Source organism: Prosopis cineraria, unplaced genomic scaffold (genome assembly GCF_029017545.1).
Source record: "Prosopis cineraria cultivar Desert tree isolate PC_DT_omini unplaced genomic scaffold, ASM2901754v1 PC11, whole genome shotgun sequence".
NCBI lineage: Eukaryota > Viridiplantae > Streptophyta > Magnoliopsida > Fabales > Fabaceae > Prosopis > Prosopis cineraria.
Genome location: NW_026555342.1, coordinates 13,917,315 through 14,039,543, shown reverse-complemented (window position 1 = coordinate 14,039,543; position 122,229 = coordinate 13,917,315). Strand labels below are relative to the sequence as shown.

Genomic DNA, 122,229 nt, shown 5'->3' with positions numbered 1-122,229 from the left:
AATTGCATGGTAGAATTTGGACAACAGAAAGGTCCTTCTAGATAGCAACATGGTTGCTATTGTTGGTTAAAGGAAAGCTTGCTACTTGGCTAATATCTCCCTTTGTAATCATCAATACTTTACACAAGGATATGGTACAGTGACTAATAATTATCACATGATAGACTACAATTAGATATACAAATCTAGCCAAGCAATTCCAATCATACAGAAACATCCCCTATTTCAAAGGAAATGGCTACATCAAACTCTGATTCCTCGTCAGTTTCTTCGTACTCTCCACTTTCCTGCCACATATCAGAAAGCCATTGACATAATTTATATAAATCCCCATTAATAACTGTGCAAACAATAACAGTGCCTATCGAAAGGACAGATTCTTTACCATTTTCATGTTATATTCGATCATTGCTCTATCAAATTCTGCTCGTTTTTCAGTGGCTATATCGTAGTATTGAACCTTCTCCTGTAAGATACAATTACAGTGTCATATGCCAGTACTCATTCGAGAACTGACTTTGATCATACAGAACAACTCAAGACTTTGATCATTAAAATTGATTTTAGCCAAGAATTCCCATCAGCTGATTCAGTATAATGCTACTTCCGCATCATTTTCCGGAATTGAATAGCATGCAAGGAATTTCAAGGCATAAATCAGTGGCAGCATCCACCATAGTTCATCTTGGTAAATATAAGAAACAAATAATTTGTTCTATACATGGTTTTATTAAATTTACATTTATCCGCATTTATGCATGTCAAGATCAAGTGCAATGAAGCTGCACTACTTCATGCCCAAATAATTTGGAATACAGCTCCTGGACCAATTTTGAAACTTCAATATATGACTGACTCCGATTCTACCTTCTAACACAACAATCATAATGATGCACTTGATTGTTGAGCCTAAATAAGAAAATATAAGGTTACAAATACGAACCTCATAAGTCATTGTTTTCCACTTCTCTCCACAAGCCTTGCCAATCTGAATGAAAAGAAAAAAGAGGAAGAAACAGAAACAGAGTTAGGATACTTGCAGAAAATAAGAAGAAGAGGTGAAAAAAAAAAAGTTCATGGCCATTTGCACGGCAAAGTATTGAACTTTCTTGCGAACTGCTGAATAACTGGCAGCTTTTTTCATTTTGAGAAAAAAGGAATTGCTTAACTTCTAAGTTATTAGATTTTAAAGACTTTATGAAGTCTTTACACAAAAAGTTATGCCATTATCTTGCTTCCACGTCAAAGATAATAATCAAATTAAAGTGTTACTACAAAATGAATTCTATACTTACATCACGCATTGACTTAACATCTGGATTCTGCTCTTGAAATTCTTTACGAAAATCCTCCCTTGAAAAATGAAAAATTAAAATTAAACAAAATAGTAGTAAAGGATTATAATGCACTAAACATACGACATAGAAGTACCAAATGGTTGTTCAATATAGCCACTATGCTAGGTTAACGAGCATTGACACAGTATTATATAAATAGGGGAAACTGCATCTAACCAACCAGATTTTTGCCTCCAATTGCAATGCAGGCCCCAATTTAAAAACATTCAATCCCCCAGTCTATTAACCCATTGCAATAAGCCCCCTGTCAGCTAAATTAAGAAATTTTATTATGTCATTATAAAATACCTTTCCAATTATTTAACAACCTTTTTGTCATTTTCTTCTTTTCCCCAGCCAATTTATCCTTGTTCATGGTTTAATCCTGATGGAGACTGAAAAAATACTTGATTGTAGGGAAAGTAGCACTCTTCTCTATTTAATCACAAGAAGAAATGCAAGACTATCCCCTGTTACTGCCAAATAAACCCAGAAAACGAGGAACAGCACAAAACAATCACAAACGAAAAAAACACAAAGCTCCCTGACGTTCAAGAGGTCAGGACTCTCCCCCACAAACAAGTCCAAACTTTTCCAAACTCCTACAGACAATATTCTCTGTAGAAAAGCCTCACTCCCCTCTGTCAAGTCATTGTACCCTACCCATTCTCAGCCCTTTGTAAACTTCGTCCCATTTCTTCTTAGCAGGCTCTCCCTCACACCTCTTTTCGCAGACCATGCCCAACTTCTCTTTCGATCCATCCAATCCTATTTCATTCAAACCACTCATGTTGAAATGTGAATAATCACCCACCAGAATTTCCAAAGAACCTTGAGATTTAATGACAAGAAAGAAATAATTTTTCTGGCGGGGGGATTTTGGCAGGTGTTGCAGGATGGATTGCAACTTGAGAATTGGGTTGTGCATTATATGTTGATAGGTTGTTTCAAAAGGCTTAAAAGCAGGAGAATGTTGACAGTCAATGGAATTTGAATTAATTGTGGAAATAGCAGCTACGGTTATTAACCGTTGAGAACATTGGAAATGACTGCATTGAAGAAGATGATGATAATGAAGGAGGATACACAAAAGCGTGCGAAGGCAGAACTTTCTGAGGCCAAAGGCTGAACATACCCTTGCATTGTGAAGATAAAACTGAGTTACAGGTACCCATGGCCACTCTTCTCTAGCGCATGTAAGAACAGGACAGAAAGTGCAATACAATTAATGTTTAACTTAACAAGACAAAGAGAAAGTGCGCATTTAGATTCTGTGATGGGTGATTATCAAGCCTGTTTATCTGTAAATTGATGGAGTAGAATAATATGGTTGGGAAAAATAAAGAGATGGCCAGACGGGCTATTATATAATAGAAAAGGTGTCATAGTAATTTTATACAGTCAAAATTTTCTATGTTAGATTATAGGAGTCTTTTTGGATAACATTAGACGATAGGTGCTTATTGAATGGGTTTAATAGATTAGAACATCACTTGCAAATTTCTGAAGATAGGGGTGGACGCTGCAATTGGGTGCAAATATTCAAGTGGATAGATGCAATTTTCTCATACAAGCCATCAGAAAAACAAAAACTAAGTAATTCAGCAATAATATGGAATTAGCATGACAGGCTGTTGATATCTTTCATCATTCATAGTTGCATAATTACATACAAAGCAAGCAAAAAAATATAATCCACAAAATGCAAAAAAGTGCAGTCACTAGAGGATCCACGTCAACAAGACGTGAACTACACGAATATGGTGAATCATCTATATGGAAATTCTAAATTTTGTTTTCATGGTTGTATGGTATTTAGCACTGTTCCAGTTCATAAATCCATGAATTCTAATAAAATTCCATATTCCCCAATTATGAACAGTACTTTCAAAAGTAAATAATATGCATGGAAAGATCTTCGCATTAGCGTGTGTGTGTGTGAGAGAGAGAGAGAGAGAGAGAGAGAGAGAGTAACATCAACTGCTGTAAGCTGTTCATTTTAACCAGAACCATAAACAATTATTAGTATCTCAATATTTGAAGAAATCCAAAATACACAAGAAAGATGTTCTCATTGCTATCAATATAATACTACAAAGCAGCGTACTTTTGTTAAATTAAGCGTTTCCATGAAAAAAGCCAACAACAGGATCATACAAAAAGCCATGTGTGACTCCTTAGCACTGCCCCTCACGAATAACTAATAATTACCAGCATATCTAAAGAGAAAAGGAAGCGAGTAAACCGTACAAGAAGAAGAAGAAAGCAGTTTGGGGTTTCTTTGGCTTCTTAGCATCAAGTTTTTTGTTAATCTTCTTTTGCTTTGCTTTGGGTTTCTTCCCTGACTGAGTCAGCTGGGAAGATCTCTTCGTCCCCTCATTGAATTTTACCCTCAACACTACCTGCTGAAAATTCCAAAGCAACAGTATATACGGTCACGGACAAAGTTCCAGAAGATATTTAAATAAACAAAATCTTGTTGTGCATGAGCTGTGTGAAGGAGGAGAAAAACTAGAGTGCCAGACCAAGTTGAAATTCACGCAGCTACTTCATTTGGTTTGAGACCATAGAATTCATCACAGAAAAATGTTATAACAGATTCCCACCCAGTTTTGAATTATCAATTAAACCCTTCGTTACTTAGACAATTAAATACTAAGCAGTCCGTGTAGGGGAGCAAAATATTTCCAAAGAATTAAACCCAAACGAAAACATTCACTTTCCCAGCATTGAAACAAAAGACAAACCGGTAAGTCAAAAAAAAAAAAAAACTCGAGAGTCCCAGGTCCCATCCAACTTTAATAATCCATTTAGCCATTTGCCCCAGTTCAATTTTATCAATTAAATGCGCATAGAAATCTTTAAAAGGGAGCCAGAGTTTTTCAACCATTAAATCATGAGGCGAATTGGTGAAAAACAACTCTGAATTGAAACAAGTTAAGTTGACATGATGAAATTAGCAAACCCAAAATATGATCGAAGTTGTTGGTTCCGTTGGAACTAGGAAATCAAAAAGAAAGTCAATGGCACTATAAAACAGTGACAAGAGTTAAGAGACAAGGTAAGAGGAATGAAGGCACAAGCGCTCATGCGGATATATGATAGCTGAAAGAGAATATAGTGAAATGCTTACCTGTCAGAAGAAGTTCTTGTAGAGCGTTCATCGGAAGCAGAAGCAGGGGGAGATGAGAGAGACCTCTTTCGCGGCCTCGTGGCTTCCTTCGCCATGTGTTTTCTTGTCGGGTGAAGCTCCTTGTGCTGCTCGGTTTGGTCCGCTTAGTGTGTGTCTGCAACAAAGGCCGAAGCTTGATAACTTCGGTTTGATAGAGCGAGTTGGGTTGGGTCGACACGGTTCTCTTACCAGTGGAGTCGGGCCGTGTCTCGATAGATGAGATATGATATGATAAGACGCCCATCTGGCGGCTCACATTTCAGGTTGACATGATAATTTTGCTACACCAAAAAAAGTAAAAAAGGAAGAAAAAAAAGGAAGGAAGGAAGGAGACAGGTAGGGTGGGGAGTGCTGGATTGGATAATTAAAAAATAATAATAATCGGTAGCCAAAGTACAAGAAGGACGTGTAGGCTATTTGCTCAGGCATGTTACATCTGGAAAGCTATGTGCCAAATAAAAAAGTCTATGCTGAAGATCATAACACAAAGATATAACATTCTCTAATACGGAAGTGATCACCGGCATAAAACTCTTAAACAAAAAATCAATCTTTTGTCAAAGGGCAAGCAAATAACCGAAGCCAAATGTAACCCTTTTGAAGCAGGATGAGTCAAACTCAACATCTACCATTTGGTTGACATTAATGGAATTGTAGCATGTGGTGACATCTTTTGAGATAATAAAAGAAATTAGATTAAATGATTTTTCAAATATTTTGAATATCATTTCAACACAATCACTAAATTCTTGAAAATTTTGAAAGATATTAACTTTTGTTGAAATGTTAAATTTTCAAAACTTAATATATATTCTAATTTTATGGAAGCTCTGTTACTCATTTAACACAAATTTAATAGAAAATCCTTGCTCTCAGGAACTATAAAATAAATCAAAGGTTTTGATATGAAAGACTAGATGATCATCTTTGATTATCTGTATAGATCAAAAACAAATAATATACTAATCTAATTGCTCATCATTCTTCTTGCAATAACTTATATATCATTATCTTCAATTATCTGCCTGCTGAGTGTAGAAACTTTAAAATTTTTAACATAATTTAATTTATGTTGTCTTTTCTCACAGTTTCTTTGTGACCTTTGTACTAAAAAAAAAGGAGGAAATTGTTGGTATTTGTAATGTTGTCATTAAAAGAAATTTCTGTTTTTTAAAGAGCAACCATATGAAAACTTTTGTAAGGAGTGAGTTTTTTTCCATAGCTATTTAATTTAGTTAGATTCAAGCACTTTGAGTCCAATTAAGAATACATTTTTCAAAAATATTTTCTACTTTCACTTGGATTCAAGGAGGGAGATTTCTTCTTGTCCACACTGCTCTTTATTAATACATACGGAAAATTAACACAACAGATGCCCATAGACATGCTATCAGATAGGCATTTTATTAACTTTAGCGCATGTTGGATTTGGAAAAACGACGCTCAAATGTGTTCCGAGACAGGATATTTGGTGTGCTAAAAAATAAAGAAAAATTACGATATGGTGTAAGCATATCCTTGAAATTACCAGAAGAATTCTAGAAATTGACATGAAGTAGACTCTATATATACCACCACCAAGAGAGCAAAAATAGACAGGGTTTGTGAAAAAAGATAAACTTTACTCAAAGGAATAAAGTGATAAAAGTGGCACACTGAGTCCAATGAATATTATACTATATATAGAAAATGTATAGAAACCCCAATGAATGTAGGTTAGCCACATATACAAAGAATACCCTACATTAAACTATAAATATAAATAATACATGAACAATATATTGAACTTAGAGATTTATAGTAATTATTGCGTTTGTATATGCTAATTGGCCTTGTGTAAGCTGAGCTTCTCTTCTATTGTCTTGACAAAAAACCATTCATCCGCAAATAAAATGAAAGCAACAATATGGTCAATACAAGATTGTCCTTGTGTTAGATAAAGTAAATAGGATTGCTCACTGTAAAGTCAGTACGAGTGTTTGGTGGGCAAGAAAGCTCGCAAGTTCGATGAAGAGAATGAGAGATTGACGAGAGAAATGTGCCAAGTGGAACCCAACAAGAATATATGGCTGAATTATGAAGTGCAAGCATGATGCTTTTATCCTTCTACATGTGTTTTTAATTATTTTAGGATGTGCTTTTATATTGTTATGTGTCCTTGCTTTCTGCAAGAATTTAATATCAAGAAATTGTCACATTTTGATTAGTGTGGTAAAATAGTTCTTAAGAACAGTCTTGGAGTATGGCTTTAATTATACTTTTCACCAGATTTTCCAATAATGATTACTACAGATCAATGCAAGGGTTAGTTTTGAGAAATGCTCCTTTGTAGCAAACTAAATAATCATTCCTCATCTTAAAAAATAAAAAAAAAGCTGATATGCAGAAAAGGATTCAGAATCGGTCCAGATTCATTATGAATCTGTCTCCCACGAACACGAGTGTCCTTCCTTTCAAGAATAGCAATTTTGTGAGGAGGTTCATTGATAGTGTTTAAAAAGTCTCCTCACACGAGAGGAGAAGGAAAGATATATAGAAGTTTATAATTAATTAGTTTATATTTATATTAATTATAAAATAGTGTGAGAAGAGAGATGAAAGAAGTCCCACGTGGCATAGATTTTTTTTTTTGGGAACCACGTGGTTTAAGTGGTAAGTGGGGGGGGGGGGATTTGTTAAAAAAAAAAAAAAGGAAGGCAAGCATTACAACATATCTTACTATAAAGAATATACAGGACGGTTCTTTAATAACTATCCTAAATTATCTTTAATAACCATCTTAGATTGATTAAGCAATAGATGACGGTTATTAAAGAACCGTCCTATGTTGGTTCCAGATTTGGACATTAAAGGCTTTGTAGGATGGTCATGGCCATAACTATCTTATGATGCCAAGGTTTTTTTTTAAAAAAAAATAGGGAGCTTGCTTTTTTAGCAGCCTCATGCAATATAAAAGCATATATACTTAAAAATATTTCAGAACAGCTTAAAAATAAGATTTATATAGCTCAATTCAAAACTATAATGTTATAATTTAATTATGTCAAAATTATTCTATTCAAAATTGAATGAAATAAATCAATCAATCTAAACTAACATACCAATCTCTAAAATATCTAAACTATATATTGATAACTAAACTAATATATTCAGACAACAATCCATCATCAACAGCAAATAATCAAAATTTCATCAATTAAACTCAAGAATTATCTAATTTAAATTCATTTTTGACCAACAAAAAAGTGACAGAGTAAACAATAATCTCATCCAAATTCAGCAAACATGGAAAGATTGTAGTTGAGTGAGAGAAGAGAGTTGAGAATCATTAACCAAGAAGCAAACAACCACACACAAGCACAATGGTGAAGCCAACAGACAAAGTCGACAATGTTGGGATGGGAAGGGAGCTCAGTTGAGTGACATCATGGATTCGGCAGGTTTTGGGTTCACGAATTTCAATGACGCCTTATGGTTCTTGAGTGGTTTTGGCTATAGGTTTAAGCTCTTGAGCAGCGAAAATAGTGGGAGGCAACGAAGGAAGAAGACAACAAAAAGCTCACAATTTTGAAATTGAAAGAGGAATTAAGGATTTTAAAGCTATTTACAGGACGCTTATTTAACAAAACCATCCTCTATAATATTAAAAACTTACAGGATAATTATAAATTAGAACCATCCTACATATGTTATTATTTTTTAAAAAAATTAATTTTTTACACGCATAGGATGATTTCAAAATGAACCATCCATATAGGCGGTTTTTTTGGAACCATCCTATTTGTGTCCCTTCTCTAGGTCAAGTCTCAGCTCTACCTCCTTATATAAGACGATTGTATGCACAACCGTCCCCATATAATGCATCCTTTATAATTATTTTTTGTAGTAATGAAAGCATTGATGATGACGGCTCATGTCAACAGGCTGTAGTGATATATTCTACGGTTTGGTTTTATTGTAAGATATACACACACATATATTTGATGTTTTCACATTTGTTAAGAAAAAATGTTAGTATATAATTAAATTTATGAAAAAAAAATATCATAAGATTCCAGTTTATATTTTATGATTTACAGATCATTGTTATAAGCATGTGCTAAAGCAAAGCACTTTTGAAATTTTTATGCAACACCTTATAATTTGAACTAATACAGTAATCTAAAAAACAGTTTATGTAAAGGATCGGATGGAATACGTGGCAATCAAAGAGTCTATTTAGCAGAGAAGGCATCATAATCTTGTTTGGTTGGTAAGAGTAATTAAAATGGGGAATTGGGGATTGATGTTTTGGATTTAAAAAAAAAAATGATGCCGCATGAAAAGGGTAACATCATTTATGAGTTGAAATCAATTATTAAAATTCGCCTAATAAAAAATTAACACAAAAGTTCATGGCTCTTTTTCCCATTTGATTTTTAATTGATCCATTATCAGTTGATTGGATAGGAAAGGCATGCTTAATTGCCAAGTTTTGGATTAGGAGTATTAGCTGGGGTGGGTTTCTCTCATCTTCCCTCCAATGCCTCTCCATTGCAAGCCTGAACCATTCAAATTAAATTTATATTTTTAAAAATTACTAAATCTAAATTATCAAACCTAGTTTAACAATCTAGCAATATTTCTTCTAATGCAAGGGATGAAAGCCAACTCTATATTAACCAGGCTTTAATGTAACTATTTATTCTTGGTTTTTTAAAATTGTCTTGTTTTTCTTTCTTTATTAATATTAAGAGAACATGATTAGACCAATAAATTTGACTGGTTGAATTGAAAACTAGTCTCAAGTCCGATACAAAACCATGAAGAATTGGTCAAATTGGTTTCAAACTAGTCAAGCCCAGCAAAATTGGCAGACAAATTGGTTGAACTAGTGTTGTCATTTTTTAAATGTTTTTATTTTTAATTTTTTTAAATTTTAATTCTTATTTGTAAATTACAATTTATACACATGTATATTTCCTAATCATTGATAAATGAAGAAAATGAACAAATATGCCAAAAAAAAATGTGTATGGAATATACATGTGTGGGTGCGGGGTATTTTAAAGTTATAACATAAAGTATGAAATATGCATATATATTCTAGATTAAAATGATGGAATATTGATAGATATTACTTTTTTTTGGTTTTATATATTTTGTTTGAAATTTAAAAATTCATCATTATTATATAGAATTATTTTTTTATATTTTAAACATATATTATTTAAAATATATTAATTTATTTACGATCAGTTGAACTATAGTTCAATTCATGGTCCAACTATTGAACTGTGAACCTGTATCTCGATCGATTTAATGACCAATCTAATTTTCATAACATTATTCTTTATACAGTATAAAGATTACAAGATAAGATGAATTAGACATTAATTAATATAAAATGCATGAGTTGTGTTAACACACACACACACACAACACGCATGAGACCATTAAGCTCCTGTAACTCCTTTGCAGGTATTTTCATATATCATTGATAGTCATAGACTCAAAATCGATGTTGAAACACTATTTACACGCTTCAACGTCTGAACAGAAAGGTATAACTCAATCTATCCTCAATGAGACATCCTATTTCCCCCCCCCCCTCATCAACTAGGATAGCTAAAACTAAAAAAGAATACCTTATGCTAGAAAACTTCCTATTAGCGATATTGTTTTCACTTAAACTTGAGACATTATTAATTATTGCTCTTTAATAAAAAGCTCAACAATTTAAATTTAGGTCATGATAATTCTTTAGCTAGATGGATATTTCACCCAACTAGCCGAGTTAGACTTGACACTGTTAGTTTGGTCAACATCAATAAAATTGTTGCACATAGAGCTAGGTTTCATTTGTGATAACTAAGATAATTGAATATTAGACTTTCAAATATCTTAATTATTATCCCTATGCTTATGTTGAGCTTTTCGGCATTCATGAGGGCAAGGTCATGTAAGCCATAAGACAAGTGAGGCAATTGCCTTAGACCTCCAACAAAATTTATTAATACCCTATTATGTGTGTGTAATTGATGTTTGTATTATTACATATTTAATTATAGATGAAAGAAAATAAAAATTATTAATTGTTATTTATATTAAAAAGTTCCAATCATTCCTAATATGACGTTAATTTTTGAAATAGACCCATTATCTATATAAAAAAAATAGTAAGATTTATAATATATTAATTTTCACTGTATTAGCTTACTCTAAATTTCCTTCACAATCTCATTTTTTGTTTTATCCTTTTCTTATTTTAAAGTTTAAAACATTAACAAATATCAGTATTAAGACTTTGTATAGTTTTAGACCATCAAGGCAACACTTTTAAGCCTTATTAAAATCTTGCTAATAATTTAGATAATTGTTATTGGTTTTTCACGTTAATCATTGATATTATTAGTGTTAAATATATCTTTTTTGTTAAAAGTATATTGTCACCCCGTATCAATGTAAATATTCATGTTCTATCCTAATATATAAGATAGAGTATGAGCATCTCGTCAGCACTATTTTTCATGTCATTGTTAAATTAATTTAATATTTTATTAGAATCACTATATTTTAAAATTTTAATATATGATTTTGTAAAAATAATGAGTGGATTTTTTGGCTTTATTAATAATTTTGCCTTTAGCCTCAAAACTTCTTCACATGGCCTTGCTTGAGGGTCTCAATTGATCTGTTGAGGGAACAAGTTCGTCTATTCTAATCCTTTTGAAATCCTCACACTTATTTAGCACAACTTCACGCTGTATCATCTTCTCACCAAAACTATAAAGAAGATTACTTCAAAAAACCTTTGACCATATGTTCAAATAAGGTAATAAATATATAAATTGGCTTACTCGTCAGGCTCCAAATAACTATCAAGACATTAAGACTTTGGGTGCCAAGACCTTGTGAGTTTAGACTAACCTTGATTACTGTAAGTTTCTTGTACAGTTCTCCCTAGCTAGCCTTGTACTAAAAAAAAAATCAAATTGAAATGAATTCAACAAATTAAATGTGACTAAGATAACAAAACGACTCAACGTTACATTAAGATTAACTGGAACATAATTATGACTCTAATATTAAAATGAAAGTAACTCAGAAAATTTGAAGATTCAATATTTTAAGCAGTTGTATTAATAATTAATATTAATAATATTGTGAAAGACTATAGCCTTCATTTATTATATGTTTTTCTTTGCTTGAATATTTGCTACTATCTAATTTCTATCTGTCTCAAATTATAAGACAATTTTAAAAGTATTAGGTTATCTCAAAATATAAGACAATTTAACAAAAATAAAATTTTATTAATGATATTTTTTCAATATTACCTTTAAACTGAAGAGAGAATTGAAATGATTGTAGTGCAATAATTAATTGTATAAATTTAAAGTTACATTGAACAAATGATATTTTTAAAATTTTATATTTTTGTCTTAAAAAAATAAAATTATAAAGGACTCTTTTGGTTCTATTTATAGGACAAAGAAAAAGAAAAATTAGTCTTGTTTGTATGGCATTTGCCAATTTTCAATGCTCCTCTTAATATTTTTACCTTTATTAAATGTTTTAAATTCAAATATCAGTAATGAGATTTAAGAATATATATTAGGGGTAATTGTGAAAATTTGTTAAATTTTACAATAAAGTCAATGAGATTTAAATTTTTTTAGTTTTGACAAAATATGCTAGAAATGACTTATAAATAAGACTAAAAAGAATATCATTCTATGAATTTTTTGATATGGGTAATCTTATCCTAAATTATCCTATAATTTAAAATGGAAGGAATACATAATGGGTTAATTTAGATTTTGTGAATAGAGTACATTGCTCCTAATACTTAGTCTAGTTACTATTGATACTCTCTTTCGTCTTATTTATAGGGTAGAGAAATAATAATTATTTTGGTTTTATTTATAAGTTACGTTATTAAATTTTAATCATAAATTTTCTCTTTTACCTTTTATTGATTATTGAATGTTAGAGAAAGATAATATGTTATTAAAATATATATATTTAATATGGGTAAAGTTAAAAACTTATTAAATTTTAAAATAGAGTTAATAAGTTTTAAGGTTATTCTTGATATTGATGAAATATGTTAAAAGTAATTTACAAATAAAATCAGAGTAATGCATATTTTGTAGCTTGTTTAATTTTATATTGAAAATCACTAAAAGCATGCCAGCTTTTACCGAAATCATATTTTAAAGATTTTAAAACATTTTTTAAAGATTTGTAGCATGAATCAATTATAGGTGTTGATCCTAGCAAAAGTGATTATAATTGTTTAAACACAAGAGATTTTAAGTTCAAGCATGTATGAATGAAAAATGTACTTTTAAAAAAATTGCCTCCAATCAAGCTCAACAATGCTCGAGGATGACCTAGTCAAATAAACCTATGCAATTTTTTTTTTCCTAACATGAAACTATACAGAGTGCTTAATTTATTATAGTGAGCCCATATAGTTGTGAGTGATTGGTGACCGTGGTTATATTTGCGTGGCAACTTGTATCTGGGGAACATGACAACAAGATTTGACTCACACAAAAGAAGGTATTGATATTTTCGGACAAATTAAAGATACACTGGTGTCAGCTGGGTCGGTGACAATCAAAACTTCTTTGTCAGCTTTAAATGCCTATTTTAATTAATTTCTAGCTAAAATCAACCGCTATTTATTGGCCGACCAACTTTTCCACTCCCAAACAGGTATGCTTCCCTTTCACTCTTCATTGATACAATCCTCAAGTACGATCAGAGCTCGGTTAATAATTACTCGCTCGGATTTTATTTATAAATAATTTTTAACATATTTAATTAGAATTAAAAAAATTAAATCTTATCAATTTAATGTTAAAATTTGATAAATTTCACCTTTACCTCTAATAAATATTCTTAAATTTTATTATCAGTGTTTTTATTCAAAACATTTGATAAGTGTAAAAATATAAAGAGAAGCATTGAAAATTAATAAATGCCTTATAAATATAATCAAAATTTTTCTTCTCTCTTTACTGTATAAATAATATAATCAAATTTTTTTATCTATCTGTCTTATAAATAGAATCAAAAAAATGCTTTCTATCCTAAAATATAAGACGTTGATAATTAATTTATGGTTGTCAAAAAATGTAAGTTAAAACCTTAGTTTCTTAAAAAAAATTATGTTTTTCCAATTTTACCTTATAAATGTCCTACATATGTACTTTGATAATGGTAATTAAAATTTTAGTGCATTATTTTTCAAAAAGAATAATAAATGAAGTAGGGATATAATTAAAAAAATAATTATAAAAGTTACAATACTGAATATTTTAAATCAAGTAATACTTTTAAAAGATGCCATGTATTATGATCCAGGGGGAGTATTATGAATCCAGATGTGAATATATATACTTCTTTGGTCTATTGTAGGGCATGTTCCACAATAATTCTTTTGTCTTTCATATATGGTACTTGATGGGTATTAATTATAATTTTTTCAATATCACTCATACTTAAACTCATTAATTATGAGAGAGAATGTACTGTGAATTAAAAAATTTTCATTAAAAGTTTGTTATATTTTTAGACAAAATTAGTGACTTAACCATTATTCTTTGGTTTCAGTGAGGTGGTTAGATGTATCTTGTAATAAAAATGGGAGGAAATACTCCCTAAAATTCTAATTATAAAGTAAATGATGAAAGAGCAAATTAACACATAAGATATATGTTCAGAGGCATATGGAACTCTAAATTTATTTTTTTTAATCAAATAATGGTAAAAGTTAATTTTTTGTTAACAATAGAGTTAGATTACACCATTTTAAAAAATTAAATAGAAATATTATACAAAAAATAAGTTTTGAGTCTTTATTACAAGGCACATTTAACTATTTTATTGGAACCAAAGAGAGGTAGCTGTATTGCTAACTTTATCTAAAAATGAAATAAACTTTTAATTTTATTGTAATTTAAATGATTTTTTTTAATTTGCATTACATTCTCTCATAATTAATGAGTTTAAATAAGGTGATATTGAAAAAAATGTAATTAATATCTCATAATGTGCCTTATATTAAAGACAAAAAAAAAGCTTCGAGAAGGTGCCAATATAATAGAGACATGAAAGAATGAGATTTTAATTTTTTTTCCTATAATAAGAACATGAGGAAAGTGGTAATTTGTTCCTCTATATTAAGCACCTAATAAGAAAAACAAAATTAATGATTTAAATACTACTTTCTCCGTCTTAAATTATAAGACACTTTCAGATAAAATCTCATATATCAATAAATCTTATTAAATATACTTAACAACCTTATATTTTTAAAACAAAAATATAAACTTTCCAACATGTCCATCCTTTAATATATTGAAAAGAGAAGTGATGAAAATTAATTATAGAGAGAGAAAGGATAATATTAAAATTAGTGCATTTAATAAAATCTTAATTTACTTAAACTATCTTATATTTTGAGATGAAAAAACTCCTTCAAAAGTACCCTATAACTTAGACAGAGGGAGTATATAAGAAGTTCTTAGATGGACCAATTACATTACATCATTTATGATTTATCTAATAAAATTACACCATTCCAATTATATAAAATTTTATGTGTTATTATTTTTAATGATTTATCTTTATTATAGAATGCCTATTTAATTTCTTGCATTTTATCTCTCTACTATCTTTTTTTTCCAGCAAAACTCTATCTACTATCATTAATGTCAAAATTAATTTATATTTAATACTATCTAAATATCATATTTTTATTAGATGGATCATGAATAATGTGGGTCATTGGGTCTATCCAAGAACATCTCCCTCCCTCCTTCTCTCTCTCTCTCATATTGCTTCCCACGAGATGGTTAGAAATATCTTATATAAACAACCGGAGAGAGTGAGTTTATATAATTATATAATTATATTGTGCAATATACATGACTCACATTTAGCTTATATTTCATCTGGTCTCTGTTATAGGGTGTCTTTATTTGATCTTTAATATAAGGCCATTGATGAGCTATTAATTAGTTTTTTCTAATACTAGTTCTATTTAAATTTATTAATTATGAGAGAGAATGTAATGTCAATTTAAATTTTTTATTTTAAAAGTGTTAAAATTAAAAGTTTATTATATTTTTAAACAAAATTAATAATTTAACCATATTTTCTTAATTTCTATAGGGAATTAGAAGTGATTTATATTAGGAACACGAGTAAGTATGATTTAATAATTTCAGTGTGTTCACAGCCATACCATTTTTTTTTTCCTCCAACTATCTTGGACATAAATAGCAGATTTTGGCGGCAACTAAATGACTAACCCACCCATGATAGGTTGATCTCAATCTATGTTTCGGGGTGGGTTTGTGGGAGAGAGATAAATATGTATAAATCTGTGGGGCGCGCGCGTGTGTGTGTGTGTGTAAATCAGTCCCTTTTTTGAGTCGGCCTATATTGGTTATTGCTGGTGTCTCCGTAGGTGGTTGTGTTTTGGTGAGCGATGAAGAAATCAAATTTTTTTGGGACAATTGTTTCGGTTGTTACTTGGCAGGAACAGAAATAATCAGCTTACAAGTTACTTCCACTGCCACCTTTTCTATTTACAAGTCATTTTAACATTTTCAAAATAAAATAGTTTAATATTTAATAACTTTTTAAATTTTTAATAGAGGTAAAATGGTAAAGATAAACATAATATTTAGATGTTCGATCCTGGTCATCGATTTTGATTGGCGTCAATGGTTTGATCACGATTGAAGTCAGTTGTGTAGTTCTAATCAATACTAGTAGTTTGGTCTTGGTCAAAGTTGGCAATTCGATCCTAATTAGCGCTTGCTGTCTAATCCCTGTTGAAGTTTGTTGTTCAATTCTAGTCGTCGTTGGCGGTCTTGTTCAGATCATTGCTAGCGGTCCAGTCCTTGATGGAGCTGATGGTTCAATCCCAATAGACTATGTCAAAGTCAGGAAAGTAGTAAAGTCGACGAATGAATACAGAGGAAAGGAGAAATTTTCATAAAAATTTGAAATGATAGAGGTTTATAAATAATTTTAAATTACAAAAGAATTAAGGTAGGACTCACTTGAATTTAGGTCAAATTTAAATCTACAACTTTTTAATTACTTGAACAATGAATTGGGTTTAAATTCAAATTTATATGCATCTAAACATAACATAGTTTTTCAAATGTTACCAGAACTTTTTTATTTAAAAACACTCATAAGTTTGAAGTATCATTCTAGAATTTAAAAACTTATAATTTTTAATTTATGAATAATAATTCAAAACTATTAATAATGTTCATTATTATTTTTATAAAACGGTTTACTTTTGAAATTTTTTAATAATCATTAATTTGAGTCATGCACTGAATTTATAACAAATACATTTTATTTCTAATGTGCAAATATTCTCTTCTTATATTCCTTCTTTTTTTTGGGGTAAACTCCTTATTTAAATTTTCTTTGGACGTTTTCCGTCTTTTCATCTAAACTAATCAATTATTAATGTATTCCTTCTAAAATATGCATAAATTATGAATTATGAATTATGAAATATACCAAAATCATGTGATATGTAAAAATACACAAACCAACGTTTTCATTTCTCTCTATTTTTACTCTCAATTAAATGTGATAAGAAATGGTACATTTTGAAATATCAAGAGTGTGATGTATAATTTAAACTTTTCTATCAGTGTTATTTCTGAAAATATGTATTAATTGTACTTAAAAATTTACATTGGATTTTTATATATATATATATATATATATTAAAAAGAACTCCAAATGGAAACTTATGAGAGCAGGAGGGAGTAAAATACAAAGCATTGTGGAGACTCTGTGGAAGAAAATGAAAGTTGGGGCTGTGGTTTTATGAAGAAGTCCTACTGCAACAAGAATAAGAGAACTTAGCAAAGGATTGAATACACCTTGGGTTAGAGGTTGCTCCACTGAAGCGATACATAACATTTCCAATCTTTACACTAGTAATCATTTGATTTTCAAAACCAGAGATGAGAGGATTAATCATGCATGATTGAATGTTTCTCATAATTATATTAATAGAAATGCAAATAATATATAGATTGGTTGGCGAAAGAAGCTCATATTATGACGGTTGAAGATACCATCATTAAAGAACCTCCTCCAAAATACAGGAATCTCAGGGAGCTGGAACTAATTAAAAGTATGATAATCAGTTAATCCTCTTTCCTTACTCTTTGTAGCATTGCCTTCCATTATACTTTATTTATCACAAATTATAAAATATTTTTAAATAAAATCTCATACATTAATAAATATAATTAAATACACTTAACAATCTTATTTTTTCAAAACAAAAAATATAAACCTCTAAAAATACTTATCATTTAATATATTAAAAAAAAAGGGACGTAAATTAATTATAGAGAGAGAAGGGTAATATTAAAATTAATGCAATTAATGAAACTTTAATCTACTTAAAATGTTTAATACTTTGAGATAGAAAATTTTTTTAAAAATATCCTATAATTTAAAATTAGGGAGTATTAACTGAAAAAAAAAAACAAAAAAAAGAACACAAAAAAGCTAGCGCCGCTTATTTTTAGGTCATGCAGATGCATAGAATTAAATCTGTATTTTGTTTTCAACAAAAAATGTGTGATTTTGGTAATGAATATAAAAAACACGTTACTTGCGTGATAATCCCTCCTGACTTGGTTTGGTTTCTCCGCTCGCCTCGTAATTGTCACTAGCAATGGTTAAACGGGCTCTCGGCACATCAGTCACTGAATCGCATATAAAGCATAGCTGAAATCGATTTAGAGGCACTCAGATAGCTCCCGGCACATTCAGTCCTGACTTGTCTTCCTTCTCATAGTTATCAGCTTCAAGCTAATCCTCTCCCTCCGCCGTTGAAGCCGCCACAACACCATGCAAGCACTTCAATCCCCAACTCTTCGAGTTTCTCCATTGGACCCACTTCGCAAATCGTCCAATGGCACAGCAAGAAGATCCAACAAGGTGTCCTACATCTCGGCCACTGTATCCTCCAATGTTTCCGCCCCGAAGAGAGAGAAGGACCCGAAAAAGCGGATTGTTATTACCGGAATGGGGCTTGCCTCTGTATTTGGCAACAACGTCGATACTTACTATGACAAGCTTCTTGCGGGTGAGAGTGGGATTGGCCCAATCGACCGATTTGATGCTTCCAAGTTTCCCACCAGGTTCGGCGGACAGATCCGAGGCTTCAACTCCGAAGGGTACATTGATGGTAAAAACGATAGGCGTCTTGATGATTGCCTTCGGTACTGCATAGTTGCTGGCAAGAAGGCTCTCGAGGATGCCGACCTTGGGGGTGATAGGCTTTCCAAGGTATTTTTTTTTTTACTCTTTTTTATTGATTAGTGATATGTGGGTTTATCTACGCTGCTCAATTCCGGGGTGTAGCTGAATGAATTAAATTTTTGACTTAATGCGCTTTATTGTTCTCGTGTCCAAATTCAATGCACTTAAAATTAGCAATTCCTTACTGAGTCGTCGATCTGAAGCTTTTTGTTTGTTGTTTAAATGTTTAGCAGCTCTCGTGCAAGCTCTAAGATTCTGGTTTCGTAATTCTGTTATCTTCTGACATAATCAGCTTAGAACAGTTGCGACCAAGAATCTTGAATTTGGTCCGTGGCTATTAGCTGCTGCATTAGTTTTTAACCAATGGAAATGGGAAAAAAGCAGCAAAAAAAAAAAAAAAAAAAGCTTCGGTAACATTTAGAATAAACTCAAAAACTTCGTCATAACGAATAGGTAGGTGTAGGGGAGAATATGCACATAAAACGAGCCTGGATATCGTATAAATTACTGCTAAAGCCTTTTATCTGTCGATCTGTTTGTTGGTTTGCACTTCCTTAACTAAGAGCTATCAAATCTCATGTTGGATTTGGAGAACGCTTGAGATTCTGTGCATACGGTGTACAATTATAAGTGTAATTTAATCTTTTTTTCTTATATCATATCTCTAGAACAACCAACACGGGTTCCCTTTTTTTTAAAAAAAAAAAATAGTTAACTATATTATAATATTGAGAGGCTAGTCACGGGGAATTTAAATTGTTGAGTTCTGATTCTCTGTGCAGATTGACAAGGAACGGGCTGGTGTTCTTGTTGGTTCAGGAATGGGTGGTCTTACCGTCTTTTCTGATGGTGTTCAGAAACTTATAGAGCAAGGATACCGCAAAATAACTCCTTTTTTTATTCCTTATGCAATTACTAATATGGGTTCAGCCTTGCTTGCTATTGATCTTGGATTCATGGGTCCAAATTATTCTATTTCAACTGCATGTGCTACCTCCAATTATTGTTTCTATGCTGCTGCCAACCACATACGTAGGGGAGAGGCTGATCTAATGATAGCAGGTGGGACTGAAGCTGCTATTATTCCCATTGGGTTAGGCGGTTTTGTTGCATGTAGGGCTCTGTCCCAGAGAAATGATGACCCAAAAACTGCTTCAAGACCATGGGACAAAGAACGAGATGGCTTTGTAATGGGTGAAGGTGCTGGAATATTGGTAAGCTAGCATTTATTCTGGTACTGAATTCTAATTATGCGTAGGGAATAGAATTTATATATTGATGTTTATTGTTTCCTTTGATTTATCATATCGAAAATTGACTTAGACTATTGAGTATTGTGACCTTCGGATATAAGTAATGCTCAGCTATGAGGAAATCTGTATTTGATATGGATATGCAATGAATTTCAGGCTTTCCTGCTAAAATGAAACTAATCATCTGTCTAGGTTAGCGCAAATGGCCAATTCTACTGGTACATATGCTTCATAGGCAGAATAACTCTGCGACCATCATGGGACTAAGTATATATGGCAAACTTGTGAAAAATGATTGTCTTGCGTGGTTATGCTGCTCTACTAGCTAATTTCTGAGTCTTAAAGAGTAAAATTTGTTTTGACAGGTAATGGAGAGTTTGGAACATGCAATGAAGCGAGGTGCGCCTATTATTGCTGAATACTTGGGAGGTGCTGTTAACTGTGATGCTCATCATATGACTGATCCTAGAGCTGATGGACTTGGTGTATCTTCATGTATCCAGAGTAGCCTTGAAGATGCTGGTGTTTCACCTGAAGAGGTACCATCTTTTTTCTTATACCGGTTTTTTATTTTGTTTTTTTACTTCCTCTGTGTTAAGAAAGAAATACTGAATAGTGATCACTCATACACTGGTGTGTCTCTCTTCTATGCTATTGGCTTAAATTCTTTTTAATCACATTGTTTTGCCCTTTCCTATTGGCGCTTCAATTAGCTTGCTTTGCTTTTCTATCACTCTGCATGCTTACTGGATGCATTTTACTGGTTTTTTAGAATATGGCCAGGAATGCTATGATATAAATGGCATTAGACAATTTTTTAGAAAGATGCTACGAGTATAATATAGAGTTCCAAGATTTTCTAACAAAGAGGTTCAGAATTAATTCACTGGAGAAGTTATGCACCTGTTATACTGATCCAATCAAGTAAACTAGAATTTTTTGATGCATGATAAATGCATGGGTCTAGTTGCACCGTACTGGATGCTGAATGATGAAAAAGGTGATGCTAACCAAGAAATCAGAACTGTTGTGCTAAACATTGAAGCAGATGAAAAGAGGGGATGCAGTAATACTTGAACATATTTTACTAGTAACTAGAAAGTAAGGGGACCCTGCATGGGATGTATGATGAACCAGTGCACATAAAAATTACATGAAATATCTGTAGTCTCTACTTAAGTCAGGTCTATGTGCATTGTTCTGATAAAGGCAAAGTTACGTGATTAAAATTCACATTTGAAGGTGTGCACAGTACAATGTGTTTTACTTTGATTGACTCTTTACTCAGCTGACAATGTCTTCAGCTCTTTAACATATTGCAACTCAACTTCTATGCATTCTAGGGTTAAAAATGATTTTAACCCTCCTCTCATTTGTTTGGTCTCCCTGGAGATTAGATTTGTCTGTCTATAATATGTTGGTCCGTTGTATTTGTGGAATAGATTTATTGGGTAAGACTCGTTCCTTTATTATTTGGAATGCATTGGACGAAGATTTGCGGAGTCAGACATCAATGCTATTTGGTCGTGGAAGTATGAGATTGTTAATTTCTCTCTCTTCTATTCTTCATCTTATTTTCTTACTTCTTTATACTTGACTAATGCTGTGAGTGGATCGCTTTGATCATTGACAACAATTTTCAATAGATAAAGTAAAACAACTTGATAAGGGGTTTTTAATGTCTCCTTGGCGGCCTGGCACGTAAATTCTAATGTCCTGCAATTATTGACCCTTGAAGCCTTTGTCTTGATTGCCTTTAACCTTTGCATAGACATAATCAAAAGGTCCCTTTTCTTCTTCTTGTATGTTAAAACGGGGAAAATTTTATTAACGTTCTATCGTATTGGAAACTATTGTTTATAACCTTTGATGATTCAATTGGGGGGGGGGGTTAATCATAAACTTAAGCACTAAGTCTATTACCTTCCTTTCTGAAGTAAAACCTTTGGATTCGCCACTCTATAAACCAATTTGTGTCTGGACAAAGGTTTTTTTTTTTCCCCTTCCGAAGGATGTAAAAATATTCTGGATCTTTTCATGATAATTATAAAACCATCGTTTTTATGTTACATGTGAAAGTGTGCTAGTGCTTGAAACTTAAGAAATGGGTACCGTTCTTTTGCTCTCACCCTCAAATTTGAAACTATTTGAGCAACACACAAATAGAGAAAAAGTTGAAGCCAGATAAATTTAGACATTAATAAATCCTTTAGCAGTGTTCTGCCCAAAGTTCATCAATTGAGATCTCTTGGTTAATGGTTTATTAGAAGAGTGGGTTTTAGATATAGCATAATGACATTGTATGATCCAGGTAGCCGACTCTACATGATAGAATGAGGTTGTTGTTGTAGTGCTCTGCGCATAATATATTTTATGTTTAGTTTTGCTCGGTTGTGTAATAGTTGTGAGAAATTTGTAGATTGTTTTTGAATCTCTGAAGAATGCTTCAAAAGATTATTTGAAAGTCTACTCAACTGAACTATTCCTAACCTGAATATATTAGATGGTTGATAAATCTCAATCTGACCTTGCCAGATGGCTTCAGGTTATTTTTCCAAGCACAATGCATGTTTCTTTTCTGAGTGCCTGATGTTAATCGGTCAGGCTCTCAACCTTACCGTTGCTTGAGGCTTAATGTTCTGTTTGCCTAGAAAGAATAAACCTCTATAAACAATGTACTTAAAACTGAAGTCACAATCAGGTTTATCCAGTCAAGTTTAGAAAAATTATGTTAACTGACATAAGCCATTGCTTGAAGCTTGATGTCTTCTTCCCTCTAAAACAAAGGGGAAGAGAGTATCACAATTCTTTTAACATGAGGATACATGTGACTGACTAGTCAATTTTATAAAGTCTATCATTGCATATGAAGGTTTGCCTTACATTTGTTCAAACTATTGAATAAATTAGAATTCATTTACAGGAACTTGTGCATGCGCTATTAATGTCTAAGTTCAGACTGAGATTGCCATCTATCCTATCTAAACAGTTTCTGAGATTAATCTTACTAGCTGATATATATACGTGTGTGTTTATACTCTTATTATTCATTTTGAATACTGTAAATTAGCAAAGTAAAAGCATGCAATTTGATTTTTTTTTTTTTTCAGGTCAACTACATAAATGCTCATGCAACTTCTACTCTTGCTGGTGACCTGGCAGAGATTAATGCTATCAAAAAGGTTTTCAAGAACACTTCAGAGATCAAAATTAATGCCACCAAGGTATCATCCCACTCTTTAGATTGCGGTGGTGAAAATTTCTGTCTTACAGATTATGGCAGGTTATATTTGACTAATTTCCTGCCCATATACTGATGAATATATTCTTTTTCAATCAGTCTATGATTGGGCACTGCCTTGGTGCGGCTGGGGGTTTGGAAGCCATTGCCACAGTGAAAGCCATAACAACTGGATGGCTACATCCCACGATCAATCAATTTGTATGTTTTACTTTGATGCTTTTTTCAATGGTTTTGATCATTTGTGTCTTGTTAGAGCTTAGAGCCAACAGACAGAGCATGAGTGCCCATAATGACAAATCTTGTCAGTGCCAGCATTTTCCTTTTTTCTTTTATTCATGCTAGTGGGTTCATTTTCTATGAAGTGAATGCATTAGCGAAGTTTTTTTCCCTGAGGAGTTCATTTGACAATTTGGTATCCAAAAGTTACTAGTTTACATATGGTTTCCTGCCCTAGAGAACTCACTGCAATTATATGGCACTAATTGACATAATATCCGTCAAACTGTGATGAACAACTGATTTTATCCAGTAATATGTAAATATGAAGTTGGTGTTGTTCCTATGGCTGTCATTATAATACTAAGATGTCAAACGGTGTGTGCATGATGTGTTGCTTTTCTTTCGCTGGGTAATTGGCGAGGACAGGATGGGCTGTGGTGCCATGGAAGTTATTTCAATTTCAAAATCTTATGGTCACTCTTGCAAGTAGTGACCCGAATATGAGATCTTTTCGTTTGATCATGTGTGTGCTTGTGTGCGCGGGTGAACCCTGCAAAATTATTTTGCTTTATTGTCACAATGAAATGATTTCAGTGTTAGTGAAACACTTGTAATATGTGCAGAACCCTGAGCCGTCAGTTGATTTTGATACAGTTGCAAATGTAAAGCAGCAACATGAAGTTAATGTTGGTAAGCTTCCGAATATTTTACAACGGTGGTATTTTCTTACGGCCTAAACTGAAAATTTAGCCTCTAAATTGTTAAGCCGCGTTGGCTTAGGTCCTTGAAAAATAGTTATGCGGAGTTAATCCCTAAAAATCATCAATTCTATACGCATTTGTTCTTTTTTTGTTATTTGTGGAGACTAAATAGGGATTTGTTGATTTTCAAGGACTGAAAACTAAATAGGATTAAATTGTTAATCTAGTACTTTGTGATTAAGGTATTTATTTGTAAATCTAATGGCGATTTATTTTATTTCAGGTATTTCAAATTCATTTGGATTCGGTGGACACAATTCTGTCGTGGCATTTTCTGCTTTCAGGCCTTGAGTTGTTCAGATTGTCCACACCTCATATAGAATGAATCTTACTTGATCGAGGTTTTGTTCTTTATTCATTTCTGAGGCTGCTTCTTTGAATTTTTAGTCCGTAATTATTATTTTTTTAAAAAAAAAACCCATAGTTTTGTGGTGTTTGTAATCTGACAGCGTGAGGACATTTTGGTGTAGTAACTTATGAATAAAGGGCTTGGCCAAATTGGTCTGATTTTTAGTTGCTTCTAAATTTATATATAAGATTGAAAGTGTCGTTGGATCTTTCCTTAAGCAGCTCCCTCGTTTTTCAACGAGGATGTTATGAAGCTTGAGCCTGATTGAGGAAGCGCCTGCACATGGCAAAAATAAAGTTGTGTTTGTGCGGTACTTGGCTGTTGCTTTTAGATGCCACATGGTGACATGACACTTAAAATTCTTCTTTTTGGGCCAAGAAAATGCTTTTTTTGGTTAATCAAGAACATTCATATTTTATTGCGTCTATCAATGAGTACGTGTGACCAAGCAATTTTTTTTTTTTTTGACCCGATGCACTTATATAATTGCAGTGAATAACTCTTTCAATTCATATTGAAAACAATTACCCTCAAGTTCTTAAAGTAATCTAAACGTAAAAATTTTATGATATTATAAAATTACCCTGAAATTCCAGGAGTTGTTTTAAGGGTAATTTTGAGAAGTTGCAAAAAAAATATTTAACTAATTATGGCTCATGTTTTTAATCTTAGAAAAGTAGTTAACATGGTCTTATAAAAAGGTTGGAAAGAAGTATGGCTGATCTAAAAGGACAAACCATGCCTTCTTCCTTACCAAATAAATGATACAAATATTTTTCTCAAAGTTGCCCAATTAATCTGTCCATTGTCTTAACGTAGGCATACTCCTTGCCCTTGTGCCTCAAAGTGCTTCATCTCCACTGGGTCTCTCGTTTGATAGTCTGATGAGTCCCTCTACTTCGCTAAGGAAATTCGAATGTGGGTTTTCCATTACACGATACACGATCAAATCTGCGGGGCGACACCATCCCCATCGACCAACACCCATATTCTTGGCCCCCAGTGATTCCTCCTCCTCCACTTTTGTATATTTTATGCACATAATAACGAATTAGTAGTTGGTAAAAAAAAAAACAAATTAATAAAAAATTTGCCAACAAAAATTAGTCTTCAAATCACGTATATCAGAACCAGTACCTGTCACTTCCAGGGAATGTAATTAACTATTATTATCCTTAGTTACTGTTCATCAATGCATCGGCAAAACATGTAGCCAATTCTGAGATGAAGATGTGAGGTTATTCTGATCCCAAATAATCGTTGACACTGTTTAGACTTTAGTTAGATAAACGGGAAAGCGACAGGAACGAAGTAACATACATGCAGCAGGCAGGGGATTTGCAATCAGAGTCTTTATTAAATTATATGCACCAAGCAACTAGTATACATTCCTGCATGCTTAGTTACGTTTAAGAGATCAAATTGTGACTTGTGAGTAGAGGTGGGAATAGGTCAGGTTTTGCTTGGCCCTCTTTAAGCCATCCTAGCTTATTTATTAAATAGACTTAAGTTAAGTTCAGACTTTTAATTAGGCTTATTTAATTAAATAGGCTAAGCTTATTTTTTTAAGACTTAGCTTACGAGCCCAACATACCGACTTATTTACACACACATTGTGTAATATATCATAAACACATTAGTTTCACCATTTGATTCTTAATCAATACATATTTTTTTATTTCTAATTATGTTTTCAATCATATTGGACTTATATATTACTGTTAATGTTATTACTTTATTGTTATAGTGTATTGTAGTTGGTAAGTTCTTTTAATTATTATATATTGTAATTGATAAATCACATTATATATTGCCTAAAGTATATTTGAGATGTTTAAAATTAAAATACTAGACTCTTTAAAAAGGCTTACTTTTAAATGTCTTTAAATAGGCCTTCAGGCCAAGTCAAATTTTAAGTTAGTTTAGGCTTGAGTTGTAAAAAAAGCTTTATAAAGGTTTTAAGCTAGACTCAGGTCTTTGATTTATTATACAGGCTCAAGCCTATTTGGCTAAAGCCTAATTTGGCCTAATTTATTTTCACCCCTAGCTATGAGACAAGAAAATTATTGAAAGAGTTGCCCTGAATAAGTGAACAATCTCAAACCCCAAGCATGAGAGGGAAAGAGTTGGTCGACAAGATACATAGGGTTTTGTGGCTTCTTTTCATCTACGTACCTTATCGCTGCCATCTAATACAATGCATTTTATTTAGCTATTTTGCTATTTTTTGTTATTTTGGATATTTCTTTTCTGTTATGGCCGTTGTGATGGCACTTAATGATTTTGCATAAATGAGGGAGGTTGTAATTGAATATGATCATCAAAATAGTGAATAGTTCTCTCTCTCTCTCTCACACACACACCTTGTCTCTTCTTCTTCTTCCCTTGATTTTATCCTATTTTTGCTTATGTAATGCAATACTGGTATTAGAGCTGGTGAATCTTATGCCCAAGGGTACCCGTTCGCAAACTACTTTGAAGGAAGTAGAAGACTGTCTTCATATGGAATTGGACCAATGTTTTTGGTTAGTTGGAAGCATAATTGGAAGGCGGGCATGAGCTACGTATGCAGATGATTGGAGTACAAGATATGTTATGATAGTTGTCCTTTCAAGTAGGAGAGAAGCAAGAACCTCCTAATAGAAGCCACTATGAGCAACGTGGAGGTGAATACCATGTGCCTACACATTATAATAAGCTAGATTTCCTTGTATTTTCTTTATCTAATATAGAGGCATGGCTCGCTAAATGTGAACGATTCTTCCTACTTGATGGCACTCTTGAGGCTTGTAAGATTATACTTGCCAGCATCTCTTTAGATGACACTGCCTACAAATGGTTCCTTCATTATGAGAAATCCCTCAACAGGGTGATTCTACAACATACGTTCGCTGAGGCTGTGCGCATTTGTTGTGGCCCATTCAATGATGGCTTGATAGAAGATCTAATGCACCTTCAACAACAAGGCAGTTTGGTTGACTAACAATAAGAATTCAACAATCTGATTTGCAATTGAATTTATTAGAGGAACACAAAATGAGCTACTTCATTAGCGGCTTGAAATTAGAATTGGCATCGAGGATAAAATTACTTCAGTCGCAAATACTTTTGGAAGAGATCAAACTTGCTTGGCTTCAAGAGTCTAATTCGTGGCAGCAAAGTACTCTATCTTATATGATTGGTAAGTTTTTCCCTAGCTCTTCTAAAGGTTTGCTACCATCCCCACCCCCTTTCGAGTCATTAATATTCCCTTTGAATGATAAATCCCATGTTACTGATGCAAAACAAGGTATCTTATCATCCCCAAGCTCCACGCTCGTTCTTGGTTCTTCTCGTGGTGGATAAGGGCTACCTAATTTTTCATTCAAACATAAATTGACCCCTAGTAAGCTAAAAGAATGCCAAGTGAAAAATCTGGGTTATTATTGCTATGACTGTTACTCTCCTAGTCATGAGTGTGCATGGAAAAAATCAACACAAATCTTCTTAATGGAGCTAGTGGAGGAACCTTTGACTCTACCAGTAGAGGTTCAACTTGTGGACACTTTCGAGGATGATCATTCATCTAGTACATCTCAAGACCCACCGCTCATCTCCCGCAATGTGATGTAGGGGATGTTTGACTATAGTACTATGCGAATGAGGGGACAAATTGGTAAATATATCGTGCATATGCTAATTGACACATACCCATAACTTTTTGAATTCTAAACTTGCTTATGATCTTAAGATGGCAATGACTTTTATGCCACCTTTAGCTATTAGTGTTACAGAGGGTAGTAATTTATTGGGTAATAAAGCATGTAAGGCCCTTAAGTGGGCTGGCTACTCACGGCATTACATTTGAGCTAGATGTCATTCTTTAGCCTTTGGTCAGTTGTTGATGAGTGTAATTTCTTAACTCTCAAAATTAACTAGAACTAATCATAATGTGGTATAGGGTCAACCTTAGGTCTTCTCATTAGGAGGTAGTTCTAACTTAGTTTGAAAAACTAGGTAAATAGATTGACTAATTGATTGGAAGTGTTGACTAATCACCTAGTGGATTAAACTTGAAATCTAACCTAAAATGTGTGTGATGAACTTCTTATGGAAGTAGGTTCCTATAATTGGATTAAGAAATTAATCATGACCAATATGTAAGTAAGTGTTCATTATTTCTCCTTCCCTTCCTAACCAAATTTAATAGCTACTGGGAAGACTATCTCCGATAACTTTACCTTCTTAAATAATATCTTCAAGCTTAGGACTCTAGTGCTCAATTCAATTACCTAAGTTAGTGTTAAGTGTTGGTAGGTGTTTAGTGATTAGAATGACTAGGTGATTCGGTTAAAAGCCCATATAACCCCCGAGACTATAGTTGACCATAACTAAACCTAACACATATATCTTAAGATTATGATAAGGCACATGGAAGGTATAAATATAAATGAAAATACAAAATTATGCAATTCTCATCAATGGCTAAAATACACAAATCACATATCCAAACCAATCCATCAACAAATCAATCTCCCTACTAATAGATGAACTCAAGATTATGGTTGCAAGCCAATAACATCATAATCTAAGATTATGGGCTTATAGTGTTAAGTAAATGGAAAAAGATTAAGAGAAAGAAAATTTTACACAAATTGAAGACCAAAATGGTTCATGAAGTCTTCATTCTCCTCTAGGCACTAAGGATACCTTAGCCTTCAAGCTCCATCGAAATCTTTCTCAAGTTCTTGTTTTGACCAAAATGCTCTATGACTTCAAGTAAAGAATGAGGTTTTAGATAGAAGATCAAATAGTAGGAATGTGTAGAGGATAATGAGATGAGAAGAATGGTGGTGGTTTTATGAAGATTTAATGATTAGATGTGGAGATGGAGTAGGAGAATTCTAGAGAGGGGGAGAAAAATGAAGAACCTTAAGAACTATAAAGAGAAAATAAAAGATGAAATGAAAAAGATGAATGAATTGAGTGTTGAATCTGATTTTTCAGTGTATGGGATGTGTGTATTGGTTTCCCATCAAATTTGACTCCTAAAATAATTTAAAATAAAATTCAAAAGTCTAAAAAAGCTTCACACTTAACACACATGCCCTTAGGTGGCACTTTCTCATTGGTTGGGTGATAATTCCTATGCTAATTTGAATATTCTCATGCTTTACACTTAGTAAATTTGATCAACCCCATCCTTTAGCCATTTAGCATGCCGCTCTTGCCCCAAATTCCCTTCTTGCACTTCCTTGACCAATTGATACAAGTCGAAGTGCACATGTGTCACCTATGTCACATAATGAATAAAATTAATTAAATAAATGCCTGTGACATAATAATTCATATTTAGAAATATGAAATTAATTATTTAGGTGGGAGATAAATAATAAAATGAAATCCAAGGGATGTCCGATGTGAAAACCATGCACGCACTCACATGCACAAAATCCTAATTTAGTCAACAAAGTCACAATCTTAAATTGTGATTTTTAATTAATATCTCTCAAACAACATTGATTTTTCAAAATATAATTTCATATTCATTCTCCTAGGCATAAAACACATTTAATCCAACATTAACCTAAATTTTCATAAAAAATTACATTTTTGGATCAAAATATCCCTAATGCACCACTTCGTCCCTTAGGCTATTTTTTTTTAAGACTATGAATGCACCAAAATAGAAAATATAACATGTAAAATGAGTCCTAAATGAGTGGATAAAGTGTGTAAATAGTATGTCTCATCGATTGTGAGATGGTGTTAGAAATGTAATGGCTAGTTGAACTAAGGGTGACTCAATGGGACTGTAAGAATCTAATTATGGAATTTAAATGGCTAGGACATGATGTTAAGCTTACGGCAGTAGTCAAGGGTAAAAATAAGGTGATTAATGAGTAAAAAATGTTGAAAATACTAGAGTTTGACAGTGATATATGGGGGCTGCAGTTAGTACCTTATTCATTGGATAGATGTTGTCATACCATTCAGGTCAATTCTACCACTAAGACTCCCGAGGGTATTGACCAACTCTTAGTTTCTTTTGATGCTCTGTTTTGCATGCCAACTACTTTACCTCTGAAATGTGGGGACCATGACCATGACCATCATATCATTCTTAAGGAAGGCATATATCCAATCAAGCTAAGGCTATACCATTACCTAGTTACTCAAAAGGATGTGATTGAGAGTATGATTAAGGACATGTTAGAGCAGGGGTATTATTCAACACATCTCTTCTCCCTTTGCATCTCCAGTAGTTTTAGTCAAAAAGAAAGATGAAAGTTGGAGAATCTGCATCGACTATCATGCACTCAACAAAGCTACTATGAGAGATAGTTTTCTTATTCCACTTATTGAGGACGTTTTGGATGAATTGGTGAAGGCTCAAATCTTTTCAAAATTAGATCTCCATTCAAGCTACCATCAAATTTGCACTCATGAAGATGACACCCACAAGATGGCATTTCAAATGCATGCTAGCCATTATGAATGCTTAGTGATGCCTTTTGGCCTTACTAATGCACCCTCCACTTTTAAGGCTGTTATGAATTCCACTTTTGAAGGGTTACTCTGTAAGTATGTTTTGATGTTTTTTGATGACATATTAATTTATAGTCTAGACCTTTTTCTCATGACTAGTACCTTTGAATAGTTTTTACTATTATACAACAACATCAGTTTCTTATTAAACATTCCAAGTGCACTTTTGCGATGTCTCACATTAAATAACTGGGCCATGTAATTTTTGATGGGAAGGTTGCAATAGATTCTTTGAAGTTACAGGTAGTGCATAAGTGGCTGATACCTTCTACAGTCAAAGAAGTGAGAGGGCTTTTGGGTTTATTGGGATACTATAAATGATTTATTTATGACTATGGTGTATTGGCCCAACCTCTTACAGAGTTGCTCAAGAAAGATGGTTTTCATTGGACACTAATGACTGAGATGGTTTTTTTAGCTTTTGAGGAAGCCTTGGTCAATACCCCTATTTTAGTATTACTAGACTTGAAGCAACCTTTCACCCTTAAGATTGATGCATCCAATATTAGGATTGGGGCGATATTGATGCAATCAGGACACTCGATTGCTTCTGTTAGTCGCCATATAATTAGTTTTTGTCTGTATATGATAAGGAATTACTTTCCATTATGCATGTTATGTCTAAATGGAATAAGTATTTATATATTCAACCATTCACTATTGTTATTGATTAAAGAAGTCTAAAATTTTTATTGGAACAGCGACTATCTACCCTTTCTCAATATACATGGATTACTAAACTCATGGGACTTCAATATGAAATAAAATATCATTGTGGTCAGGAAAATGGTGCTGTTGATGCTTTATCATGAGCTTTTCATGGCAAGCACCTTTATATGTCAGTTTCTTCAGTCTCTACTAAACTATGAGATCATATTCGGGCCCAATGGCAATATGATCTAACCCTATAGTTATTAATTACGAAGTTGGAAATGGATCTTCACTCCCATCCCTAAATATTCATGGCAGAATGGTATGTTATTCTGACATCATCGCCTGGTTATTGGTCCTAACTAGACTAATTTGAAAACCACTATTATTCCATGGCTTTATAGTAACCCTCAAAGAGGATTAAAGCTTTATTTTATTGGAAGGGTTTGTTGAAAGATATTAAGAAGTTTTTACAACAGTGTGAGACTTGCTTGCATTGCAAATATGAGTATGTAGCTTCTCTAGGTTTGCTTCAACCATTGCCAATTCTTGAAGGAGTTTGGCAGAGTATTGCCATGGACTTCATTAAAAAACTGCAAAAATCTAATGGTGAAGATACGGTATGGGTCATTATTGATGGCTTGAGAAAGTATACTTATTTCCTCACCATTACATACCTATTTACTACTTCTACCCTTACATAGCTCTTCATCAACAATGTTTACAAGTTATATGGAGCCCCTACAAATATAATTAGTGATAGAGATCCTCCATTTACTAGCCAATTTTGGAAAGAGATTTTGTTTGTTTGGGTGTTAAATAGCATTTGTCAACAGAATATCACCTTCAAACAAATAGTTAGAGTGAGGTGTTGAATCATTGTTTGGAATACTACCTTTATAGTTTTTCATGGCAGCACTCCAATAATTAGGCTTAATGGTTGCCATTAGTAGAATGGTGGTATAATACCACTTACCATTCCTCAATCGGTATTACTACATTTGAAGTTATGTATGGACAGTTACTTTATGAGTCTTTGATAGATGCCATTAATCGCTTTTTTTATGCATGAGAGACTCCTCTCTCAGTTAAAGCTTTACCTTTCCAAAGTAGTCAACTAGATGGTTGATAAAAATAGATCAAAACACTGTTTATTGTTGGTGATGGGGTGTTTTTGAAATTACCTTCGTACATATACATAACAGTGGCTATCCATTCATCAGAAAAGCTATCTCCATATTACTACAAACCCTTTTCATGTCCTCGAATGTGTAGGTGAGGTGGCTTACATGTTAGACCTTCCTGTGACCACCAGGCTCCACCCAACCTTCCATGTGTCTTTGCTGAAGATGTGCCCTGATCATCATGTTCCTATTGTTCCCCTTTTAGATGATTTGTTGTATGCCATAACTCCTAAAGTTCCTTTTGCAATTTCGGATCACTGTTTGGTTCAATGCAACATCAAAGTTGTCACACAAGTCCTTATACACTAGGTTGATGAGCTTCCTCTTTCATAGTAGGAGGTTGAGCGTCGCTTTCCAAATTTTACTCAAACAGTTCATCCTAGAGGAAAAGGATTTTGTTAAGGGAGGGGAGTTGATTTGATGCATTTTATTTAGTTATTTTTCTATTTTTTTATTTTGGCAATTTCTTTTCTATTATGGCTGTTATGACAACATGTGATGTTTTTGCATAAATGAGGGACGTTGTAACTAAATATGATCATCGAAATAGTGAATGGTCTCTCACTCTCTCTCTCTCACACACACACCCCTTGCTCTTGTCTCTTCTTTTCTTCTTCTTTCCTCGATTCTATCCTGTTTTGCTTTTGTAATGCAACACCATCACATGCGCTTGAATGGGATTCCCTTTAGCATGTACATATTAGAGTCTAGAGAGGGTAAAACAGGCAAAAGATATGCAGAATAGTTTTATATTGAAATTTAGGGCATTGCCATTCTCAAAACTCTATTTTTAAATGCTATGTTCCTTTAATACAAGAAAATTATCCACCATTCATAACAAAAAAAATAGAACTAATATTTTTTTAACTATTAATGCTTTAATTATTAAAAAATATAAAAAATTAATTAATCATAATTCTATGATATAGTGTTTTGTTTAATAACTTTTCTAGTTAAATGATATTTTACCTTTATAAAAAAATATAATTAACAGCAAGAAACTTTTAAAAATAAAATTAAAAATTAGAAAGGTTAATTTTAAATTTTTTAAAATAAAAGGTCATATGCAATAAAATTTAGTGGAGTTTAATGTATTCTGGGTTCTTTTAGTGCAGATAAAAAAATTCGGAAAAAAAAAAAACGGAGTGAGACTTTCCCGCCACAGCGCGGGGAAAGGGCCCTGTTTTCCCGCCAAAAGAAAGCCCCGATTGACAAAAAGGTCATCTCACTTTCACACTCGTTCGTAGTCTGAGGCAAGCAGAAAGTGAAGAAATGGATATTAGCGAAGAAGTTAGGGCAGCTCACAAGCGAGAATTCGCCGATTTCCTGGACCAGGATGTACATAGATTTCTGTTTATTTTTTGTTGCGTGTGTTTCCGTGTTTGTGCAATTTTCGTTGCTTACAAGGGCCTAATTTTCACGAGGCCAGGTTGGGAAAGGGATATACATGGACGAAATCAAAGCAATGATCAACCACAAGCGCCGTCGCCTCATAGTCAATATCTCTGATCTTCATAGCTTCCGCGATTTGGGTAATAGGTCAGTTACTAGTTTGGTTCCCAAGAAAATGACAGAAATTTGATATTGTACATGCAATTAAACTTAAGTTTTGCTCAAAGCTCCTAGTATTTTTGGGCGAATTGCTTGGTTTATGCTTTATCGGAAATAAAGGGTTCGACTGAGGTCGAGGCTTATTATTATTCCATTTTCATATGAATCAACTTTTAACTCCTTTGTTATCTGGCTTGACCTGGCAATTTTATGGAGTACAAGTGGATCTGGGGTGAAAGACCAATGTGAAAAGGGATTGAATACGTCTAAATAGATGGTTTCTATCAAGCTTCTTATTTTGGGTGTTATTACAAAAAATTTAGATACACACCACATGCACGAACTGATTGAGTATATGCTCTTCAAGTCTAACTAATACATTACTCTTGCCCTTATCCAGGATTCTCAGGAACCCTAGTGAGTACATACAATCATTCTGTGATGCTGTGACAGATGCTGCTCGTGCTATTGACCCCAAGTATTTGAAGGAAGGAGAACAAGTGCTTGTAGGATTTGAAGGCCCCTTCGTTTCCCGTGGTGTCACCCCGAGGGAGCTCCTATCTGAATTCATAGGTTCTATGGTCTGCGTTGAGGGCATTGTCACAAAATGTACGCTTTTCTTTTAGTTTCCTACGGCTTTAATGAATGACTAAAAACTGTTTGCATTTTGTGACAGCTATGGTCAAGCAATTTAAACTCTAGTTCCTACTGTTGTTACCGTAATCTTTGTTTGAGATCCGAGAAAATCTCTATTTTTTCTCCTGTGGTAGTGGAGTTACACACGATTTAAAAGTGGCTTTGATGGAATTATCTAGTACCTTGTCGCATTTTATATGTTAAATATGCACAAGTCTAAGCAATTGGCTTATTTATAGGTTCCCTTGTAAGGCCGAAGGTTGTTAAAAGTGTTCACTTCTGCCCCACGACAAAAAAATTCACCACTCGTGAATATCGTGATATTACTTCCAATATGGGTCTTCCCACAGGGTCTGTTTATCCCACAAGGGTAATCTCAAGCTGCCCTTGGCCTCTAGCATCATATTTAATCATTATAAGATGAACTTTCCTGATCAAAGTTTTATCATAGGATGAAAACGGCAACTTACTGGTGACCGAGTATGGATTGTGCAAATATAAAGATCATCAAACCTTATCCATGCAAGAAGTTCCTGAGAATTCTGCACCTGGTCAACTTCCAAGAACAGTAGATGTGATAGTAGAGGATGACCTTGTTGACTGTTGTAAACCTGGGGATCGTGTGGCTATTGTGGGGGTATATAAGGCCCTAGCAGGGAAAAGTAAAGGCGGCGTGAATGGAGTGTTCAGGTAGCTCCAGTTTGTTCTTTCACAGTATCGTTTCCTTTATCATATTCACAAAATTTTGACTGGTTAATGTTGTCGTACAGGACTGTACTTATAGCCAACAATGTCTCTCTTCTTAACAAAGAGGCTAACGCACCAATCTACAGTGCTGAAGATCTGAAAAACATAAAGAAGATTGCCGAAAGAGACGATGCCTTTGACCTACTTGGTAATTCACTTGCACCTTCTATTTATGGGCATTCCTGGATAAAGAAAGCGGTGATTTTATTGATGCTTGGTGGAGTCGAAAAGAACTTAAAGAATGGTACCCATTTGCGAGGGTTAGTTGTTTCTCCTCATATTATTTTTGCCTTTTCTTTTGCTTCTAGATGGCGTTATTGAGTGCTTAAGTTCCGTTCATTGTTTTCTATTTGCTTGTCTACACGGACGTTCTCTCTCGCAAAATTGAGTTTATGTGGAAATAATCATATTGCTCTCTTCACACCTTTTTCTTTCAGTGACATTAACATGATGATGGTTGGCGATCCGTCTGTTGCCAAGTCTCAACTCTTAAGAGCAATTATGAATATTGCTCCCTTGGCTATATCTACTACAGGTCGGGGTTCTTCTGGCGTTGGTTTAACAGCAGCAGTTACTTCTGATCAAGAAACAGGTGAAGCATTCGTCATTGGATGTGTAGTGTTTTACCGTTGCATGTCATTTAAGGAAAATGATAATTGCTTCTCATCAGGGGAAAGAAGGCTTGAAGCTGGAGCGATGGTTCTTGCTGATCGAGGTGTTGTCTGCATTGACGAGTTTGACAAAATGAATGATCAAGATCGGGTTGCTATACATGAAGTTATGGAACAGCAAACTGTAACTATAGCCAAAGCAGGTATCCATGCATCTCTCAATGCTCGATGCAGTGTGGTTGCTGCTGCAAATCCCATATATGGAACTGTAAGTGGTGCTCATAAATAGTTTGTTAAGCATTTTTATGTACAAAAATTTGCTCATTCAAGCTGAAGCTTTGGTCTTTAACTGACTTTCTGCAGTATGACCGATCACTGACCCCAACAAAAAATATTGGACTCCCAGACTCCTTGCTTTCCCGATTTGATCTTCTGTTTATTGTCTTGGATCAAATGGATCCTGATATTGATCGTCATATATCGGAGCATGTCTTGCGTATGCATCGATACCGTTCTGCCATTGATGGAGGTAGACAAATGGTTTTCAAATGTTACAGATATATTTCCTCCGAAAAGAATTTCAGTTGAACTAATTTACTGATGCAGGTGAGGTAGCATTTGATGGTGCCTCGAGATATGGAAGAGAAGATGAGGCTGACACTGACTCAGCTGTCTTTGTCAAATATAACCGGATGCTACACGGAAAGAAAATAGAAAAAGGTCGCAAGCGCGATGTGCTCACAATCAAGTTTCTTAAGAAGTATATTCATTATGCTAAGCATAGGATTCAACCTGAACTTACTGATGAGGTAGAGTGCACGTGGTGTCGTGTTTTTCTTTTTTTGGCACGGTCCTCTAATGCCCCAACCTCCCAATTGTTTTTCTCGTTCTTCCTTTTGACTAGTAGATTCTACATAGAACGAGAGAAATTTTGATATCTTACAGTGATGCAATGGTGTCGTTTTTTCACTATTTTTCAAAGAAAATAAATCAAAACTAAACAATTTTAGAATATTTTTCTTTGAAAAATTATAAAAGTACAAAACCATACCATTTCATCATCATAAGATATCAAAATGTTTTTCATTTTCTAGTAAAAAAAATGTCTCCCATTTCAAAACGTTGGGGCATTAGAGGGCTCCAAGCCCTTTTTTATGGTTTTTCAGTTTTGTTCTGAAACTCCGCCTATGTTTATAGCCGGTCCCAAGCCCGGGTAAAGGAGGAGGGTTGTGTTAGGCCATCAACAGCCAATGTAAAAATTTGTTGAATCTATCATGAACATGGACAATAGACGTTATAATGTTAATGCTAGGTCGTTGCCCGTAAGTAACGCGCTGCATGGCTCGAGTACAGTGATAAGTGAGTTAGAGCCGCTGCATCGGCGCCCGGATGTAGTGTTAAATGAGCAAGGGCTACCGTGTCATTCTGGACGCACGCGGCTAAAGAAGTTAGTCCATAAGAGCAAAATTAGATTTGGTACTTGGAATGTTGGGACATTAAATTGTAAATCTGTAGAGGTTGTAGGGGTTATGATTCAAAGGAAAATCAATATCCTTTGCTTGCAAGAAACAAAATGGCGTGGAGAAGGAGCTAAGGATATTCAAGGTTTCAAACTTTGGTATACAGGAAAAGTAAGTGCACGCAATGGAGTAGGCATCATTATAGATAAGGAGTGGAAGAAGAACGTTGTAGAAGTTAGCAGAATTGGAGACAGAATTATTTCTTTAAAAATGATAATTGGACGTGAGACTGTTAATATTGTTAGCGCTTATGCGCCGCAAGTCGGGACAGAAGCCAGTCTTAAGGAATTATTTTGGGAGGATCTGGAGGGGTTGATTCGACACATACCACAGAGTGAAAAGATTTTTATTGGAGGAGACTTTAATGGGCATGTCGGGAGGGAAGCTGGTCAGTATGCGAGGGTGCATGGTGGTTTTGGTTTTGGAGAGCTAAACAATGAAGGGCAAACTCTTCTTGATTTCTCATTGGCGTATGATTTTAAGATTGCCAACACTTGTTTCAAGAAGAGAGATGAGCATCTCATCACTTACAAAAGTGGAGCCTCAAGGTCGCAGATTGATTTTCTTTTGGTTAGGAACACAGATAGAAAACTTTGTAAAAATTGTAAGGTGATCCCTGGAGATGCTGTAACGACACAACATAGGGTCCTAGTCCTTGATGTGTGTATTATGAGTAAAATCCAAAAACGTCGACAAGTAGTAACACCAAAGATTAGGTGGTGGCAATTAAAAGGTGAGAAGCAAGATATTTTCAAGCGAAATCTTTTGGATAAAGGAATTTGGGATTCTCAGGGAAGTGCTAACATCATATGGGAGGATATGGCTAAAAAGATACGGGAGGTTGCAAAAGTAGTTTTGGGAGAATCGGAAGGTTCTGGTCCGAGAGATAAGGAGTCTTGGTGGTGGAATAATAGTGTACAGGACAAAATCAAGTATAAGAAGAACTGTTTTAAAGCCATACATTTGTGTAACAATGAGGAAAATTGGGAGAGGTACCGTATGGCTAAGAAGGAAACTAAGAGAGCTGTGGGTGAAGCTCGTTCCAAAGCTTTTGAAGAATTTTATAAGAACCTTGAGACGAAGGAAGGAGAGCAAAATATTTATAAGATTGCCAAGAGTAGGGAAAGAAAATCAAGAGATCTAGAACAGGTAAGGTGTATTAAGGATGAAGAGGGAAGAATTTTAGTTACAGATGATGAAATTAAAAATAGATGGGAGACTTATTTTTCTAAACTTTTCAATGATGGAGAGGATTCATCTAGTAACTTGGAGGATTTAGTAACTGGTGAAGGAGAACAAAATTTGTCATTCTATCGAAAAATACGTGATAAGGAGGTAAAGGAAGCTCTTAAGAAAATGGCAAATGGTAGAGCTAACGGACCTGATTGTATATCTATCGAAGCGTGGAAATGTTTAGGTGAAGAAGGGGTGAGATGGTTAACTAAGTTATTTAATGTGATTTTACGGTCCAAGAAAATGCCTGATGAGTGGAGGAGAAGTACATTAATTCCTATTTATAAAAATAAAGGAGATATTCAGAATTGTACTAACTATAGAGGGATTAAACTCATGAGCCACACAATGAAATTGTGGGAGAAAGTAATTGAGCACAGGTTGAGATTGGAGACAAGTATTTCTGAGAATCAATTTGGTTTTATGCCAGGTAGATCAACTACAGAGGCATTTATCTACTAAGGGGATTAATGGAAAAGTATCGTTGTAAAGATAAAGATCTACACATGGTTTTTATTGATTTGGAAAAAGCTTATGACCGTATACCAAGAGAAGTGCTTTGGAAAGCGTTGGAAAAAAAGGGAGTACGGATTGCTTATATTAAAGCCATACAAGATATGTATGAGGGGGTAAAAACTAGTATAAGAACGCCTAGTGGTCAAACAAAGGATTTTCCTATAAAGATTGGACTACATCAGGGATCATCTCTGAGTCCTTATTTGTTCAACTTGATTTTAAATGTTTTGACGGAACATATTCAAGAGGAAATCCCGAAATGTATGCTCTTCGCGGATGATATAGTTCTTATAGCAGAGACAAGAGAAGAGGTTAATTGCAAACTTGAGTTATGGAGGAGGACATTGGAGTCGAAAGGTTTTCGTCTGAGTAGAAGTAAGACGGAATATTTATATTGTAAATTTGGTAAAGGACTATTCGAAAATAATTTGGAAGTGAAATTGGGAGATCAAATTATACCTCAAGTGGAAAAGTTTAGATATTTGGGAGCCATTATTCAAAATGATGGCGAAATCAGTGGAGATATTTCACATAGAATTCAAGCTGGGTGGTTTAATTGGAGAAAAGCTAAAGGAGTTATTTGTGACCGTAAGGTGCCTAATAAACTTAAAGGAAAGTTTTATCGTACTGCTATCAGACCGGCAATGTTATATAGTAGTGAATGCTGGGCTCTAACGGGACAGCAAGAGCATAAAGTTGGAGTAGCAGAGATGAGAATGTTACGATGGATGTGCGGACATACACGTAAAGATAAAATTCGAAATGAGCACATACGTGAAAAAGTGAGGGTGGCCCCTATTGAGGAAAAAATGGTAGAAAATCGGTTGAGATGGTTTGGGCATGTACAAAGAAGACCAAGGGAGGCACCAGTGAGAAGAGTGGAACATATAACTTTGAGTCCGATTAAGAGAGGTAGAGGAAGGCCTAAGAGAACACTCTTGGAAGTTATTGAACGTGATCTCTTAATTAATAATATTTCTAAAAGCTTAATAAATGATAGAGCACAATGGCGTCTTGCAATCCATGTAGCCGACCCCACCTAGTGGGATAAAGGCTTGTTGTTGTTGTTGTTGTTGTTGTCAGTTTTGTTCTGAGTTTGCATTGTTTTTCTTATACTTATTTGAATTTCTTAATTAATCTGGTTATTTATGAAATTTGAGTCCGCAATATCTGTTTCTATTCACCGCTGAAGGGTTCTTTTGGCATCTCCTGTTTTTTACAATGGATCTTTTTCTTGTCTTAAATCCATACCTTCTAACACCAATTTTGTTCACAGGCATCTGAACACATTGCCACAGCATATGCTGAACTCAGAAATGCTGGTTCAAGTGCTATGGTTAGCATTAAAAGTTGGCATTTAGCTGAAGGCAAATCAGTAACTGTACAGCTTGTTTTAAATCTATAACTGATGTGATGCTGGCTTTGTGCAGACTGGAGGAACCCTTCCTATCACTGCTAGAACTTTGGAAACCATAATACGTCTCTCAACGGCTCATGCTAAATTGAAGTTGAGCAGACAGGTACTAAATTTGGTAAACATGCATTTTCTGGATTATTTATAAGACCATGAAATGCATGCCCATATCCTCTATCCTTTCTCCAGATGTGCTATCTCACTAGGGTACAATTTGGAAGAAAATGAGAACATGCCCGCAGGCCTTGTCATTTAGACCTCCTGGTCTTTATTTTATAATCCATGGCATGCTGTTAACAACTTTTTCCTCTTTCTGTTGTGTATTCAAGAAATTGCATTTCGTGATCGAGTGCCCACCTTTATTGGCAGGTTTTAAAGTCTGATGTTGAAGCCTCTCTGAAAGTTCTTAATTTTGCAATATATCACAAAGAACTAACAGAAATGGAGGAGCGTGATCAAGAGAGAGAAATGGAGAGGAAACGCAGGGCTGAGGAGCATCCTGGTGAAAATGATGAACCTAGTCGAGGTCCTAAAAATAGAAGAGTGTAAGTGGCTGTCTACACTGTCTGGGAAAGCTAGGTGTACTAAATGCACACTTTGAAAGCATCTTTTAATCTTGATTATTAGATTTGTTCTTATGAGAAGCCATTTTTCTCTATTTTGTATTTCTGAATCTGATTCAGCATCCTTCTAGCATTATAGTGAACTATTCTACTTTCACTTGCGTTTAACACTTGTTACCACTAGGAAACTGGATTTATTGATACACTCGAGTTGAAAATTTGTCTGGTCATAAGTTGACTTGACCTTTTTCTTTCTTTAAAGCTCGACAGCTGAAGCCATGGAAGTTGACGAGACTTCGGCAGCCCAATCTGCTACCGGTCTCACACCTGAAAGGTGACTCGCCAAGCACTCGACTCCTACATTTTAGTTTTATTTATCCCTCAGTTCTACCTTCTGATGTTCAATATTTTCTGTCAAAATGCAGAATCGGAGCATTCAATTCTTTATTTGGTCAGCATATGCGTGCCAATCGCTTGGATCTCATATCCATTTCAGATGTAGAGAATGTTGTCAACCAAGGTGCAGAATCCAGTTACAGCAGAGAAGATATATTATTCCTATTAGAGGTACCATCCTTACTTTGAGTTTTTGTGGTGCCATATTTTCATCCTGGATTCTGATAAAATCAAATCTGTTGTCTTTTCTGAAATTTCAGAAGTTGCAAGATGACAATAGAGTAATGATAGCTGATGGAGTGGTGCATATGATATCATAGGGGCATAGATAGGGCATTAGAAGTTGAAGGTGCGCGATTTTGCAAATTTTATAACGATTTTATCTGTCCGTGAAATCCATTAGAGTAACGATTCATAGAATTGCAAACTTGTAACTCTGAATCCGGCATCCCGGCATGAATTTCAATTTACTTGGATTCTCTAGTGGGGTCAACTAAGAATTTAATCTCGGACACAGCCTCAGGACACTCGAAACCTGACATTTGAAAAAATGATTTAAAAAAAAATCATGATTTTGCTTTGAATACGCCCATAACTTGCAGCGTCCGAATTCGGAGCTTATCATGCTCACCAAGGTCAGGAGTAATCTTGGCTCTATATTTCTACTCAAATTAATTCCTATCATTCATTTAAATTAATTTTTAAATATTTTTAATATTATATTTATTAAAAGTAAAAAAAATAAAAATTGTTAATATTAAATCTGAATTATTTAAAGTACATTTAAATAATTAATTTTTAAAATTTATAAATTTTTTAATATTAAATTAGGTTATTTAAATTATATCTGAACTATTTAAAGTTTATCTGAACAGTCAAATTATAAAAATTTTGATATTAAATTAATTGTTAGATTAAATTCGTACAGATTAGTAATGAACATATTTATTAAAAATTTAAAGTTTTTATAATAATAAATATAATATTAAAAATATTTAAAAAAATTAATTTAAATGGATGTTAGAGATCAATTTAAACTGAAATGAAAGGTCAGGAGTACGCATTGCTCATCACTTATGATGAGCATGGAATGCAAATCGTAACTTGCAGTCGTGGAGTTAATTTTCTTTTTTTAATGAACTATATGGAGAATGATTTTCAGGAAGCAGATTCTCACTCCATCCAGAGTTTATGCATCTACTTGCTGAGAGATACTGGGAATTAACAGAATTCTCCTGTCAAAGGAGCTATAACGTCTCCCCTTCAAGTTTTATTATTGTTTATACTGTAACGCCAACCATATCATGTAGTTCAGCTATAGCAGATCTTGTAATCAGCATTTTCGGACTCTTGAATATTGAGAAATTTGTTCATTTGATAGAATGAACTTATGTTAGCTCATCCAATGTTGTCTTCTGAAGTCTCAAGAATGCATTGTAACTGTGCTCTTCGTTAAATGGACCGCCAATACATTCATGTCTGAGTAGTAAATATTTCACTTTTGAACATCGTGTGTTTAGATTAGAGTTTGGAAAATTAAAATTTTTGACTTCTATCAGCTCACTCAATGTTGTCTTGTAATTTTTGACTGACTTATAATGGCATTCAGTTTTTTACCAAAAAAGAAAAAGAAAATTAAAGTTTTCACAAATTATAGTTTGCTAAAATAACAACTTAACTCTTAAACTAAGTTATAGGTCCAGTGTTTGAGATTTTGAAATTATTGTTTGTGCAATGATCTATATTAACTTTTAAAAACATTACAATGTAGCATTTTTCGTTAATAAAAATTAATTTGAATTGTTAACTAACTATGTTTATGATAAAAAATTTAGTGAATCATGAAATGATAGAAAAATGTTTCAGAAATTACATAAAAGGATCAAAATGTAATTTTTGGATCCTTATTTATAATTTTTAAGTTTTCTTCTGTGAAAGTAGTGGAGGCTTTACCATGGTTGAGTGATCAAAAGAAAAAAAATCGATTCAGATTTAACTATAGTTTTGGGTCAAGTCATTTGCCCCAACTATTTTTTCTTTTTTTAAGCTAAGAAAATTTTCTCCGACCAGTTTTTAGGTTTTTTTTTTGGGGCCAGTTTTTAGGTTTGATAACCATAGTTATGCCAGCTTTAAAGCTAAACCAATCAGCCTAAATCTTTAAGGAACTGTAAAATTTCCGGCATATAAATGCAAGTCTATATTTTGGTGATCAAGTCCACGAGACATCCTAGTGCTTGTGGATTCCTCAATTTCAAAGGCAGAGTACTGGGAAAACTATTTAGTAGACCCTCAATTAGAATTTTGGATTTCTGAAAGTAAATAAACCTTTCATTTTTTCTGTGAGCAAACCTTTCATCATTTGAATCTAACTGCATTCAACCAAACAATAGTCTTCTACTTATTATCGAAGTTTTCCATAAAAACATACGAACACATTTATTTAGCTATACAAGTCACTCCATAAGAACCCTTCTATATGCCATTATCTGATCGAAAAACTTACTAGAGCATCTAAACAATTGTATATCTGCATTTTCCCCCTTTTAGTACATATAAACTCTCTTTGGATAAGCATTACAAAATAGTAACTAATGATGATTTGAGGCAGGTTTAGATGATGAAGCCAAACCCAACAGCCAAAACCAAAAAGACCATGACAGCAAGAAAGTCCAAAGCACTGTGATGAACTCCAAAGCTTTCCATCGTTATGGGTGGAATGGCAGCCACATCTTCAACTTCATGTTTGGCTTTGGCCATTCCATTGCAAGCTGAAACCACCATGGCCATGACGGTGAAGGTCAAAACCAGAGCCAATTCTCAGCTCAATAATTTTGTTGTTAGGGACAAAACGTTGAGTGCTGTTCTGTGGAAATAACTCAGTACATTTGAAATAGCAGGTGTATTACTAATTTCCAAATAAGACTTCAGTAACTATATTGTATCAAAAGTTATATTCGAATATCATATGACATCAAAAGAAGAAAAGAGGAAGAAGGGAATATACAGATCAGAAGGAAGGAAAGACAGAATTGCAGGATCCATAAAGGAAGAAAAGCCACAGAAAGGAAGAGGATTTCCCAAAAAATGAGACCAGAGAGAAGAGTCACTCAAATCATCCACACCTTACGAACCGTCTCTTCTCATATATAGCATTGGCTTCACATTGTTGAGATTTCTTTCCCCGACCGGTTACAAGAAACCAGAGGCACCATGCTTAATGAATGATCCCAAGTCATGTATCCTTCTTGGATCCCACAAATATTTAGCCAATTCACGACAAACTTGAGACGAGAGAAGAGATGCTTTTATAGGTAGAGAGAGTAGTAGGATTTGATGAAAGTGATAAATTTGGGAGCATTGGGGGTTACTAAATTCTAGATATTTAATATCTCAAGTTTAACCACACACGTAAATGATCAATCATTATCTAATATCCCTTAGTAATTAGACATCATTTGAAGCATAAGCATAAGAATTACAAGCTTTGTTAATTTGTTAATTGCTACGCAAGCAAAGTAAAATTTATTTGTTAAAATGCAATACCGCTTACATGATTCTTGCAAACAATTGTATATGCTAATGATGAGTATAAACTTCACGTATGCGGGACAATTCGCGTGGCAATATGTTTCACTAGATTTGTTAATTTCTTAAGCTTAGATAACTTGGGTTTAGTATCAATGGCTTTGACTCAAGAGGTTGATTACTTTGTGCATAAATTGATATAGATACATGATTTTTCTATATCTGTATACTTATGCTGAATCTATTGCTAATATACTTAGAGAGGAGGGATTTTGTTGTGCCTTTTATAAAGCATCATATTAATTATTCATTACAATTTTTTCCTTTTACCCTATTTAATGTTTAATATTGATATAAGAAAATATGAAATTTTCTAAAGGACGTGCTTAATATGAAGAAATTAGGAATTTATTTAATTTTTAAACAAAAGTTAATGACTTTGAAGGAGTTTTTTGTCTGTTTAAAGAATTAGATTTTTTATAAGCTATACTTTCTTTTATTTATAAGTAACTTTTAATATATTTTATAAAATTAAGGAAACATTAAAATTTATTAATTCTATCTAAAATTTTAATAAATTTTTAACTTTACACATATTATATATATATATATATATAAATTAATAACATGCTTTCTTTTACCAATATTTAATGAAAAGTAAAAGAAGAAATTTGTGATAAAAATTTAGTGACATAACTTATAAATAAAATAAAATAATTCTTTTCTTCTCATTTTATAAACAGTTACAAAGAAGTAAATCAATCAATTGAATATAAATAACAGGGAGAATAATAATTAAGTCTTAAGAGAATCAATTAATTTAAGTTGAGAGATTTTAGAGTGTTAACAAAATTTTTTAATCCTTTAGTGAAAAAATATGATATCTAACAATTCTACAAATTCGCAAGTTTGGCTTCTAAATTTGCAACTTTATTGTTATAGAGTTGCAACTTATTTTTCAAATTTTAATAAAGAATATAAATATATTATAATAAAATTGAGAATTAAATTTACAAATTTCTAAAATTATTAGACATGATATTATACTACTAAAGGATTAGGAGACTTTGTTGGTACTCTAAAATTGATTATGACCCCTTAGGACCTAAATGTTAGTCTCCCTTAAATATTATAAATGTAATTTAGTGTTTATAATCACCATATGCTCTTTCCTATACTTATTATAGGACACCTTTCGTAATAATTTCTTTAGTCTTTGATACAAGGCATAAGGATAATTATTTATTATCATTTCCCAATTTTACCCTGTTGTAAATTTAATTTTATAACTTGTTATATATTATATATTTCTCTTCATATTTTTAATAGGAATAAAGTTAAAAAAATTTATATTATTTTAAAACATTTAGTCATTTAATGGGTTAACTAAGATTAGTGAAGTAGTTGAAAGTAACAAGATTAAATAATAAATAATAAGAAAAATTAGTATTACCTCAATTTTAAATTGTGAGATACTTTTAGGAGAGATTTGACATCCTATAATATAAGATGTTTTAATAAAAATAAAATTTTATTAATGATATTTTTTAATATTATTCTTTCTATTCTATTATTTCTCTTCAATATTCTTTTATAAATAAAATATTAAATAAAGAATATTTTTATAATTTATATTTTTTTTAAAAAAATTTGTTTAAAACTTTTTTGTAATTTGAGAGAGTGGTAATTACTGAATTTTTTATACGTAAATTGTACAGAGTTTATCGTCTTCGCGCTCTTCCATTTAAATTTGCTTCCTTGCCATTTCGTTCTTCTTCTGCTTTACTTGATGACTTGTTCTGCTCCGCGAATTCCATCTTCGATTAATTGTTCGGATTGGTTCTGATTCCCGCAGTCGCCATTAGTTGCCACTTCACAAGTTCTCTGAAACTGTAATCTGTTCATTTAATTTTTCGCATTTCAGTTCTGGAATCACCAAACACCGAAATGGTTTCCCGAGTTCAACCCAAAGAAGACAACCCTAAGAAGCAATGGTCCTTGAGAGATTTCGAGATCGGAAAACCTCTTGGAAAGGGGAAATTCGGTAGAGTCTACGTCGCTCGGGAAGTCAAGGTACTCACTTGATTTAACAAACTCCCTTTCCTTAATTTCTGCTTGGCTCGTTCGGCAACTTATGCGGTGAAATTTCGCTTAAGATTCTAGGAATTAATAGAAAAAAAAATAGTCATATTGTTTTATGCTGGTTCGATTGATCTGTCATTTTTAATTTAATAAAGATCCGATTTTCCTTTTCAATGTTTCACTGCAATTCTGTCTGGGTTGAAGTTTTAATTTTGAAGGTTTTCCTTCATTTTTACAGTGGACCAAAGAAGTAGCCTTTACTTCTTTCTGTCTGTTGGTTTGGTGATTTCTTACCATGAATTCCTTAATGTGTATTAGTTGAGAGGAAGCTGTTAGCTGTTATTATTTATGGTAGAATGGTACTTGGCTAGCTTCTATATACTTTCATAACTGCCAAAGGGACCCTTATTTATTATTTCTCTTTGTTGCTGGTGCTGGATCTACATGTGATATTCACTTGTCCCCTTCTTTGAATTGATTTGGAATTACCAACTCGACTAGATAGTTATTTATGGATTAATTCCTTTCAGAGCAAGTATATTGTGGCTCTGAAGGTTATCTTCAAGGAACAAATAGAAAAGTACAGAATTCATCATCAATTGAGGAGAGAGATGGAGATTCAGACTAGTCTTCACCACCCCAACATTCTGCGTCTCTATGGATGGTTTCATGATGCCGAACGGGTTTTCTTGATACTTGAGTATGCTCATAGTGGCGAGCTTTACAAGGAGCTCAGAAAGAAAGGTCATCTCACTGAGAAGCAAGCAGCCACGGTAATCCTTTTTTGTCACCTTGTGCTTGCTGCACATTGCCCTTCCTGCTTCTTCTATCATGCTGACATGTTGATTCACTGTCGAGCCTTAGCGTTGATATGGCCTCTTTTAGGAGGAAGATTCGCCGTCCTGTATTTGGAGAATGCACATTTATCCTTCCAGGCGTTACTTTAAATAGTTTTGAGAAAGCTGAATTAGAGCATAGGAAGCTAAGGCTTGTTTTGTGAGTTAATTGATGAAGTAACTAAAAGAGATTGAATGGACTTTGGGCATTTTCTGAAATGTTTACCAAGTTTCAAACCGTGATGTCTTTGCTGATAGTAGTTATTAAATGAATAAGGCTGCTCTGGAAAATTTTCGAAAAGAGAAGGATTTGGCAAAAAGTGGATTTGAAATTGACAGAAAAATTATATAAATATATTCTTCATTATCTGAACATCTTATTAGAGGGTATTGTTTTGTGCTCCTTATATTTGGACCATTCTTATTGTTGAATTGACTTTTAACTCTTTTCTCCTGATGATTTAGTATATCTTGAGCCTCACAGAGGCGTTGGCATATTGTCATGAGAAACATGTCATTCATAGGGATATAAAGCCCGAGAATTTGTTACTTGACCATGAGGTACGTCAAATTACCTCTGTTATTTGTATGTTCTTTGTTGTAAATTACAGCAACTCAGCCAGAATTGGATTTTTCAATTGAATCCCAAGTTTGCAAAGTTTGCAATTTCTACAAATAATGTTTACATCTCTGGCCTCATCAGGATTTTGGTTGAATATTCATTCTCTTTTCCTGAAATTTGACATGTGCATGAAAGTATATGTAATTGTCTTTTGCCAATTTCTTTTTCGTGTCCAACTCCTTTCCTTTTCTTCTCTTCAATCACACAAAGACTGTAACCAGTTAAAAGAAAATCGAGAAGCATTTGATACTCAAAATATTGATTTCTTTTGCAGTTATGATATGAAACCTTTCAGTAACTAGTTGCTTCCTGTTTATTATATTAGTTCTGTTTCAAGGGTACCCATGCAATTAGTTTGACCATGCTTTAATTGCAGGGCCGGCTTAAAATTGCAGACTTTGGTTGGTCTGTACAGTCAAGAAGTAAGAGACATACCATGTGTGGAACTTTGGATTATCTAGCACCTGAAATGGTAGAAAATAAAGAACATGATTTTTCTGTTGATAACTGGACTTTGGGTATTCTTTGTTATGAATTCCTCTATGGTTCTCCCCCATTTGAGGCTGAGAGTCAAGTTGATACCTTCAAGAGGTAATCAAATGCATGTGCCCATTTTGTGTTGTAGATAAATGTTAATGTCAGCTATAAATCACAAATACACCCATTTTTTAGGCGAGTATATTTGACCAAAAAACAGAAAAGGAAAAAAAAAATGCTTGGACACCAATATTGCCAAGGCCTGTTTTGGACACATACATATTGGACACCAATATTACTTCCTTTTTAACCAATTTCATAACCTTTTAAAGCCTTGTGTGTGAGAGAGAGAGAGAGTGTATGCCCCTATTTTTATGTCTTTTGTGGAAAGTGAGAGTTTTGGTCCAAACAAGTGTGGATATTGTTGATCTCTACACTCTAGTTGGTGAGGAGTTTAACAATCACCATGTGCGTATGCACGCTTGCCCCACCACACACGTGCGCTAGTAGTATTTTATACTATTTGAAGTTAGATTTGACCATATTAGTTTCTATGCCTCAAACTATTATAACGGTTATGCATTTAACGTTACGCAGGATAATGAAGATTGACCTAAACTTCCCTTCTACTCCTTCTGTTTCTTCAGAAGCCAAAAATCTGATTAGCAGGGTATTTTTATGTTATTCATATTCATCTCCATTTATCTGATTTATATTATTTTTATATTAGCAAATCTTTTCAATGGATATATTTAATTACCATTTTCTGATTGCAATTTTGAAACTGATGCAGCTCTTGGTGAAAGATTCCTCAAGAAGACTATCACTTCAGAAGATTATGGAGCATCCTTGGATACTTAAGAATGCTGATCCTAAGGGTATCTGCAATAAATAGGCTTAACACCTCCAATCACTATGTCTCTGAGGGATTGGACGTTAGAATTATAGATCTGATGTAAAATGCAAGCAAACTGACTATCTTTTGGCATGGTTGTGATGAAATATGAAGGATAAACATTGTACATCTAACTGGAATAGGGTGAATTTTGCAAGTGGCTGTAAGGAAACACACTGGTGTTTCTAAGATTCCTTAGTACCATGTGTCGATTTAGTGAGATGCATCCGTTTTTCTGGTGTTATGAACTAGGATTGTTTCTTGCATCGCGTTAACTGCCAATTATCACAAACTAACATAACACCTATATGTTTTACCTCAGCTTTGCATATATGGATGTAAATGCAGAAAATTCATTCAAAGGATTTCGTGTGCTTGATAGAAGATATTGCTAAATTTATATTTTAACAGGTCCACAAAAAGAATTTTGAACGAGTTGGAGTATGGCTTGGAGAAACGTCATGGAGACCACTCCATCTTTATATCAATTAGATTAGGTCATTCTTGTTCGGGACATTCCGTCTCGCTGTTCGTCTAAATATCGTAATTATAATTTTAAATTACAAAATATTTATACAATTATTATGCGCAAGTTTTTGAGTATGTTCTATGGTTTTCAGTTCAGCAATCTTGGAAATGCAAATTACAAGGAAAATGGAATATTTAATTGGTTATCGGTAAGCAAATTATGGAAATGATTAGCCAACACAGAAATTATAGGGTCAGGCAATATGGCATGTTCTAAAGCTGTTGATCGCGTGGACTGCTTGGATAAGTTGGATTGGCATTTGGCATAAGTGTTTAAAAATGAAAACAAGAAAGCTTGAGTGGAGCTAGATGACAATTCTGGTGATTTAACGGTACAAAAGAACAATTTCTGGTCATAATTGGTAGCTAACGTAACGGTACAAAGTAAAGTTCTCATTCTCAAGTACTGCCATGAAAATGGAAATCCGACGCTTTATGTACATTTTTGACTGAATGATACGTACTATCCTTACCCCAACCTATCAAGGACCAAATGTATGTGCTTACTAATCTTGCTCCAAGACGTTCAGCAAGAATGTTAGAACGCACACGAAACTGATTACTATCCAACTGAAAAAACGAGGTCTAAAGTATCATCAGAGGATGATAAATCACGCAGTAAGGTCTTGCTTGCTTCTCCAATTCCAGCTCAATAGTCCCACTATGAATATAGCATACCTCAAAATTAGCGCATGGACATCAAAGTGCGAACTCTTCTTTCTCTGTCTGCCTTCTTCGCGCTTGGTGTTCTCTTTAGTTTCTGCAATTCTTCTTTCACAACTTTCTCAACCATATCAATGGAGTTAAGGAGTTTCTTCTGTGGTGTTAGAAATTCTGATCTTTCATCGGACTGATTTGTGATATCAAGTAAAAGTTTTGGGAACTTACTGCCAGCAGGTGTCCGGAGCTTGTGACCATTGGTTGGATTTGGAGAGTTTGCAAGAGATTGATCAGCTGGAGATGGACTCGTAGGTTGCTGGCCTCGGCTTTCTCGCAAGCGAACTCTTCTCCTTTCAATTGCCTAAAGCAAAGATCCATGTTAGTTAACATTATGAAATTTTCGGAAACTAAAAGAAGCAAAAACATGATTCTTAAAACAATTGGAACCATACAGCATGATACATGACAATTGGTTCATCTGGTCGACATGTAGTCTGAGATAAAATGTAAGATGCTTAGGGATCTGTTGGCAAGTAACTGGAGGCATGCAAGGATGCAGTTATTTGATAAAATTGACCAGAAGGTATATCAAGGCTTTCATGAATGTAAGATTACAATTTTTGGGTTTTTTTTTGCCGTCTTAACTTTAATTCTACAGGCAACCCTTTGACCAAATAACCACACTGCCCCGTTCTGGAAAGCGTTTAAAAACAATATTCTCGTATGGTTTTAGTGCATTATTCCCTTGTCGGTCAGTGTAGATTTTATTTAATTCTAAACCTATTTATTGAATTCGTAAGAACAAGCTATCCAACTGAGATTCAAAGAACAATTTAACGTCTAATTGGATATCATTCTTGCTCACATTAAATTCCAGCCCCCAATACATGTCCATTCACCATTGATGTCAGATCATTAAGGCTAAAAACATGCAGAATTTCGGAACCTCTGTACATAATTTCTTTACGCTTTCCACGGATTAAGTAAGACAACAACAAGAATTTCCTCTCAAAATTAATTACCGAACAAATATGGATCTGAATAAGGATGACGGGTTTTCTTGCATAGCAATAAACCTCAAAAGCAGATATAGGACGAACGAAAAAAGGTGCTTATTACCCTCACAACAGCAGTGATGTCACGAAGAGGAGTTCTTGGGTACCAAGAAGGTAGCACGCTCCGCGATGGTCGGATCCTTACCCGCCGATCAGTCCAAGACGGACTGTTCCGGTCCGCAGTAGGTGAACCGGTTCTCGAATTAACAAAACCGCCGCTGACGTTCCCCCCAGCTCGCATAACTCCCAACCCGGCGGCTTGGCCCGAGGCCGTCCAGATAGTGTTTTCTCGACTCGGTGTGGATCGAAATAAAGCTGATTCCAACTCATCATCGACCATGCCAATAGCACCAGATCTCTGGCGACTGAATACTGCCGCAATGTCCACAGGCTGTAGCCGTCTGTCTCGTGATTCCGGCATACCTAACCTTCATATTTAATTTTTATATTATGTAACATCAAATCAATGGGATCGGAAAAATCTAACTCTGACACAAAGACGACATTTCCATTATCCGGCAGAGAGACGTAGAGTGACACATATATAAAGACGGATCCAAGGAAGGCCACGAGAGAGGAATGAAGAGAAAGAGAAGGAAATTGAGTTGAGATTTACCTTGAAATGAAAGGGTTTGGCGATGGTCTCTGAGTGTGAAAGAAAAGAAACGAAGAGGGAGGACCAAAGCGGCTCGATTTTCAAACGAGAAATGGGCGGTTTCATACAAATTGCAACTTGTATTCTCAAAACGGCTCGTTTTCATTTTGAAATGTGCGGAGAGCGGATCGAATCGAAGTGAGTCAGTGACGTTGGCGAATCTTTCACCAAAAAAAAAAACGAGAAGAAATTGAGGAATCTTTTTATTATTTTAATGGAAAAAGGAAAAATGTCATTAATAAATGAAATACAGCAGGAGTTTTTATGCAGAGAAATTGAGGAATCTTTGATTAAGATCGGATGAATAGGAAAAATCATTCGGAAATAAAAATGTCAGAAGTGGGATTTGAACCCACGCCCTCTCACGAGGACCAGAACTTGAGTGTGGCGCCTTAGACCACTCGGCCATCCTGACAGTCGGTGCAAGTTTCATTCCTAATTAGATTCTCCAAGTTAACAGCTTATTCACATGTAACCATTACCCCACCCCGCCCAGCTTTCTTTTTTTTTTTTTTTTGGTTCAACCCACCCAGCTTATTGACATGCTCGTATCAGGGTTTTACTCACTAATTTATTTCAATTCCAATCTAATCTATTTACTAAATAAATTAAATTTAAATTTTTAATTAAATTTATTTAATTAAATAGGCTAAATTTATTTTACAAAGTCTAGCCTACCTATATATATTATGTAATATATTGCACAAACATTAGTTTTATCATTTGATTTTTAATCAATCTAATTCTTTTTATTTGGCTAGTTATATTTTTAATCATATTAAATTTATATATTGATTTGTAATTGATAAATCAAGTTATATATTATATATTTTAATAGTTCTAAATAGAGTCGGTAATTCTTTTAGCGCCGAGCTTAATAAACTAATAATTTTTTAATATTCAAGCTAGTTTGAGTAAGCTTAAAAAAACTCGAGCCAAGCTCGATCGGGTTTAGGTTTAACTCAAATACCTGGATAAAAAATTATATTTATAAAATATATATATTAATTAGTTTTCTAAATTTTAAATCTTTTTATACTAAAATACCATATATCTAAGTGCATTACTATATATATTTTAAAAAAATTAAAATATCTATATTGTCATATTTTTATTATTTTTAATCTGTAAACTATCTCAAAAAATATTTAAAATATATTTTAATATTGATTTTTAGATTTTTAAGACCCATATATTTTAAAAAAAAAGTTGTGAGTCTTATACACCATTTAGGTATTCAAAAAGTATATTTTATATTTTTTATAAAATAAAAATAATCAATTTTAAAGCAAAAAATTAAATTAAAATAAATTTTAAAATAAAAATGAGGGTGTTCGAGCTAAGCTTAGCTATTTAGGTTTTTCAAGAAATTCAGACTTATTCAAGTCATGCTCATTTGTGTTAAGTCTAAATAAATCAAGTTCACCCAAATTACCAACTCTAGTTCTAAAATATGTTGAGACGTTTAAAATTAATATATAATCTTATTTAAAAGACTTACTTTTAAATAGGCTCAAGCTAGAGCTATTAAATAAAAGCTTGATGGACCACACATAGAGCATGGTCCACATAAGGAGAGAGAGGACATGCTTAAGGTCCAAGAGGAGCTAGTATGCGTGCCAAGCCTAAGGGAAGTCCAAGAGTTCAAGTTTAATGTGCCTAAGGATTCATTGCAAAGCATAAGAGGCTCAATGACTAGAGCTCGAACCAAAGCTATGAAGGAGGCTCTAACTAGTCTCATTAAAAAAGTTCAAGGCCCATGTTCTTTAATGAGCTTCATACGTCTAACAAGCTCAATGAAAAAGATCCACACTTGCTTACAACATTAAAGATCCCCTATTTAATTCATCATGTGTTAAATAAGATTAAGGGATATTGTGGTCAAGAATGGGACTCCATTTATGGTCTGATTTGAAGATGAGAAGGCGCCATTTATGATCATAAATGAGGAGAGAGAAGCTGTGATCTCTATCATGTTCAAGCCTTTAATACGAATTCAAATTGTTTCCTATTTTATTCTAAGTTTAAATTTCAAGACTTAATTTGTTTTCCTTTTTGATTTTGAGCTATAATGTTGTCCTTTTCATTATTATGGTTTTATTAGATGATTTGACTTAGGGAGCAAGACTTTTGTTATTAGGAAAGTTTTGAATTCTCTCATCTAACCATTATTGTTAATCTCCAAGAAATAAGAAATGTTCCTTTTTAAGGAGATGGTGCCATTATGGAAAGAGTCATCTAGGGTTAGAGATTCTAAAGTCTTCTATCTTGCCTATAAATAGGCTCCCTTATGTACTCTTCTAAGATAAGTTATGAATGAGAATTTTCTCTTGAGTTTGATAAAACTTTCTGTGTGAGCTGTGCTTGTTTGTCGGAATTGAGGTAAATACTGGTATGAATAAGAGTCTGATCAACTCTTATGGTGTCTTGAAGGCTAAGGTTATTAAAAGCAAGTGTTCTAATTTTTCTTTTTTCTTTTATCATTATCTTCCTTTATCATTTTGTTTTATCTTTGCTTTCATTCATTATCATATTTTCTTCTTTACATTTCTTTGTTCTGTTTTCTATCTCTTATTCATGTTTCGGGTTCTGTCCCGAACTAGCACAATCTCGCTCTCGCCCCCGTATCAAAGCTTTATATAGGTTTCAGGACAAACTCAAGCTTCAAGCCTACCGCATAATTTTAGATTTATTTGATCAAAAACTAACTTAGCTAAGTTTATTTCCAACCCTATTTATAGAGAAGCTTTCATGGCACTAAACAATATGGCCATTAGTATTGAATATGAAAGGCTTCATGTCACACTTAGAGAGTAAATCAAATTGAACAAGAAATTAATAGATGTACATATTGGTTTATCGTCAGGCTCCTAATAGCAACTTAGATATCAAGGTTTTTGATGATATACTCATAGTGCCAAAACTTATGAGTTTAATGATATCTTGATTCTGGCCAAAAAAAAAAAAATCATATCTTGATGTCTTTCCTTACTTAAATTTCTATGACCTCATATTAAAAAAATTCAATATCAAACTTTGAATCGAACCAGTTGACTAGTTTTTTGGATTAATTATTAATTACTCTATATTAATTCGTACATTACAAATTTACAATACGTTGATTGTTACTTACGTCAGACAATAAGTACTTACGTCAGACATTTCTTATTGTTTTAGATACTTAATTCAATATTTCTTCTGTTTTTTTTTTTGCACTTCATAAATAGTTTAATGGAAAAATGGCAGAAAAATTTATTTAAATTAGGTAAATAATAGATTGATTCCACGAAATGATATAATTCCCCTGATGTCTCTTGAAATTTTTTATCATTAGGGAATTAAAAGAAATGACACTTTTGCCCAGACACGCATCAGAGTTGAAAATTCGCGAGTCTCCATTCACAACTTTGATTTCAATATTAATAAGTTTTGTTCCTAAATTCGCGACAATTTATTAATCATTCGCAAATCCTGGTGTGCAAGTTTAGACAAGCATTAAAGTTGTAAATTCTCAAGTCTCCATTCACAACTTTGATTTTCAAGTTAACAACTTTTGTCTATAAAGTCGCAATAATTTATTAGCCATTCGTAAGTTTTAATGTGCAAGTCCAGACAAGTATCAGACTTGAAAATTCACAAGTCTCCATTTACAACTTTGGTTCTTAGGTTAAAAACTTTTGTCCCTAAATTCGCAATAATTTATTAGCCATTTATAAGTCATGGTGTGCAAGTTGAGACATGTATCAAAGTTGAAAATTTATAAGTCTTCATTCACAACTTTAGTTTTAATATTAACAAGTTTTGTTCCTAAATTCGCAACTATTCAATAAGAAATTGTAATTTATCAATACCCTCTGAGTAAACATTAGTACCCACGTCTTTCAGCTTTAAGCATGGAAAGAAAATGAAGATTTCAATTATTTACGCACAATAACTCACATCAACTTCAACTATCACATATGGAGAAGAAAATTTTAAGGAAGAGAGAAAATTTACCAACGTACATCAAACGCAATAGAGGAAGAATGTTTGTTTATATGTACTCACGCATAGCAGCCAAACAAAACAAACAACCCATGTACAGAAACTAAAAAAAAGGAACACAAGAATGAGAAGGAGAAGGAGGAGGAGATGGAGAAGGAAAGGGAGACGGACCAGAAGAATACCACAAATTAAGGTGTGAATGGAGAACCTGAGAATCCGAGATGGACTAGAAAAATTCGCAAGTTTCTTCAATGAGGATTGAAATTTTTGTTTACTTTAAGGGCAATTTTGTCATTTTATTTGATTCCTTAATGACAAAAAAATCCTAAGGGACTCTAGAAAAATTATACCATTTTGTGAGATTAATCTATCATTTATCTAATTTAAATGAATTTTTTGGTCATTTTCCCTAGTTAAATTGTGAAAACAAAACAGTTCGCGTGTTTTTCCGTGATAAAAAATTGTTTACATTTCGAATTCTATTTCCCTCTAAGCCATCGAAAGCTTACTATATAAGTTGGCCCCCCTTAAAAGAGAAATCCAACTTATATAAACTTTTTTTCTTTAACAAATTATTAACTATCCTGAATTTCATAAATTAATTGTTCTAACCTTAATCTTTTATGGACACCGATTTTAACCCGAGGAATAACTAAACGATATCACATATGGGTCATCGGCTCGTCACTGCCAGTCTACCACTTCCATATAACTTCGCCAGGCTGTTGCTTGACAACTCCCGGAAAAAAAAAAGGGGGGGGGGGGGGGGGGGGGGAAACCACCGTAACCAATTATATGATCTGAAGGGTGACTTTTATTCCAAAAGCTTAATCTCTAAACTCTAAAGTCTGAACTATCTGGTAACTTTTCTGCATGCACTTAATACACGTAGATATTGACCTTTTTGTCCCCCAACGAAGAACAGCGATTGTTCATGGTCATTCACATCATAACTGAATCATTGCCACTCATACAATTTCAGGAAAATGTTGCTTGTATTGTAGCTCTGGGAAAGAGAGAAGCAGCAAGGAAAACAAATCAAAATGATCTGCGGTGTAACTTCAATCCCAAAGAATATTTCTGCATATACTGACAAGTATTGATTCACCGTATAGCGGCATAGATTACCTCACAAAAATGAGACGAGCGTTTCCAAGCACAACTCAACCCTTCATTCAAATTACATTATGTACAAGGGCAAAAAGGGTTTTTCCTTGACGCTCATCCTCTTCCTTTCTCTTTACTTGTCAGGTCGCGATTTTTCATTACAATAAATGCAGCCAGATACACAACGCTGCAGCAGCATCAAGAAATTATGTTGGAAGTTTTTTCTTCCTTTTTTAATCTGCAACACATTTAAGATGCATAAGACCAAGCCATTAGGCTCCTCAAGCTTTTGTCCAAGATAGCCTGCTAGATTGATGCACATTGGTCATCATAAAATTGGGGTAGAAAGAGGCTCAGTGGCTATCATGTGAGCTTGTCCTGAGATTCAGATCCACTGGCTGCAGCTTTCATTTGATCTAGCTTCTTCCGAAGATATGCTGCTTTAGTTTCTCTCGATGAGCAGCCACCTGCTCTGCCTTCGCAATTTTATGTCAGAAGCCTTTTCTCTTGCTCGACTAGCTTCTTCATGTACTTCCCTGCAGATCAAAATCAAAAGGAAATTTATAGAATCAGCGATACAGGCATTGATTATAATTTTATCCATGACAAATGAGAGAAAAAAGAGAGTAATTATTCTTATAAAAAAAGTGAGTAATTAACAAAAAAGCAACTCAATGATAAAACAGTTCTAACAGTAACATAAAAGGTACGTAAGGATTGGTCCTTAGTTAGTGCTCAGGAATATGCATCGTCACCATCCAAACCAAGACTTCTCACCGAGCCTACCTGCCCAGCCTACTTTGGTCTTTTTCTCATGATTACTTGATTTATTCAAGAAGTCCAAATAGGAAAGACTTGTCCTACTAAAGTAGTAAAATCTTTCCACAGCAATTTATGCCACCACTTGCCATGAGCTAAATACATTGTTCTAAGAAAAAAAGCAGTAAGTGGTGGCATTGCAGGAGTAAGAACAGAGGGAAAGCAAAATAATCTATACACTCTACTCAATAAGCAAGCTCGATCACAATCCAGTAGAGAGCTGTGGCAATAGACACCCATCATATAAAAACTTTTGATTTGTAATTCCCGATCAGAACCATCAAAAGACTAAATTTTCCATGGTCGTATTCTAACTATTTCCATATTGAACAAGAAACTTTAAATTGAGTTAAACCAATACATGAAGAGCATTGATCTCATACCTAATAAAGCGCTTGTGCTCAACATTGTCAGCTTTTCCAGTTGCTCGGGCAGAAGGTTTAATGTTAAACAACACGGAAGCATCATTATCACCATCTTCATTTTCTTGCGGTGCTGTCTGAGAGACACCATGGCTTTGTGGTGGTTGTGACTCATCCTGCTCATACCCCTTTCTGAAAAAGTCCACACAATACTTTTCTTTATCCTCTTCATCAGACAAATCTCCCTTCACCAACTTATCATATAACTCCGCTTTTCTCTCTAATGCTGCATAGCTAACTGATCCGTCTTCAACTGCTTTTAGCTCAAGTTTGTCCCTGCATTATGGTAGCAACTGAAGTTTCAGCATAACAAGAACAAGCTGAATAGATCCATCAGAAATGTTAGCATAATTGAGATAAACACACATAAATCAGTAATACTAGGCATCAAATGGAACTTGAAGCCTCATCAATTATCATCAATCTTTTCACCCTTATCCTCTCTTTCAATGTTAAGCTAGCATGTTCAACGCATGTAAGAAGAAAAAAACATTTTATGGATCCAACTAAAGCCTACTTACCGAAATTGGTGCATAAATTTTATAAGCCACATTCAACTGCTTTTATGTTAAAATTAATCGAAAAGAACCAACATCATTTTGAAAGCACAACGCTTGAATCAATTCATTTTTAGTTCCAAAAACTCTTTCCTAGTTTCAAAAGTAATTACAGAGACAAAATGTCTTCAATTTTAGTCGAAAATGAGACCTAGAGATGTTGATAGTATGTAAACGGTGGGGTTCCGTGTATTTCAAAGAATTCCATCTAGCAAGCTACGATGATCACCCATGGCTTATTAACAATCCTGTAGATTTATTAGTTATACAGGTATAGATACAGACTAAGCCTTGATACATAAACCAACCTCCCCCCAACATTTTATCAATAGCAAAGAGAACAGATGCAATTTTCAGCCTGAGGGCGTGACAAAGGAGACAGAAAAATCATACGAGCCCAACAATCCCAGCCAAGCTTTATCATTTCCAAACTCAATCCAATACAAATAACTATTAACAATGGCACCGGGAATATCATTGAAGAAAAAAAATATTATAAAAAAGAAAATCATACTTGAGAGCACGGGCATCGACCCCCGAGTTCTTGGCGGAGAAAGCATCTTTACGAACAATCTTCGACTTTGCGCGTTGGTACTCAACCTCCGGGCCCGCTAATTCCCGAGACTTCTTGGACTCTTCCTGAGACCTGTAGAGCTGAGCCTTCAATTCCATGATCGACGATGCCCCAACGCCCGCAATTGCACGGTGCTTCTTGGGCATTATCGACGATTCCGTCAGCCATCCCAGCGATTCCACTACTACCCTCTTCTTCCTCTCCTCTTCCCCCATCGAGAAATTGAAGAAAAATAACACGACAAACGGATCTGACGTTGAGTATGCAATTATAGATAAAGAGAAAAACCCAGGATTGTATGACCAAATCGGAATCACGATCGGATGAATACAGGAAATTAGGGTTTTGACATGTTCATCACGCAGGCGGTTTTGTTCCCTGGGATAATGCGGGTCGGGCCAAAGAATATATTAATATCCCTTTTTTTGTCTTATTTTTTAAATAACAGTAAAGTTCAAAAAAATAAAAATTAATGACAATTAAATTTTAAATAAAATTTATAAAAAAAATAAATTATAAATATCATTTATACACTTATAAATAAAAATTTATGTTTCAATATAAAAATTATATTTAAAGTTTAAATTATTATTTATAACTAAAATTTATAATTATTTAAATTGATATTTATAATATATTTTTTAAAATTTTTTACTAGAATTTATTTATCGATATATATATTTTTTAACTTAACTGTCATTCTACTGAAAATATTACAAAATTTTAGCAGGGTTGGTGAGTTGGTTCAAATTGAGATCAACCTTGTAACCATAAACATTGTTTACAAAAATACTTAAAAATGATTTATTAAAAACATATTTTCTTTTGCTAAAAAAAACACATTTCATGATTTGCCTCGATCCATAAACTTTAAAAAGAGCAATTAGACTCCTTTGAACTTTCCATTTTGGACAGCAAACCTTCTTCCCTCAACAAACCACCAACGAAAATATGACTTCCTGACATATTCTACTGAACCGCATGGCAATCGACTTAGTCAAAAATAGGAAGAAAAAAAAATTCTCGAACACCTCACTACTTTTGATCATGTTTATTGATGTGGGTATATGATTATGAGACACAAGTCAAACCCTTTTGAATCAACTAAATCAACTTTTATTCATAGTTTTGTTGTTAATCAACAAAACCTATCACATCTGTTCAAAAAAATTAGACTTAACCCCTCAACTAAAACACAAAAAGTTACTATTTTTATCAAATCAAAAAATTATGATTTAATCAAATTAAAATTTTAATAACATAAAATTTAAAATCTGGTTATTTTAAAATGACTGGAGTAAAAAGAAATGTTACATTTTGGATAAATGAACAAATTATTCTTAAACTTTAGATTCAGTAATACTATAAATCTTAAACTCATTTATTCTATAAATTATTTCTTCAACTTTTGAAAATAGTGTAATCTAGTTCTGTCATAGAGAAAAGTTAACGTTAATCATTAATTGTCTAAAATATAACAGAAAAGAGCTTTAAAAATTATAGAAAAGGACAAAAAAATTACAATAAGGGGCCCAAAAATTATAGATAAGAAAAAAAAATATAAAAAAGGGCCAAAATTGACTCTCTCCTGAGTGAGAGCCTGATATTATCTTCGAACAGTGTACGTGAGAGCTGAGGGATTTTTGCTGAGGGAGTGCATGGTAAGTGGAGGTACGGTGGTATGATGATTGGTGGTGGTGATCGAAGGTGTGGTGTAATGTTCGGTGAAAAGGTTGTAGAGGATTCTAGTAATGTAATTGATGATTTGATTACTTGGAAGGAGGATCAGCAAAATGTTCTTGTTGGAAAATTACTATCGGAAAAAGAATTTAATAAGCCTACCTTTGAGCAAATGGTGAGGAAGGCTTGGAATCTTCAGGAAGGTCTTGTGTAACATCCGAAAAATTTTAACCCTGAATTATTAACTTAATTAAAGTAGTTAGTGAGTTAATGAGGTGTGTGCTAGAGGGGCTTAACTTGGCATAATTGTTGTGATTTCAGCACTAGAAGTGGGTCCGGATTGATGGCAGGCCACCTGAACAAAGAAAGAGGACGAAAAAAGTGAAAAGTTGTGTTCTGTGCCACATGTCGCGGCGCGTGGTTGGTTTGTTGCGATGCACGGACACAATTTGAATGTAACGGGCTCCTGTATGCTATGCGCCGTGGCGGAGGGCAGCGTGTGCCATAGCGCACGGCCAAAAATCTGATATATCTGATATGTGAGCTGCGTGAAAACAGAAGAGGAAGAAAGGAGGAAAACGAAGAGCTTGGTTTTGGCTCTGCTAGGGCACGGTATTTGGCCCCATTGTGGATAGATTGAAGCTTTCAAATACCCAAGGTAAGATTATGGTCTTTCTTCTTCCCTTCCCTCTCTCATTTATGATTAGTTATGGTAGGGTTTGAGTTGGGAGATGAATTTTCGGTCCATATGAGTATGGGTCTGATTCCATTGGTTAAAAGATATTAATGGGAGTGATTTAATGTATTGAAACACCACATTGATAATTTTGAAAGTGGTTGGTCCATAGGAGCATTTAATATCTAAAAATTGGTATTTATGAGGTAGTTGGGAGAGATTAATGTGCATTAATGATGGTTTGAGATATTATTAATGATAATGTGCATTAGTGAAATTTAATGAGCCCATTGGGTATAAATAGGTAGTGGTTATGAGTTGGTAAAATAGTATATGAGGAGTTTTTATATTGATAAAGTTTGAAGAGCTAGATAATGATGATATCCTTATGATTTGGTTGTAGAGAGGTTCGTCTTGACACCTTTCGAGCTTATTGAAGCTTGGGGAAGTTGCTATAGTGAGGGGTAAACCTTTGATCTCTCAAAGGTTTGAGGTAACCGGGAAAAACCTTAATTTTTATAGTTAAATGTTAATTGTGTTGTAAATGTGATTTGTGAGTTAACTTGATGATGCATATTGGCAAATGTTTGAGTATGAAATGGTTTTGAGGAAGAAAACATTGATTCTACCACTCTGATATTTATGAAATTATTGTGATTTATTACTATGGGTAAAAAAATTGTGATGAATTACGTGCTAAAACATGGAGTATACATGTTATGTGAGTTCATGTGTTGAGTAATGAATGTTGAAATGCATAAAATGTGTGAAATGTGCATGGCATGATCATTGATGGGAGTTTGCCTAAGGAGATGAGTAGTTTGATTGGAAATCCACGTGGTATTGGCAGTGACCGTTGGAACCGAGAACTAGCCTTGGCACCGACCGTTGGAATCGGGAGGTAGCCCTTATCCCATGGTTGATTCGGGACTGTCCCACTTATTCTACAAGGGACTCGAACCTAATTAGTCTCTATCGGTTCATGAGGAGGCTAGATTAGGGATACAACATCCCATGGTTGTTAGTATTAGGGAAAATTGGATTACATAAGTGAGTGAGTTAACCCTGGCCTGGTAGCTCCTCACAAGTGGAAGGCTGAGTTAGTCCGTGAAGGACGTAGCCTCGTGATAGCCATCGATTTCATGTCGGAAGTAACAGGAGGATACAAGATTGGCACACGATCATGCATATAAGTCCGGCCACATGGTTGTTAGTTTTGTGGTCGACACATATTAAGGGCGCATAGTTGTTATTTTTGCGACCTTGAGTTATGTTTTTGAAAACAACATGATATAGCTTTTTATGGCAAGCCCGATCACATGGTTATTAGTTTTGTGAACCGTAGCCCAATACTATGTGATAAATGTGTTATGTGCCTATTTGCATCTATTTGCAATTAATATATAACTATAAGGGTTAAGTAAAACTTGGTTACTGAGTGGTTGTACTCACCCTCAATTTTTCAATATCTTCAGGGACTAGCTCATTGGATTCGAATCAGGGAAAACACACAAAAACTTAGGATTTGTGGAGTAAATCCTCTTTATGTCTCTTTTTAGTTGTTTACATGTGTAATTGTCAATGTAATTGCCAACTAGGATAAATTGTCATGATTGGTATACTACTTGCATGATTTTGTGTTTAATTAGTGTATTTTGTACCCTGGGTCAGTGAGTTTTTGTTGTGAACCCGAGGTTAAGGCCAAAATACTTGTGCAAATAGGAACATATGTATTTTTGAGAAATATCAATGAAATGGTTGATTTGGTGTAAATTTTCCTCCCCTTTATGTTTTGTGAAAATTAGGGTTGAGTGGTGATTTTGTGAAACAAGTGTTTTTGATTGTATGTGGTGTGTTGCACGAGTTCACAAGAGTCCATTGAGTGTAGTCGAAAGGTTGGTGTATGCTATTGGCATATGTGGTTGAGTTGGGACACCCATTTGAGAAATTTTGTGAAAATATATCAAAATGGGTTTTGGTGTTCAATTTTTCATAGAAAATGAATTCGAGTGTGAAACTAGTGCCATTAGCTAGAGCTAGGAGAAAGTTCAGTGTAGACACCGAAACCACATCAATCGGACGTCAGACGAAGATTTAGGATGCGTCGAAAGTTTTCTCCTTGTGCTGTCAAATGACAGCACTGATTTATCAAATTTCATGCAATGTGTCGCAGCACACAGCGCCTCACATGTCAAATTTTGTGTAAAAATATTGAGTTTTGTGTAAAAATTTCATGCAGTGCGCATGGCGCACGGCGAACCGTAAGCCGCGGCGCACATGTCAAATTTTGTGTAAAAATATTTTGAGTTTTTAAATCTCATTATTTAGGTCCTAATTGATTTCCAATGCTTTTGTTTTGTTTTTAAAACTTTGATTTGAAGTCCTTAAATTATATTTGAGATTTGAAATGGCAAATTGGGATTCCCTTGAAATAGATTTTGAGATTTATTTATAAACCCTACCACTTGGTAATTCTTATGAGTTAAGCCCTGGATTACCACAATTTAGAGTTAAGTGTGTTTAACCTCAGGGAGGTTTCATCTTGCAATCTCTAGTTTGCAGGACAATGCGTTTGTATTTACATTTACGGAAGATGATGAGTATTATCGCATTTTAAGTAGACACCCATGGTCAGTTAATGGACATTTACTTAATATTCAAGAATGGACAAGCTCTAAAACTATTGAGGATCTAGATTTCAGTACTTGTCCGATCTGGATTCAGATTCATAATGTTTCGTTAATAGTAATAGCTTTGGCAAATGCTATTCAGATTGGTGGTCATGTGGGGGAAGTTGTCATGGTGGAGGATCCATGGTGTAATGATAGATTGATCCGAGGTTTCTTACGTGTCAGAGTCATTTTGAATCTGCAAAATCTTTTGATAGTTGGTTTTTGGCTACCGAAACCAAATAACGATAAAATATGGATTTTTGTGAAGTATGAGAGATTGCAAAATTTTTTGCTATAGATGTGGTAGGATTGGACATGATCCAAGAAGTTATAAAACGGAGAGGTTCATGTCGGTTCTAAATCCATCTGTTACTCATTATGGTGCTTTGATAGCTGCGAATCATGTTCGTCTTTAGGAAGAAGCTACGGTGGTGTTGAGAGAAGGATGGTCAGAAGCTATGTGGAGGAGGAAGTAGAATTTTGATAAAAAGCAGAGGAATGTAGGTAGAGAAAAGGAACAGGCAAAGGGAGAAGAAGTTGAAAATGATGATGATATGTTTGTTATTAGGCTTGAGTCAAAAAAAAGATATTAGAGGAAAGGCATCTGATATGTTTCCTAAAAAAGTTGCTCAAGAAGATCCTGAACTAAAAAGTGGTGAGAGAAAACAACTTGACTCAAGTCCTGTGGTCTCGATAACAGGAGGTGATAAGAGGTTTGGGCTAAGTTCTATTGGGCTCAGTGGATGTAAAGATTATGAAGGGAAGGAAGTTGAAGAATTTGTACTGGATGCTGATGTTAATAGTTTAACGGGCTTAGTTTCAAAGGTGGATAAGACTGCTTGGGCTGTAGTTCTTGTTTCTGGACCAAAGTTGTTGGAGGTTGCTAAGATCATGGAACATTTGTGCCTAAAATGTGATGCAGAGGAGATTATTAGGCCTTTGAATAGTAAGAAACAGAGAATGGATGGAGATCTGATAAGTAGTGATAATCTACTCCCTAATTTTGTTGATAGTTTATGTTTTGTGAAAGAAATAATAAGAAGTGGGAATGAAAAGAAAGGCAATATGTCGAGAGAAGGGTCAAGCAGTGGTAGAGGAAGGGGTAAGGGTCGAAGGAGGAAATTGAATGTTAGGATGGCTATGGATATTGGTGAAAATGATATGAACTTATCTGAAGGTAATGGTGGCTAGCCTTTAACAACCGCCTAAGGGCCATAAGTCTATTATCATGGAACTGTCAAGGTTTGGGATGGCCTTGATAGTGAAAAGCTAAAGGAGGAATGTAGAATTAATAAACCCTCATTAGTTTTCTTAATGGAGACAAGGATGGATAGTAGGAGAATGAAGAGGCTGAGAAGGAAATATTGTTTTAATGAAAAGTTTTATGTTGAACCAAGAGGTAGTGGAGGTGGGTTGGCTTTGTGGTGGAATGATGAACTAATACTTAATGTTCGGCATAGTTCTTGTAATATTATTCATGTTACTATGTCTTCGAACAGTGTGACTGTGCCTAGTTATGTTTCTTTTGTGTATGGTGTACTAAGAGTGGAGGACAAATTGAAGGTTTAGAGTAAGGTGAGAAGTATTTATGTTGGTATTAATGACTCATGGGTCTGTTTGGGGGATTTTAATGATATTTTGACTAGCAATGAGAAGCTTGGTGTGCATCTTATGGATTTGAGAAGAGTGTTGAATTTTCAAAGCATGTTGGCAGATTGTGGGCTTATGGATTTGGATTTTAAAGGTAGTGTTTTTACATGGTGTAATGGAGGGGAGGTTTGGCTTGTGTCAAAGAAAGACTTGATAGTGCTGTGGGGAATGTTGATTTTCGTGAGAATTTTCCTAATGTTATGGTAATTCATATTGAACCAGTGGGGTCAGATCATCACTTGATTCTGCTTCATCTTGAGTTCAAAATGACTAAAATTCCAAGACAATTTAAATTTGAAGCAATTTGGGTTGAGCATCTTGATTTTTTGCAGACTGTAAGAAGAGGTTGGAGGGCTGATATTGGATTAATTGATGATAAAGTTCTAAATTTGGTTTGGAGGCTTGATAATTGTAGAAAAGTGCTTTCTAAATGGGCAAGAGAGACTTTTCCTAATGCTAGAAAGGAGGTTGAACAACTTACCTTAGAGTTGGAAGAATGTAGGAAGGGTGGTTGGTTTGATATAAGTAGAAGAGAAGCTGAATCTTTGATTTTGAGGATTGAGGAGGCTTGGGATAAGGAGGAGAAGTATTGGTGGCGGAGATCAAGAGTTAATTGGTTATATTTTGGTGATAAAAATACACGATTTTTTCACTTAAGTACTATCTGTAGAAGAATGAGAAATAAAGTGGTTAAATTAAAGGATGAGGAAAAGATTAATGAAGCATTCTCAGCTTTTTACAAGAAGTTGTTCTCCTCTGGTGGTGAGTGTGATATGTCTGTAGCTTTGAGTTTTGTTCAACATCAGGTTACTAGTGAAGATAATTTGTGTCTTGAGAAGAATGTAACTTGGGAAGAGATTAAAGCTGTTGTATTTCATCTTGGTGGCAGTAAAGCTCTTGGGCCCGATGGCTATTCTGGTTTATTTTATCAGAAAGCATAGAGTGAAATTTGAGGGGAAGTTGTGAGTATGGTGCAAGCTTTCTTTTTGAAGGGTACTAGTCTATCTAAAATAAATCAAACTAATATTGTTTTAATTCTAAAAGTTGAGAATGCAAAAAATGTGGGACAATTCAGACCTATTGGGCTTTGCAATCTTGCCTATAAGATCATTACAAAGATCTTAGCGACTAGATTGCAAGGTGTTTTAGCAAGAATTATTTCCTATTAGCAGAGAGCCTTTATCAGTGGTTGTCTGATTCAGGATAATATCTTGGTAGCTCATGAGGCTTTTCATCATTTGAGAAATAAAAAGAAAGGGAGAAGAGTTGAGATGGCAGTGAAGATAGATTTAAGCAAGGCTTATGACAGATTGGAGTGGAGGTTTGTTGAGGAAGTGATGAGGAAGTTAGGATTTAGGAAAAAATGAATTTCTTAGGTTATGGAATGTATCAGGTCTATAGGTTTGAACCTAATAGTTGCAAGAAAGAAGATAGCTGAAGTTGATATGAAAGGGGGGTGAGGCAAGGAGATCCCCTATCTCCTCATCTTTTAATCTTGGCAATAGATGTTATCTCTAATATGATCTAGTAGCATGTTGATCAAGGTAAATTGAAGGGGATAAAACTTGCACAGACCTGTCCTATTCTCTCACATTGTTTTTTTGCTGATAATGCCTTATTTTTCCTTGAAGCAAATAAGAGGAATTGTAGTGTGTTGAAGGATATTTTGGATATTTTCTATCATGCTTCTGGCCAAGCAATAAATTTTGAGAAATCTTGTATCTTTTTTTCTCAAAATGCAGAGGATGATTTAAAGAATCTAATTTTTGATACTTTGGGAATAAGAGGTACAGATGACCTTGGGAAGTATTTGGGGTTGCCAATGGTGTGGGGTGGATTGAAATCTGAGGCTCTTACATTTGTTAAAAATAAGATAGGGGTGAAGTTACAAGGGTGGAAACAGAGACTATTGTCTTTTGCTGGCTGTAAAGTATTAATAAAGGCTGTGGCTAATGCAATTCCAATTTATCCTATGGCATGTTTTAAATTTCCAAAAAAAGGTTTGTGTAGTATTGGATGGGATGGTATCTAATTTCTGGTAGGGTCAGCAGCAAAATGAGGACAAAATTTATTGGAAAGCCTGGAAATTTGAGCAGACCAAAGGAGGAAGGAGGTATGGGCTTTAGATATTTTATGTTGTTTAATAAAACTCTTTTAGCTAAGACAGCTTGGCAGATTATTCAATGTCCTGATGATTTTTGGGTAAGGATGTTGAAGGGATTATATTTTCCTGAATCTGATTTTCTACAGGCTAAGAAAGGAAGCAAGGCATCTTGGGGGTGGTCTAACATTTTGGAAGGTAGAGATCTTCTTGAGAAGGATCTTTACTGGAAAATTGGCAGTAGTGTTTATGTGAATGTATTTTTGGATAAATGGGTGCAGGAAGCTAAGGGGCATAAATTGTCTCAGATGGATATACCTGCTGAGTTAAAGGAATTGAAAGTCTCTTATATTATTCATAATGGTAAATAGGATCTGAGTTTACTAGAGGGATTGATTAGCATGGAAGAGTAGAAGCTGTTAAGAAGAATCTGATTGCCATTAGTGAATAGTGATGATAAATAAATGTGGCTAAGAAGTAAAGATGGGACTTATTCAGTAAAGTTGGGATATAAAGTTTCTGTGGAAGAAGGAAAGAGTTATGTGGCTAAGGATTCGAGTGGATCTCATGTGATCTCTAAGGAGGTTTGAAAGGGTACTTGAAGGGTTAAATTGCCTCCAAAAATTAATCATTTCCTTTGGAGAGCAGTGAATGGTGCTTTGGCTACTAAAGATGCTTTGTTTAAGAGAATGTGTGTGAATGATCCTGGTTGTCCTATATGTCATAAGAATATTGAGATAGTAGAGCATATGCTATTTTTGTGTCCATAGGTTAAGTTGTGTTGGTTTGGCTCTCCTCTATAATTAAAGTTTAGCAAGTAGAATGTGAGTAGATTTGATAGATGGTGGGAAGATTGGGTTGTTGGGAAGGATGGTTTAGATGATTATGCAATTGCTCTTTTTGTTGCTATGTGCTGGATGATCTGGAAAGCTAGACGTAGTTTTTTGTTTGAGAATGTTGAAGTTGATGCTGAATTGTGTATTAGGAAGGCTATTGGTCTGGTTGATGAATTTTGGTCTTCAATAGAAAGACAAAGAAGGAATGTACAGGTGCCTGAGTTTATTGTTGATAGGGCATCTAAATGGATTAAACCAGATCTTTTTCTTATGAAGGTGAATGTGGATGGGGTGTACTATGCAAAGGAAGGAAACACAGCTATTGGTTTGGTTGGAAGGGACCATAATGGGCAATATATGGGGGGTGTGGGGAAGCAAGTGACTACTACTTCTACATTTATGATAGAATGCTTGGCTTTGTTAGAAGCTTTGCAAATGAAAGATTTGTTTAGTGATGGTAAGGTCTTTTTTGAAACTGATTGTCAGGAATTGTACAGAAGAATACTAGCTAGAGATGTTAAAGGATATGAATGGTTTTGTTTTGATATTTTGTTGAAGTGCTTTGAATTGTGTGATGCTGATGTGAATTGCTTCTTGTCTTTGGTTGCTCATATTGGTAATGGTGCAGCAGATTGGATTGTAGCTGGTGTTATGAGGGGCATGGTACTGCAAAGATGGCTCTTTGAGCCACCATCTCCTTTGGTTAATGTGATGGTAAGGGATCTATAAGGCAGAAGTAGTGAAGCTAAGCTAAAAAAGGGTATTGGTTAATTGTTCTTTTTTGCTTTTTTTGTTCCTTTTCTTCTAGTTTTTCAGGTTGTAACTTGATTTTAATTGCTTTGCTTTTCTTTCTTTTGTTGTATTCCTAGGCTTTGTTTTCTTTCTTTACATGGTATTAATGTATGTAATCCTTTTAATGATATTAATAAAATGGTCTGTATTTTGCTAAAAAGAAAAAAAGAAAAGGGCTGAAATTTTTGTGGCCATTTTCCGTCATTTTTAAGGTTACTTTTATCATTTTTTTTTATCAACTAAAAATTAAAGTTAACTTTTATAAATATCAAGATTAAATTATACTATTTTTAAAAGTTGAAAGAACAATTTGCACAATAAATAAGCTCATGGTCATATGGTGCTACTAGACATAAAACTTAAGGATAATTTACTCATTTATTCTTACATTTTTACCATTAACAAAAAAGAAACATTACATATTAATAAATAATTCAAATTTCAAAACCACCCCAAATCATAACCATATGTGAATTAAAAGTGACCAATCCCAGTCGATGCACAAGAAGTTCAGTTGAAAATGATAATACCCAGACACAGCGAGTGATTAACCACGTTAATTCATCCTTCGCTTGTGTACACTTCTTCTAAAAGCCCATGAAGACCTCCAACCAAGGGAGAAACAAATGGTATAGGCTACGACAAAACCAGTTAGAGCCCCGAATCCAAATGGCAAACCTACTATCTTGTCATCTTTGTGGTGAAACTTTTGACGAGGAACATCCTCGGCTTCAGAAGGAACAGAACCAGATAGACGAAGCCCCATGTTTCCCTCAAAGCTTGATGATGGAAATGTCTCAAATTGACCTCCCTCCGGCATTTTCCCCTGCAACTGATTATAAGACACATCAAATGCAGATAAAAAGCTCAACTTTACCAACGATGGTGGTATTTCCCTACTGAGTCTGTTATAAGATAAATCTAGAATCTCCAACATTGTCATTTCTGATAACTCATCAGGAATAGTTCCTGAGAGTCTGTTGTGTTTTAGATCCATCACGTGAAGGCCTTTCAGGTTTCCAAAACTTGGCCATATGGGTTCTTCAAGCTTGTTGTGACTCAGCACTAGAGATGGACAAAGCCTTGAAACTCTGTCATATTCCAACCTGTTTGGTTGTCTTGTTTGATCAGTATTATCTCCTTTAACGGTGGAAAGGTAAGTGCATGATGAAGATGAATAACTAGTCCCTCGGGATGAGAAATTGCTGTTCTGTATTCCCAAAATCATGGTCAAGCTTTCTGGGATTTCACCAGTCAAAGAATTATTCGACAAGTCTAAGTAAAAGAGATGATCCAACTTGCCAAACCAAGAAGGGATGATTCCACTCAAAGAGTTCCATGACAAATCCACAAACTGCAACATCTTGCATCCCTTTAACCACTTTGGGACTGAGCCTTTGATTTGGCTATTGGCCAACACTAAAACCTGCAGACTTTTGAATCCTACAATACGATCTTGTGGCATTTCTTCGTTGATGAAGTTATTTGGAAGGCCTAGAATGCTCAAGTTTCTGCAATGCTGTAAAACATTTAAAGCTGAAGACAAATTACGCAGACCAGTACTTGAAAGTCCAAGGACGGTTAAAGATGAAATTTTTTTTAAGGTAACAGGAACTTCACCACTGAGATTGTTGGAGGAAAGAGAAATTTCTTCCAGTCTAGGGCATTTTGATAAACTACCAGGGATTGTACCAAGAAACTTGTTGGCAGAAAGACAAAGGGAAGTAAGGTTTTTCATTGCAGAACAATTCACATTAATGGAACCACTAAAAGAGTTATTAGCCAAACTGAGCACCTTAAGAGATGGAGAATTTACCAGTGTTGTAGGCATTTGACCTGTGAAATTGTTTGATCTTGCAGAGAAACTCTCAAGTCTCATGAGGCTCTCAAAGATATCTGGGAGAATTCCAGAAAACCCATTTCAGAGATGTCTAGTTTCACTAGGTTTGACAGGTTACCAATTTTACCATTCAGTGGTCCTGAGAGCTTATTGTATTGCAAATATAGTTCTTTCAGATTCTGCAGATGAACTATGCTTTTGGGTAATCTCCCTAATAGACTATTTCCATTGATGGATAGATGTTGCAAAGAGGAACAATTACCTAAACTTTCTGGAATGTTCCCTGAAAAATAATTATTTGACATTTTAAGCACTCGAACCCCATTTGAAGATGAACAAATAGCTGTGTTTATTTTGCCCACAAAACCATTGTTGCTCAAGTCAATTACCTCCAAGTTTTGCAAATAAAACAATTCATCAGGAAGAAACCCTGTAAAGAAATTGTAAGACACGTTTAAGATTCTCAGTTGATCAAAACCTGCTAGGGGGACACATAATCTTCCAGTAAGTGCTCTGTTGCTAAGCTCCAAGCTTACCACCTTTGTGCCTAAACCAGTTATGTTACCGCATGTAACACCAGGCCAAGTGCAGCAATCAGAGGAGGAAGATGAAGAGCTGTTCCAGTCAAGAATGGCAGATTCTAAGCAGGTTGAGAAATCAGTCAAGGCCTTTAAGTCACTGGGATTACAGGTCACTGAGTTTTGGGAATCTGAACTACGAGTATAGCCACCAAATGACAACGAAACCAGTGATAGAAACAGAAGAAATCCCAGTGAACGAAGGTGCTCCATTGAGAAACTGGTGCTTGCTGCTAACCGGCTTTTCTCATGGTGATACTTTGCTGGTCTTAGTTATTGATCTTTCTCGCTTGATTTTCATCCACATTTCATACTCTGACTTTGTCAATTGTTTGAAGTCAATATTAGAGGAAGAAAAACTTCTTTGATAATGACTTTCTTGACAGCTAATTCAAATAACAATCCATGGGTGATTGAGCATCTTGACATTGAACATGGTGAAAAATCAAGAGAAAAATTGGCAGTCAATTAGTTTTTTCTTTTCTTTTTCAGTCAATTAATTTGAGATCTAAAACACTAACACATTGAAGATTTTATAAAAAATCATAATCAAGTTATAGAGTTGTACAGAATTTCAATTACATTTTTTTTTTTTGGGGGGGGACTATACTCCATCCACGCCTCTATATATGTAAGAAAGCCCATGAAAATCTTTAATTTTTGTAGGCATTTTAATTAGTTAGCTTACTGTTTTATAGAATGAAATACAACTCGTACATTTTTCATTGAACTAGACACTTTTGTTTTTTTGGACATTGCATAATTAAGTCTGAAAAAATGAACCACACTGAACTATTAATAGTCTATGAATAACAGCATTTATTAGAAATTTCATATTGATATATGTTAGACAGATATTTGATGTTTATTCTTATAAATATTTCTTGTTCATCAAATTTCTTATTTAATTATAAGCACATCTTTGGAAATTTATTTTACTAATGCAAGTGATTTGCTTATATTGCTGATACCCAACAAATCACTTTGTCTGAAAAGTGATTCACTGATGATCTGCATATAAGCAGACAGATAATTAGCAGCTTCAGAGATGCTCATTGATTATAAGCATTTCAATAAGTTCTGATTCCTTTAAAATATGCATGACAAAAGCTGTATATAACAGATGATTACATGCATGATAATCTTTCAATATAACTGAAGTATTACTTTGTTCTCTCGTAAGCAAAATTTTGGTGAGTTGAACTTTAGGAACTCAGAGAGTAGCGAAAGTTAAATAATGCTTCCAAATGTATTTAGGAATTAATCAATCAAAGAGTCCCTTACATTATTGGCATTAATTAGGATTTAATTTTAAGCCATTGCTCCCAAGGGATATGAAATTAAATCTTTACCAACTAAATCAATTTTCATTGTTGGTTAAGTATAATTTTGTTGGTAGTCATCAAATATTTAACTTGCTCTAGATATAATGACAAGCTCACAAGGTACTGGTAACATCACAATCATCTATGAATAACATTCATCATGATACAAATTTAATTAAAAAGAGTGTACATTAAAAAAAATCCCAGGGAAAAGTAGAAGCATGATAACAGAGCTTCACTTTCTGATGATGAGTGCACTCCATCAAAGTTTGCCTCAGTAAGACCACTTCAACTAACATAAAAGAAGACACCAACAAGATAAAGTAAAAAAGAACCAATCCCAATATTTTGAAAAGAAAGAATACTAAGCAAATCAAGCCAAATAAAAATAAATATGTAAGCATGTCAAAGTAAGCGTCGCTAAAAATTTTACTTGACACACTTATATGTTTATTTTTTATTGACTTAATCTATTTATCTTAGGGTCAGATTTTTAATATCAATCACCTATGTATAATATAAAAAATCCAATAAGTCACACTATTATGACCCATAAAAAGTGCGAATCATTCTTCAGACAAGATCCACCATAGTTTATGTTAGGAATAGAAGAGAAGGAGTATTAGTCAAACAAGCTTGCAAGTGCATTTGATTTTGCAGAAGAGACTGGAATCAACTCTTTGTGGGTATGATTGTGAGGATTAATGGAGGAGACAATTGGTGGAGAATGATGAATGGAAGTGGGTAGAATGAGTGTTTGCTTTTTCAAGTAATCCAATTTGTCTTGGAGGAGAAAAAGCAAAGCAAAGATTGAGACTTGTAGTGTGAAAAGGATAGTCCAAAGGGTAGTGCTTTTTAAGGTTCTCTTATGGTAGGCTCTTAAGCCTGTGTAGATGTTGATAATCCCCACAAGTGAAACTGTTGTTCCCACTATCCAATGCATAATGTACCAATAACTTCTCTCTTTCTTTCCCCTGCGAACAACATTCTTGGTTACAAACTTGTCACATCAATATAACAACATTCAAAACGGATCTAGAAGCTAATCAACGGGGCCAAATTGAAACAAAACATGGAGTGGAGGCCAAAATCTATTTTAAAATACTTTTACTAGCAAAATTACTAACTTTTGTCAAACGAGTATTTAAGTGTAGGGGACAAGCGCACCTTTTTATCCCACTTAGATTTGTCTTTGACAATGTTATGAAGTTATAAATTTCATACACTATATATTTGCAACTTATCTCAAATTTTATGTGAATGCATGGAATATATTCTAATATATTTATATAAAATATGGAAATATAAAGTTACACTATTTGTAAATCATGAATAGTATAGCTAGTTTATCTTTCTACTAATATTAGAAGATTTATAGATGTTGTTTTCAAAATAAATTTTATTATAATTTTTGTAATGAACAAACAATGAAATGTTTGGGTTTGTCTCAACAATAAAATCAATCATTAGTTATTGTGTGTGTGTGTGTGTGTGTGTGTGTGTGTGTGGGATAAGAATTGTGAATTGAATTGTTGATGAACCTGTGAGGCCTAAAAACCCCAAGGAAGACTTGTAGCAGAACAGCAGCATAAAGTGCAAGACCAAGTCTTTGATGGCTGTTATCAAATGAATTCTCAAACTTCTTCAGAGACATGGCTGCTCCAATCGTAGTCAGCAACACTGAAATCATCTGTTCCATGACATGTTAGACTTTGGAAAATGTACAAAAGAAAAATCAAGTATTGTTTGACAAGTTTTGTTGGTAAATAAGATAGTAAATTAATTTATTAACAAGAAGAGAATTATCTGTATTAATTTAATTGGAAATTTAAGATATGATTCCTCGCCAAGTTTTGAAGATAATGAAAATCATCTGCATTTAATTCTTCCAAAAAAAATTGTATACCATCTAAAAACAACAATAAAATATTTTTTAAATCCCAAACATTCGATATCCTAGATAATCTGAAGGTATTACTATCTCTCGTTCAAATTAATTCGAACCCTTATTTTGTGAGATTGTTATTACTAATGGCAGTCTCATTGGTACTTTAGGGATATCTTTAATATATTTATTTAACATAATTATTTATCCCTAGATTCAAACTCAAAATCTCAAGATAAACTAATTCAACTCTCTTCATTAATTGAACCAAAGCCTCTGGGTAGTACTCTTCCATGGTAATTTATTCACAGTTGTTTGATATATGTGTGTGTCTTCATTTTCAAATTGGTCAGGCTGGCAGGATAATATATTTTAACCATATAAACTTCAAGTAATTATTTCAAATCTGCAGTGTCAATGAAAGAAAAGGATATGGACACCGGCCACTCCGTAATTAAAGTGAGAAAGTGGGCTATAATTATGTTCAAAACAAAGATCAACACTTCAATGATTACACAAGCTAGGTTTCAAGAGTAGTCATCTTTATCACAAAAGTTAATCTTTGAACATTGTATACTAGTTAATTAATTAGTAATTGATGATGGATTATAAGTTTTCACAAAACAAATAGAGGACAGAGAATTGATGAAATTAACCTGGAAAGCAACATGGAGATAGAAGAGAAGTGCAGTTCTGGCTGATGAAGGTTCTTGAGTGATTGAAATTCTGATAATAAGAATGCCAAGAGGCATAAACAATCCCATTGAAGCCCACAGCAAGAATCCATGGATTGTAATATCAGATATCTTCTCACTGCTCACCTGTTAAGCGTAACTAGACATGTTATTCTAACGCTTTAACTTAATCAACTTAAAACAAGTTGTGTGAGATGGATCTAGTTAGTGATCCAAAACAAATAACGAAACAAGAAGAGAGAAGAGGAAAGCATTGCTAGCTAGGTACGTACCTTGGGAAAGTGGTGAATATTAGTGATGTTGTGAGTTAAGAAGTGAGAAGAGTGGTGAAGATGAGAGCAGAAAGTGGAAGGAAGAAGAGAAAGAGAAGAAGCAAAAAGGAGGAAAATGCAGAAAGGAGAGGAAGATATAAACATTTTTGAGAAGCCTAAGGCACTTGGATATGGTTGCTATAGCTATAGGGAATATGATTGTTCTTGGCTTGGGATATATGCCAAAGAAGGATTTTAACATGTGCCAATGAGGGCTCCAAGCCAAAGAGGGATTTTAATATGTGCCAACGAGGGCCTTCTACTTGTTAAAGAATGAAGTTTTTTGTGAAAAGGGTCCAATAATTGTGAATACTAAACTTCTATAAAATCCAAAAGCACATCCATTTGTATTGGATATCCTAAGTTTACCAATCTACCTCACGTTGAGATAAAAGGACTTTAACAGGGCCCGTACTAATTTGAAGTGAGTTAGGATGGGATTTTCTCGGGTGAAAGCTCTACTATTAACACCGTTACATTTTCAGAGTTCAAACCTGAAATATCTGATTAAGTTAGTACAATTTTATTGCTTGTTAAATCAATTGTATGATAGTCATGCATTCCGATTTTTAAGTGAGGGGGAGCAATTAAGTAAAGATGAACATGGACCGGTTTAAGGGCCAAACAATTATTTCCTTTTTATTTTGTTTGTATTTAGTTTAATTTTTTAACAAAAATGATAAAATTAATTCTAGCCCCCCTATTTTATATGATTCAAAATTTTGCCCCCTCTTATATGAGACCTTAGATCCCTCTCTCAACATGGGTCTCAAAATGCCAATGCTTATGTCAAGAAATAGATACTAAATAGTGAATAGTTGGTAAGTTAAATTTTATGTTCAAATCCTGTGAATAAAAAAATTATGCTTCGTAAAAATTAAATTCCTATTTGGTTTTTATTTTTAAAAATAAAAAAATTAAAAACTTGTTTATAATGTTTAGAATTTACTTGTTTTCAAAATTGTTCTTATTTTATTCTTTTAAAATAAAAATAGGAACAGTTTAAAATTATTTTCATTTTAGTTTTTTATTTTCAAAACACACTACATTAATTATTAAAAAATATAATTAGGTTGACCAATTTACATCTTAAACCACTATCATTGACCACCTGCAACATGCCATTGCTATCAAGCTATTTTTAAATTTTTATATTGTTTTTAAATTAACATAACTAAAATAAATTTTCAGTTTGTTATGTTTTAAAAATAATATTATAAAATAAAAATAATTTTTAAAAAATAAAAAATGAGAACAAAAACCAAATAGACCCTAATTGTCACCAACATGTTGAATGATTTTGCTTATTAATAAACATCTCAAACTTAAAAAAAAAAAAATCACAAGTTGCACCGTTTGTGAGTCTTGAATGGTGCATTTAATTTTTCAAGCTCCAACCAGCACTAGTTATCATTTTGTTTAAGGAGAAAACTTATATGCTCAACCTTTTATATTCAATATGTGCCTGTTTTTAATTCAAGAAATGTAAATTTTTTATAAATTATTTATTTTATAATAAATACTTGTCATTAATTTAATTAAGATATTGATATTCACTTATCATGATTTAATTATATATATATATATATATTAAATACGTAAAACTAAGTATATAAGCCCTGTCCTTTGTTTAATTACTTCTATTTAGAGTTGTTCTTATCCAACACAATTCGCAAACTATAACAACTAATTACAGAAAAGATTGCTTTTGGCCTTTTCTAATTCAACAAGTAATTAATTAGATTAATGTTAATCTTCCAGAAAAATTTATCTTACATATTTAAAGCTGTGTCATGATAGAGACTAGTGGAAGACAAAATTATAAAAGTGGACAGCATTTTTCACTGTATAGTCCTCAATTTTTCTTTCTTCGTCACTGATGAGCTAAATAATCAGGATTAGAAATTACATGAAAAACCCTGGCTATATTTATGTGTATGTGCGTACATTTCAATTGGACACAAATCACCGAGTTATTTCATGTAAGTATTTTAATGCCAAATGCAGTGAACATGTGTGTGTATATTAATCAACATTATTTTTCATTCCATCTTGTGGTATCTTGAAAAACTTAACAGATATTAACACCACCCGTCCAAACTAATTCAAATTTTCACTGTGTTATTGTTCTTATTAATAGTAATCTTATAGGTATCTCAAGAATGCTTTTAATATTTTTATTTAATGTGACTGCTTATTTTAAAATTTGAACATAAAATTGTAAGATAAGTTAATTTGGCTTCCTCAACTAGTTAAACTAGGCATCCTTCATATTAATCAATATTTTATACCGCATTATCCCACTATGCACAGTTCCTCTTCTCTTGATAATGAATCAAATTATAGTAAAGAACAAAAATTGAGATTTAATATTTTATTTTATTAATTAATTCAGGACACAAGTCATGTCGAGCCATTGATAAAATTCTCCCTACTATACATGATTATTCAATTCACAATAATCAAATTCAAGATATTACTTGAAATATCAGTAACTTTTTCACTTACTACTGACCAATATATTATTAGCCATGCTTAAATCAAGCCAAACGCTTGATTAAAAAAAAATTAAAAACTTTGAACCCTTGGTCAAAATGAAGTGCTCAATCTTTTGAAAAGATGAAACTCAATATACTATAAAATTGTCCAATAGTCTAAAAACTAAATTAACTTAAAGAGTAATGATTGAACAATGACTAAACACCAACGCCCACTTATCAAAGTCATGATGACTCAACGTGGCCTAATTTCATGAGAAAAAAATGTGCATGACCAATCAGATCAGTGGTTGCTCCTTTCTCAACCTCTCTTTATTTAAAATTAAAACGAATTAGTTTTTTTTTACCAGGAAAACGAATTAGTTTAGTTTACCAAAAAAAAATAACGAATTATTTTAGGCATCGATATCCATCACTACAAGACAGTGTCGACGGAACATGTAACTGTTTGAATTCGGAGTGTAGCGATTGAGACATTACATGTGCCATCTTCTTTTTCAAACTGATTTTTCAACGCACTTTCCTCTTCTCTATTTTCTCTTTGAATCCAACATTTCAATAATTTGCCTATACTTTGTTCTTTGTTTGAGTAATGAAGTATCTTTGATCAAAAAATAATTTGCCTGTATGATTTATTTAATTAAATGGTACGCTTTTAAATAATGGAGGGCCCGCTTATTTAAGATTAACAAATAAATTATTTTTAGATAACTTAGAGATTTTATAAAAATATATTTATTTTATAAATATTTTCTACAAAGAATATGTTGTTGTTATTATTATTTTGAATGGAATTGTGATACAATAAACCAAACCGGCTACAAAGAAATAAGTCACCTGCATAGTCTGGTTCTTCTCACCATCCATCACTTACTACAAAAAGGTGGTAAGTGATTAAAAGTATAAAAAGATTTTTAAGCTATTAGAAGAAAACAAAGATCAAATCCCTGTACAATAGTCGAGAGCTGAAAAAACGGACGTACTCAGTCTTTATTGGGCTAAGCCCTTAAACCTAATTTTTCATTTTTCACCCATATTTTGAAGTTCAGCCCTTATTTAAAGGGCTCAAGGCCAGGCTCGTAAGACCTGTTATGAAAAATTTAAAAAAATAAAATTAAATTAAACATTATAAATTAATTAAAATATTTTAAAATTAAAAAATAAAAATTTTCATAATCTTTTAGAAATTAAACAACACACATTTAGAAGTTTAATAAGAAAATTCAAATCTTGGTTAAAAAAATAGTTCATCTTTTTTAAATACACAAACATAATAATTATAGAAAAATAAAAAATATTAGAAATTTTATATTGTATACTAATATTTATTAAATTATACTAAATTAACTTAGAATAAATTAAAATTAATAATAATATAATATGTATAGGATCAGGGCTTCAAGTGAACAGGTTATTTTTGCCTTCAAACACATGTTTCATTAAAAAAAATTAATAATATTATAATAGGATTTGAAGTGCTACTCAAGCCCAAGTCCTTTTTCACAGGATTTATCAAAGTTAAGCTTTCAAACCCGATTAATTTAAAAAAATTTAATTTTTAAAGCCTGAACTCTTATTTAAATAGGGTTTTTAAGCTCGGCCCTTATTCTCGACTCTATACAATACCAACAATTTTCATTATAACAGGGGGAAAGTGGCCAACATTGGAATTAAATCATCTAATCCATTTAGCTTGACAATCTCTAATCACTCCATCACACTTGGAAGTTCCATCCTTATAAGAACCATCGATGTCCAAGTGATACTCATTAATTAGCCATAGGTCGAACCCAAAGAGATCAATGAGTTTGTCATGACTTATTAGACAAAGATAAGGTTGAATGAAGAATATTAAAATCAACCTTAACCCTTTGAAGAGTTGCCACACCCAATCTAATATTCTTCCTTGCATCATCAGAAAAGAGCTTCTTACATAGCACGAAATATCCCAACAAACATAGCCAAAAAGGGTTGCCTGAGGAACTTGTGTGGCGAACTCCTTGCCTGGTTTGTGCTTCAGGTTCCATACGATCCAATCCTCACCATTCATGCTTTTGAATCTATTCCAAGCTTCAGGTTTAACTAGGTTCTGCCATCTCTCTTTCGCCTATGGGCAATCTCTCAAGATGCATGACATCTTCTCTCTGATCACAACCCAATGGGAATAGATCCTCACTTTCCATACCCCTAGAGGCACGTAATTTCACTGTATGTAGTCTGTTCTTGGCTGCTAACCAAAGATGTACTTCAATTTTCTTTGGGCCCATCCACTTCCAAATTTTACTCCAGATTCCCCCCAATGGACTAAGGTGTACTTGCAACAGGGAAATTATATACAAGGTGAATAGAAAAATTACCAAAGATCGTTTCCACACAAATCTCTCATCGCGCCTCTCAACTCTCAAAATATGAGTGCAAGCAATACGATTCACAACGTCACTAGGCAAACAATTCCTGATCTTCAGTCACAAAATCAACCACCATACTCTCATCATTGAAAGAAGCATCAACGATAAAATGAGCCAGAGGTCTCGCAAGTAGACGAATTATCCATCAAGCATATGTTATTTTATAATTGGTTACACTAATAAAAAAAATTGATTATTATTTTGTTATTTGTAGATTTTATGATATCTTTGTGGATCTCTATTAATAAAAATAATTTATTATTTAATTTATTTTAAAATTTTATAATATTTTCATCTATCTCCACATTTTTATGGTATTCTCTCTAATCTTCAGTCTCAAAAAAAAAAATTGTAAAAAAAGTAAATTATTTTTAAAAGCTATTCAAAATAGCCTTGCAAAAAGGAGAATTAGAAACCTGCTTCTTCTTTTTTTTCAATTCTGATTATTATTAAAAGTTTAACATGATAAAATTTCACAAAATAAATATTTTTGAAAAATAAATAATTTTTTCGTGAAAAAGGCTTAAATAAACCGACCTTAAAGTTAAATCTAATTCTTATATAAACGATGGCCATTGACGAAAAAATAAAATGTGTTCATTGATTTAAGCAGTGGTTTAAGTTCAAAAAGATAAAATAAATAAACAAATAAATAAATCATTCTTTAAAACGAATCTTAAAGGTCAATTCAATGATGAAAACATCATATAAATGATTTATCCAAAATAAATAGCCTAAAGAATTGTAAAGATAAGCTATTAACTAATTTATCTTAGTGGTTATAGAATATACTTTTGGCATATGTTTAATCGATGTTGAAGTGGACAAATTTAGTGGAGTCAGAATGATTACAGTTTGCATTATTGTCAAAGATTTGGCACCAAGTCAATATTATCATAATATGATCTTTTATCCTTAGTCTCGCAAATAGCAATCATGTTCATATATACCCACCTTTTAATGCACCATGATAATAATTATTTTTATTTTTATTTTCAGTAATCAAGTATTAATTTTTGTCACGTGATCAGCCCCTCACTAATCATTCATCACTCAACTAATCGACAAGTGATTAGCAAAGAAATGATCATATAAATTGTTCCTATCTTAGTGCAATAATGTTTTTATTTACAGGCAATTCATTGCTCACCCAAAGTGATGAGGGGAAGTTTCTCAATTGATGTCAGAGATTAATCTCTTCTTGAACTATGAAGAGCAAAAGGCCCAATTATATTTATAAGTAATGTTAATTAAAAAGATAATAATAAAATTTTTAGTTTTTAAGTTTATCTCAATTATTGATTTAGTCATTCAAGTTTAATTTTTACCAAGACTAAAGTAAAGTATACTTTTAGCCATTTAATTTTACACAATGTTTCATTTTGACCTCTTAATTTTAAAAAAGTACATTTTTAATTCTTTAAATATAATACTATTAGTTTCATCACAAAAAAATTTACATTAAACTTTTAAATATTAACAAAAAATTTAAACAGTAACTTATTAAGTTTAATTTTTTTAAAATAATAATAATTGATACAAAAAATAATGGTTTAAAACTAATGATGTTAAGAATGAAGGACTAAAAATACACTTTATAAAATTAAAGGATCAAAATAAATTTTCTATAAAATTATAGGACCAAAAGTATACTTGAACCTTTTTATTAATGTGGTCTTACAAGTTTTGCTCAATTATCAATTTAATTCTTGTTATTTAAAAAGGAGATAACACTATCAAAATTTACTATCATGGATAATAGAATATTGATAACAATTACATAAATTAATGAAAGTGTAATTATTTAGTTAGAAAAGAAAAAGACTAAGAAAACTCTAGAAAACAAATAACAAAACACAATATAAGGGACCAAAATGATACAAATTAAATTGACATAAGAGCTATTTGTTTTTATTTAAATATATATACATGTCACCTCTTGCATTAGATTAACTTAATAATCAATTTGTGTTTTAAACCTTAAAGGATAAGTATAGTAATTTAATTAAAATAACATAAGGAACCAAATCCATAAATAAAGATTATAAATTTAAACGACCTAGTATCATTCTACGAGGAGAGAAAATATACAACACATATACTACTGCTAAAACAAGTTATGTATGCATGTATGTGCAACACAGCATCATTGTCCTAGTAAATGTATGACTTATGAATCATATGAACTAATGAATAAAAATTAAAGGATGTGAAGGTTACAAGCATATCTACAACATATCTTGTAAAATTCGAATTTTATTTCCGTTTTCATACGATTATCTTACATTTAAATGTGTTAAAATTCTTAACTTTATTTAGATGAAATCGAGTCCCTTTCACTCAACTACAACTATAACTGACAGATTTCGGCCGGGGGAAAAAATTATAACTGATATATCCCATGTGAGTTTTCTTTTTGGGAACAGAGGGTTAAAAGTAGGATTTGAATATACCCAATTGTTAGATTGCTCGAGTGATGAAAGGTATTATATAGATCCATTAAGCAATTAAAGAGTAATGACGAACGCTAAATCTCCCACCTCGTTTGAGTAATAGAGCAATTAAGACTAAGATGTAATGTAAAAATCCAAGCGTGGTCATAAGCAAGATTCATGATCTGAGACACAAATTCATGCATGCACATAAATCAAGATTAACAAGTGACCATCAATCAAATATAAGCATTAGTGACAACCAGATTTACCTAGTCTAATTCTAATTCATAATTCATGTTTAAGGGAAATCCAGAGATCAAATTACTATATTGGTTGAAGATTCCTCTCAGCTAATCATAATTGTCCGCACAATTCATCCCACTTGGTTCAAATGCTTATGATAACATCATCCCTTGGATACCTAGTCACCCAATCAAGCAATTATTAGTTTTGTGGCACCAAAAATGAATTTTATCTTCCTAAGTCGGCCATAAGTTGAAGTACATAGATAATAAAATCTCTAACCAACTTGCAAAATTAAATTAAGAAAATATAAGGGGCACAGAAAAGGGAGTTGCACATCATAAGGAGCACAAAAAAGGGTGTTGCACATCACTCGAGGTAGTGAAGAATAAAGAGGATGAAAAACCTTCAACATCTATATATAATAAAAAAATGATAAAGAATTACATTATGTATATGCACATGAATTTCATTTTAAGAGCGAACGAAATATTGTAACAAAGCAATATTTGCCAAAAATTGGAAATTTTCAAGCTTGGTATACTCCTCCGTTAAAAAATATAAGATATTTTTAATCGAATATCAACCCTTAATAAAGTAGTTACCTACTTTCAAACTAACTCTATCTTTATATATTTACTCCTATTAAACACCTTATATTAAATATAAAATCATTGAACACTTAAAACAAAAAAAACAATGATTATATTTTAAAAAATTAAAAATACATTATATTTTTTAACATTCAACTCCTCAAAAAAATAACTTACATTTTTAAATATAGAGAATATCAATTTAAAACTTGGGAGAATTACAGCCCACATAGCACAAAATTTTACATAAAAATTTTAACACAATCAAAAAGCTATAAAGACGCTCAAAAACCTTAAATGAAAATATGTTGTTTTGCTCAAAAAAAAAAGAAAATATGTTTTAACCGAAAAAAATACATTTATTCTAGAACATTTTATTGTCAATTACAAAATAATGAATTAAGAATTTATAAACATTATATTGTATATTTATAAACAATCTATTATTCTTTCATCCCAAGCAACTTGTAAATTTCAAACTAAATCATTTCCACTAAACCAATTATACATTAAAAGACATTGTATTAAAAATTTATAAACATTGTTATACATTCATGGAAAGAGAGAAAACAAATACATCTCTTTTCATTAAAGCATCTCTCCACTTAAAGCCCTTGAACCCGCAGTTTTCAATATATGTTGAGCCCTAAATGCAAATTTCTATGCTCTAAAGGCCCTAAGTGAGATTCATCCTTAAAACTTGGGTGCCCAACGTACCACTTATCAAGTAATATAGATTTGTTCATTCCTATTCAAATATCAAAAATATGTAAGATCCCATAGAAGCATTAAACTACCAAAAACTTCAGTGAAAATGTTCTAAACACTCAAAAAAAAAAATCAGCTAATCAAGAAGCCGATGGAACGTTTCTACCAGAAACACGTTACATAAACAAGTTGGGCTTTTTAGCCTTGTATGTGGTTTTAAGCTTCCTGGTGGGTGGCCTGACTTTCCTATAAACCAACGGGAACTTGATTTTTGAGTTGTGGAATTGCTTGGTGCTTTCCCTCTTGCAAAGCTTAGCCGGGATGGTGGCCGTCTTGATTATCTGAATGCAAGGGAACCGGACCCGGTGACGGGAAGCCATCTCATTGTACATCTGCTCCACTGCACCGTTTAGAGTGGTATCGCGGTACTCTTTGTACATGTTGTGATAGCCAGTCCTACTCTGATAACGCAACCAGATGCCATAGTTCTTGATCTTGGTTGGGTTCTTCTCAAAAATCTGCGACATAATACAGATTATGCAAGGCCAGAAATAAAAGCCCACTCAAAACGAGTTCATTCCAGATTGATACAACCCATAAGCCTCAGTTGTGGTAGTAGTAGTTTGAATGAAAAGACCACTGCACTTGAAAACCGTAGGATTAAAACTTCCAAATCAGAAAAGAGAGATCCATGAAGCATAAAACTAAGTTTCCAATTATTACATCATACTCCCCCCAGACTAAAACAAAAATCCGCATACCAATAAAATGTTTATTCCTGTGAAAATATATATTCCCTCTTTTTACCCTTACTTTTCTTTTATGATGAGTAAGAAGAAAGTCATGAATTCGTAGACAGAGAATCTAGGTTAACAAATGCAAAAGATAAAATGGGAAAAAAGTTTTACAAATACAAAGTTGCTTCTATTTTGGACCAAATTAGCTGGAAAAAAATGCTTATATTTTGGATGGAATGAGCATATAATATATATTCATCTAAACCATCGTCCAACTGAAATTCACAGAAAATAACACCTAATTACTAAAATTGGAAAACAATTTCAATGAGAAGTAAAACACAATGTTTTTAGAACCAAATCAGATGTTGAACCGAAAAGGCTAGCAGTTTACTGTTTGCATGGTCCAACCCAATGATCAACCGTGATGTAACAATTAAATATTAAAAAAATTGTATATGTATATAATAATCTAAATATAAAATTGCTACTTAACTTAAAAATAAAATCAAATATCTTAAGTTTAATATTTATCATGACTCAACAAGCCATATAATACAACATAACATCACATGATTAAAAAAAAAAAGGGTCATTTTTAAAATAAAAAAATTTGATAAAAAAATAAACAGAAAAAAGGAAATTTATGGGGCTGTCCAGTTTTTAAGAACCAGATCCTAGTCCAAAGCGGTCTAATCTGGCTCAAGTCCTTGAACAGTTTTTTCAGCTTGATTGAGCCATTAGCTCGACTGATCGACAGTTGGACTGTCTAATCTGGTCTGGTTTTTTAATCGTTGGTAAAATCAGAGCAAAAATATTATTAAAATGCGTACGTATGATATAACTTTTGAGAACAAGAGAACAGTGTACTTCTAGCGATTATAAAATTGCAGTACAAGGTCAATTAAGGATGCAGTCAAACTTGTGCAAAACAAAGCAGCAGAAATTAAATTCTGAATATATGGATCCCAATTGGGTCAAATCAAGTAATTTATCATGAAGAAATGCAAAGGGAGCAGGTAGGAGTAAAAAAAAAAAAAAAGCGGAAGATCAAACTTTAAGTATCCAAAAAACATCTAAGATAACACGAAGAAACTAAAGGTAAATTGCAACAAAATGCATATTCCACCATCTGGTGATTTACTAATTATCATTAGGATAATCATGAAGAAAAGATGTTTTCCTATTAATGTATATTTCACCTGTAATCAGACAACGCACTGATATCAGTAATCAATCCAATAATTTCTACAGCTCCTGAACATAGTACGGGAAACAGGAATTGCCTTTTGAACCTTCCTTCTGATATAATTACAGAAAAGCACTTAATAGCTTTTTCACTACAAGGGATGCGCAACAAGTTTAAAGGATCACTCAATATAATATCAGGGGTTCTCAGACACAGTTCAACTGTCACAACATTAAGGCCAACAAAACCACAAGCTTTCCTGACAAGATTAGCTAAGAAAGGCAGCATCATTTTACAGAATTGGAATTAGAAAGTTGCTGGAATGAGGATTAACAAATAAGTTCACCAATGCAATAACAATTAATGTTTACTAATAGTTTGGCCAATGTTGCCGACCATGAATCCAACACAGAAGGTCATAATCGCAATACTCAAGAACACAACACAAGGCTCAGAAAATGAGAAATTCCCTGGTGATAGGACCATTCTGCCATGTCTTTAAGCTTCTCAAGTTGTGTTTCGAATTAATAAAAAACCATTCTTGTCAGAATCAGAATGCAGCAGACACGAAACGTTAAATAAACATACGCAAAAGTAAAAAATGCACCTCATTGATAGCAAGCACTTGACCATTGCTCTTCTTAACCTTCTTCAGTTTCCTCAAAAAGTACCTAAATCAAAGCAATCAGCCAAATTAAGACACATATTCCTGGCCTCGACCTCTGGGACAAAAGAAACTAGACTACTAGCTGGAATAAAACTTTTCTCAAACTAAAAGATCTCAAGAATAGTACAAGCTAAAATTTCCAGTCAAGCCTATATAATGATAAAAATAAATCAGTTTACCAGAACTTCGACTTGGCGCGAACCTCGTTCGTGGCCCAGAGTTTCATGCGGTAAATCTTGGGATGTTCATCTGCTTCCGTGGGCAGAGCCCTCCCAACGACCTGATACTGATGAAACTGCAAGAGCAACCAAAGAAACATCAAATCAGCTGGAAAAAAATACCATTTATTTGGTTGAATTGAAAACCGAGGAAGATACGAAAAAATTGAACAACCCACAAAAACACCAGATCAAAAACTCAAATGAATAAGCATAATAATATATCAGCTTTCAGTAATTCAAACTAATAGAAGTGGGAAGGATCCCAGAAACAAATTTCGGCCCGAATCGTTTATGAATCCAAGGCATTGATTTAAAACGCAGATAAAAAAAAATACTCACCCTGAATGCAACCATTTTCGAGAGAAGATGAACGGAGGAAGGACTGTCTCACTCCCCTCAACCGGCCGTCAGAGAAGCAGGGTTTCAGTTTCGTTTTTAATTATATATAAACCCTAGTTTGGGGTCCGGTTGGCGTTAGCGATGGGTCTGCCTTCGCCATGGTTAATCGAACGGCTCACATTTAACATTTTAAAATTATATTTTTACTTTTATTTCATAAAATTATGAAAGTTTTTAATTTTTAATTTAGACCATCTAAATTAAATATAAATTGTCTAAATCAAAAAAGCTATGATTCAAAAATTCAAAAAGCAATGAGATTATTTAAATAAATGAGGTAAATATACTTATTAAACCTTTTCCTCTTTTTGAATTGGTTTTAGGGAGAATAATAGAAAGGTTTCAATGAGATTTATTAATTCAACTTAAATCTCAAATCAAATTTTAAAAATTTATAAGTTGGTTATAATAAATTTATAATTTATTTTTTAAATTTTAACATAGTTGAAGTATAAATAAATTTATTTTTTTGCTAAATTTTGGAACACAAGTTTAAATTTATGACAACAAAATTATAAAATTAAGAGTTAAATTTATAAATTTTTAAAGTTTAAAATTTAGAATTTAAGTTAAATTAATTGATCCTTTTAAAAACTTTCTGTCATTTCTCCTTGATTTTATGATGACATTAATAAATATAAGTTGAAAATATTGGATACTATTATATCGAAGTTAGAGCTTATATCTTGTATACTGTATATTAACAAAACTCTATTTTTTAAAAAATAATTTTTATTGCTTTCAGAATAATTTTCAATTTAATCAGATAAAAAATGAATTACTTTTCCACCCATGAAAACATTAGTTAATCAGTTTGATTTCTTAAAGTTAAAGGCATGACAAAAGTGTTTGAATAATTTGTTTCACTAAATTTTTGGAGGCGTATTATTATTTGACGATAAATATTCTCACTTCCCATGGCTGGAAATTTTAAGGACATATATTTGTTAGTAAGACTTAAATCCTCTAAAATTCATTTTTTTTATGAAGTTTTTCTTTTCAGTAGCATCATAAAACATGCCAATTCAGATTATTTAAATATAATAAGTATATAATGTGCGTAGGAATACAATGAAAATGATTATATAATTTTTTATTATTGTTTCTCGGAATAAGTAAATTTATAAATTAGAAGAAAGTGCTATTCTTTTATTATTCATTAGTAATATTTTTTTAATCCATAATGTGATTATTCTTTTTTTTTTTCAACTTGGATGCATTTTCATGAAGTTAAAACTAGTTCAAAAAAGTTGCTCCCTTTTTAGTTGTAAGATAGCTTCTAGAAATAATTTTTAATCTAAAATGTAGGACATTTTAATATTAAAATAATTTTTTTTAATTTTATCCATTCTTAACTAACCTAAAAACATTTAATGTAATTGTATTATTATTAAAAATCAAAGGTAAAAAAGAGTCTATCTAATTTTTTTATTTTATCAAAAAAATTATTTTTTTAAAAATGCCTAAAACAGTTTGAAAACATTTTAAAATAAAAATCCAAAGTAGTAACCTTCTCCGACTCTATTTTTATTTTGACAAATCAATCTTGAGGTGATCAAGACGTTACGTTCGCCTACAAGCATTATGCAATTGCATAATTTTGTCATATTTACAATATCCCCCAAATATATAATAGAGAGAATGACAATTAAGGACCTTTTAAAAATATTAATTTCAATTACGGATCATAAAATTTTAAAATCTCAGTTAAGGATTATGATCTTTAATTGTGATAAAAAAATGTAATTTGTGAGGTGGAATTCACTATTGTCACTTAGAAATTTACAAACCTAACTTGAGAAAATTTGTAATGTATATTGTAAAACTATGAAACTCCACTTGAAAATTAATTGTTTAACAAAAAAGTCACTTAAAAATTCATTAACTCGACTTGAAAAAATTTGTAATGTACATTGTGAAAACATGAAACTCTACTTAAGAATCGATTGTTTAATAAAAAACATTAATTTGGACAAGTTACTTTTTATTAAATAATTGATTCTCAAGTCAGGTTTCAGTTTTTCACAATATACGTTAGAAATTTTTTTAAGCCTAGTTAATGAATTTTCAAGTAGTACTTTTTGTTAAACATTCGATTCTCAAGTGGAGTTTCATATTTTCACAATATACATTAGAAATTTTTTCAAGTCGGGTTAATGAATTTTCAAGTAGGTTTTTTTTAAATAATCCTCTCCCAAGTAGAGTTTTATGTTTTTACAGTATATGTTAGTAATTTTCTCAAGTTGAGTTAGTGAATCCTCAAGTCTCGTTAATGAATCTCACGTCACAAATTACATTTTTTTTATCACAGTTAACGATCATGGTCCTTAACTGAAATTTTAAAATTTCATGATCTATAATTGAGATTAATGTTCTTAGAAAATTCTTAATTGTCATTCTCCCTACATGATACTTCATCATGAAATTTTCTCTCAAGCATTACTTTAAAATAAATGAATATATATATATATATATATATAAGCCTTGAACATCTCGAGCAAAGTAAGGAAACATGTGGCATCATTTATCGGATAAACATTACAGAAATTGTTACAACTTCTTGCTAGAATGGTTAACTGTATCGGAAACCTTGAAAATGCATTCCAGTAGCCATTTACCATATATATATATATATATATATGTATATATGTATATATGTATATATCAAATTGTAAAATATAACCATAGGTGAAGTTCAGAACAGTAAGAGAGCGTCAAACAGATTGAAGAGGTCAAAATGTAGTTCTTTGGCGTGTATGCTTTCACCAACAGCTTTATGTGATTCAAGAAGTCTTCAGCCACTTCTCAAAACGCAGAACTAGAAGGAACATAGTCCTATGGTGTAATTATAATTTTTAAGATATTTGGTAAAGAATATCATTCACATGCAGATCAGTAGAGTTGGGAATCTCTCATACTAAAAATGTTAGCAAATACCTTGGGATTCTGATTCTCCATGAGAGGGCATCTAAATTAACTTTGGTAGCATCTTTTCGCTCACTTATATTTAAATATTTGAAAGGAAAGATGTAAAATAATCTATTTTAAAGAAGACTTTTCTATTAAAAATATCACATTCTCTTGTACCCAGGATATAATCAATGACATGAACTTCCAATCAAGACTTAGTGTTCACCAAATCATGAATGGGTTAGACTAAGTGTTGATAGCTCAATCGGCACAAATAGCATTGCTCCTTGTGGTGGGCTCATTTTGGGATAGTCAAGAAAATTGAATTAAAGTTTTTATAAATATCTCAATTATTACCCCAACACAATTGTTAAGTTTTTTGGCCATTATTAGAAGCTGTATTCTTTATTCAAATAGCAAATTCACCAACTTCACTTAGACTTTCGAGAAGCTCTTTTATTTATTCAGCATGTCAGAATCACCCTCTCTTTGAATCCATCAACGATATCAAGGACATTATTATTGGATACTGGATGATAACCTCAATCATAATCTAAGAAAAGCAAACAATTGCACAGACTAGGTTGCTTGTCAGGCTTTGAGCGGGAATTTAGACTCTACAATTAGTGTCAATCTATTTCCTAGCTGTAGAAATCTTTTTAAGTTTTAACATAACTTAGTTGTCGTCTTATGCAGAGTTAACCATGACCTTGTTATTTTCACAAAAACAAGAATATCATTCACTCTTGACCCCCTAAGAGCAATTCTTCTGTATCTACCATACTCCCTACATCTCAGAATACGTCTTTTAAACTTTTGATTTTTGACATATAAATAAGAAATGCAATCAATATATTGAAATATTATTAAAAGATTGATTGTGATGTCAAATTTGCCCTTAATTTAATGCATAAACTTGTGAGACCAGAGAACTAAGGAATGTGGCCCACGCAAGTTGAAGACTGAAGATGTTGAGTGTCTTTTCCTCATCCAATAACTTAAACCCGGTTGGTTAAAAAATCCTTGCGAGAAAACTTACCAATGAATTAAACAATTACCAAACGGTCTCTAATTTTAAGCAAAGGACAAAAAACAGCACGACAGTAAAGTAAATATAAATTTGTTCATTCCTACCCTAAAATCATAAATATATAAGATCAGATCCAATAGAATCATCAAAATACAAAAAAGCTTCAACCAAGTGACAATGTTCTAAGATTCTCAAAACAAAATCAGCTAATCAAGAAGCCGACGGAACGTTTCTACCAGAAACACATTACATAAACAAGTTAGGCTTTTTGGCCTTGTATGTGGTTTTAAGCTTCCTGGTGGGTGGCCTGACTTTCCTGTAAACCAATGGGAACTTGATTTTTGAGTTGTGGAATTGCTTGGTGCTCTCCCTTTTGCAAAGCTTAGCTGGGATGGTGGCCGTCTTGATGATCTGAATGCAGGGAAAACGGACCCGGTGACGGGAAGCCATCTCATTGTACATCTGCTCCACTGCACCATTTAGAGTGGTGTCGCGGTACTCTTTGTACATGTTGTGATAGCCAGTCCTACTCTGATAACGCAACCAGATGCCATAGTTCTTGATCTTGGTTGGGTTCTTCTCAAAAATCTGTGAAATAATACAGATTATGCAACGCCAGAATCAAAAACACACTCAAAAAAAGCTCATTCCATATTGATACACCCATAAGCCCCAGATATGATAGTAGAAGTTCTAAAGAAAATATCACTGCGCCTGAAAACCATAGGATTAAACTTTTGAATCGGGAAAAAAGAGATCCGTATAGCATAAACCTCCAGCATCCATAATACATCTAAGCTAGCATGAAGCATCTATAGGTAAAATGCAACAAAATGCATGTTCCACCAGGTAGTGATTTAATAATGACATCATTATTTCATTAGCTCATGATAATCATAAAGAAAAGATGTTTTCCTACCAATGAATTTTTCACCAATGATCAAACACTCTCCACTGATAATGACAATGCATCCAATAATTTCTAAAGCTCCTGAAAATAGTAACGGGAACAGTCACATTTTCAGATGGCTTGACTCTCAAACCTTCCTTTTGAAATAGGAGATTATTTTCTGATGAAGTTGATTCTCCTCATAGTCTTGTTAACTCTGCTTGTAATTTAGTTTATGCTACTGTTAAAGCACATGATATTGTCAGTTCCATTGATCATGAGGCTTGATCTTTTTATTTCCCAGCTTTTGTAACCAGTACATATTCGTTCAATGATATTCCATTTTCACCAAAGAAAAGGGAGAAAAAAAAGAGTCACTAAATAGCTTTTTCAGGAAAAAGGGATGCGCCACAAGTTTAATGATTCACTCGCAGATTCACCAATATCCTAGGGGCGATGTGTCTTAAACACAGGTCAACTGTCAGAACATTAAAGGCCTCCACACCAAAAGCTTTCTGACAAGATTAACTCAGAACTGGTGAATCATTTTATAGATTTAAAATTAAAAAGTTGCTGGAATGAGGATTCAACAAATAAGTTCTACAATGCAATAATCGATACTGGTTAATAGTTTGGCCAATGTTGCCGAACATGAATTCAGCACGGGAGGCCATAATAGCAATACTCAAGAACACAGCACAATGAGAAATTCCCAGGATTTTGACATGTCTTTAAGATTCTTAAGTTGTGTTTCACATTCGCACACAGAAAACATTATTGTCAGAATCAGAATGTAGCAGACATGAAACGATAAATAAACATGCGCAAAAGTAAAAAATGCACCTCATTGATAGCAAGCACTTGACCATTGCTCTTCTTAACCTTCTTCAGTTTCCTCAAAAAGTACCTAAATCAAAGCAATCAGCCAAATTAAGACATACTTCAAGCCTCGGCCTCTGGGGACGAAAGAAACTAGACTACTAGCTCGAATAAAACTTTTCTCAAACTAAAAGACCTCAAGAATAGTACAAGCTAAAATTTCCAGTCAAGACTATATAGTGATAAAAAGAAATCAGTTTACCAGAACTTCGACTTGGCGCGAACCTCGTTCGTGGCCCAGAGTTTCATGCGGTAAATCTTGGGATGTTCATCTGATTCCGTGGGCAGGGCCCTCCCAACGACCTGGTACTGATGAAACTGCGAGAGCAACCAGAGAAACGTCAAATCAGCTGGAAAAAAAATGCCATTTATTTGGTTGAAATGAAAACGGAGGAATCTACGAGAAAATTGAATAGTCCGCTCAAAAACCAGATCAAAAACTTAAACAAATAAGCATAAAAATATACTATCAGCTTTCAGTAACGCAAATTAATGGAAGGAGACGGAACCTAAAACGAATTTCAGTCCCACATTGATTATGAAACCAATGCATTGATTTAAGACGCAAGATAAAAAAACTCACTCTGAATGCCACCATTTTTGGGAGAAAATCAACACAGGAAGGATTCTGATGCCTCTCTCTCTCCCCCTCTCTCCCTCTGCGCCCGCCGTCTGAGGGTAGGGTTTTGGTTTTCAGTTATATATGATGATATGATGAGCGAAACCTAGATCGGGATTAAGATTTCCGCTGTGGCCAGGCTTTTGACAATAAGATGTTCCTTCTTCTTTTGGGCCATAAGATTTTTTGTCCACAAAGCCTTTGGCATTAAAAAATTCTTTCATCTTTTGGGCCTACAGATCCAGAAAACATTCAAAGTCCATGTCCTAGTCTTAATATTTTGTCCAGATCATGGTCAATATTTTTCCTCGTTCGGTCACTGAAAAAAAATAAATAAGTTGGCTTTTAAAAATTCTATACATTGTTTATTAAAACTATTTTTTATGTACCTTTTTTCGTCTTTTTTATTCCATAAAAAAGTATGAATTTAATATAAATTCATTGAAAAATTGCACCAGAAAAAATATAATATATTTTCTAAATCAAAACTTTTGTGATGACATAGATATATATTAGTTAAAAATATTGGACACTATTGTATGAGAGTTTTCTTTCTCTCTCCAACATTATTCTATGAGAGTTAGAGCTCATCTCTTGTATAGTAACAAAGCCCTGTTTTTTAAATAATGTTATTGCTTTTAGAATAATTTTAAATTGATAAAAAAATCTAAATTCATCAGTTTGATTTTTGAGAGTCCAGGAGCATAATAAATTTGTTTGAATCTTTCTTCACTAAACTTTTTGAGGCATTTTGTACGTAAATTTAAGGGCGAATGACAGACAAGGACATTGTAAGAGCATTAATATTAAATTAAAATTTTTTTAATATTGATATTCTCAAATTTTAATACTCTTTCTATCATAATTTAATATTAAAGTTTATAATTTGATGTTAATATTTTTATAAAGTTCTTATTTGTCATTCTTCCTAAATTTATTTAAAGGTAAATAATGTCATTTCTTGTAACTGAAACTTTTGAGGGCGGTTTTTTTTTTTGGCAGAATAGTGAAAGATACCAATTCACATTTTTTTATATTTAAATATAAATATATAATGCATTTAAAAATATAGTAGAAATGATTATATATAAATTTGGGTTAATGAGCAAAATAAATCCTACAATATTGTTTAAAAATTATTTTTAATCTTAAACTCTTAAAATGTACAAAATAAACCTTAAATTTTTAAATTTACAGCAAAATAAACCTTGACGGTTAAATTTTTTAACATTGTTACTGTTCACTTGATACTGTTCACCATGAGACTCAATTAATGTTGATGTGTTATTGTAAATTAGCACCACAGACCCTGAACTATTATGTTAGTAGCATTTTGAACCTTAAACTTTAAAATTTTGAGCAAATTACCCCCACCATTTATATATAGAATGTTGATTATCATGTAGATCAAATTAGTCTCGGATGTTTTACCGTGGTGAATACATCGTTGACCATGCAAACGACCTATAATTTTATGAAACAATGTTTTTTGCCCCCCTTTTTTGTAATATTTTTCAAATGATCGATATCTCATACTTTCATATACTCTATAATTGTAATTTAGTCTTATTTTAAATAATATTTTTTTATTTAATGGTAAAAGTTTTGGGATCCCATTTGAAAAAAATAAGTATCATAGGATTTTATAAACAATGGATATGAAAGTCGATGATTTCATCGACGAATTTAAAACTCAAATTAATCAGTTAATTAAATCATCTAATATTTAAACTTCTTTCAAATGGAATCTTATGTTTGCACTATTAAATAAAATAATCATTATTCAAAATAATATTAAATTAGAGTTATAGAGTATACGAAAGCATGAGATACTAATTGTTTGAAAAACATTACAAAAAAAGAGAGAGACAAAAATGTAATTTTATAAAATTATAAGTCATTTGTCACGGCTAACGATGCATTCACTACGGCAAACCATGTCGAGGTTAATTTGATCTACATAGTAATTAATATTCTATACATAAATAATGGAGGTAATTTATTCAAAATTTTAAAGCTCAGGGTTTAAAATGCTATTAACATAATAGTTCAGGAGTTCAGAAATGCTACTAACATGATAGTTTAGGGTCTATGGCGCTAATTGACAATGACACGTCAGCATTAACTGGGACCTACTATGAACAGTACTTGATTGAATAGTAATTGTGCTAAAAAATTTAACGATTAAGGTTCATTTTACTACAAATTTAAAATTTTAAGGTTTATTTGGCACATTTTAAGAATTTAGGGTTGAAAGTGCTTTTCAGGCAATACTTCAGGATTTATTTTGCTCATTAATCTTATAAATTTTCAACAGAGGCACTTATTTAAGATTAAAAAATAAGTAATTTTAGATAGCTTAGATATTTTATCAAAAGAAATTTATTTTATAAGGATTTTATAAAAATCATATATTATTTTATGATTAGTTATAATAATAAAAAATTATTATCATGTAGTTATTTTTTAGATTTTATATTTTTGTAGATATTTATTATTAAAATAAGTTATTATTTATTTATTTTAAAATTTTGTAATATATTTATGTATCTGGACATTTTTATGGCAGCTTTCTTTATCTATCAAGGTTATTCAAATTTAAAGTAGATTTCCTCCATAATCATATATACATTTTTCTAGATTCACATTATTTTTAAAATTTTAAATAAATATAATAAAATTTCATAAAATATATTTTTTTCAAAAACAATAAGTGATTTTTTATGAGAAAAAACTTAAAACCCATTTTTCTCAACTTATTTTATAAAATATTTATTTAATTATTTGATAAAAAATATATTTTATAATTTTTAATACTATTTATTTAAAATTTTAAAAATAATTAAAATTTAAAAAGTGGTCATTATTTTCAAAAGCTACTTTAAATAACTTCTGAAAATAATCTAATGTGGAAGATAGAAATTTTTTTAAAAAAATAAAATATGCAAATATATCATAAATTTTAAATGTATTAAATAATAAATTATTTTTATAAAACGGAAATTAAAGAAGATGTGATGAAATTAAAAATAATTAACTAATAATTACTTTTTTATTACTATTATTAAATATAAAACAATGTCTGCTTACTATAAAATCTCTACAAAATACATATTTTTTATAAAATCTTTAAATTATATAAAAATTATTTATTTTTTAATTTTGAATAAGCAAGCCCTTAAACAATCTGAGCCTGTATTTTTCTTTGGGAAATAAGTCTTTTGGTGCCCCCTTAAATCAATCAACCGAAAATGCCATGTTCACGTACAGGTATTTTGTAATTGCCTTTTTTTTTTTTCGCGGATATGTAATTGCATGCTCAGTTCCATAATTTTGTCATATTTACAATATTCCCTGATTTTTTGAAAAAAAAAAAAGCATTTACGATATCTCGCAGATGCACAGTAAGCTTTGTCACCTTTTCAATTAAAACTTGATCACGGTTTGCTCAAGCAGAGTAAGGAAGCATATGAATTATGACAGCATACCTGGGATCAACATCATATAGGCCGCTTTGGATATCTGTAAAAAAAAAAAAAGGTGATTATGAAAAAAATATTAATATAATTGATTATATTATGTGGTATATAATTGATTTATAAAATTGATTAATAAGATTCATTTCAAGCAGAATTCAAAGGCAAGATTGAAAATCAAGTAAAATATAATGTTGTGAAAATATATCCAAACATTCTATTACATATCAAAATCAATTATAAAATTAAAACCATGATTTTCTTAAAATGTAAGGGTGTGTTTGGATTTTAATTGGATATAATTAATTATAATTAATATGATTGATTTTGAATATAATTGGTTGTGTTATGTGATATATAATTGATTTATAAAATTAATTAATAAAATTGATTTTAATGCCTATTTGGATAACATTTGTAATCAATTTTAGAGATCAAAATCATAGTTCTATGAAAATATATTCTACATGTTAAAATTAGTTATGAATTTAAAATTACGTTTTATCAAAAATATTCAAATACTTATTATGCACATTGAAATCAACTGTGGATTTGAAACTATAGTTTTTTTAAAAATTCAAATACCACCTGTGCATGTCACAATCAATTATGAACCAATAAAAATATAATTTATATAATTTTTTAATAAATTTTAAATTTTTAGAAATGTATAATTAAAAAATTGAATTAAAAAGTAGATGATAATAACATATAAGATAACTGTGATTTTAGATTGATAATTGATTTTGACAGGTATAACAACGTTTGGATATTTTTAAAAAAATTATGATTTTATGTTCATAATTAATTTCAATATATATAATAGGTGTTTCATTTTTTAAAAAAATATAATTTTAAATTCATAATTTATTTTAATATGTAACAAGATATTTGAATATATTTTTATAAAATCATGATTTTACCTAATTTTTAATTTTTTCTTTCAATTTTCTTTTCAATGTTAATTAAAATCAATTGTATTAATCAATTTTATAAATCAATTATACACATAAAATAATCTATTATATTTAAAATTAATTATATTAATCAATTTTTTCATAATTAATTTTTTGCAATGGATATCCAAACGGGTCCTTAATTTGAATTGAGAAGCAAAATTGAAAAATATAATTAAAAATAAGGTAAAATAATAATTTTGTAAAAATATATTAAAGTACTCTGTTACATGTTAAAATTAATTATGAATTCAAAATCATATTTTCTTAAAAAAAATATCCAAATTTCTATTATACGTGCTAAAATGAATTATGAACCCACAACTATTGGTTTTCTTAAAAATACACAAACACTTTTATATATGTTAAAATTAATTATGAATCTAAAACTACAGTTATCTTATTATAAGTTGCTATTACTTGTTTTTCAATTCATACTTTTAATTATATTTTTCTAAATATTTATCCAAAAACCATATAATTTATATTTCAAATCATATTTTTGGATTTATAACTAATTTTGATATATATATATAAATGTGTTTGGATATTTTAAAGAAAAACATGATCTTGGGTTCAAAATTGATGACATACATAATGGATATTTGAATATTTTTTAAAAAATATAGTTTTAAATTTATAATCAATTTTAACATGTAATTGAAGCATTTAAATATATTTTTATAAAACTATGATTTAACCTCTAGAATTGATTACAGAGGTTATTCAAACAGGCACTAATACCTATGTACTTAATTTTATATATTTAATATACTTTTATGCAATCAAATTAACACATGTGAATTTTTATATGTTAATAATATAACAAGAAGAATTTGTTATGTACTAAATAATTTATAAAAAAACAAATATATCTTAATTTAATTGAAGACAAGTATTTTAAATATATAATACTAAGTGTATAAGCATTTTCCTTTTTTAAAAATACCGAAACACCCACTACATATATCAAAATCAATTTTCTTAAAAATATAAACTTTTATATATGTTAAAATTAATTATGAATCCAAAACTATGATTATCTCATAAATTACTATTATATATTTTTCAATTCAACATTGTAATTATACTGTTCTAAAATTTATCTAAAAATCTTATATACTATTTAATAAATCATGTTTTTTAATTCATAATTAATTTTAACATGCAAGAAGTATTTCAATATTTTTAAGAAAATCATTATTTTAAATTCCTAATTGATTTTGACTGGTACGATGGATGCTTGGATATTTTTAGAAAAATACAGTTTTGAATTTATAATTGATTTTCATATGTAATAAGGGTGTTTGGATATGTTTTCACAAATTCATTATTTGTACCCTTAAAATTAATTATTTATGAAATCCAAACAGGCACATAAATTGTTACAACTTCTTGCTAGAATAGTTAACTGTTTCGGAAACCTTGACATCTGCAAATCTGAAGAAAATGCATTCTTGTAGCCATTTACAACAAAAATAGCAAATTGTAAAATATAACCATAGGTGAAGTTCAGAACAGTGAGAAAGCGTCAAACAGATTGAAGTGGACAACATGTACAATAAGTTCTTTGGCGTGCAGCTCTCACCAATCATGAGCTTTATTTGTAACACCCAGCGTCACAGCTATCACAGCAATGATTGACTGCAAATTAAGAATTAAGAAACATAGGTCAAGTGGGAACATGCAATGATATAGAACTTGCTCCTAACAAGCTAGGATAAATATTGACCTTTCAAAGGGTGCAGATGAGAGAAATATGCAATGGATTTGAGGACCATTTGTTAGATTGTCAAAGAAATAAGTCTGAACATAAATGAAAAACGAAATATAACTTGCAAATTATGATAAACACTTACAGCAACTGTGCATGCAACTAATCCAGGCTTTTCTCGGTAATCCATCTGTACACATAGTAGCACAAGAGTTCCAACATACCAGGGAATGCCACCAAGAAAGAATCCCGTTATAAACCTTGCAATACAAATTAAATTATGGTATCAATACATCTAGTATCCTGGCTGAATAGACAAACTTCTTGAATTCCTAATGTCAAACGCAGCAAAAGAATAATCAGAGACTGTGTCTTCTCATTAACCTAGATCCCACAAGAGCATTTGAATCCAAATATATTCTGGTCCCTTACAATATGAGTGCTTAGTGCAACTTTAGAAGTTTCGTCTCTTATTTGATGAATGCAAAATCCTTACATGATGATATAAAATTGACTCATTGTTTGAGTTATAAACAATCATTACCAAAAAAATCCTTGTATTTCTGAAAGTTTGCATTAGGTTTGTTCTACAGTTTTACTCAATAATCACCATATATGAAGGGCGGATGTCCATTTCCCCCCTACATGCAACAAATATTCTTTTAAAATAATAATAAAAATAAAAATATCAGAAAGGAAGAGACAGAAGATAAAAAGGCAGCGGGTAAGCAAGCCCTTAAAAAGAAAGGTACTTCACTAAATGGCTCTCCAATCCAATAAAAAGGCACCCTTCTGAAACAATTACAACAGCACTTGGCCAAAAAGGACATTTGCATCCCTCAAAAGTGGCAGCATCAGAAAATTGGAGTATTTGTCTAGGAACTATAAGTATTAAATAAATGCAAACAAACAGAACGAACAGATTTTTCCTTCCTACTGCTTCATAGTTCCTTAAATTAGATATTTAGATATGCAAATACAAGTAAACTTTATCACATACCAACATTCATTCCGAATGCACACTAGAAACATACATGCAGTGTAGATGGAAGACATCATATAGTTTTATAGCATGGGTGAACCTTAACATTTAATCCTAGATGCCTAAAAAGGAATTAAAGAATGGTTCAATAAAGTGTCATTGAACTCACAAGAACCAACCCAGACCAAGTCCACAACAAGGAAGACGGTGTTCCCTCATGGGCCTTCCTTCAGCAACAACATAACCTTCAGAGCATCAGAAAATAATTATGATGTGAACACAGAAGACAAAAACAAGAAATATTGATAAAATCTTCCCACGCATCAATGTAAGTGATCTCAGATTCAAAGGTGCTTAAAACAATATTCGCATGGTCACAGAAGCATTGAGGAATAGATATTATCATATTCTATAAAACCAAGTTAAATATCATAAAGGTACCAAGAGTTCTTTTCCAAATGATATATATTCTAGAGAAACACTAAGCTTCAACCCAAATAGGGAAAGAAAGAAATAAACCCCGATTTTAGATAGTTTTACATGGGGTCAGAAATTTATGCATCTCATGAATTTGTCAATAAAGCTTTGAACACAGAAATGTCAAAATGACAAAGGAATGCAAAGCAACAGGAAATAGCACGAATTGTTTTCCACTTTAAAAGCTCTGTAAATGTATCATGAATCTTAACACGTTATATCTTCATAGAACCTTTCCAGCAATGTTTTGAAAACAAGACCAGACCAACCATTTGGACCATTTGATTTGGATACTAGCTAATGCACAGTCCAAATAACCTCTAAAGACCATTATAACGGTCACAAAGAAAAATTGAAAACCCCATCAAATCGTAATAGGACTGATTTGCCTAGAAAATGCAACAGAACAACACCTCAACCTAGACATTGCTCCCCAGACAGATTACATCAGATATCAAACAGCGTCAAAATTTCATTCTAATCGAATTCAGATCAACCATGAGCGAGCAACTTCTCCAGATACCAAATCAAACCCACTGAGTTTGGTAATAGGTTCAAGTATCCCATGAGAAAACCAAGCTAGTCGTACCTAAATAGCCACTCTGAATAGAAGTATTCGCATTTAATTCATCCGTGGTTAGTAACAGGTGTATTAGTTCACCCAATGAATTAATTCAAACGAAAATCTAAGCCCTGTAATTTGTTAGGTAAATCAACATTAAAAGCAATTAAAAAGTTCTCAACGCGTGCCTGGAACGGTTTGATATCCATGGTAATAATGACCACCGTACGTTGCCGGTGGCGGAATGGGCTGAGGAAATCCTACCGCCGGCTGAGGTTGCGGCGGTGGAGGTGGAGCAGTCGGATTCGGATAGTAGTTGGCGACGCCTTGAAACGTGCCATAGTAAGGCTGGTTTAGGGGATCGGTGACGACATCCCTGTTCTTGCCTTCATCGTTCATGATCGAATCGGAGAATTGCGCGAGAACGACGAAATTGTAGCACGACCCTCTTCCACCGCCAAATTGCACAGCAATTATTCGTCGTGGCAAGAGACTATACCCTTGGTAATGATATGATTGACGAGCGATAGGACAGCGAAACTTCTGTCATTTAAGTAAATTATTATTAATTAATTTAGTCTTAAAATTTAATTTAATCTCTATTTGCTCAAAGTTTTCTAATTTTTCACGAGGAGAAGATTATGAATTCACATATTCATGAAACAAATTTACATAAATTAATAAAAATAAATTTTTATTAAATTAAATTTTTTTAATTTCCCCTATCATAATCTCCCTATTTCTCACTTTTTAAAGTTGTTAAATAAAGAGCATTTTTTAAAATTTCTATTTCTATTTTGAAAAATACAATTATAAAGTTTTTTAGTAAATTTTACTGATATATATAATTTTATTTAAAATTATCTTATAAGTATAAATTATTAATTAATTATTTTTTAAAACCATAAAATTAGATGATTATAATTGGAGCATTAAACTACCTATTAATCTTTTTTTTTTTTTTGTTTTAGCAAACCATAAAGTTGCCTGTGAATGATTATAAACGTGGCAATAAATTATCTAATCAAAGTAAGGCCGGACATTAAATATAAACATCTCTATAATGAGAATTTGAGCTTGTATTAATTACGCTATAAAAAATTAGTCCAATTCATTATATCTAACTTGCTGGTAAGTTTTTTTATAACAGAAAATTCTTTTTTAACCAAAAATGGATTTACAAAACAATTGCTTAATGGTAGTCGTAATGGGCCGACCCCATGATGGGCAGACAAAAAGTCCATAAGAACAATGGACTACAAAGCCCTGTTAGATGGGCCGTAAAACCCTAACACCGTACCCATATATAAAATATGAAAAAGAGCCCACAGTCTTAGTTACTGCGAGGGTTTTCGTTTTCGTTCAGCAGAAGCACCGAAGCCGCAAGTACGACCATTGTGCTCTTCCTCGCTGCCTCGCAATCATGGTTAGGATTTCTTGTGCTTTAATCTGTCTATATGTTATATCCAATTTGATTTTCCCTGTGTTTCTGTCTGATATGTTACATCTACTTTGATTTATCCTGTACAAGTTTTTCTGAATCATATGAACATCTGCCCCTACTGTTGAATTTTAGTTTTTATTTCTAGGAGGTTTAGATCTTCAAAATTGATAAATTGTGCAAATATGAGTTCAAGATCTATTGGGTTCCTAAGAGCTGGTATGCATGCCCATTTCCTCTTATACATTTTACTGTAACGATTCCGTCAACATTTTCTGGTTTTATTTTTCACTGGTCTACCGTTGGTGGTACTCGAATGGGAGGATCGTCCGAGGTTTTGTCCAGGCTAGAGGTTTTAAGTCATGTATTTGGATATTGATTTTAGAGTGATATAACTGTTTTAAAAGGCAGAGGAACCTGTTTGTTGTTTGCCAGTTATCTATATGAGGTGACTTGTTAATTATACTATTGCAAAATTTAAGTTCGTTGGGGCTCGGGAAAACAAGTTTGTTGGGCGACGATTGTGGACTTCTTATCTTGTTGTGTCAGCCCTCTGAAGAATTTTTTCTCTCGCATTGTTTTAGTTTTTGATTGTCTTGTGATGGATTCAATGCTAATTCTGTTTGCGATTTGGGTTTCTGCAGTCAAGGAGAAAGGTTAGAGAGCCAAAGGAAGAAACTGTCACTCTTGGCCCAACTGTCAGAGATGGGGAACATGTTTTTGGCGTGGCCCATATCTATGCATCATTTAACGATACCTTCATTGTGAGCACATAATTGTATATTCTTTGGTTTAAAATTACATCTTCAAAATTCTCGGTATAATTGGATCATTTGCTTTGTTACAGCACGTGACTGATTTGTCTGGAAGGGAAACCCTTGTTCGTATAACAGGTAAAGAGTTTTCCTCTTTATGTTGGTTTGTTTAATATGTCGTTTTTGCTTAGGCGTGCACCACCTTTTTCGTTAATTCTTGGAGTCTTTATGTTGGGATGAGCTATTCTGATTTGATGAAATCGTTTGAATTGGTCCTGCAAATTATATAATTTGTGAAATATTCTCAGAACTTCAGATATGTCATCAGATAACGCTCTGGGCAGTTTACTGAAGTTAAATGTTAGCAAAGTGAAGTTAGGGAACATGACATTGTGTTTTCTAATGCAACCTGCTTCTTATCTTCAGGTGGAATGAAGGTGAAGGCTGACAGGGATGAGTCTTCCCCTTACGCTGCTATGCTTGCAGCACAGGATGTATCTGCTAGATGCAAGGTCGTAAATTTTTTTATAAAATTGTTCTTCCAATCAACCTCATTGAATGCAACATCTGCCATGCTTGTTTTTGTTATAATTACTCTGTATGATTGAAATAGGTGTTCAAATAGTTTTCTTTTTTAAATAGTCGAAAGTTGTTAATTGACATTGAGTGTTATGGAACAGGAGCTGGGTATAACTGCTCTTCATATCAAGCTCCGTGCCACTGGTGGAAACAAGACAAAGACCCCAGGACCTGGTGCTCAGTCTGCTCTCCGTGCCCTTGCTCGTTCAGGAATGAAAATTGGTCGAATAGGTAATGCACTTTTTGAAGAATTATTTACTTGTTTAAAGATCATATTTTGTTTCATGTTGCTCAGGGTTTTGTTTATTTTTCCTGCTATCTTCTGTAACAAGTTGTTAAGTATAAATCACTATATCTAGTGCTTGGTCAAAAAAGAAATTGAATATTATGTGGGCATGGTCATGCAGTTTGAGGGAGTGATACAACGAAACTGATGGTGTGGGACTTATTTCCTCCCTTTACTGTCTTTATTTTGTTAAATGCAATTTATTCTTGACTTCTGAGGATTTGAATTTTGTCATAATTCAAGAACTTTTAATGGATGTGATATCATTATGGGTGAAGTGCGTGTTTGGAAAACCGTTTTAAAAATGACATTGGGAAACCTAGTTCAGAAAATCCAATTCAACAAGAGCAGCCTTTCACTTGTGTTGGAAAAATACTGCTAGTTGGACTTTCAGAAGGGTTCATTTTGAAAACTCCATTCTCTTAATTGAGGTTTGGAAGCTCCAATGGTAAGCCAAACATACATGCAAAGTCTTGTTTGGCTATTCCCATCATATTTATGAGGTTACTTGCTCTATATAGGATTTGGTTTGCCATGCGTTGAAAGTGCCATTTGCATTTTACCAAAATGTCTCTCTAGTTCATTGCATTTGTTAATTTGCTCATGTATGATGCGGGGATTTTGCAGAGGATGTGACTCCGATCCCATCTGACAGCACCAGGAGAAAGGGTGGTAGAAGGGGAAGAAGGCTTTAAGCTTGCAATCGTGTGTGTGTTGGGAGTTGCATTTGTTGTGGCTTTTCTCTTTGCCCTCTGCCAGGACAAATATATTGTGGCATGTTTTGACATTTAACTCAAGTCGGATGTCAATTTTGGAACTCTAATTTTATTTCTTGACTCTTCAGTTTACATTTTTGGCCGCATTTGTCCGATTTCATTTAGTTTTAAACTTAGATTGTAGAATATTATGAAGCCGAGTTCGAGGACCCTCAAGATCTTATTGTCTCAACGCATACATTCGGTGCTCGAGCTAACGAAATGCTTTCATATGGAGCGATAGTTCTTTTAAAAAAATTCAGTGTTATCAAATTTTGTTGCAGCCTTTCTTCAACTTTTTAGAAGTATGTAAAATGAAAAAATTTAAAATAGTGCGGGACTACATTTAGATTGCAGGAGATTAAGAAGGTGAACGCAAGTGTTCTGAAGTATTTAACTTAATGCCATGGAACTTATTGAGTATGATCAATTTGTTAAAAATATAAATTTGATGATGACGTAGGTGTGTGAGTGGACAACTGAGGATGTGTTGGCTGGGATTTGAGCTTGGGTCAGGCAGTTTTTGGTTAAAAAAACAGAAAATTTAAGGTAGTGGTGTTGATTTATCCTTCGCTCAATGTGATAAGATTGAAAGCATATTTGATTTGGTTTTTTCGAGAAAAACAAAAGGAAAGAAAGAAAGAAAAATGGTAATGAAATTTTAAATTATATAAATGTCAATTTGATATTTTAAAATATTATAATTTTATTGAATCTTTAAGAATTTTTGTATTAATTAAGTCTAAATTAAAAGGTCATTTTATCTTTATCAAAAATAATCAATTTTAATAACAACTTTTACTTTTTATTTTATAAATCATAAAAATTGAATAAAAAATTATAATTAATCAAGCATAATTTCTGTTATTAAAAAAAACTTCAATCATAATTTTTACTTAAAGAATAATAATGTTTATTCTATGAATTATAAGAATTAAATAAGAAATCACTTGTCAAGTGTAATTTTTTTTATTAAAAAATAAATTCTCAAAATAATAAATATCAATTATAACTTTTGTTTTAAAAATAATAATTTTTATTCAAAGAATAATAATAATTAAATAAGTAATTATAATTTGCTAATAAGAGTAAAATGATTTTTTTTGCTTTACAATTTATTGACATAAATTTTTTTAAAATTTTTAATAAAATTATGATATTTTAAGAAATTTAATTATTGTTTTATTATTTTTTTCCTTAAAATAATGTACGCATCCTTTTTACCAACTTAAAAGCAAAGTACGTAAAAGTTAAGGCATCAATCTTTTACTTTTATATTTCATCACTGAGCCCAAATTAGTTTTATGAAAAAAACAAAATGTTGATGTACTCTTCTGGCCCGTTAAAAAAGTGGATTGTGAAGAAAGAAAGTGATGGAAACTTTCCAAGGGTTTTGATCTTCGTAATATGTCTTGAGTGGAGCCCAAACATTTACGTTGATGTACATGAGAATTAAAAGAAAGGAAACGGAAACAGAATAGGAATTGACATTTTAAAGAGCTTGGTACACAGGAAACTAATTGTACATGAACCACCAAAAAGATTTGACTTCTTTTCATTTCCTTCCCTCTACATTTTTTTTTCATTTTTCATTTTAATTATTAAATTTATTTTTAAATGGTTGAAATTTAATATTTCATAAAATTATTATTATATTTATTTTTCATAAAATTTTATGTTTTAATAATAATTTTATAAAATATTAAATTTTAATCATTTAAAAATATATTTAATGGTTAAGATAAAAGTAGAGAGGAAATAGAGAGGGAGAGGAAATGAAAAGGACCCAAGTCCCCACCAAAACTTCAGAATCAGATTCCATCCTTTGCCCTATGGAATTGGCCAGACTTATCTCTCTTTTACCCCTCAATCTTCAACTCTTTGATCCACCCTAACCCTTACTGGCGAAAGGCTCCGCCCTCCGTAGTCGCACCTTCACCGCCCTTTCGGTCTCCTCCGTCTCTTGTCCGAAATCCATCATCGGACTCCCTCTCAAGTTCTCACCCTCACCATCACTTGTGAGCTTCTTTCTTGAGAAGATGGAAGAAGAGGCAGTGATGAGATTTGAGACGACGCTGCTGCCACCGCTATGTTTGAGATTTAATGGCGAGCTTTCCTTTCCCCGACGTCATTGAGATTCATTTTTGCCTTATGGTTTGAGCTTCGCTGTCGCCATTGCTTCTCATTGGTGCTTCATTTATTGTTTTAGCTTGAGGGAGACGATGGATTGGTGAGCTGTAGAAAAAATTCTTAAACCTGGTTTATTTGGAGAATCTAGCATACATGTTTAAGTTGATTGAATATGGCAATATTGGAAATATGAAATCTCACTGATCTTGTTTATGTTAATTAAATCTAACAATCTTGCAAATGTATCAAAACATTGTCTAGGGTGAAGGAGCAAAATGCAGGGAGCCACGAGTGGTGGGAGCGCGGAGGCTCCTTGCTTGCTCTTTTTTTTTTTTTTTTCCAAAGGACATTTTGGTATTTTTTATTTAAATTACATAAAATTATTAAAATTATAACAGGATTTTATTTTTATACCAAGAAAATTTTTATAACTCAATTTTATTTTATTTTTAATTTCACCAAAAACTTTTCAATTATATTCAAGGAGGTTTTATTAAAAAGGCATTGCCATGACTTTTGTTTTTTTTTTTTACGAGCCAATTTGTCATGACATGAATACTAGAGGTGTTTTATGGGATTCTTATCCTGATTCAATTGGCCAGTCTTCATTTTGAATAGGTATTTATGCATTTTTAAAAAAAAAAAACAAGTAGTATTCTTTCTTTTAAGTTTGTAATTATTGTAACTCAATAATTAAATTTAAGTTATGTACTCGTGATTTGTGTTTCTTTATTTATATTATTTTTCCCTTGAGAAATTATATAATTTGATTATTTACACTTAAGTTGTATTTTTGAGTTAAAAAGTATTTTTGCTCATGTGCTCTCCTTTGAGAAACGCTTAACACCTCATACCATTAAGTGGGCCATTTATACCTCCATATAATTTTCTTTAGGTGCAAATTTCTCCTTCCATCAATCTACCATCATGTTTTTCATTTTGTGCTTATTTGGCTCATTTGTAGGGCCCACTTATCTTGACACTTAGGCATTTGACCTGCAATTTGATATTGTAACATGCAAACTTTCTCTTACATGGAAATTGTAGTTAAAAACGTAGAAAAATGGATAAAGGAAATGGGCAAAAAAACCAAACATATGAGGAATGAAAAAATAAAATTGAAAAGGAAAAAAGTGTATGAGCCTGAAGGGAAAAATGAAAAGGGGAAAGGTAAAGTCGAATCGCGGGAAAGGTAAAGGGAAAACTAGAGCAATAGGGTAAACTCAAAAACAATAAGGAGAGTGTAAGATTGAGATTGAGGGTTCAGATTGTGTGATTTGGACAACAATAACAAAGAGGATAAGTGCAATTAGGGAATCTCGAGCACGGTGGATTGCATGTGCGTGAGGAATGTCAAGTGAGTTGGAGATGGAGAAACTAAGTAACTCAAACACTAGTTATAGGTGAATATTCAACATGATATCAAGTAGTAATTCATTTTTTTTTCATTGTTGTAAAACTTCATTGATGCCCTTAAAGCTAATTGTAGTTTAGTGATTTAGTGAATTTTAGTGTACTAACAGAGAATGGGTAGTAATAGGAAGGGGAAAAAGAAACCCAAGGTCAATATTTTAGCTCATTATCTTATAGTCATAGAAAATGCAAAGGCTAATTGAGAAAGAACTAAGCAAAGACTAAGGCTTGGGGTTTGTAGTGGGGACTATACTAAAGACTTAGATGGACATGACATGTCACAACCTCACAACTCGAGACAAAACATAAAAGAAGGATTGGTGTGCAAACAAGGACAAAAATAATAATGGCATTTAGTGCTGTTGACTAGTTTTGCATGTGGCATGGACCACTTCTATGTATTTTGTTGATCATTTTGTAAATGTGGCAAACAATACTTTGATTAAGACTACTTGATTAAGTTTGTATGAGGCATTTATAATTGTTAGTATTATGAATGTATTATTGGCATGGACTACTTTCTAAGTTAGTTGTAATGTTGGTAAGAACAACTTTTTATGCATGTTGTAATGTTGGTGGGGACCCTTTTTTTAAGTAATCATATGCATGTATTATTGAAAGTTCAATCATTTTTATTGACAAGTATGTTATATTGCTTTTTCTCAAGAGTATCAAACTTTACAAGTTGAATTAAATTGGTCTAAATTAACAAAGGATACCATAAATTGGTCTTTAAAGGTAAAATAAAATAGATCTAAATTTTGATCAATATATATATATATATATATAATTACATATACAGGTTCCAAGTTTCAATTAACAAAAGTGGAATAAGCTCATAAGCACCAAGTTTCAAATACCAATAATTGCAACATGTTCTTCACTCATTATTCATTCATTGTATAAGTTACATACAACTTCATCATACACTTTTCCAAAAAAAAGAAAAAGGCGTAAGAGATAATAAGAGCTGCAGTCGCAATTTTGTTGTTCTTCTTAGCAATCACTATATTAGTTTCATATTTCCCCTATTTTTTCATGATCTCCTTCAATTCTACACATACAACATCAAGCTCTCTCACATAGTACTTCTTTCTCATCTCTTCCTTATCATCTTCTCATCATATAACATAGCAATGTGATCTTGCAACTCATGTATGATATTTCCCTTTGCCCTAATCTTTCATCATGTCATAAGTACCGCACCTTCTGCCTTGCCATTTTAGCTCTAAACATTTCAGAAATCATTAAATTCATACAATAAACTACTTAGAAGTTTCAATTTACCCGGTGATAGTTTGGGAAACCATAGAACCTTCTCCTTAGGTTATCATCACTCCATAAAGTCCATCGAAGGACCAACATGCCACAATGACAATACCTCGACAGCCCCTCATAATTTTACTAGCCATCATGTTGCTAAAGCAAAGCAATGAGCTACTGATTATGGGCAGTAAAAGTAAGAAAGATGAAGAATGAAGCAGTGGGCTTGACTCCACCTATCTTATCAAAAGAGCCAAGTCATAACGTCAAAATCTGGGTTAAATGCCTAGGTGTCAAGATAAGTAAGCCCCACAAACGAGCCAAATAAGCAAATGACGGAAGACATGATGGTAGATTGACGGAAGGGTAAATTTGCATCTGCAAAAAATTATACAATGGTGTAAATGCTCTACTTAATGGTATAAGGTGTCAAGATCTCCTCAAAGGAAAGCACAATAATATAAATACTCTTTAACCTTATATTTTTTGCCTCTTGCAATTGACTAGTTGTATTCTTTTTATTATCACTTTTTGTGGAGGATTTATGTTAGTTTTAGGGGAAAATGTGTTTAATTGCTTGAAAATTAACTTTATCCAAAAATTTAAATTTTTAGCTTTGTCTCTATTAATATTTTCTCTACTAATAGTTAATAAGGGCAAAAGAAAATATTTGTGTTGTGAGATGATGGGGCATTCATTTTTTTTAATACACGAGAAGAAAAAAAACTAAACGCAGGTGCTAATGTCCTAAACTAAAACAACTACTAACTCAGGGGGAGGGGCAACAACAAGGTGAAACCCATTAACACCAAGAAAAGCTATTTTGGAAAGAACAACTTCATTAGCTTCTCTCAAAATTTGCTAAGTAAGTACCACCCAGTCTCAAGCCAATAATGATTTGATTTCACTAACAAGATTAGCATTTGAATGATCAAGGAGATCAATAACATTAATCGCCTTGATAGTTTCACATGAATCAAATTTAGGGAATGAGCTTCCTAAAGCCAAGATCCCAAGTCATTTTAAGACCCCACAGTAAGCCTAAAGCTCAACATAAAACAAATTCCCATAATTCATTTTGAACAAAAATCTTGCTTGAAATTACCCTTTCGGGTTACGCACTTGTCCACCACAACCAACCTTATTTATATATGTTGAGAATGCATTGTCTATGTTAAGCTTGAACCAATCATCACTTGACGGACTCCAAATGCCATTAAGCCAAGGCCTATCATGTTCTTTCCATACAATACCTTTAAGCTTACTTCAATATTCAATGAAAATATTAATAACACAAATTAGTTGTGCATGAAGCATTAGAAGTATTTTTATTTTGAAAAATCATCTCCTTTATTCCTCTCTTAATAAGCCAATAGGCTATCGTAAAATAGGAACTCCAAGGAATACTGTGATTGGTTTTTGTTGACAATACATTTTGTTGAATCCATTACTACAGATTGTAACATTGTGTATTTTGAACTTTGAAATTTTAAGTGTTTAAGAAGAGTAAATTAGTCAAAATAAGAAATTTATGAACTAATGATGTTTTTGGGTGACTAATATGATTTTTGGATCATTAAACAGCCTTTGAAAAGGGCTAAGTCAGAGTTTGAGCAAATTGGGGCATAGAGGAAGGCCCAAAACGTGATGAGCCTTCTTATGCGGCGGATGGGCAAAAATCTGAATATATCAAATACACGCACGAGCTGAAATAGAAGAGGAGAAAAGAAAGAAATGAGAGAGAGGTGATGAGGGAGAGATTTAGACTATTAAGGCTTCATTTTCTGAGCTCTTGGGAAGTAATCTGAGCTAGCAATACACTAAGGCAAGTGTTCTTCCCTCTCCCTTTCTCTTCTATGTAAAATTTCTATTGATTTGGGTATTGTAGGTTTGATTTAAATTTTTCTTAAGTTTTAACCAAGACCATTGGCTTAATTAAGGTAGTAGGGAGTCAAATCAAGCTGTCAAACCTATGTTTATAAATTTTATAGTGATTTGAAGTTTTGGTTAGGGTTTGGACAAACCCAAAGTAAAATTTGTGAATTTGGGAGCAATGTGGGAGGAAACTTGTATTTATCTAAGTTTTAGCATGCTAAATAGGATTAATAGAATGTATTGGAAGTATTGATGGTGATTAAGTAGGGTTTTGGATATAGTGGATATCCAAAATTAAGCTAAAATGGGGTTAATTAGAGTGAGAAATAATGATTAATATTTAATCTTATAGATTAAACATTAATCGTGCTTCGTTAGGCAAGTGGACATTGGTGAAGTTGGTAATTGACCACGGTAACCCTTTTTTGTGACAAAAGGGTTAAAGTACTTGAATTATTTAAACTTATTATTTGTATATTTAGATAGTTGTATAGAATTGGGAAACATCACTTCATTATTATTTAAACTAGTATACCATTAGTAAAAATGATTGGGATTTAAAAACCCTATATAAAGTGGAATGAGCTTATATGTTTGCATATATGAGGTTTTAAAAGATTTTATGTTAAATCCTATGTATATGTGTATATGCTTGTAAAAATGTATGAGTTGTTATGAAAATGATTATTACAAACAAATCACATGTTTCTAGCTATGTGTGGGAATGTTAAGTATAATGTTTGTGCATAATCATTGTGAAAGGGTGGGAGTTCACCCTAGTGTTGTCAAGGAACATTGTTTAGAAATCAATATAGTATATTGACATTATGGAGGCCTCGGTGTACAGTCTTATTATTGTTTGAAAGTCTTAATACTTTTTAAGATAGATTGAGCATAAAATACCCCATATATTTGTGATAAGGGAGAATCTATGGTCCATAGTGGGTGAAGGTGTCCTTAGCAGTGCTTCCTTCCATGATTGATGAACTTGAGCCAATCTAGTCACATAAATTTAGTTCTATCAAATTGTTAGCCCACAGATTCAATAGGAGGAAATAAGGAGGATATAATGTAGTGCATTAATAATGCATATCACCATTGTATAGCCATATGTATATACACATACTTGATAGCTAAATTATATGTTTTATTGCTACTTCACATGCTCACTATCTATTTTCACACATGAGTAGTTTGTTTAAATTATTTAGTTATTGAGTCCTCAACTCACCCTTTGGTTATATTTTATAGGTGAAGATTTCGATAGGGGCAAGGGGACGGAAGGTGCTATTGAGATTCAAGAGGCTAGGTTTGTGTATTCCTCTCTTTCTCTTTTTGTTATTGTAATGAATTTGTATCAAATATACTAACTTAAGGACATATGTTATTTTGTTACACTTGCATGATATTGTATAATTATGGGTATCTCGATCGAGAAAGTTATTAATGTGATGAAATCATTGCTAAGGGCTGAGATACTAAGACAAATGTATTGTTGTGTTGTTTGTATGTGTGGAATGGCCAGGACAATGTCAAATGTAATTTTTGTTACCCTTTAAATTATTGTGCAAAATGGGGTTTGATGGCCAATTTTGCATTTAGGTTGCTTTTATTGTTATATGATTGATGTTTCAAGTTTTGTATGGTCCATTTAAGATGGTTCATGTGATTCAAAGGCTATTGGCATTAGGTTGGTGATTTTGGACTCCCTAGTGTGTGTTTTGAAAAGAAAATGGACAAAATCATGTTTTGGTGTTTAACTTTTTAATGGTAGAGTGTAAGGGTGTATAATTGATACCAATAGCTAGAGGGCTCAATGAACTACATGTTGACACTTGAATCACTCGAATCAGACATTAAATGGTAAAACGGCGTGCTCTGAAAGTTAGTCTCAAAGTTGTCTTGATATTTGTTCGCTATCATAGTAGCAGGGGTGCGCCACAGCGTAAGGTATGTGCAATATGGCACATTACATAATGAGAGATATAATCTCTCTATGCCATTTGTTGTAGTATAAGGAGAATTTTGGGAGTGGTCCAAAATGCCCTTTTTAATGCTTGTACGTGATGCTATTTGATTTCTATGCTTTCAATACTTTGTTTAATTAGTTTTAAATTATAGTTTGGACTCAAACATCTTTTTAAAAAGAATTTTTTGAAAGCCTAATCTTTTAAACTAATTTCTAAACCCTTATGTTATGATAACCTTATAGAAGAAATTTAATTAATATTAGTTATCATAACGGTATCTTGTGTCTTATGTTCCGTGTCATGGTAATATCAAGGAAGACATTACACAAGTTAACATAAAAATGGCTCTTTTGTCTCTATGGTCCAGAATATCTAACCAGAATCTTCTTGTGTTCGGACAATCTTAAAGCGTATGCATGATGTCTTCCACTACTACCTTACAGATTTCACGGCGATCCTCTATATGCATTCCTAGCTTCTTGTGACCTGTATTAGTAAGCAACTTGTTATGACAAGATAACCATAAAAAATACTTACATCTCTCAGGGATCTGCAACTTTCAAATCTTTTGCCAAGTAGCATCATACTTAATAGGGGGTGGGACTAAAGATTCAAAAGTTGACTTGACAGAAAATTGACCAATGCTACTCCCTTTCCATAGGCATCATTACAGTTAGCACTCATCACAATTCCAAGCTTAACAGATTAGTCCAATTGCTAAATCTTGGTCTTTTCTTCTTAACCCTTGGAATTACATCAAGCCACACTTGTATTTGCTATGAATGACTTGAACCTAGAGAGCATCCCTCCTTTTAACTAATCCTCATCCCAATTTGATTTGAAAAGCTTTGTTCTGCTGGTGCACATGCCTACTACTAAGGCCACCATTGTTCTTTGGTTTACAAACTTTGTCCCAAGCAACTAGATGCACTTTCCTTTGATCATCAGGGGTACTTTAAAGAAAGTAGCAATTATTCTTTTCTAACTCTTCACAAGTAGCTAGAGGGAGATTCACTGTTTGCATAGTATACATGGGTATACTTGCAATAACAGAGTTGTTCAAAATATTTCATCGCTCAAGCGCAAGGGAGGAGGCCTTCTAGTTAGCCAACTACGTACCTTCTCACCTCATCAATGACCTTATTATAAGTACTCTTGTCAACACGTTTATGAAGAATAAGGACTTCAAGATATTTTTCAAAATTCATAATTCAAGTGAAACTAAGAGCATTACTTGGCCAAAGACTTTTATGATAATGAACATTAGAGGAAAAGAACACTCTAGTCTAGGAGATTATAGTGGGCCTAGACTTTCATTGCGGTTAAGCCTCAAGTATCGGTTGATCTTCACCGTTTAGAATTTTATATTTATGATATGCGAGAGTTTGAATTCAATCAGTTTGGCAGAGTCATCTACCTCTAGTTCTTCTCCGATGTGACTAATAAAGCTTAATTTCACCATTTCTTGAATTTTGTTCCTGTTAAAATCCATTTACGGGAGAGAAAAAAATTCAAGGAAATCTGTAAGGGACAAAAAGTTAATTTTCTTATAAAACAATTTGTTTTGATGGAGAGGGTCATGACAGGATGAAGTGAAGCGTGGAAAGAATCTAAATATTGTCGGGATATTTTCAAAGGAATTAATTTTGAGAATTACTCACTCCATCTAAAATATAAACATTTTTCTTCAATCAGTCTTAATTTAATACATATAAATTTTTTTATTTTATCTCTTATAGTTATTAACTTAGATATTTGTATAAATATATCTCTCACTAATTATAAGGTGTATTGGTAATTGAGACTAGAAATAAAAAATAAAAATATTATATATTTTTATGAAAATAAAAATTTTATTAATACATAATTTTTTTAAAAAAACTGTTTATATTTTAAATTGGAAGGAGTAAGAGGTAGACAATGGAACAGAATCTAAACTGTAGTTTAATGTTGTTGCCGTAATGAAGCCGAATGAATAATTGAACATGTACATTAGAATTTGTTCGTCCTTTCTTTGACCATCCAGAATTTGTTCTTAAAACTTTCACTTTTCAAATATTCGATTTCATACTGCAGTTCCCGAATCATCAAAAAGGTAGGCCTGTAGAATGGTTAACAGTTTTATGTTAAAAAATAATTTAGTTTTCTACAAGCAAGTCGGATGGGACTATTATTTATTTTATTCATCGATGAACATTCAAAGAACTGAATAAATTCCTGTCTATTTCTTTTTCTTTTTTTAAAAAAAGAATTGATTCCTGTTTACTCAACTTATACAGGCTGCTACTATTTCATTACGTGGTTTAAGTCAAATTGAGAACTTGTTATAATTTAATGTTTTTTATTAAATCAGTCTATTTTTTTTATTTTTAAATAATAAAAGTGTTAAGATTATTTTTTTATTCCGTCGGTCGATATTATAAAAAACTTGAGGGTATTATTATTTTCTATTCAAACTAATTTGAATTCTCTCTCTATATTATTGTTATTAGAGTCAGGAATAAAGATCGGACTTGACGGGCCGTCCGTTTAAGCTCGTTTTAATAAGGGTTTGGGTTTAAAAATTTGATATTTTTTAGGATAACTGGGCTTTGAAGCCCGGCCCTTTTAAGTTCTAGAAAAACGGGCTCGGGCCCGAACGGCCCGCGAAACCTGTTTTACTATTCACAAAGTATTGTTTTTACTTCTTTTCAGATAATGTGCAAACATTAATTTGTATTTTATACCAACAATTGGTTGAATTATTTTATGTCATTTTATAGTAATTTTTATATTTTATCTTGTGATATATGTATAGATATATATTTGATAATAAAATAATTTAATTAATAATTATTATAGGTGATGATGAAGAAGCTGCAGAAATAATTAATATCGAGCCTCCGCCTCCATCTTTCATAAATGGACCTACATCTGAGGGTTTTAATATTTTATTTATGGATGATAATGAGGGAAATTTTGATTAAGATTGATGATGATGTTTGCCCTCATCTTATTTGGACTTTTAAATTTTTTGTTCATTTTTTAAATTATGTGAGACTTTGGTTTGATATATGTTAAATTTTAAAATATTCTAAATAAATTTAAATGTTAAATTTTATTTTATTTTATTTTATTTTTATTTGGGCTTACGGGCCCGGCCCTGAGTCCTATAAATAAAGGCTGGACTTCAATTTTAAAATTTAATTGGGGTAACCGAGCTTTAGGACCTAGGCCCATAAGGGCCGAGCCCATATGGATTATACTCGCCCGTTTACCAACTCTAATTGTTATTATTAATGGCAGCTTTATGAATATCTTAATAATACCTTTGCTATAATTATTTAATCCTGCTATACATTTTAGGACCCAAACCCAAGACTCATTGATAAATTGATCCAATTCTCTCAACATATTGAATCAAGCACCCCTCTATTATTATGATTATTTGTCATTTGCAATTATTTTATTTTATATATCAACTGACCTGCGAGGTACGTTAAGAGTCTTGTTTGAGACTACAGAAAATGAAAAAACAAACGAGTCATGTGCGTGAATGTGACAAAAATGTGATATCAACGTTAGTGAACATGTAAATTGAATCGTTCAACTTTTACTATGCTAACATGTTGAAATTAAATGTTTATTTTCACTTATATTTCATTTAGACCAATGTCCTTTTTTTCCTGGGTGAGAAGGGAATTAACATTAACTGAAATTGTACAGTATCACAAAATATAAAACGACAACCAAAATTTACATCTTAGTGTTAAAACCATGGTATGATATACTAAAGCTTGAACTTGGGCCAAAATACTATCAACGATAAAAGTTTCACATACAAATTAATAAAGGTTGTCAATTAATAAAGATCAGTATTTGTAAATGCTCTGAGCCAAGAGATATGTACTGGTTCTGAAAGGTATCTAGGACGATGACTCAACTCACTTAAATTTTGGGGTAAAAAATAATAATAACGAAGAGTTTCATGGACAAAAATGCATCTATTCCTGCATTCTCATAGTTTCTAGCATAATATAATGGTCCCAATGCATGAAGTGTCTAGATGAGCATTCATCAAGCAGTGAGCTAACCATAGATTTAAAGAATAAATATATTTACTGTTGGCGCAATAATTGATTAACTAATTCATAAATTATAATTCTAAATGGGATATGCTATTTTTTAAAAAATATTTTTACAACCTAACTCAACCACTCCCTTTATTTTTATATATAACAAAAAAACTGTATCACATAATTAAAAAAACTAATTAAGTATAATAATTATATTAAAAAATCAAAAAAATTGAACTAAAATACTTTGTCAGTATACATATGCATTAATTGTTTCTCATAAATGTAAATTATGAGGATTAATTTTAAAAATTGTAATAATTATTTATTAAAATATGTAATTTTACTTATAAAAAATTATAAATCAAAAGTGATGATTTCTCTTATGGATGGAGCATCAAGCAATCAAACAATAAATTTGCGGCTTTACTCTGATCATATGACGACAATGAAGAGTCAGTCAACTCTTGCATCTCAAATTTAGTGGTGCGGCCAACAGATTCTCTTTAGAAACAATCATATAATATGAATTTAAATTTTTTAAATTACAAATTAATTATATATAATATAAGTTAGTTATGTAATTTCCAAAATATTTTAAAACAGCATAAATTTCATGTACTTAAAAAATAAAATATAAAAAACATGACTCATTATTTAATCTCCACTGAATTTTTAAAATAAAATAATCAATTACAATTTTTTTGAAAAGTTAGCTTTCTACTTTCTCCAATCTTACCTAACGCTCGTTTCTAAATTATTTCGCGGGAACTAAGACAATACAATTAAATCATTTGTTTAAATATATCATTTTTAAAAACATTCTTTTTCATATGTAATGTCTTTCATTTCATTATAGAAAATTGTGAAAGTGTAAAATTAGAAGAAAGTAATTAATACTCCAACTTTTTATGAAAATTAAATGGACTTATTAAAAATTATTAATTTATTCTAAGACATGATTTTAAAAAGATCGAGCAGGTACCGAATTTTGAGGTTAACATCTAATTTGTCTTAATAATAACACCACATCTTTTTATTGAAAGAAACTTCAAGTTTAAATTTGACATTGACA

General features: G+C 32.6%; 11 protein-coding genes and 1 non-coding gene across 16 annotated transcripts in view; 4 read left to right on the top strand and 8 right to left on the bottom strand.

The window, feature by feature from the left end:
- The window catches only part of LOC129286135 (high mobility group B protein 3-like), a 6,251-nt gene extending 1,529 nt beyond the window's left edge, over positions 1–4,722 (bottom strand). Inside the window, exons 1-5 of the mRNA XM_054922153.1 lie at positions 4,471–4,722; positions 1,296–1,353; positions 944–988; positions 386–466; positions 210–287 (exon numbers count right to left, since the gene is read on the bottom strand). Of these exons, the coding sequence (XP_054778128.1) occupies positions 210–287; positions 386–466; positions 944–988; positions 1,296–1,353; positions 4,471–4,565 (357 nt within the window). The 5' untranslated portion in view covers positions 4,566–4,722. The remainder of the gene's footprint in view (positions 1–209; positions 288–385; positions 467–943; positions 989–1,295; positions 1,354–4,470) is intronic.
- Positions 4,723–18,192: 13,470 nt separating this feature from the next.
- Positions 18,193–24,815, top strand: LOC129286734 (3-oxoacyl-[acyl-carrier-protein] synthase I, chloroplastic). The gene is made up of 7 exons (XM_054922740.1): positions 18,193–18,852; positions 19,608–20,039; positions 20,444–20,617; positions 23,189–23,302; positions 23,419–23,520; positions 24,165–24,231; positions 24,526–24,815. The coding sequence occupies exons 1-7, from the start codon at positions 18,412–18,414 to the stop codon at positions 24,591–24,593; spliced, it is 1,398 nt and encodes a 465-aa protein (XP_054778715.1). The 5' UTR covers positions 18,193–18,411; the 3' UTR covers positions 24,594–24,815.
- A 9,429-nt stretch (positions 24,816–34,244) lies between these two features.
- LOC129287247 (DNA replication licensing factor MCM3) lies at positions 34,245–43,677 on the top strand. The gene is made up of 17 exons (XM_054923437.1): positions 34,245–34,352; positions 34,444–34,553; positions 34,966–35,174; positions 35,441–35,571; positions 35,653–35,891; positions 35,972–36,208; positions 36,386–36,540; positions 36,619–36,827; positions 36,923–37,088; positions 37,166–37,368; positions 41,105–41,164; positions 41,259–41,348; positions 41,612–41,787; positions 42,068–42,139; positions 42,231–42,372; positions 42,462–42,550; positions 43,364–43,677. Exons 1-16 carry the CDS (start codon positions 34,287–34,289, stop codon positions 42,519–42,521), a joined length of 2,325 nt encoding a protein of 774 aa, XP_054779412.1. The 5' UTR covers positions 34,245–34,286; the 3' UTR covers positions 42,522–42,550; positions 43,364–43,677.
- Positions 43,678–47,489: 3,812 nt separating this feature from the next.
- On the top strand, positions 47,490–50,836 carry LOC129286885 (serine/threonine-protein kinase Aurora-3). The gene is made up of 6 exons (XM_054922974.1): positions 47,490–47,799; positions 48,339–48,581; positions 49,110–49,205; positions 49,643–49,857; positions 50,341–50,413; positions 50,537–50,836. The coding sequence occupies exons 1-6, from the start codon at positions 47,674–47,676 to the stop codon at positions 50,636–50,638; spliced, it is 855 nt and encodes a 284-aa protein (XP_054778949.1). The 5' UTR covers positions 47,490–47,673; the 3' UTR covers positions 50,639–50,836.
- A 625-nt stretch (positions 50,837–51,461) lies between these two features.
- On the bottom strand, positions 51,462–53,607 carry LOC129287069 (protein POLYCHOME-like). 2 transcript variants are annotated; one of them, XM_054923224.1, is made up of 3 exons: positions 53,498–53,607; positions 52,946–53,309; positions 51,462–52,187 (listed from the first exon to the last, which is right to left on the bottom strand). In XM_054923224.1, the coding sequence occupies exons 2-3, from the start codon at positions 53,300–53,302 to the stop codon at positions 51,852–51,854; spliced, it is 693 nt and encodes a 230-aa protein (XP_054779199.1). In that variant the 5' UTR covers positions 53,303–53,309; positions 53,498–53,607; the 3' UTR covers positions 51,462–51,851. The 2 variants fall into 2 exon arrangements, with proteins under 2 accessions (XP_054779199.1, XP_054779197.1); XM_054923222.1 differs by having other exon boundaries at positions 52,946–53,304; positions 53,498–53,591.
- A 260-nt stretch (positions 53,608–53,867) lies between these two features.
- Positions 53,868–53,951, bottom strand: TRNAL-CAA (transfer RNA leucine (anticodon CAA)). Its single transcript has one exon. It is a non-coding gene; the product is annotated as a tRNA-Leu (tRNA).
- Positions 53,952–58,448: 4,497 nt separating this feature from the next.
- LOC129286871 (uncharacterized protein At4g18257-like) lies at positions 58,449–61,384 on the bottom strand. Its single transcript, XM_054922954.1, has 3 exons — positions 60,940–61,384; positions 59,830–60,144; positions 58,449–59,163 (listed from the first exon to the last, which is right to left on the bottom strand). Exons 1-3 carry the CDS (start codon positions 61,212–61,214, stop codon positions 59,070–59,072), a joined length of 684 nt encoding a protein of 227 aa, XP_054778929.1. The 5' UTR covers positions 61,215–61,384; the 3' UTR covers positions 58,449–59,069.
- Positions 61,385–71,815: 10,431 nt separating this feature from the next.
- On the bottom strand, positions 71,816–74,078 carry LOC129286869 (phytosulfokine receptor 1-like). Of its 3 annotated transcripts, none has more exons than XM_054922951.1 (2): positions 73,223–74,078; positions 71,816–73,105 (listed from the first exon to the last, which is right to left on the bottom strand). In XM_054922951.1, the coding sequence occupies exons 1-2, from the start codon at positions 73,283–73,285 to the stop codon at positions 71,963–71,965; spliced, it is 1,206 nt and encodes a 401-aa protein (XP_054778926.1). In that variant the 5' UTR covers positions 73,286–74,078; the 3' UTR covers positions 71,816–71,962. The 3 variants fall into 3 exon arrangements, with proteins under 3 accessions (XP_054778926.1, XP_054778927.1, XP_054778925.1); XM_054922952.1 differs by having other exon boundaries at positions 71,816–72,925; positions 73,223–74,077; XM_054922950.1 differs by having other exon boundaries at positions 71,816–73,529; positions 73,636–74,077.
- Positions 74,079–75,231: 1,153 nt separating this feature from the next.
- On the bottom strand, positions 75,232–78,201 carry LOC129286870 (cytochrome b561 domain-containing protein At4g18260-like). The gene is made up of 4 exons (XM_054922953.1): positions 78,002–78,201; positions 77,691–77,855; positions 76,691–76,839; positions 75,232–76,123 (listed from the first exon to the last, which is right to left on the bottom strand). Exons 1-4 carry the CDS (start codon positions 78,143–78,145, stop codon positions 75,772–75,774), a joined length of 810 nt encoding a protein of 269 aa, XP_054778928.1. The 5' UTR covers positions 78,146–78,201; the 3' UTR covers positions 75,232–75,771.
- Positions 78,202–86,937: 8,736 nt separating this feature from the next.
- Positions 86,938–90,202, bottom strand: LOC129285027 (60S ribosomal protein L18a-like). The gene is made up of 4 exons (XM_054920572.1): positions 90,079–90,202; positions 89,698–89,813; positions 89,459–89,522; positions 86,938–87,443 (listed from the first exon to the last, which is right to left on the bottom strand). The coding sequence occupies exons 1-4, from the start codon at positions 90,091–90,093 to the stop codon at positions 87,102–87,104; spliced, it is 537 nt and encodes a 178-aa protein (XP_054776547.1). The 5' UTR covers positions 90,094–90,202; the 3' UTR covers positions 86,938–87,101.
- Positions 90,203–94,152: 3,950 nt separating this feature from the next.
- On the bottom strand, positions 94,153–105,141 carry LOC129285958 (60S ribosomal protein L18a). Of its 2 annotated transcripts, XM_054921955.1 has the most exons (6): positions 104,821–105,141; positions 103,763–103,838; positions 102,757–102,871; positions 96,049–96,164; positions 95,811–95,874; positions 94,153–94,666 (listed from the first exon to the last, which is right to left on the bottom strand). In XM_054921955.1, the coding sequence occupies exons 1-6, from the start codon at positions 105,029–105,031 to the stop codon at positions 94,325–94,327; spliced, it is 924 nt and encodes a 307-aa protein (XP_054777930.1). In that variant the 5' UTR covers positions 105,032–105,141; the 3' UTR covers positions 94,153–94,324. The 2 variants fall into 2 exon arrangements, with proteins under 2 accessions (XP_054777930.1, XP_054777929.1); XM_054921954.1 differs by lacking the exons at positions 102,757–102,871; positions 103,763–103,838; positions 104,821–105,141 and adding an exon at positions 96,430–96,571.
- A 786-nt stretch (positions 105,142–105,927) lies between these two features.
- On the top strand, positions 105,928–108,541 carry LOC129286004 (40S ribosomal protein S14). Its single transcript, XM_054922035.1, has 6 exons — positions 105,928–106,058; positions 106,718–106,837; positions 106,921–106,966; positions 107,255–107,340; positions 107,509–107,638; positions 108,321–108,541. The coding sequence occupies exons 1-6, from the start codon at positions 106,056–106,058 to the stop codon at positions 108,386–108,388; spliced, it is 453 nt and encodes a 150-aa protein (XP_054778010.1). The 5' UTR covers positions 105,928–106,055; the 3' UTR covers positions 108,389–108,541.
- Positions 108,542–122,229: the final 13,688 nt, after the last annotated feature.

What these genes read in the sequence shown, in the direction of transcription:
- LOC129286734 (XM_054922740.1), top strand. Translation starts at nt 18,412, where the DNA reads ATGCAAGCACTTCAATCCCCAACTCTTCGAGTTTCTCCATTGGACCCA. An exon ending in GGGGTGATAGGCTTTCCAAG is followed by an intron (nt 18,853 to 19,607) that starts GTATTTTTTTTT and finishes TTCTCTGTGCAG; the next exon opens with ATTGACAAGGAACGGGCTGG. An exon ending in TCAAAATTAATGCCACCAAG is followed by an intron (nt 23,303 to 23,418) that starts GTATCATCCCAC and finishes TTTTTCAATCAG; the next exon opens with TCTATGATTGGGCACTGCCT.
- LOC129287247 (XM_054923437.1), top strand. Translation starts at nt 34,287, where the DNA reads ATGGATATTAGCGAAGAAGTTAGGGCAGCTCACAAGCGAGAATTCGCC. An exon ending in AACCTGAACTTACTGATGAG is followed by an intron (nt 37,369 to 41,104) that starts GTAGAGTGCACG and finishes TTTTGTTCACAG; the next exon opens with GCATCTGAACACATTGCCAC. An exon ending in AATTGAAGTTGAGCAGACAG is followed by an intron (nt 41,349 to 41,611) that starts GTACTAAATTTG and finishes CTTTATTGGCAG; the next exon opens with GTTTTAAAGTCTGATGTTGA.
- LOC129286885 (XM_054922974.1), top strand. Translation starts at nt 47,674, where the DNA reads ATGGTTTCCCGAGTTCAACCCAAAGAAGACAACCCTAAGAAGCAATGG. An exon ending in ATTTGTTACTTGACCATGAG is followed by an intron (nt 49,206 to 49,642) that starts GTACGTCAAATT and finishes CTTTAATTGCAG; the next exon opens with GGCCGGCTTAAAATTGCAGA. An exon ending in CCAAAAATCTGATTAGCAGG is followed by an intron (nt 50,414 to 50,536) that starts GTATTTTTATGT and finishes AAACTGATGCAG; the next exon opens with CTCTTGGTGAAAGATTCCTC.
- LOC129287069 (XM_054923224.1), bottom strand. Translation starts at nt 53,302, where the DNA reads ATGCCGGAATCACGAGACAGACGGCTACAGCCTGTGGACATTGCGGCA. An exon ending in ACATCACTGCTGTTGTGAGG is followed by an intron (nt 52,188 to 52,945) that starts GTAATAAGCACC and finishes TCTTTGCTTTAG; the next exon opens with GCAATTGAAAGGAGAAGAGT.
- LOC129286871 (XM_054922954.1), bottom strand. Translation starts at nt 61,214, where the DNA reads ATGGGGGAAGAGGAGAGGAAGAAGAGGGTAGTAGTGGAATCGCTGGGA. An exon ending in GTCGATGCCCGTGCTCTCAA is followed by an intron (nt 60,145 to 60,939) that starts GTATGATTTTCT and finishes ACCATAATGCAG; the next exon opens with GGACAAACTTGAGCTAAAAG. An exon ending in GAGCACAAGCGCTTTATTAG is followed by an intron (nt 59,164 to 59,829) that starts GTATGAGATCAA and finishes TTTGATCTGCAG; the next exon opens with GGAAGTACATGAAGAAGCTA.
- LOC129286869 (XM_054922950.1), bottom strand. Translation starts at nt 73,285, where the DNA reads ATGAGACTTGAGAGTTTCTCTGCAAGATCAAACAATTTCACAGGTCAA.
- LOC129286870 (XM_054922953.1), bottom strand. Translation starts at nt 78,145, where the DNA reads ATGTTTATATCTTCCTCTCCTTTCTGCATTTTCCTCCTTTTTGCTTCT. An exon ending in ATCTCCATGTTGCTTTCCAG is followed by an intron (nt 76,840 to 77,690) that starts GTTAATTTCATC and finishes GTCATGGAACAG; the next exon opens with ATGATTTCAGTGTTGCTGAC. An exon ending in GGGGTTTTTAGGCCTCACAG is followed by an intron (nt 76,124 to 76,690) that starts GTTCATCAACAA and finishes TGTTGTTCGCAG; the next exon opens with GGGAAAGAAAGAGAGAAGTT.
- LOC129285027 (XM_054920572.1), bottom strand. An exon ending in CGCGCCAAGTCGAAGTTCTG is followed by an intron (nt 89,523 to 89,697) that starts GTAAACTGATTT and finishes GCTTTGATTTAG; the next exon opens with GTACTTTTTGAGGAAACTGA. An exon ending in AAGTGCTTGCTATCAATGAG is followed by an intron (nt 87,444 to 89,458) that starts GTGCATTTTTTA and finishes ATTATGTCGCAG; the next exon opens with ATTTTTGAGAAGAACCCAAC.
- LOC129285958 (XM_054921955.1), bottom strand. Translation starts at nt 105,031, where the DNA reads ATGAACGATGAAGGCAAGAACAGGGATGTCGTCACCGATCCCCTAAAC. An exon ending in TGGATATCAAACCGTTCCAG is followed by an intron (nt 103,839 to 104,820) that starts GCACGCGTTGAG and finishes GATGCTCTGAAG; the next exon opens with GTTATGTTGTTGCTGAAGGA. An exon ending in CGCGCCAAGTCGAAGTTCTG is followed by an intron (nt 95,875 to 96,048) that starts GTAAACTGATTT and finishes GCTTTGATTTAG; the next exon opens with GTACTTTTTGAGGAAACTGA.
- LOC129286004 (XM_054922035.1), top strand. An exon ending in AACCCTTGTTCGTATAACAG is followed by an intron (nt 106,967 to 107,254) that starts GTAAAGAGTTTT and finishes TCTTATCTTCAG; the next exon opens with GTGGAATGAAGGTGAAGGCT. An exon ending in AATGAAAATTGGTCGAATAG is followed by an intron (nt 107,639 to 108,320) that starts GTAATGCACTTT and finishes GGGATTTTGCAG; the next exon opens with AGGATGTGACTCCGATCCCA.